This window comes from Bactrocera neohumeralis, chromosome 6 (genome assembly GCF_024586455.1).
Source record: "Bactrocera neohumeralis isolate Rockhampton chromosome 6, APGP_CSIRO_Bneo_wtdbg2-racon-allhic-juicebox.fasta_v2, whole genome shotgun sequence".
Classification (NCBI taxonomy): domain Eukaryota; kingdom Metazoa; phylum Arthropoda; class Insecta; order Diptera; family Tephritidae; genus Bactrocera; species Bactrocera neohumeralis.
Window position 1 is genome coordinate 31,505,771 of NC_065923.1, and position 144,179 is coordinate 31,649,949.

General features: G+C 36.1%; 1 protein-coding gene across 1 annotated transcript; it reads right to left on the minus strand.

Annotated features, from left to right (window-relative positions):
* Positions 1-1,273: 1,273 nt before the first annotated feature.
* LOC126761102 (probable WRKY transcription factor protein 1) lies at positions 1,274-100,445 on the minus strand. The gene is made up of 4 exons (XM_050477047.1): positions 98,171-100,445; positions 15,825-16,109; positions 2,510-2,937; positions 1,274-2,423 (listed from the first exon to the last, which is right to left on the minus strand). The coding sequence occupies exons 1-4, from the start codon at positions 99,065-99,067 to the stop codon at positions 1,439-1,441; spliced, it is 2,595 nt and encodes an 864-aa protein (XP_050333004.1). The 5' UTR covers positions 99,068-100,445; the 3' UTR covers positions 1,274-1,438.
* Between the last annotated feature and the right edge of the window lie 43,734 nt (positions 100,446-144,179).

Below are 144,179 nucleotides of genomic sequence, written 5' to 3' on the forward strand. Positions count from 1 at the left end.
TAGCGCACCAGTCGTTTTTCCTTTTCGCTGTATGGCGCCAATTGGAGATGCCATGTATAGCCAGGTTCTTCTCCACCCGGTCTTTCCAACGGAGTGGAGATCTTTCTCTTCCTCTGCTTCCGACGGCGGGTACTGCGTCGAATACTTTTAGAGCTAGAGTATTTTCATCCATTCGGACGACATGACCTAGCCAGCGTAGCCTCTGTCTCTTAATTCGCTGAACAATGTCAATGTCGCCGTATATCTCGTACAGCACATTGTTCCATCGAAAGCGATATTCGCCGTAGCCAACGCGCCAAGGACCATACATCTTTCGCAAAACCTTCTTTCGACTACTCGCAACGTCGACTCATCAGATGTTGTCATCGTCCAAGCCTCTGCTCGATATAGAGTGACGGGATGATGAGTGACTTATAGCATTTGGTCTTTGTTTGTCGAGAGAGAACTATACTTCTCAATTGCCTAATGCTGGTTCAAGGATAAACGAAATTATCCACGACTTCGAAGTTATGACTGTTAACAGTGACGTGGGAGCCAAGTAGCGAGTGCGACGACTGTTTGTTTGATGACAGTAGAATTTCGTCTTGTCATAGTAGGGAGTCGCCTTGTTTGAAACCTCTTACCTCGGAGAGGTACTCCCCGACTTCTGGTACTGCTTACCGTCAGTTTACACTGCTGTATTAATTTTGCGGGGATACAAAGTTCAGACATAGTAGCATAAAGGCAGCTCCTTTTCGTGCTGTGAAAAGCAGCTTTGAAATCGACGAAGAGGTGGAGTGTCGATTCTCTTTTCACGGTCACTAAAGTAGGCTATTAGCTAAATACCGTGTACATAACGGCAACCTCTTTAAAATCCTATATCCACTATCCAAAACTATTTATTTAATGTTTCATGATGGTATGGACTCTTTCGGAAGGATGTTTCACAAACCAATCCAAAAAAGGATCCCAAAAGTATTTCATAAGAAAGACAGTTTTTTTTTCAGTGTAATCTAATTAGACCAATTGGCGTTTTATTTAATTTTCAATAATATCTTAGCGTTTAGTAAACGTTTTTAAAACTATGTATCGTATATATGTATGTTTATGTATGTATGTATATGGAGATAAATGCAACTGCGAATTCGTGCGACAGAAACTGGAAGAATTTAAGAATGAATATCATAAAATTTATACTTCTCTAAAAATAACATTTAACATATTAAAAGGCACGGACTCGTACCATCTTATAACAGTACTAAATATAACGTGAAGTACGCACTAAAATATCTGATTAAAATTTCCTTTAAAATTCGCCGAAATGAAACCAAGTTAAATATACTTATAAATATCTACTATATATGTATGTGTATGTATGTGCTTCTTTCGATTTCTTTACTAAAAGAAACATTTAATAAATTAAATGCACTAAGTAGAATTGAGGCCGATTTGCGCGTTCCTACACCCAAAGTACAGCGGACGCCTCCTCATTGGAGAGCGTGGAGAAACGCTGATACTTGTTGGCGTTGCGATAACTAGTTTTCGATGTTGTGTCCCAACGGTGTTGCATGTCGTGTGTAGCTTGCAGTGGTACGCCCAGCACATTGCCGGGATGATTGGCTTTCAAGGTCGAATTACGGCTATCGCACGCGTATTCGCGCGGCTCGACATCACACAGCCCAGCAACGGTCGCAGCGTTGCCATTGCCCAAGCTGGTTGAGTCCAATTTGACGCTGGCCAACGATAAGCGATTCGGTGTGGATGTGCCGTTCGAAATCATTGTGGAGCACAGCGGTAAACCGATATCCTGAAATGAGCTAATCGAACTGAAGCCACTCTCGTCTTCGGTGGCTGAGCTGAGCGGATGTTGGTGCTGTTTGAATGACGACAGCGCAATCGGATGGAAGGGATGATGTAGTGTGACATCTTCGTCCGTTTCCACCTTGCCCGATGAAGTCGAAGCTGCCGAAGAGGATGAGGTGGACACCGCAGACGAATTGGAGGTGGTGGAATGTACAGAGCTATCAGTGGAACTACGCAACGATAGGCGCGAGTCGCGTATGTTGTTGGCGCGCAGGAAGAGCATATCCGCAGTGGCGTTGGCAAGCGAGTTGGTGGCGGCGGCTGGGACGTTGCGACTGTTGTGCTTGTCCGCAGCAGCTGTGGCATTCATTTTGTTGCTCGCATTGTTTTGAGCAGGTGTAATGAGTGTTGTCGGTATGTTGGTCGGTATTGTTGTGGGTTTCGCCACTTTCGTATGCAGTGCATTGTTGCACGCGGACGCGGCGTTACGGTGTTGCGTTAAATCCGGTTGACGTGTAGATGTGTTGAGTAGATTGTGTATGGTGCGCGACAGACGAAAAGCTTCCTGGTTGAGTTTTTCCTCAAGATCATCAGCGGCGGCCTGAGCTTTGGACTCGGCATACTTTTTGGGTGAACGGCGCCTGTGTTAGCGGGCGGGAGGGAGGTAAGTAAATGCAATAATTAATAATAATTACTCGTTTATATAATATCTTTAGTGTGAGCATACCAGGTAAAGTCCTTGAATGTTGTGTATGTATTGTTGTTGGTTGTGTTAATGGCATCATAACTCCGCTTATCTGCTGCTGCTGTGGCCAGACTGCTATGCTTCATGTTGGCGCCACCTGATTTTGTGGCGTTGCCATTGTGTATGGCCGATTGCTTGAGGTCTACGATCAGGTTGCTGGTGCTGCGCGTGCGCAAACACGCAGAAGATGTGCTTATTGATTTATCTCCAAAGACAGCAACACCGCTGGCGCTTTGTTCATGACCTTCGCCGGCGCTGTTGCCATCGTAGACTTGGTAGAGACTCTTGGAACGGGATATCTGTTGCTGTTGTTGTAATTGGCGTTGTTGTTGTTTTTGCGTTTGATAACGATCAAGGAAACGTGCGATCTCTTCGATGACAGCACGATACATCTCATTACTTGTTTCCACCTGCGGAAGAGACACAGAGGAAATGTAATTCGTTAGCAAAAAGACAAAATTGTCTCTAAAATTTTTTGTTTTTGTTGTTACTATAGTCACTTTGCAATATTTAAATAGCTTGTGAAACTTATGTAAATAATAATAAATGACATGCCATTTGGCCTCTGACAAAGATTTCTCAGTTCAAACTACACATTATATCGTCCTATTCAAAAAATGCCAGAAGTTTGGACGATAGCTGCTATTTCCAGGACTGGCTCAAGACAATTTTACCGCCCCTTTTAAGCCTATGTATATATATTTCGTTAACAAACTGTTTAGGGTATCAATATGTAAAGAAAATTAGCCGCGCCTACATTCTTGCGCTTTAGATAATAACATAACTTGCCCGTATGGAAGGGCACCCCGACTATTTCTAATCAGTTCAGAAAGTTGAACCCAGCAGATGATCATGTGGTGTGACGGTATTAAAAGCTTATGACCTAGAGTCTTTTCTTTCAATAACGACTATTAATGCTAGGTCAGGTTATGTTAGATTAGTCTGGTACGCCAATAAGCCACGCATAGACAAGTTTTGGTCCTTTGCGATACCAGATGGAGTTCAGTTGCTAGGTCCGAGAGAAGTAGTCATCCTTTAGCAATTTTAATAGACTCTGCGGCTACAATATCGATATCACCTCCAGTGTATCATACCGTGAGGACCCCAGATGCTTATAGCGTAGTCTTGTCAATGGTGACTAGTGCACAATAGATGCTCCATTATTTCCCTGGTGCCCTGCTCTAGAAATTTCCTATAGTATTCTCCATCTTATCACAGTTATCAGTTATTATTCCCATCATGTTCCTGCAGTCTCTTCTATCGAGTGCCTATAGAAATTCTATGTACTTCCGATCTATCGTTTTGCACATGACTTTTGCAGTTTTGCACACAGGTAGATCGTTCCATCGGGTTTTGATTTTCTTTACCATGCTTCTGCCGAGTTCGTTCCCAATGTCGATGACGTTTTCAGAAATTAGCCGTACACCATTCTTGGCAGTTTCGTCCACTATTTGATTACCCTCGATGCCTTTATGACCTGGCACCCAGTAGAAGTGAAGTTGCTTACTTCTGGCAATTACACTGCTGCCCTGCTTGCCAAGACACTTCTGGCATTCTGGCGACATGCGTTACGAGGTTACTACTTTGATTGTTGATTGGCTGTCTAAGTAGGTGTTGACTCTGGAATTGCCTGTAAGTGCATAAGAGACCAGCTCCGCGGCTTTCGCATTAGCAAAGACCTTAGTGGCCCGGCAATTTAAAAGGTTGGCTTATGCCTAACTCTGGACAGTATATTCTCGCACCAACTAGATGTTTAGAGTGTTGCGCGTAGCTAACATACCTTTACGCCAGGCATATTTTTCTATGTTTACTTTGAACAGTTGAAGAGTGGGGTTGATGTAGTCGGTGGTTGTCCAACTGCCAATACCTACCGAGCTATGCCCGAAGCTAAATGTAATTTCTCCTGCAGCCAGTAGTGTAGTCTTTTTGTCGATTTTTCTGTTAATGCTAAGGTACGAAGAAGCTTTCAGCGAAATTTCAAATATCAAAACTGCCGATGCAAAACAAAAGGATCGCAACAAACTAGTCTACTAAGTGGGACCAATTTTTTGACAGGAAAGGCATTTTGACAGCTAAATTGATAGCTCATAGAAGATATTTCGAGAATCTCTTGTTTATCCTTGAAGCTTGAATCTTGAAATGAATATTGGAAACCCATTTTGCTCTTGTCAAATACTTTCCTGAATCCGAATTATATCTCCTGACATCATTGGAGTTCAGGAACTCGATTAATTCTTACATATACTTAATTATCTGAAGAAAAAATTTTTGTAATGGTTCGGAAAATGACCAAAGTCCTTCTCAGCCTAACCTTACTTCATCTTTCCACAAACAACACAATGGAAAACTTATATTTCCACCTATATAAATCTTCGCATGACATATTGATTTAAGCAATCTATAAATTTCCATTTTTTCCGAAAAGTTATTAGCTTCTAATATTATCTCGCAATTTTTTAAGGCAGCAGCTGCAACTGCTTATGAAAATGACTTAATTTACTGGCAAAAATGTCCATTAATTACGGATATTGCTTACATAACGTTCCAAAGATTTGTCTAATTGCCAACAGTGATACGTGAACAAAACAAAAATAATGTGAAGTGACAAAAATACTCAGCTCCGTTGCATGGCTATGCTGTTTAATTTTGAAAAGAGGTTTCGGAGCTTCGCTCTGTGGTAGCTGGAGTTTAAACCAAAGTGACACTAGGGTGAGGCAGTCATAGAAAAGATCAACACTAAGCATTCCTCTCTTATTCTCCGGACAGGTCAAAAATTGTCACATTTTTCAAAACACTCAAGGGTTCCTAGGGTTCGCCTTCTTCTTTTTATCAAGATTCAAGAGAACTAAAGTATTATGGTTGGAAATTAACTCTTTCTAGCAAATCGGATTCAATATCCATATGAATAGCTCTATATTGATATTGTTCTGGTAAAGTTTGATGATTTGAAGTGCTCCGAGCGCGTGAGCGAGACTCATAAGAGTACTATTTGAAGGCTAAATAAAAAAGAATGCGAAAGAGAGAGTAGTCTCGAGTACGAGGACGAGTATTATTTGGGTCACCTTATTTCAAAACGCATTTCGTGAAGTCAAATTCATTTTATTATATTTTGCATGGATTAAGGGATCGTCTCAGTTTTTCGAGAAATCGATTTTTTTGTTGCTTTATCGGAAAGTATATTCAAATTATTACTGTCGCTACAGCGTTTCTTGTAGAAAGGGAACATAGCGACTCCAATCTTAAAACGCGTTTTTCTCAGAATGGTGTTTTTCGAAACGGTTTCCACTCTCAAAGAAAGAGTTTTGAAGATATCTAGTTCCAATTTGGAGAGAATATTTTTAATATCATTCGCTATCGCGCTATGTTAGCTTTTTGAGTGGTTTTTGTTAATCTTCCTGTTGTTTTCTACGAAAAACTATCGAAATAAAAAACAATAAACGATACTTTTAGTTCAAACCACCGCTCTCACACTGAGACGATCCCTTAAAGCATAATATGACAATATTGCCAATTGGTGGAAAGTAATTTCAAAGAAAGTAGCCATTTAAAAATATTCTATGAGTTCGTGAGATGAATCTTGCTTTAAGATGGATGAAACGAGAGTAAGCAACAATAGGCCTTCAAAAAGAGAAGTACAAAACGCTTTACAGTGATTACTTAGTCCGATGTCTTTGGGAGAAATTTATAAGAAGGGAAATCAGCCACAAAAGACCAAAAACCTTTCACTATGACAAGGCAATTCTGCCTCTTTCTCGCGCTCTATACAGGGCACTGCAGGCTTGCAGGAAGCACTTGTCCAAAATGGGCACAATCTCTTGCGCAAACTGCCGGTTTTGCGACATGGAACAGGAAACACCTGATTTCAGATTGGCCAGCAATTTGTGGAAGCAGGCTCAAGGTCCTAGGTTCCATCTACGTGAACAGGCATCACCTCAGTCGAGCCCAGCAGGCTCCTGGAATTGTTCAGAATGTAGGACTATATATGATATAGAAGAGAACACAATAGACCATAGGTCGCAGTGCAAAGCCTCAATTTCTTATCTATCTATCTATCTATCTATGTATCTCTCTATGATCAGGCAAGTTCAAGCTCTTTCGCTTAAAGCAAAGTTTTTTTGATTATTCATCATATAGACATCGAATAGATGGTTAATACAATAAATACTCGACTTTTCAAATTGTTTGGATAGAATTATATGTTTAGTAGATATATCAAAACTGTCTTGAGGTTTTTGAAAATTATATTTAACCTCATAAGGAAAATGCTGCTTAAGAGCAGAACTTCTGGAACTATATAATTGAACTAAGAGACGATTTTATATTATAGTATGAATACTATTAAAACACCAGCATACAAATCTTTCGGTCATTTATGAGTAACCCTAATGCTCATTACCAAACTCATATTACCGTGAATACTTGCCAAAATAACTAAACTAATGAACTGCTAGTCAATACAAGGCGCAACAAAAAAACGACAACAACAATACAAAACACAAAAATTAAACAAAATTGCAGAGGTTGAGGAGGAAACACTTGGTGACCACCCGTTGACTCAATGACTCGGTGGTTATGCACTTTGTGGGTTGCTGGGTGTCAGTTATTGGCTGCCAGCTGTTGGCAGTTAGACTAAACATTATTGTTGTTATTATTGGTTGTTTGCTGCTTGGCAAAACGAAAAACGCAATTTTCGGAATAATTGCATTTGGTAGTTACATATATATACATATATATATGAGTACATTCATAACTAAATATAAAAGTTCGGTTGCACTGCGTATGAGGTGTGGTTCAGCCATTACAGCAGCCGGAATTTGGCAAATGAACGCAAAAATGGGCCAGGCCGACTGTTTTCGGCCAAGAGAACCTTAAGCAAAAGAAATTTTAGATAAGTTAAACAAGCAAATAAATATTTGCGAAATTGTTGGAAAACTGCAAGCTGGCGATAACATAAAATCGAAAATCTTAAATTTTAAATCTTAAATAGGAAAAAAATTGCTATAATTCAAGTCAACAATATGTTTGCGGCCACAAAACTATGAAAAGACTGTAAACATGTTTTCAGAACAGTTCGTATTCCAGCTTATAAGATTGCTGGGATATAGTGAGCTCCGCCAATATTAATATAGTCAGCGAGGGAAGTCCCGATTTGTACGACCTTTAAGTTTAGAAGATAGAAAAGCTGAGCTGAGCTGAGCTGATCTCATGGACTATTTTTCAATCTGTTATTCTGGGACTTCTTAACAGGTGATGGATGGACGATACTCTGGAAAATATCAATTTTTTCTAGGTTAGGTTAGGAGGCCGATCTTACCAGGGATCTCATTTGAACCACAAGATCCTCTAACAAGATCTCAGTAATCAGAGGTACGAGCTGCCAGTGGATTCGGTTTGAGCTCATATCAATATCAGAAGTTAATTTTAATAGAGATCATTAATAGTAGCTGTGGCGGAAAAATTTTGATCACGTGAAAAGCTCCGGCGAATACCGCAGTTGACGAAACGATGAATTGCATGAGGTATACAGCGACATTGACATAGCCCAGCGAATTAAGATACAGCGGCTACGTTGGCTAGGTCATGTCATCCGAATGGATGAAAATACTCCAGCACCGAAAGAATTCGACGCATTACTCGCCTGGGGAAGCAGAGGAAGAGAGGAAGACCTCCAAATGGCGTCAAACAGCGAAAAGGAAGAACGACTGACGCGCTGTCAAAAACTTGTAGATCCGTCTATTTCTCAACATCAAAGGGTGTTCAGTACAAAAATGCATGAGGTGTAATATGTGTTCTGAAAGAGAATCGTGAATCGTGAGGAAAAAATTATATACTTTTTGGTTATAAAGTCTGTAAGCTCTTATATTTGCCGGCGTCCTATAGGAGGCAGGTAGTTGTAAAACAAAGCGAAGCTTGAAAATTTCTTTATTTCAAAATAATTTCAAGAACAAAGTTAAAAAAAGTTGAGTTTAATTCGGAATTTCCAGCAGGTGATCTTTTTCTTGCATTGTATGTTAAAGCAACGAAACTGCACCAGCTTGTTTGGCATTTTATTAAAGTCCTAGTCCTCCACAGAGTTGGTGTGTGAGTGAGCATTTGGCTTAACCTAAGTAGCTACATATATACACCCACACGTCAGAGTTACTTTTAAATTTTCACTTTTTGTGCAAGTCAGATATTTGGGTTAATTTCGTTGGCTTGTAATTTGGCTTACTGTAGCAATTTACACATAATGGCTGTGGGAGAAGTTAGACGGTACGTTTTAGTACGAGAGTGTGATTAGGAGTTTGGCTACGACATTAAATTGGCTGACTCATTGGCACCTGTTTGTTGGTTGGCAAATATTTTCAAGTGAAATCAACAATGTTTTGCTTGTCTGCAAGTGCAAGTTAATTGTGGGTACCTGCAAATCAAGCGGGTTTTAGTAGAATGTATGATTTCTAAGAAATGGTTAAAAATTAATTTTATTTTAAGTATACCTAGTCACAACGTTTTCCTATCTTTTTGGCAAAGTTCGTATACCATTACAGTAAAACTGTTCATCTTGTGATGCTGTTCGAGAACCAAGTCAATTTTCGACATTGTCATGTGAGTGAAACTGCTTTGGAGTCAGACCATGTGCCATCACACGGAACAAATAATATTTGGACAGTGCAATATTTGGGGGATATAGCGGGTGAGCGGGTTATAGCCGAGTTTACAACAGACATTCCTTCTTTTCGCTATCTGACGCCAATTGGAGATTCCAAGTATAGTCAGATCCTTCACCACCTGGTCCTTCCAACGGAGTGGAGGTCTTCCTCTTCCTCTGCTTCCCCCGGTGGGTACTGCGTCGAATACTATCAGAGCTGGGGTGTTTTCTTCCATTCGGACGACATGACCTAACCAGCGTAGCTCGCTTTAGCTTAACTACATATATCAATGCCGTCTTATATCTAGATGCCAATGCGCAAAAGACCATAAATCTTCTGTAGAACCTTTCTCTCGTAAACTCGTAACGTCGACTCATCAGATGTTCTCATCGTCCATGCCTCTACACTATATAGCATTACGGAGATAATGAGTGATTTGTAGAGTTTGGTTTTTGTTCGTCGAGAGAGGACTTTACTTCTCAATTGCCTACTCAGTCCGAAGTACCACTTGTTGGCAAGTGTTATTCTGCGTTGAATTTCAAGAAATTATCTACGATTTCGAAGTTATGACTGTCAACAGTGACATGGGAACCAAGTCGCGAGTGGGACGACTGTTTGTTTGATGACTGGAGATATTTCGGCCTGCACTCCTTCAAAGAGTACTCCAAAGACCGACTTGCCTAATTTAACCTTTATTTGTCTGGCGCTATTATTTTATATATATATAATATATATATATATATATATATATATATATTTATATGTAATAAGAACTCCATATAAACATTTATAATATTTCTGGCTTATGTAAGCAATAGGAAGCGTTTTGATCGCCACCACATAAGTAATCCAAACAATAAACATCATTAAAATGATTTGTGGTGGTTTGATTTCATTTCTTCATTTCTGGATCAGTATAAAGACGCCTAACAAACTCGACCACAAAAAGTTCAATGGAAATCTTGAAAAACTGTGTTTTTAGTTGCCAGACAGGTGCTTGTACCCATAATATTTTAGAGGCGAACAAAAAGCGAGTGGTAAAATGTGGCAGACGAAAGCGAAGAGCGACGAACGAGTGAATGTGGCACATAATAGTTTGATTAATATACATACGAGTTTTTAGATACAGGTATATGTATGTATATAAGTATAAATTTCCCAACACTTGCCGCTCTATTAAAAAATATGAAATTGAAAAAAGAGGCAAAATGAAACCAAATGGCTATCAAAAGAAAAAGTGTAACATGGAACCAAAGCATCACGTTCGCTGATAAAAGTGAGCAAAAGTAGATGACAGATAAAATGAATTAATGGCACAGCCTACAAGCGACCGCTTGACCGACTGACTGGCTGACTATTAGTCGACCAAACACATTTGTTCGTCGATTTTCATTAGCATTTTATGATCCGCGGTCATTAAAGTCTGCCGCGTGTGTGTGGAAAATATGACAGAAAGTGATTTTTGAGTTCAATTTTTAACTTCGTCTGCATGTGTGTGAATGTGTGTGGCAGACGAGAAGAAATAACTGCGATTGGAGATAAGAGAGAAATTTAGAATGCCGACGCATAGGCATATCTGTGTGGGTATGTAGAGCTATTTTTAACTCATAAGCAATCAAATTTTTTTCAAGCTTTCATTGAAAAGGCAGTAAATTGAAGGATTAAAACGCAGAGCACGTGCTGGCAGTAATGATTTAGCTAACAGAAATGTGTGTGATGAGATTGCGGGCATATTTAGTTTATAATGTTCGTCCGGTTTGCTGTCAATTTTTTTTGACAAAAATCTTGGATTGAGAGATATTTAGTATTTACTGAGTACCAATTTCCTTAAATCCGAAGAGTATACTTTCTCACTAACTCAAATATAAGGGTTGCACAATGTATTCAATGAAGGTCGTGAAGTAATTGACTCCCCTTATGGGAGTCGTCCATCACCCTCTGGTAATGACGATATCATCAAAAAAGTTAAAGAACAGTGTTTGAAAGCTGTCGGATTGGCATCACAGAGATAGCAGAGGATATAAAGAGGTCTTATGGAACGATTCAATACGCTTTGGTAAATGTTTTCGGTAAGATGCATGTCAATACTCGACTCACGTTAAAGGACCTGAATATTTTGCAAAATCCACCTAGAATCAAGTTCTTAAAAGAGCCTTAACAACGTTGCTGACATTCATCAGCTGTTAACGAGACTGTAGACTCAGCTGTAAATGAGCCGAAACCGGAAAAACCCAAAATTCTCTGAAGGCCATACTAAGGCTTAAACAAGACTAAGAAATTATGATAAATCGCTGTTATGCCAGTATTGACTCAAAGGGAACATTTTGAAAATGATAATAAAGACTTGTATTAAACTACCTTAAAATGTTTTTTTTTCTGTCCGGGTCAAAATTGATCAGACAGTGATTTTAGTACTATAATTGACTAAAAATAAGCCTTTTGAGGATGATAATAAAGATTTATATAAAACTACGTTAAAATTTTTTTTGTCAGTCCGGGTCAAATTTGATCAAATGGTAATTTCAGTACCATCATTGAAGTAAGTGCTGTAAATTATAATATTTATGAGCCGAATGTTTAAGATATTTATTGACGCCTTTATATACCGCAAGAGCATATTTTTTGAATTTGGGAAAGATAAAATAGTCGTTGGGGTCATATCTAGTAAATACCGTGGGTGAGACACTAGCTCATAGCGTATTTTCATCAACCTGTCAGTTATTACAAGCTATTCCGGTGTAAAGGCTAGTTTTTCTACAAAAATGAACACGGCTGGCTCTTATATTGTATTTCGGGTTCAATTAACAACAGCTGAGCCATTTTGGTGCACTGGTGTAGATCTTTTTATTATTGCTACCACGTTTCACCTTCTCGTTCAAACCATTTTGTGGTTTTAATAAAGCTACTAATGTCCGATATACCTTTTGTAGGCATCCATTCAAGGTTTGGTGCTTGATTTATTCCAAGTGTTCTGTGTCGGATCTGCGATAGGGCTGGGAATTCACAGAGAAAGTGGAAAATTGTTTCTTTATTCCCTACTAGTTCGCAGCCTCGAAAGATGTTGTTGAAGAGCATACCCATTTTGGACGCATGTTCTCCAACAGAACAACAATCCATAGTTCTTACTATTGATTCTGATACAAATTCTAGTGGTATCAGTGCCGACCATCAAAATAATTTCCACTACGATAATGACAGTGATTAAATAGCATTCAACGGTTTTTTCAAAAAATCTACCTATTTTCTATTTTTTCTCTTTTATATATGGTTTTTGTTTTGTATTTTTTATTTTGTTTTGAATGAATAAATCATAAGTCTGATTTTTGAAACTTATTGTAATGTTTTTGAATATTTTTTTGCGCATTTATTTTGTTATACGCGATATTTTTTATATTCGGAACCAATTCGTCAGTTAATATTGGAAAACAAACCATTTATACGCGATTTTTTTTTACGTGATTAGTGGCAGAACCAATAATCGCGTAAAAAAAGGACTGAGTGTATATTGATATTTTTCAATGCGTATAACAAGCTAACTTCTCTTTTGCAGAGACAGGTGACAATTATCTCATAGGTTCCGCTATCTCCAAAGCGCTAATTGCAGCTGCTGCTGAGTATAGTATTAACGGACATTTATTTCCAAAGCCAACAACTCACTTATGTTTATATTTGTTCCACACATTTCTCTTCCTGCTAGGGAATTATGTATAAATAGACAACACAATGCCTTAAGCTTAAATAAGGTCACAGTAGTACTAATATTTCCTTAAAGAACATGTTCGAAATAAATTTCAAGGCTGTTAGCCAGTGCTTCTCTTCTTTTGAAAACTTAAATGTAGACTACCAGCTTGATGGAGTGATGTTAGTGAAAAACAAAAGCAAATTACCAAACTTCAAAGTCCACGAAAGGCTCAAACAAAGCGTCCTCTAAGTGAGTTGTGCTGCTTAAGTGCCTTCTGATGCCCAGCAAAACAACGCAACAAATAATTAGAAGGCGTCATTTCCTTACTTCTACGGGAAGCGCGGCATATTACATAACTTCGTACACGCATTTCATTGTTATTTACTTTCATAGAACAAATGATTGCCACCGCTTTGTGCTGCCGTGTGGTGAACCTTTTGTCCAAGCGGTTGATTGATGTTATTCAAACGCATTTATAGATTTACCATGGCGCGATGTTTGTACTCAACATATATCCACTTATATAAGTATATTTATGTGTGAACGCCACAATTATCATTAAAAAGCATGAGAACGGAAATAATAATTTGAACAGAACTTTTTACACGCGGCAATTGGTTGTCTTATATAACTTAAGAATTGAGTTGTACGCGCACACTGTGGCGGTTTCAATTATACAATATTGGTATTAGTGATACTCTCGTAACTGTGTATATTTATAAGCGATATCTGGGAAGTTATTATAATTGCGCAAATTACTCCTGGGGCTTGTGTGAAATCAATCAATTAATGTAATTTGTTGGAATACGTGCTTAGGGAATGTGAATGATCGAGTTGCTCGCTTAAGTCTTTTGATTTTTAGCGACTTAAGCACTTTACGATGAAAACTTTAAGACTTTACGATGAAAAATACTGACCCTTAAAAAGAATATTTATGTGTTGAGTGCTTATTGATACATTTTGAAAAACACAGTTGACTAATTTATAAAGTATATTACAAATATTTTTAAGTATGATAATCTGTATGTATGTACAGGTAGCAACTGAGTACAATATACTATCAGAATAACAAATTATAATTGAAACTAGAAATATATGTATATGATGCTATTAGGATTTTTCCAGAACACTTTTATTTTGTGCGCTGGCTATTGGATCCGCTACGTAAAAACCGCCAAAAAAAAGAAATCAACAGCCTCGGATGAGAGGGGGGTCTCTGATGACAACCACGGCAAACGCATTAAGGATTACGATGTAAGGGCATGTACCTGGAATGTCTGGTGTCTTAATTGGGAAGGTGCCGCTGCCCAGCTGGTTGATGTCTTCGTAAGAGTAAAGATTGTCATCACCATCGTTCTAGAAGTGCGATGGATGGAACAAGGACTGAGATGAATAGGTCCTTATGTCATTTATTACAGTGGGTCACATAAAGGAGCGGAAATTCGGTATGGGATTCATGATACGAGAGTTACTCCGTCGCGGATGAACGTCTAGCCACAATCCGCATCAAAGCAAAGTTCTTCAACATATCGCTGATTTGCGTCCACGCAAATTGACAGTGTGGCTTCAGGCTTGGAAAATCAACAACTGGCCAGATATTCACCAAATCTTAGAAAAGACCCGTGAAAAAAGGATCGACACACGCCACCTTCTCGTCGATTTAAAAGCTGATTTTGACAGTATGAAAAGGAGCTGCCTTTATGCTGGAAAACTTATACGTCTGAGTAAATTGATGTTGAGCCATACCAAAAGCTCCGTCAGGATCAGACAAGGCGACTCACTATCGTGCGACTTCTTCAATCTGCTGCTGGAGAAAATAGTTCGAGCTGCAGAGCTTAATCGAGCAGGTACAATTTTCTATAAGAGTGTACAGCTGTTGGCGTATGCCGATATCATTGGCCTCGACAACGGCGTCGTTAGTTCTGCTTTCTACAGACTGGATAAGGAAGCGAAGCAAGTACATAGTAGTAAACGAGCGCAAGACGAAATACCGCCTGTCATCAAACAAACAGTCGTCGACGTTACGATTTGGCTCCCACGTCACTATTGACAGTCGAAGTCGTAGATAATTTCGTCTATCTTGAGACCAGCATTAACACCAACAACAACATCAGCCTCGAAATCCAACGCAGAATATCTCTTACCAACAGGTGCTACTTTGGACTAAGTAGGCAATTGCGAAGTAGAGTCCTCTCTCGACGAAAAAGGATCAAATTCTACAAGTCACTCATCATCCCCGTCCTGCTACATGAGCAGAGACATGGACGATGACAACATCTGATATGTCGCCGTTACGAGTTTTCGGAAGTTAAGTGGTCCTTTGGGCATTGGTAACGGCGAATACCGCATTCGATGGAACGATGAGCTGTACGAGTTATACGATGACATTGACAGAGTTCTGTGAATTAAGAGAGACCTGGTCAGGTCATGCCGTTCGAATGAATGAATACACTCCAGCTCGGCACTTTTCGACGCAGTATCCGCCGGGGGAAGCAGAGGAAGAGGAAGAACTCACCTCCGTTGGAGAGATCAGGTGGAGAAGGACCTAGCTGCACATGGTATCTCGAATTGGCTACAATTGAGAAAAGAAAAAACGACTGAGGCGCTGTTGTTAACTCGGCGGTACCTACGTCAGTACAGAAGAAGAAGAAGAAGCAGAAGGTTAAACCGATTTTATTCATTTTGAACATAATTGTATATTATTATCAGAAAAATACTTTCTATGAATTCCTGTAATATGTCCCACAGAGTGGCTGATTTATTCGGAGAAAAGTCAGCCATTGCCACTTGGGTACACATTTTCGGTAGCTGGGGTCTAAACCTATTAGAGGTAAAGACCGTGCCAATTTTTTTTTAATTTCAAATCACTCTTCCTTGTTTTTAGCAGAAAAAAGTACACAATTATCACTGTGAGGCATCAAGTCGTCATTGCAACCAAATTTCCGAATTCAATTGAGTTACAACTATTTTATGTAAACAAGCTTACCTGCTTCAATTGCCATTGTAGTGTGTCCACTTGATTTTGCAACAACACCACCTGCACATTGGCCGTGTTGTCGCTGTGTGCCTTAAAGGCGGGCAGGCGCTGTTCGATGCAGGCGGCGGGTGTGGTGCGCGCGGCAACTGGCGGCTTTGCGCCAGCTGCATAATGAGCCGTTAGCGTTGAACGTGTGGCAGCCACAGGTGGTTTCGATATGGCGGCGGCATTACCACCATCGTCGACATTGTTAATGTCATCTTCATCCTCAACAGCGAACATGAGATTGTCATCCTGCAAAAACAAGAAGGGAAACGAAATAAAATGAAATAAGTTTTATTTGTTTTTGTTTTAGTAAAAAACGTGCAATGTGTGAAAAGCCTGCCAGTGGCATGCAAATAAATGTGCGCATGCGTAGGTTTTTCTGCGCTGCCAAGTGAGTGTTTATATGTATATATATGTTTATGTGTGTTGCAACAACAAGTTTTTTAAGCATTTCCGACACACTTCCTCTACAAATTAAAAGCGTTGTGGCAATAAGTTGTGCCACTTGAATGCAGAAAACTCGTTCGCTAATGCCAAAACACACACAAATACTCGCACATACATACACATTTAAATTTGTGAAGTTAAGCTCACGTGTAGCTGATATAAAAGTGGTTTAACTTTTAATGAAAATGTTTTTTATACCCTGAACAGGGTATACTAAGATCCTATAAAGTGCATGACGGTGTGGGTTTAGCCTTGTCCATTTGGATGTATATAGTCTATCAGTTTGTGAGATATCGATCTGAAACTTCGCATGCGTTCTTTTCTCCTCAAAAAACTGCTCATTTGTCGGAAGCGTCGATATCGGACCACTACAGCATATGGCTGCTATACCAACTGATCGATCAAAAGCAAGTCCTTGTATGGAAAACTTTTTTATTTAACAATATATCAACACAATATTCAGCATGGGTTATTATCTAAAGTAACGGCATAATCACTGAAGAAACTGTTCAGATCGGACCACAATAGCATATAGCTGCCATACAAATTGAACGATCGGAATCAAGTGCTTGTATGGAAAACTTTTTTATTTGACGATATATCATCACGAAATTTGGCATAAATTATTGCCTAAAATAAATTTATAAAAAGTGGAAAAATTGTTCAATCGGACCACTGTAGATATAGAAAAATTGAACGATTGGAATCAAGTCTTGTAGAAAAACTTTTTTATTTGGCAATGTATCATCATGACATAAATTATTGCCTAAAATAAATATATAAAAAGTGGAAAAATTGTTCAGATCGGACCACTGTAGTATATAGCTGCCATACAAATTGAACGATCGGAATTCAAGTGCTTGTATAGAAAACTTTTTTATTTGATAAGTTGTCTTCATCACGAAATTTGGCATAAATTATTGCCTAAAATAAATTTATAAAAAGTGGAAAAATTGTTCAGATCGGACCACTGTAGTATATAGCTGCCATACAAACTGAACGATCGGAATCAAGTCCTTGTATGGAAAATTTTTTTATTTGACAAGTTATCGGCATAAAATTTGACATGGATTATTGTCTTTAATAACGGTATAATCTCTGATGAAATTGTTCAGATTGGACCACTATAGCATATAGCTGCCATACAAATTGAATCATCGAAATCAATTTCCTGCACGGAATATTTAGCTTATGTGAAGGGTATTAAAACTGCGGTGCAGCTGAAGTAATTTTTTTCTTATTGTTGTTTTTTTTATCGTTTTTTGTCTTTCGAACCGAGCGTATTGTGGTGTCCAGCATTAATTATGTTATGCTACAGTTGGAATGTTAAATTAAAGTTATTGTACAAGAAATGCCTGTCTTGGTATATACACACATATATACAATATATATATATATATACATTTAAATACATACATCCACATAATTGAGCTAATAAATGCAAGTATGCGCCTGAATTATGTTGTTTGAATTATCAAATAAACCGACCAACACACACACACACCACCAGCGAGCAGTGTTAACTAGTGTGAAAACGACTTTAATGAATGGCCAAATTTAAGTGCCAAAATTAACTACATACGCACTCATACTCTTATATCAAATTTTAGTATTAGTAACACTTCAAAAAATTTTAATATCCGCATTAGCTGTCATACAATTAATGCCCTTAGTTTGATAGCTTTTGAAAGTTAATAATTGTCTGATTAATTTTTGGCTGACTTTGCAGCTAAATGTGGCATGACAATAAAGAGCATACAGTCTAATATAGCTGCTGTAAAAAATAAAAAATATAGTTGTTTTTATGTAGAAAATGTGCAAATTTGTGCGAAATTTTCAAAAGTTGTTAGCTCCTTATTTACTTTCACTTAACCGTTTATTAAGCTTTCTTTTGCAAAAAGTTGAAAAAATTTCATTTAGTTGGCAACGCCAAACTAATTTTTTGGCAAATTTGCAATGAAAGCATATAGAATAATGCTTGGATGATGGTTACTTTTTAAGCTATTCAAAAAATTAAAACTTTTCTTTGTGTCAAATGTCCACAAGGTCTGCAAAGTAGGACTTCGTGGCCTCGATAACCTCAAAATTTCCTCCTACTCAAATTTCTAAACCGCCTTTATCGTTTTAGTTTGGAGAGGTCGCATAGTGTGAGAATACGATGGATTGGAGGGTAGTTCGCATACTAATTCGTTTAGTTAGGCTATGGCGTAGGCAGAGGTGTGAGGCTAGGTGTTATAATGGTGGAAGAGGCGTTGATGGTTTCGTAAATCAAAACCGTTTTTTCAGCAACTCGGCGTCAAAACAGCTTTATTTGCAAAGTAGTGCCCTGTGACTCACTGCTTGGGTGATATTTTGAGTTTATCCAGGGAGCCGATATAAATCACAAAGGAAAGTATTCGCTTTTTTCGAAGTAGTTTCACCGCATGAAGCCACTGTTCTTATCGTTTCCTGGCTTTTGGTGTAACAAGTGGATACATGCTTCGTCGACAATGACGAAACCACGCCTTCGGATTGCACTTAAACAGCGTCAACACTACTGTGCAGTAGTCTCCTGTTGTATTTATTGCCTGAAGTAACTCAGCGCAGAACCCAATGCGCCGACAGCTTGCTTTTGAGATGCTTACGATCACGCAAACCGTCAATCGGATAACTATACAGCATTCAGTCACTCTTTGGTTTCACTGCAGTTGCCGTTTCAAAGGCAGAAATTCGTGGACTCATCCGCGTTCTCACGCGGTTATGAGAAACCTAACTATTGTATTACACGTGAAAATTTCTTCTGCGAAAGTGGCGTCATCTGAGCTTATCTCTGTTACCTGGAACGTTGCTAAGGGTTCATGTCTAATTCAAGATAAGCCGTTTAGCTTTCAGAGCATTAGTCAGACAAGAGATTGCACTTGACTCTCATATACTGGGATTAGAGAACAGAAGTAAATATTAATCTTAGAAAATCGTTTTATGGTTCTTATAAATATTCTCCATTAAAATATGTACATTTTTTTATACGTTTGAACCAATTTTTCAAGCATTTTTACCACTCTGATAGAGGAATCCCCAAAACATTCGTTTTGAACTCAGCAAGCGCCTTGCGTTTGATTTTCTCGATTTTTTGAAAGACAACTGGCAAACAAATGGTTTGTGCCACATAGAATTAACTGTTCACTGCTATTCGAGTGGTATTGTTGTAACATGTCCAGTTTTTCCAAAAAAAAAGACAGTAAACAATTTGACTGGAAGTCCTTTTGGGCGTATACCTTTTGCAGGATTCGGCTCATTTTGAAACGATCATACAGTACACTGCTTTTTACTTTCGAGGTCATAAGTCCACGATACATCAAGTTTCACGATGTCATGGGCGTTTCTCGAGGCAACACGTGTCATTTTTTGAGCGATTGATAAATTGTGGAGGATCTAGGTTATGTTGGGTTAAGTTAGGTTAGGTTCGATTAGGCTAGGTTAAATGGCTGATCTAGAGAGATCGCATGTGGACTGCTATACGAGTATGTGAAGCTATAGAAAAGAAAATCTCCTGTGCTCAAACTTATAAATTAGCAAAACGTTTAGTGGCCAATACAAATTTGCACAGGCGCTTAATATCCATTCCCGTCAGTTTGGTGGGATGTCCGAAGGGATCTAACCTGAATAATATTTTTTTACAATAAAATGTTCATTCAATTGAAAGTATGCTGGTCCCACTAAAGCTTATAGTTGTCTGAATCTTATTATAGATCACAAGACGATCTTGAAATATCAGTTTGGTCACATAATTAATAGTTTCGGGAACCGCAACTGATTTTGGACGATATTCACGAAATTCGTCTTGGTACGACTTTTATTGAATTCTCCATACAGTCGTTAAACTTTGGTCCTTGATGGAGCTTCATCGTCAAAAATTGAGTTGTGTACATCGATGTACTGTTGCTGAGTTAACCCACGACGAAAATTAAAAAAAAATATGCCCAGAAAATGTTCGCAATTTAATTCCAATTTTTGCCGAGATGATTATTCTAAGTTACTGTAAACGACACAAATAGCGCTCATATGTCAAAACATTCTGAGTATGAATCACATTAAAAATGCAAAACTTTTGATAGAGTTGTTGCCAGATTGTAGCACTATCAATTTACAAACATTATACATATACATATCTAATATTCAAGTTTTTATAGCAAAGTTATAGTTTATCACAAAAAAATTAAATTTCCAGCATTTTTATTTCAAGTGTACAATTTCTTATTCCAAAAAGCACTCAGCTACCAAAACTATCAATGAAAGTCAGAGCTCGCGGCTTACTCAAAAATCACGCTGAATCCTCTTCCGAAGGCATTACGTGAGCCATTTAAAATAAATGCGATTGCAAATTTTATTTGCACGCACTGTTTGTTCCGCGTCCCCTATCCACTGAGTGATGTGTCATCAATTGTCATTGTTATACGCTTATTTGTTGCACTTATTTGGCACACCAGATCAAAAACGAAAAAAATGCTTGGGCCAAACAATGAAAATGTTGCTTGCGCTCATAACAAAATTTCTGCATTGTTAACAATTTAAAATGGTTGCGGCTGGAAAAAATTGCTCTGGCACAAATTATGACCAACATTTCTGTTGTCGTTGTTGTTGTTGTTAGTTTTGTTGTCGACTATTTACTGCCGCAATTGCCGGTAACAACCCGGCAGTAAGCGATCCAATTGCTTTCGCATCATCAACAGAAAATTCAGACAATCGAACCGACAGACGCGCTGTGTGTGTGTGCGTATGAGTATATGTGTGTGTGTCAACAACAAATGTTGACTTGCATAAAGATTCATAAATACATATTTTTTTCGTGGCAGTCGCACAATTGAGCAAAAATTTGTTTTGTATGAAAGAATGGAACCATTGAGCTAGTTTTTTGTGATATTAAGCCGCATATTTATCAACATACATACACACATACGCATTATTTATAATCATATATAATTAATTAATGATGATGCGTGATTTTTTTTTAAAGCAAATCTGCATTGAAGAGAACAATATACTATAGCTGCTCGGTATCACTGCTTTCTGGGTCACAATTAATTAATAATTTGTTATATATGAGCTTAAAATTATTTGCAGTGATTTCAAATAAAAAGCTGTGAATAATTAAATTTGTTATTTTTTCTTCTTCAAAAATTATACAGAGCGCGTTTGATTGCGAAATTCCACTCCAATAAGGCTTAATGAACTCTTCTGTTGCTAATTAGTTGAGTTTAGATTAGGTTAGGTTAATCTGGTAGGCCAATGAGCCGCGCATAGACCAGTTTGGTCCTTTGCGATATTAGATGAGTTCAGTTGCTAGATCCATGAGGAGTAATCATCTTTAGGATGCCTGCGCTTGACGCGAGTTTTAACAGACTCAATGGCCTCACTATCGATACCTCCTCCAGTGTATCATCCCGTGGGCACCCTAGATGCTTACAGCGTTGTCTTGCCAAGGGACAAGTGCACAAGAGATGCACTATTGTTTCCCTGGTGCCCTGCTCTAGACATTTCCTGCAGTCTTCTCGATCTATCAGGTCCATCCTGTGGGCGTATGTCGCCACCAGACTGTGACCAGTTAGTATTCTCATCATGTTCCTACAGTTTCTTCTATTGAGTGCCAATTGAAATTTTATGTACTTCCGTTCGACCGTTTTCCTTATGACTTTTGCAGTTTTGCACCCAGGCAGCTCGTTCCATCGGGTTTTGATTTTCTCTGCCATGCTTCTGTCGAGTTCGAGATTGGGTTTCCCAATGTTGATAATGTTTTCAGATGTTAGCCGTACACCATTCTAGGCAATCTCGTCCACTATTTAATTGCCCTCGACGCCTCTGTGGCTTGGCACCCAGTAGAAGTTAAGTTGCTTACTTCTGGCAACACTTTCCACTGCTGCCCTGATTCCCATGACACTTATGGCCGCTATGCGATACGAGGTTACTACCTCAATTGCTCTGGATTTGCTTGCAGGTGCATTAGAGGCCAGATTCACTGCTTTTGTAATATCAAAGACCTCAACTTGAAATATACTGCAGAGGTCCGGCAACTTAAAAAATTACCTTATGCCTAACTCTGGACAGTATTGTTGCTAACTAAGTCCGTGCATAAGATATTGTTTTAGTTTATATGAAAATATACTATCGCAGTACTTCAGTACTCTTCGCAAGCAAGTTCGATATTGGTTGTCTCGGCATTGTTAAATGCTTAGCTCGAAGGTGAGATGTTGACATCGTTAGGACCGATTCAGATGCAATTCTTTTCGCTTTGCTTAGTTATGGTTCATTCTGACATACATTTTTGCTTTCCGTGTTACTTTCGAATAAAGCTGGGTGTTGGCCTACATGTTACTTCGCTTTGCTTTGCGTTGCCTCTTTGCGAACGAACTCATAAAACGATATATGGAACTTACATATACAATTACAATTTTCTGGAACTATTCGAATAAATAAAGGTTCTCTTAAGTTTTTATTTGAGATTCTGTTGCCTCCCAGCCCGTTAGAATTAAACTTAAATTTGCGCAATATTGCCATTTGCCATCTCTTTCAGAGATGAGTGGAAAAGAGGTGAGGTAGACAGGAGTAAATACCTATACCGATGGGTCCAAACTAGATAGTAGAATGGAAGGTGGTGTCTTTTCAGCAGACCGGCAATGGATTCCAGAGTATAGCGATATCCATAGCAACTGTGAAGCAGACGAACTAGTCAGAGCCCGCACCACCCGAAAAAGAAGGAACTTATACTATATGACTACTCGATGAACGTGTTATAAATATAGCTGAGTATCGGTGAAGTCAATCCCTAACTTGCTTTACAACCAGGAAAATATGGCACAAATGGAAAATTCGACTATTTAAATTCAAAAGGAATAACATTTGAACTTGAGAAAGAGTGCTTGGAGAGCACTGTCTGATTGGCAGATTAGGTACATCATACAATGATTATTGTAGAAGCTATCAGGTGTTAAAAGAAGAAAAGACTAGAACATTTGCCAAGCGAATTTGTATAGGAAAAAAATGTCAGCTGTTGGCCAAGGGCTTCTTGACGACATTTCGTAGATTATACAAATAAATCTTTTTATTCTGTTGAAAATCATCAGAAGCACAGGGTGTTTCAGAGAAGACACAATGAAGTGAGGATATTTTAGTTCCTTTGGTTTCACAATGGGTCTCCTAAAGGTTTATGTGCGTTGTCAGTAATCCACTCTACTTACCTATCTACCCAGCCTTTTACTTCTCACCAAATTCCAAAAAATATTTTAAAACCTTGACTTTCAAAAAGCATCAACTAACAATGTTTATTTTTATTCTAAACTATTATTATTTAGTTTTAAGACCGGCGTATTACTTAAATGAACTGCAGCTGTAGCAAAAATAGGCGTATACTTAAACAGCTGTTTTGAAAGTAAATATATGAAAACACAATAATAACGAAGGTTTTTACGTAAAAGTGGTTCAAATTCGAATGTTCGTGACATTTAGAATATTGACATTGTACGCGTATGAGAAACCACTTGAGTAAACAATTGTTTACGACTCTTCAGCGCTGGTTTGGTAACTTCAGTAGCTTGAAGGTTGCTATCCTAAAGACGTCAGAATTTTGTCAAATCTGTCAGTGTCAAAAGGTATAGGGAATCTATAGGTAAAAATTTATATGTACTATATATAGTATATTCATAGTAAGTATAACAACTTTTTCAGTGTTCCGATAATTTTTCCACTTTGCAGTCGTCCAGACATTAAGAAATCCTTAGTCTCTTATAAATCTTGCTTTCGATTGTAAGCAAATAATACCTGACAAAACTGACATTTGTGTCCGAAGAATGTTGAAAAATAGACCATATCCAAAAGTGGAACGTATGCGCTATCTAATTCCTAGTTTTCTCAAGTGTTGAGCACTTTCCACGCTCGAATAAAAAGGATTACTCAAAACACCCAATTTTTATCTAAAAACCCGACACAACTCTCTTTATCTTTCTAAAACCGTTTGTCAAAATATATTGAGAACATAAAAAAGATCTTGAAAAATTTCCAGCTGGGACAGTCTCAGACAATTGTAACAAAATTTCCTAGCAGTTGTGTTAAGTAAATATCTTAAGTAAAAATATGTACGTAGACAAATACATATATAAAAAAGTATAGACGCTAAATGAAAAATAAAATTTTTGTCTGAGTTTTTGAAAAACATAATAAAAATATTTCACTTTCTACCTTCATTCATGAAGCAAGTGGAAAGCTTCTATTAGTACTAACGTGTATACTAAACCGGTACTTAGAAAAATTCTTAAATCTTACAATCGCAAAATAAATAATTGAAGTGAAGATTAGACTGATATGCGTGAACCTTATATGCACACAATTAAAAAACAAAGTGATTGATTATTTGAAAACCAGACAAAACAAAGAGGGTGTGCATTTTCGAATTTGAATTTATCGAGTGCAAATATTTGGAAAGAGTTGTTTAGCTTCGCTCGTAAATCAATTTTCATATACTTGTATGTACTATATATCATAACATCTTTGAAATTCTTATAATTGCTTAATTCAATTCACAGGACTGCAGACTAAATTCGCCGAAATGACGGTAAAATTTGTGCTCTTAATTTTTCTGGCAACACTGGCGTATTTGGTAGCGCCCATAAAAGCGTATGTTTTGCCAGATCCTTGGCTGGATATCGATCCCGAGCTGCTCGGAGCGTTTTCTACGAAATACGAGGAAAGACGCCATCATATAGTGAAGAAAGAATTGAAGCCAGCTAACTACGAATATGTGGAATCATTGCACGACTGGGTGCCTGTGTAAAGGGATTTTGGATCGCACTCAGTGGCGAATGTCGTGTGTTTTAGTTATAAGTTTATGAATTAGAATATTAAAAATTAATTTAAGTAAATAGAAAATATTTAGTTATTCTTTTAAACACAAAGCTATGAAGAAATGGTGTGGCTGTAAAGCATAAAGGTTTAAGTCGAGTTATGTCTCAATTGAAATGTGAATATATAGCTTTTTATACCCTGAACAGGGTATATTAAGTTTGTCACGAAGAGTAACACCCAGAAGGAATCGTCGGAGACCTCAATAAAGTATATATATAAATGATCAGTATGTCGAGCTGAGTCGATTTAGCCATGTCCGTCTGCTGTCTGTCCGTCTGTCTGTATATATACGAACTAGTCTCTCAGTTTTTAAGATATCGTTTTGAAATTTTGCAAACGTCATCTTCTCTTCAAGAAGCTGCTCATTTGTCGGAACGGACGATATCGGGCCACTATAACATATAGCTGCCATACAAACTGAACGATCGGAATCAAATGCTTGTATGGAAAACTTTCACATTTGACAAGATATATTCACGAAATTTGACATATGTTATTTTCTAAGGCAATAATGTAATCTCCGAAGAAATTGTTTAGATCGGTTAACTATAGCATATAGCTGCCATACAAACTGAACGATCGGAATCAAGTTCTTGTATGGACAACTTTCACATTTGACAAGATATATTCACGAAATTTGGCAAGGTGTACTGTCTAATCCAATAATGTAATCTCCGAAGAAATTGCTAAGATTGGTTAACTATAGATATAGTATGCCATCAGTGGCTGAACGATCGGAATCAAGTTCTTGTTATAAGTTTAAATTAGAATTTGACAAATATATTCAAGAAATTTGGCATTTGTTATTTTTTAAACAACAATGTAATCTCCGAAGAAATTGTAAGATAAAGGTTTAAGTCATATATATGTCTCAAACTGAAATGTGAATCATAGTTTTTGTATGAACAACTTTCAACATTTGACAAAATATATTCACGAAATTTGGCATTTGTTATTTTTAAGGAAAATGTAATCTCTAAAAAATTGTTTGGAACGGATTACTGATAGATATACTTCCATACAAACTGAACACATAGTTACGAAAAAATGCACCTGTGAAAAAGTATTAGCTTCGGTGCAACCGAAGTTAACGTTTTTTCTTGTTGTACTTAAAAATGCCTAAAAAATGTTAACATTTCTTATATTTTCTCAATGCCTGGTTAGCAGCCATTTGGATCTGGTTAAAAAAAAGGTTCTTTACGGAAAGAAGGAGTCTTGGTTAAATTGACCAGAACTTAACTGACAGATGGCTGCTAAGTAGGCAATTCATTGATAAACTTAATTAAATTTTTGTCGATGAAGCTCCATCAAGGACCAGTGCTTATCGAAGGTATGGCGAAATCAATCGATGTCTTAGAAATCAGTTGTTGTTCCGGAAACTATTGATGCTGTGCGCAAACTGATAGCAAGATCGTCTTGTAATCTATCGTAAAATTGAGACAACTATAGACATTACTGAGATTAGTACACATTCAATATTGCATAAATATTTGACTGTAAAAAAAATGTTCACGTTGGATCCCACATAATCCAATTGCTCAAAAATAGCTGGAGTCGATTGGTCGAGAGAAATGTTAAAAAATATTATAGTGGCGTTTCGAGACATGTCTTTGACATCGAGTATACTATAAGCTCGAAAGTAAACCGCAGTTGACTACAAGGGATTAGCAGATCCCAACAAAAGTTGCTCGCGCACGAAGCATTTACAAGCAAATGGTTGGTTGTATTTTTTTGGTCTTGAATGCCGATATACTCTATAAAAAAAGGCAACCCACGTGATATATTTAAATTCCCGTATAATTATTCGTCGAGAGACTAATTTTGAATCCATTTTTGCTACTGGCTTGCTCTAATTCATACCAATCCTTGGGAAATACGACTGTAGCAAGTATATTAGATACTTCTTCATTTGTCAAAATTGGGAATTGAGTGAATAGCACAGAAGCATTGCATTCAGTGAAGAATCGCGAGGAAGTATTTAAGTGAAACCTTGAAACACTTTAATTTCAAATCTTTCAAGTTAATAATTTTTGAATTTTATTGCAATGGCTAATATATTAGTATCCATGGTTTCATTCATATTAGAGTACTTAAGAATCTACTTTCATTTGACAATTCGGGTTACTCGTACTAAAACACTTTAAGTAGGTACACATAAAAAGCGCATTACAATAGCTGTTTGCTTGTAAAGGCTAAAAACTTTAAGCACACAACTTTTCTAATATTTTAATGACACTTTCAGTTCAGACTCGAATTAAGAAACCACATAGGAATATGATGTATATATGCATGTAGTATGCACATTATTTATGTGCTATATAAAATAGTGAGTGCGAATCTAAAGCATAAAATTTCTAAGGTCTCAGTAAAAAGAACTCACAAAAATTTAATTGTGCCGTCTATTTCTATTTCAAACTAGTTCTTTTGCTATAAAAGTATTAAATATGTAGCTCTGTGTAATGTAAATAAGTGCTACTGATATTTAAACTCAGGTAAAACTTGATATACGTTATATTTACTCTGTATAGTACCATTTGCAGTTCTAAAAATATGATGAAGAAAGCTAGTTAGGGTCAATTCCATTATGTGTTACTTCAGTAAGTTAGTAGAGTTAAGTAGAAGTAGAGGAGAATATGGAACAAAGTAAATACTTCTGTTACACCCAAAAGTATGATACCATCTAGCTCTTCAGAAAGGATATTGACTATTTATAGTGAAAATAAAATGAAGAATAAAGGTGATAAAGATCAGTAAAAAAAAGTTGAGATGTATAGTTTATCAATGCTCTACTTCCACTTGTTAGGCTTCTTAGGTTTACGCCACCATCTATCAAAACTCTAAGGTAGAATATACCATATTAGGTTAAATTATGTACATATGGTAAAGAATCTGAATGGTGACAATAAGGCGAAGTTTACCATATTTAGGAGATACTCAGCAATAGGGGTGGTCCTTAGGCAAGCAAAAGACAGACACTTTAAGTATTATCGAAACGAATGATTATGCAATAGACAATGAGAAACGCCATAAATTGCTTCCAAAATCAGTGCTATAATAAATTGAAATTTCGATTTTCCTATGAGTAGAATAAATAATGTTAGAATACTACCTGAAAATCGGTAAAATAGATATTGATTTTTTTACCGAAAATCGGTACTGAAATAAATTGGAAATTCGGTATGTTATGATTAAAATAAAAATAATAAATAAATAAACATTTCCAAATATTAGCGAAAATTTGAAATTGAAATTTGAAATTTCTGTTTGTCTATGATTAAAAAATAATATTATAATAATATTCAAATATTACCGAAAATCGATAAAAAAGATGTTGATTTTTTACCGAAAATCGGTACTAAAATGAATTGAAATTTCATTTAAAATATGTTGATTTTTTACCGAAAATCGGTACTTTAATTCATTGAAATTTCGATTTGTCTATGAGTAAAAGAAATAAAATAAATCACGTATTACCAAAAATCGGTTATAAAGCATGTTGATTTTTTACCGTAATTGGCACTAAAACAACTTGAAATTTCTATGATAAAAAAAAGAAATAAACAAAAAATTTTCAAATATTACCGAATATCGGTAATAAAAGATGTTTATTTTTTATTAAAAGTCGGTACTATAATAAAGTAAAATTTCGTTTTGTCTGTGATTAAACGAAAAAAAGGTGTTCAAATATAACCCAATATAAATAATAATATGCAGCTAAATTTCCTAGTTATAAACACAATTTTTTCGAGAGTTTTAAAAAATGGGACCGCAGTAAATATCTATTTAATTAAATGATTAAAGATAAATCAGGTTTTTATAGCAACATTAGATAACATCTAGATTTCAGCGTTGGTTTTAGCTTGGTGTATACTCTAGGAGAAGTTTTCGACAGCTTGAAACTTATTTTGGAACTTTTGAGATATACTATATTATGTTGTAGCAGTTTTCGGTTATATACTGTTGGTGCTGGTACTGTTTCGAGAAGATATCTTGTCAGACAAAAAAGATTATCAAACATGGGCTTGATTATGATCGTACAGTTTGTACGGCAGCTGTGTGCTATAGTGGGCCGAAATCGGCTCTTCGGCTTATTGCTTATTGGAGAGAAAAACCTGAGAGATCAATTCGGTTATATATACACAGACGGTTGAAAATATATTGGGGTGTGTCTGAATAGTTAAACAACCGAAAAATGTCATAACTTCAAATTTTTTTAATACTTACAGTTGACTTTAATTTATCATTTACAATTGTATACTTTCTTTGAATGGATTTTGTTTCTTTTCATATTTTTATTTATAATTTTTGTTTAGTATTTAATGTAGGTATGTCAGTTTATACAAAAGAGACTCGTGGTTTATGACGGAAAGTCTTTTTAACAATTCAATGTTTTTATTGTTGTAACTTTAGTTATTTGAAAGTAGTGTTGCTGCTGTTGTTAAGTGTTGCGATTATGATTACGGTTGACAGTGTTGATGACAGGCAACTTATGTTGTTTATGGTTTTTAGTGACATTTCTTCGCTTGTCATCAGCTTGCATTTAATGAGCACACACTTCACAAACAAATGATCGGATGGCTTTTTTCTTCTTCTTCTTTTCAAAGTACCTGGTAGGAGCTTACAAATTTTTGCATTCATCACTGCTGAGAAATGTGTGGGAAAGTCGGAGAAAGGTTTAGGGTTAAAAAGAAACTGTTTATTTAATTAAAATGTTTAAATAAATGTCACCACTTAATTAGGCGAACTCTTGTACGAAATTTATTTACGTAAATTTTTCATTTTGCACGGTATGAAATTTTTGCGGAACTGTTAGGAAAGTGCCAGCTTATTTGACGCCGATTAGCGCATTTGGCTGTTTTAGGTTAACGGCATCATCATTGAACAATTAAAGCCGTGTGAACCACACTTAAGAAAACAAGAAAAAAAACCTTATATATGTATATGTATTTCTATGGCAATACTACTCCCCGAAGCTTCTCTTTGATAATGCCGAACTCCGAATATCGCATTTAAAACCTTTTCCATAAAAATCATTAGTTTTCATCATATCTATTAGTACCTTTTGTTTGTTGAATAACAAGATGACATACTCCACAATTAAGAGTAGAACTTCAGCACAGACTGATTATCTCATGACGATATTGATCTATCTTTAATCTCTCCTCATCTCTTCTTGACAAATTTTTTTTAAAAAAAGAATTTTTTGAAAACTTTATTCTCTATACAGTTGCACAGTCCATAATATTTTTTTATCAGGATTTTAAATATAACGGGTTATTCAAGTAGATGTACTACTTTCAATTGCCTTTTTTTGACAGATAACGCGTGAGTCGTATCAAGCTGTTATGTTATTTTTGTTCAGTATTGTTTGGCGACTTCGCGCATTTAACGTAGAGATCTTAAATTAGAAGCGTACCAAATACAGCCTGCAAGAACTGATGCCGATCGACCTCCCCAATCGACATCGCTCTGCTCTATGGACTCTTGAAAAGTTTCAAGAAGACTACCACTTCATCCCGAAAAAAACAACGGTTTAGTGTGGTCTGTGGCCGGCGGAATCATCGGTCCATATTTCTTCAAAAATGATACCGGTGAGAGCGAAATCGTCAATGGCGACCGTTATCACGCCATGATAACCTACTATTTAGAACTCTTCGGTGACCAGATAATTTCACGTTTTCGGCCGGTACAGACTTCGATGTACTACTTTATTGAAAAATCCAGCAATAACAAAGATTTGGATGCAGATATGTATTGCTTGAGAACTGAAGTTTCTTCAGATCGAAATGGTTTTCGTTAAAACATAGACATAACAAATATGTAGAAACCACAGCCAACTTAAGTAAATCTAAAGTTCTTAAATTCGAGCATTCGCTCAAAACTCTGTCTTGCCTGTTTAGATATTGAGTTCAACTAGAGGACCGATTCAATCAGTAAATTTATTATATATATATATTATTTATTATTAGTATAATATTGGGTAGTCGAAAAAGTCTTTTCGTATTTCTAATCAAACTCTAATTTATTTTTTCCGCTAGAGACATTATTCCATCAGTGTAAATCAAAATTTCGAAATTTCCAGAATGGAAGCGCGCGAACCATTGTTATGCTACACGAACTGATACAGCATCGCCTCCGTAAACTTCACAAATTTCATTGGTGGCTTGCGTTGCATTCTTCCCTTTTTTATACAAAAATTTCAAAACGTAACGAATTTTTTCATTGTTTTCACTCAATTTTGAACAGCTGTAACTTTTTTTCAACTTCTCCGAATTTAATGAAGCTTAAAATCTCACCTTTCCAACATTATGTGGCATGACACAACGTGATCGGTAGCACTGGAGATATACGACTGCAACGACGTCTATTGAAAAAATACGAAAAACTACCCATTATAATTCTAGATCGTTCTGTGATTTTTGCCACATCTTCGAAGCATGAAAGTACTCCATATTAACATAAGGCAGCCTCTCAATTTATCAGAAAAATCAGCGAGAGCATCTTGCATCTTGTAAATGGAAGCTCGACTAAGATGTTAGGAGAGATTTATTATTATCTATTATGGGTAGATGTACATATCTATATAGTTACAGTTATGAAACACGCATGTATGTATTTAATTCAGAAGCGAATAACGGCAGTGGTTTCACCCTCCGAAAATATAAACCATCCGCAGTTTTTCAAACCAAAGTCTGAATACGGTGTAATTGATTCTTCGCGAAAAATATTTCTAGCTGGAGATAACTTTCAGAGAGAGATCTTGCCCATCATAAGTTTCTTTTTGGCCAATATGTAACAATTAGTATACATTGGTTACAACTCGATAAAGTTACATAACCTCTTCAGCTTTTGATAGATTGAGCGAATGTAGTAAAGTCATTACGTATTTAGGTCTAGCTTGATAAGCACTGTTTACTTCAACTCGCTTGTTAGACACACTATTTCCTGAATGCGCTCATTCCCAGTGATTACTGTTGGCTTCCTGTAGAGAAAGACGTACAACCATGTTAAACACACTTAACTTCTACATCATTAGCCACAACTTCATTGTATCACATCTTCATTAACCATGTAATGCAATGACAACAACTACCAACAAACAACAACAAGAGTACAACTGCCTACTCATCAACGTCACACCAACAAATGGTCCAAGCGGATGAGCTGTAAACACAGCAGGGTTAGCTGCCAGCAACATCAACTTAAGCAAGACTGACAACATTGGTGAAAAAGCGCCGCAGAGCTTACAAAACCTGGAGTCAGCCAAGAGACGGTTAGGCCGACCGACCCTCTTGAGTCACTAACAATTCTTCTTTGTACTTTTATCGGTATTTAAGTGAGTACCTGTTGCTTCTTGGCTGATTGCAACAACACACATTTAAAACTTGACTAGGGAATGAGGGAATGAAAATAATTAACCAGTCACAGCGCGCCGAGCATTGACGATCAACAGGCATTGTAAAGAGTAACAGTGATATACCAACACCAATACCACCACCGACCGTCACCGGTCGTACTGTGGCACTGTTTTGTGCTATAACCCACAGGTGGAATAGCGCTGAGGGGCGCCAAGTGAGCGTTAACTCATTCATGCCAAACACACTTGGAAACTATGGTAATAGCGAGATGCAGCACCAAAGCATTCAAACTCAAATTGTTGGCGCAGCCATGGGAACCAGGGACAAACGCCACACATGCTATGGTGTGTTTGGTAATGTGTACCCTGTAGGGAATATTTAGTGAGAAGATGTTTAGGCCAATAACCTTTTTTGAATCTGTATCAAAGGGATACTCAAGCTGAAGGAATTTGGTTTACTTTGATTGGCGGGAGGAAATAATATAAAGGTATGTTTGTTGTAATTGGGACAATTATCGGGCGTGTTCTGAAAAGTTTTTCATACACAGGTTAAAGCTGTTTGTAATTAAAGGTTGTAATTTAAACAATTATATGTACAATGGCTTCCGTGTTCTGAAAAGTTATTACTTTAACATTAGTTAAAGCCATATGTAATTAAAGGTTGTAAAGATCTTAAACCAGAATAATATATGTACAATGGACGGTGGTCTGATAAGTTTCATGTCCCCAAGACGTCCCAATCGCAAGAGAAATTTACTATCGTATATTCTCTGGAGCCATATGTACTTAGAAGTTCTCTAAGCGCCATACTTTTCTTTTACATATGGCTCAAGGGTAGCCAAAGAACCATACCTTTGAAGGTGAGCTAAAGTAAGAGGTGAAACCTCCCCTCCCCAGCTCTGAAAGTATTCAACGTAATATTCGCCAGTGGAAGCAGAGGGAGAGGAAAACCTCCTTTCCGTTGAAAAGACCAGGTGCAGAAGAAGAAAATATTCTCATAGACAAATTTCAGCTGAACCGGGATTTAGTTTTTGTTTTCAGCGCTTGTGGTTGCTTGAAAGTCTGGAGATTTAAAAAAATAAAATCGAGTAATATATGGCATAGTGGTTCAAAATTTAAAGAGTTTTCTTAAGCGAGAAAGGGATCCCTGGTGCCAATTAAACAGCTACTACAGAGCATTTAGTGACATCGCTTCGCGATCTCGTATTAGCATCGACTCACGGTAGCCGAATTAGTAGGGATAGTAAATATCTCAAATGCCAGCGTGGGTCATCTAATGTTTGGAATACTGGGCATGAATAAGCTGTGCCATTAGGGCTTCGATGTTTGTTCACTCTGGACAAGAAGTGTACTTGTGAGATCCGATCACAGCAGTGCTTGACTTTGTTTAAACGAGACCTGCATGGTTTCATGCGTCAATCCGCTCGTACACACCAGAGAATAGTCGAAACAGTGGATATCGACTTTCACATTCACTGTCGTCTTAATCAAATTGTTCGAATTAGGCTATAAACTGCTACCTCAAACATCGTTTTCTCTATAGTTGGTCCCGTGTGACTTGTAGTTGATTCAAAATTGGAAAAAAAACTAAAATATGATATTGCTAAATTTAATAATCTAAAAAATATTTATAATTGTTAAATTTTGCTTTAAGGGGTTGTCATGAAGTAAAAAGAATTAAGAAATTCTGAAATTGACAAATAATAAGAAATAATTTTAAAGTGTAAAGTTTGGTTAGAAGCACTTATGTAAAATATATGTGCGTGTTCATTATTTACTGGTAAACCCTCTATATAACAGAAATAAACTCCATATACTACACATTTACTCTCTTATTCACTCGAATGCCGTGAACCGTAAGCATTTCCTACAAGGCGCACCAACCAGCGCTCGCGCGTCTATTGTATTCTATTCTCACATATACATTTTCCTACATGCCTACATATGTATGTATGCTTGTGTTTGTATGCACTTTTGTTTGGCTGCACATGTGTTGTATGTATGTAAGAATGTATTAGATTTATAGCCGCTGCTTTTCCACAGTTGGCTCTTTAGTGGCTTTTGTTTACTAACTAACTTTAGTTGGTAAATTTTATCTGTTGCTTTTCAGACTGTTTTATACAATTTCAAATTTTACCTCTTTACTCCAATTCGACTAACAAAATTACTGGAGCATAGCGTTGACAGCCTTGCCACTTAAATGAATTTAACTAATTATACGTCGGAGGCACTTAAATATATATGTACATATAACATTCGCTTGCATTCATAAGCATTGAGCTAAATGAAGGGGTATCTATTGTAAATTAATAATATATAAGTCAAGTGATTATATATTTGCTGATACAAAAACAAGTGTATTGAAATTAAAAGTCAATTTAAGTCTAAGTTAGTTAAAGCTTGATTTATCTTGATATATTTTTAATGGTGTGGACAACAATTTCGATTGTAGAATGTTTGAATTTATTAATAATGGATTGATGATAATGAATTGATTGATACAAAATTCGTGTAAATGTAATAGAAAGATGTATATATTATATCAAATGTTAGTATTGTCAGCCAATAAAACTTTTTCCGATCATAATAAGTCTAGTAAACTTCTGCAAATCGTAATTTAGACAGGTGCCACAATAGTGAATCACCCAGATCTTTTCTGATGCTTTCCAAAACACTTTTTTGCTTATACCAAAAATTAGAATTTTACTTAAAAATCTTTAAAATTAATAAATGTGTATAAATATAATTTAGTATCACGAACTTTACCTTTTTTGTATAATATTCATCTGATTTGCTTACCTGTAAAAATAAAAAAAATAAATCATTATTTTCAAAAAGCTGAGATATTACTTATTTTATGTAAAATATATTAAAAATCTAGCTAAAAAAAAATAAGGAAATAAGACATTTTCAAATAGGTTATACCAAAACTTCCATTTGGAAAACACACTTGGATAATGCTATTCTTTTGCCATAACTTTGAACACGAAAGATATCCTCAGAAATCTACAAATCCCATTTCTGACTCAATAGTGAAATTGCCACATTTGGAAGAAGAATAACCTGAAGAGATTCAAGAGCTGACATTTCCAGAAAGACAAACGATTTGATGTGGTTTCTAGGCTGGTAGAATCATCGGTCCATATTTCTTCAAAACTGATGCCGGTGAAAACGTAACCGTCAATAGCGACCATTATCGCACCATGATAATCGACTATTTGATGCCTGAAATTAAAGCTCGCAGTCTGGGCGACATTTGATTTCAACAAAACGGCGCAACTTCCCAAACATCGCATCAATCAATGGATTTGTTGAGAGAACACTTCGTTGAGCAGCTAATTTCGCGTTTTGGTCCGTGCGATTGGCCACCAAGATCGTGTATAATACACCGTAAGACTTTTTCTAGTGGGGATGTATAAAGTTAAAGTTAAGTTAAAGGATATTATTCACCAGTTACCAGCCAAAATGCTCGAACGAGTCTTCGAAAATTGGACTCAATGGATGGACCACCTTAAATGCAACCGCGGCCAACATTTGAAAAAGATAATTTTCAAAAAGTAAATGCCAAAGCATGTTCTTTCGAAAATAAACATTCCCCATTAAATTTGAAGTTTCTGTGTTTTTTCTTTAAAAAAGTAGGGAACCTCGGTTTCCCTTTATAAATGATAAGCATGACGAGCTGAGTTGATTTAGTTATATCCATCTGTCAGTTTTTGAGATATTGATCTACAATTTTGCACAATTCTTTTTCTCCCGCAGAAGCTGCTCATTTCTCGGAAATGCCGATATCGGAACGATCGGAACAACTGCTTGCATGGAAAGCTTTTCATTTCATTTCATTCGGATACATATCTTCACGAAATTCGGTATAGTGCAATCTCCGAAAAAATTGTTCAGATCGGATCAGCATAGCATATGTTTGCAGAAATTGAACGATCAAAAACCAAATATTGTAAATATTGTATTGTAAGGGATTTTTCTTGTTTATGTTTTTCTTTCATTTGAATTAGAGCTGGTTGTTCTGCAGTCCGAACCTAGTTCAAGCGAAGCCCAGCTGTCCAATGTTAGAAGCCAAAAGCTCATTCCAAGTCTGCTGATTTTGGGACAAGAGTACCCTTTCTACAGTTTTATAATTTTCAGAGATTCCGCTAAGGCGGCATCAGATAGAAGATTATATTAAAGTCTTGTTGCAAGTATTAATGAGGCTAAATACTCCTTGACCATTCATGAAAGCTCAATCCGCGTGGTCAAGGCTAGTATTACGACACTACTATTGAAGAAAATGTTCAACTCTCTGAAGGGGAGGAGTATATCTAGTACCATCTTTATTATAGCCACAACTACTTCAAAGACGCTATAACCTGGAATATATTCTTTCCTCCTTGCTGTCGCTTTCAGACTCAAATTTCAACTTTATCCTTGTTTTATGAACAACTCTGGGAGCTTGTCAGATCTGAACCGCAATACCTAGAGTCCCATTGAGATCGATGGAATCATTTCGCTTAAGAGACCTCAATATTTATATGAGGAAAAATCGCATTTTGTACTACTATCTAAAGGACCTCCTTATGTTGGACTGAAGACTACTTAGACCAGTGTTTCATAATTTTTACCCCACTCTACTCACATCCCTTCACTGTAAGACTAAAATAGTTGTATTCAATGAACAAGTATTCAATGAAGCATTTCCAAATTTAAGTGCAAGCCTAGTTTGCCAAATAAGTGAAATAAATCATTTTGAACAAACGGTCAAGATCTGCGCCATAATAGCGATAAATGTGTAACGAGTTATTACGTCACTCGTCATAAAGCACTTCAAGCTGCTTTCAGACCATCGCTCATTAGGTGCATTTGTCGGTCATTGTCAATGGAAAAGGCAACAACAACAATAAATACTTGAATGTATAAGCATATGTAAGAGTTTACAACAAATTTGCCACTTCAAAATGGCTGCAACAACAACATAAGGGGCGCTTAACTCAACGTAGAGGCTTTACGCATGCGTGCAATTTGCAACATAAAAATAAAATAAATATTTATGGCAGGTAATGCCCACTTTTGGAGTCGGAGGTCAGCGGCAAAACTGCAAAATGACAAAAAATTTGTGTTTTATTGACTTGCCACTTGTGTAGTTGGTGGAAATTTATTGGCAACTTGCTTACCTGCATATGATATTTTTCGTCATGCGTTACGTAAGCAGCGAAAACGTCCATTTTTCTATGCTTTAGCAAAATTACATGTTGCCACATTTTTAGTTTGCTTTTTTGATTTTTTTAATTTTTTTTTGTAATTTTTTTTTTAATTTATTTGCTAACTGCCGAACAATGGAAAAACGTTTAGTATGGAGAAAAAAGCGCGTAGCTAAAAAGCTGAACAAATTGAAATGAGGAAAATGAAGGTCAGCGAGCCAGTCAGTTAGTCTGTCAGTTAGCAAAAGCTATAAAAGGAAAAGTCTACAAATTACCTACTAACTGACGGACGAAGTGACTGACAATATTATTGTTGGCTTTAAACGACAGGGCGGAGTTGCAGAAGTAGAGGGGGAAGAATAAACAGCATAAATTAAAGAAGAAGCATAAAAAAGCGAAGAGGCAGCAACAAGATTGGTGGAAGACGACACCGTTTAGCAACATTTTTGCAAGCGACTTTGCAACTTGACTGGCTAATTATTGAGAAATTGACATAAACTCGGCGCAACCGACACAAGTGGTTGCCATATTTGGCATAAATTTAGTTATTTGCTGGGTAAAACAAAATCTGCAGAATTGCCTAGAGCTGTCTAAAAATGGGCACAGAGTTGCAAATAAAGGCTTTTGTTGTTGTAATTTTTCGTCATCATGTAGCAAGCAATTATTTTTAATGAAATTGTCAATGTTTATTTTTCCAGTATTTGCACTATTTTTAAACACAACAACAAAAGCAAAAAAATGAAATCACTGATGTCATGTAAAACATAAAAAGGAAAAGCTTGAAAAAAACAACAAAAATAATAAAAATTACAACAAAAAAAATTATAAAAAATGAAATAAAATTGAAAATGTTAATTGTAACCAAAAATGAGCGTATGTGTGTGTGTGTGAGTGCAGTGACAGTGAAGGCGAACAAGTCAATGCATAAAATATATAAAAAAATACTTAACTACAACTACAAATATATTGAAAAAATAAAATAAAATATATGTATGCTTATATCTATATAAAACATATATGTTTATCAGCATATACATATATACTTATATTTAGTGTATGTAGTGAACGATGGGGCGCCCAGGCATGTGCGCGAACGAATTAATTTTCGTATGCAATGGGATGAAGTGTCGCGTAACTGGCGGATATCATCGGTTCCACTTCGCAGCGCATGGATTTTAAATATGCACAACATATTTACATATGTATATACATACACACTCATATGTATGACTTTGTGGAGCATAAATGCTCACTACTAAGGTCTATATGCTGATATAGTAGGTAGCAATTATACTATATATGTATGTATGTATGCATTGCAAAAAGCCACTGCTCGCAACCTGTCCATTTGGGACTTGACACACCGACAGAACACGACTGATAAATGTTTCATGACAACAAAAAATGAAACAATTATTTTTACAGCAACTAATAATTTAGTCTAAAATAAGTAAGGGCCAAATGAAAAGACTCCGGCCTGACACATATGTACATATGTAGATGGCGCTACGTATTAAATCCAGTGCACAGGCTGTTGGCGCTAAGAGTTATCAGTGCTTTCCGAACACTATCAAGCGATGCTGCTGAAGTAATAGCCAGTATGATGCGCATTGATATCCAGGGTGACGAATAGGCGCGGGTATATAAGTTATCAGAGCTGTCTATAAGAGCTAAAAGGTAAAAGAGAGTAAAAAGCCTTATAAAATGACCGCAGGTAGGGCAAACCTCGGCCAAAAGACGGTGGAGCCACAGACTTATACCAGACATCCATTTGTGATCGATAGACAGACGACTTGGGGACCTGGATTTCCAACTAACCCAAATACTAAGATGGCATGGGTACTTTAGAAGCTACCTGTACAGATCCCAGCACGACATTAGTCTGAATTGTCCGACGTGTTCAGAGTGCTTTGAAGGCTCTGAGCTTGTACTCTTTTATTGTTACACTCGGTGGTAGTTTTTTAATGGAAAATTTGATGAAAAAGATCGACAGTCGTTTGAAAATTAGTTTGTGAATTGCTATACTACATATTAGTTTGAGTAAAGCTACTTTTGTTATTGTGAAAAAATGGATCAAAAGTAGTTTGACATGTTGATAAAATATTGCTTTTAGAAGAGATAAAAACAGTTGTAGCACATTTTTGCCTTAATGACGAGTTTTCGAACACTGCCTCCAGGAAAATCAATTATTAAGGTTTGGTATGCAGAGGACGCCTAAAAGAGGTTGCTGCGGACGAAAAGTGAAGTTGTACGAGATAGCAGACACTCTAAGGATACCAACTGAACATTTCACATCATTCACGAATATTTGGGTATAAAAATACCAACAGAACATTTCACATCATTCGCGAATATTTGGGTATAAAAAAGATCTGTGCAAAGTGGATGCCGCGTGAGCTCACTTTTGACCAAAAGCCACGACGAATTGATGGTTCGGACCAATGTTTGGCGATGTTAAAGCGTAATATGTGACAATGTATGAAACATGGCTCCCCCATTTCACTCCGAAGTCCAATCGACTGTCATACGCGTGGATTGTGCACGATGAATTCATAAAAGCGTTTAAATACACAACAGTTGGCTGTAAAAGTTAATGGGTCAGTATTTTTGGATGCGCAAGGAATAATTTTTATTGACTATCACCAACAGCGACTATTATGTAGCTTAGTTGGAGCGTTTGACGGACGAAATTACCGAAAATTGGCCGCATTTGAAGAAAAAGAAAGTGCTGTTTCACCAAGACAATGCAACGTGTTACAAGTTAATTGGGCTTTGAATTGCTTCCGCTTCCACCGTATTCTCCAGATCTGACCCCTAGCAACCATATACTGTTCTCAGCTCTCAAAAGAATGCACGCTGGGAAAAAATTTTCATGGCGATCGTCGAGACCGGGGCCTATTTTGAAGCAAAGGACAAATCGTACTACAAATATGATATTGAAAAGTTGGAGGGTCGGTATAATCAAAATAATATATTAAAACTCTTGAAGAGTTTTGCAAAAAAAAAAAAATGTGTTTTACTATGGTAGGACGGGGACTTTTCAAATGACCTGTTATGAGTACTTTTGAGTCATTGGATATAATGTTGTAAGTTGTAGGTTGTCTAATCAGCTGTCGAAATAAAACATGAGTTTACCAGTTTTGTTCAGCATATTTAAAATGAAAAAATAATACTAAACTTTATTGCAGAATAAAGATGAAAATTCAAGGAAATTAATTTTCAAAACTTGCAATCTGTACACCGTACATATACATATTTCTATATTTACAGTCCAGTCATCTTCAAAGATGAAGATTCCGGCTTAATGGTACAAAAATATTGACGTCCCAAGAATTCTAAACAGACTCTACAGGATTCATAGTTTCCAGTAATGGAAACATGTCCAAGATATATTTACTTTATATTAATTTAAATCTGAAGATAGCTGATGAGCGCGACAGGCAAATAATTCCCGACTATTTGCACCTCAGTCAAGCCAATGAAGAGCTCACAAAGGAGCTCCAGAAGTCCATTGATTGTTCAAAAGCCGTAAACCGGAACTGCATTATCTCTACTTACCTCTCCTTCTTTCATGCAGCTTTGGCAATTTGCGGTGGACAAGATATGTAATTTAATATATATTGGACAGTGTTCATTCAGAACGCCTACCAAAGCGACGAAATGAGCTTTGCCAGAAACAAGTAGTTCAGAGGGCTTCTTGCGTTCTACTTTAGACCATAAAGAAAGGAAAGATCTCCCAACCGCACAAGTTTTGGTTGTTGACCAGCACTGTCAATTTCGTAGATAGATTCGATGCTAGTGTACAGGAGGACAGCGGAGTATTCACACGTTGCACATGTAATTAGATCTAATTAAATTGTGATAAGGGTTCCTTTTCTAGCAAAGTCATTGGCTTTCGGCTTTGGACTTTCCTGCGATTTTGCTTGAAGTTGGTATTTGGAGGCTTAAAAAATTACACTTGCCGTGTTTGTTTGTTCATTAAAAAGTCATAGTCCGGTTTCGGCCACTTTTAATAAAGTTGTTCAGCATCTTGAGATCGATCTTAATTCTGATAATTCCGGTAATTTAGAAAAGTAATGTGAACACAGTTCTGAAGACTAGATGTAACCGACATACATATGTAACTAGGCAATTTTTCAACCTGTCATAATGCTGATCAGTTTCAAAGATAATGTAAGATTTGTGTTGCGGAATCCAAAGATAAAATACTTACATTGTAACAAAAAAGCAGCCGGAGTCGCTCACGAGCCCGAATGATTTTGATGGATAGTTTGGGTATGAAACGCGTTCTTGCACGACTCCTCCCGATAACGCTGAATTAAAAAAATAATAATACTGATCCGATCCCACATTCATTGAGAGCATGATGAGACATGGGTTTACGAGTTTGACATGCAAACAAGTCAACAATTATCGGAATGGAGGAGAAAAAATACAAGCCGAAACCAAAAAACATGCCATTTTTTTTAATTTTCATGAAACATTTTTATGAAGTGTAGCCAAATCAAAGCATTTAACGATTTCATGTTGCAGCCACCGTTCATAAAAAAAGCCCACCGAAAGCTGCAGAGCGCTGAAAATGCAATTGCCACACGCTCACCGACTTGACAAACATTTATGAGTGGGCAGGGTCTGTGAACCGAGCTACTGGTTTTGCGACGAGCTGCACCGAGGTGTCACAAGTGTAATAAAAGCCGATAATATCAATAAAATGTTGATTGGCATCTAACAACCGCAACATGGACGCAGGCATGTACGAGCGCTCTAACGGAAACGGCATTTTCTGCATGCGTAGCTGCACACAATAAATGCCGTAAGTATTCAACAGTTGTATGCATTTATTTTACAATCGATTTTATGTGTAAAACTATTTATTGGAAAATTATAGTTGTCGCATTTTCAGCGTATTTATTGAGTATCGAATGGAAAAACGCAACAACAATAACACAGGGAGTGCACGTGAAATGCATACGCGCATGCGCTGGCAGCCCACACAGCAAAAGGCGGTTATATATAAATATATATATATATATAAATGTTCGTATGTGACTGTAAGTATGTATGTATGTATATTTGTGTTTATATGTACATGCTTGTATGGTGTATAAATTACATTTATTAACGGTGCTATCGAATTGTTTGCATGCATTTGTCGCACCGATGGGAGCATGCGTGCGATAAATGCTTTTGGATGGCAAATTATATACGCCAATGTAAATATAAATATATTTATGTAGCATATATGTATATGTATATATAATCACAAGTATGTATATATATGTATATATGTATGTAAGTATATGTATGTGCGCATTTTTTTTATTTGCGGCGACTTGCCGTGTAAATTAATTTTATGGCTTGTTCATGTCCACATACTATGTATATACATACATTATTACAATTTTAAATAATTCATTTGTCATATTTGTTGTTGTTGTAACATTAGAATTATTAACACGCTCGCTATCTCGCCATCTATATAACCTCATTATTGAGTGCGCATAAAATTTAAATTTAATTAAATAAATATTTTTGTAAAAACGCATTTTGAAAATAACCACTCCTCAAGGGGCGACCCAATTTTTTATTTCACCGATCAGCTGATTTATTTGTGCCGTTAGACAGTTCACGTCTAAAACCGTATTTATTGTTAACTCATTCGAATTTGCGCCCGAAGGTGCAATCGTCGTTGGTGAGGGCCACGTTAAGTGCTGCCAATCACGCACAATGCGCCTACTCTAAGTATGTGCCATTCATACTTTACATACAAATTTATATAGAATACACATGCTACTTATATGTATATACATATGTATATCAATCTTTTTATTTACATGGCACATTTACATGTTTGCTTTTGGGATTTAAGAGCCGCTGCTTGGAGCATTTAAAAAAATCTAAAATTTAAATAGAAAAGTTCATTAGAATGCCTTTAGGGCTTAGTTCGAGAAGACAACGAAAATTTCGAAATTTTGTTGAAGTGGCTCACTGTAAGTGTAGAATATATTTTCATTATTCACTTAGTAATATTTAAGTTAGCAAAATACCACGAACCACTTTTCGAAGTGTACGAAAAATACTTTGAAATACCGATCGAATCTGATTTATTATTCGGTCGATATTTCACTGTCTTTGTCGTACACCTCGAGAAGTGCTTGGCGGCGCTTTGAGAAGTGCTATGCGCACATGAAGTTTAAGTCATCAAACTATCCGCCATTTTATTTTCTTTACTTCAAAACCTGTAGTAATTCACAAGATTTTATATTCTTCTTCTTCGTTTTTATTGGCGTAGATACTGCTTACGCAGTTATGACCGAGTTTACAACAGCGCGCCAGTCGTTCTTTCCTTTCACTATTTGGCGCCATTCGGAGACTCCAAATGTAGCCTGGTCTTTCACATAGTCTTTCCAACGGAGTGCTTTGCTTCCACCGGCGGGCAGTGAATCGAAAGCTTCAAAGTTGCAGTGTTCTCTTTCATTCGGACGGCATGACCTAGCCAGCGTAGCCGGTGTCTCTTAATTCGCTGAACTATGTCAAAGTCGTCGTGTATGTCATACAGCTCATCGTTCCATCGACTGCGGTATTCGCCGCCGACTTTTAGTAAGACTTATTCTACGTTGGATTTCGATGCTGACGTTATGGTTGGTGTTAAAGCTGATTCCATGATAGACAAAATTATCTACGACTTCGAAGTTATGACTGTCAACAATGACGTGGTAGCCAAGCTGCGATTTGGTTCGCTTCATTGCTGAAGAAAGCAGAACTAACGGCGCGGTTATTATGGCCAATGATATCGATGTCTTCGGCGTACGAACTGTTGTAAAAGAAGGTACCATTTACCTCTGCGATACCTCGTTTGGTATCGAAGGGTTCGGAGAAATCCTTCCCGATTTTGACGGAGCTTTTGGTATTGCTCAACGTTAGTTTCCACAGCAGGTGATACCAAATTTTCGTACTGTCAAAGGCAGCTTTAAAATCGATAAAGAGGAAGTGTGTGTCGATTTTACCTTACCGACTAGAAATATAGTGAAAGAACCATAAATATTTGCAGAAAACGCTCCAAAAAATCAATTGGACCTGAACCTTCTATTGGAAGGCAATCGCAGTTATATTATATATGTGGGTTAAAGACCTGTCACTACAGATTAGTCCACACAAAAACGTTCTTGATTTTTTTACATTCATTGTAAGAGGAGGGAGGGGGCGTCGGTATAGTTTGGCGATTGGTAATATTACATAGACCTGCTAGGAGAAAATACTTGAGCGCTTGTACATTATTAAGAGCTTTTGTGAAGCTTTAAGATTTAGTCTGAAGGTCACATCCAAAAAATGGACGTGAAGGCATGCTAAGAGAAACGGGCTTAAAAAGTTTGAACTCTCAACATAAGATCAGTAAAAGCTTTTAAGAAGATTTTATGTATTTTTCATGGCAATACACCCAAACAAGTCGAGAAAAAACGAATTTCATTCTTTTTATATACATATTTATTAGCTCAGTAAGAGCTTTTGCGGAGCTGTCGGGTATAGTCTGTTGATCACATTCGGAAAAAAGACGAAAAAGATGCCCTTGGTACATAATATTGCAGTTTGAACAAGTCTAATCGGGAAAACACTGGCTTAATGATATTATTTCTGATGTAAACTTGACTAGCATTAAATATTTTGACGTATAATTTTCTAAACAAAATCTAAAGATCTCTTTCTCTTATTATTAAGTATGAAGATCACACCCAGGTGGAGGAAGAAACTCTGAACATTAGATCAGTAAAAGCTTTTGCGAAGCTTTTATGCACTTTTTCATGGCAATACTATTAAACAAGAGTCAAAAGGTCACACCTAGGCGAAGGAAAATACTCAGAACATTAGATCAGTAAAAGCTTTTACGAAGCTTTAATGAATTTTTTTACATGGATATCATTCTTTTTCTATATAAGCTCAGTAAAAGATTTCGCAAAGCTTTCAGATATAGTTTGAAGGTCCCAATCGGAAACAAACTTGACTAGTATTATTTATTTTGATTTTTAGTTTCCTAAGAATTTTTATCTATCGAATGTTCCAGATTTCTTTTCTTTTCAGAAAACCTCGAAATTTTCTTCACCAGAATTTCTAATAAGGAAGCTCCTTTAATTACTGTGAAAACATATCAACTGGAGGGTCAAAGACAAAAAGATTTTGGAGCCTCTGGGTTCCTAAACTACACTTCACACTACATGGAAGTTTTGCAATTAAAAATTGAAATGAACTTAAGAGACTTTCAATTAAACACTTTGAAAAACAACATTTTTAATCCACGGAGACCTTCACACATTTGTGCCGCAATGAATAGTCGGAATTTCTCGCTTCGAAAAATGTTGATCCATTTGTAACGTCTTGTACAAATCAATTTTTGATGCGCTGCCATTAAACTTGACCAACATACGGACGGAAAAACACACACAAAAACAATGCCCGCAGTGATATAAAATAAAGCAAGAAATCAATAACACAAATATACAAAGGCATAAGCCGAGATTACACAGCATGTTACACTTGTAATAATGTTGTTGCTGCATTAAAACAGCAACACAGCATGAACGTAAAAACAATAAATATGTACACACAATCACACATATATACATACATTGAAAGCATTTAGTACAAGCTGTGATGTATTGAGAGGCCATTAAAAACAAGTTGATCTTCCTCGTTGCCTCGCTGGTTTGGCACTTGCAACATGACTGCAACAGCGGCTGGGCGCTGTGAATTATCGACAATTGTCGAATTTGACCTTCGTTGGGTGTGATGCGAGCAAAGGAGCTCCGACAAAATTGCCCGCTGCACCTTCCGCAGACAATGAGCATTGCTCAATGGTGTGGGCAATGGCCGCTGGCGTTTACCGGCATGGACAACATAAAAAGGGAAGTACATGCATACCGACATACATTTGTTTATTATGCTTATATGTATGTATTTAAAAATATATTGCATATAACCTCAAATACATACAGCTGTTGCGACAGCAAGTGCCGTTGTAGCAACAATAGTGAAAACAAGGCAATGACAACATAAAAGAAACATTGGTAATCAACAATGAAATGAAATTCATATATTCAAGTATATGTGTATTTATGTTTATTAGTGTATAGTATATAGATATGTAGTGTGTGCGGTAAATTATATTGCGATTATATTGGTTATTGTAATATCTTAGATTTTATAATTTGTCTCAAGGCTTTCGGCAGGTTTCTTCAGAGCAAATTGTTGTTTTTGAGGTTATGTGAAAATAATCTATATACCAAAATTATAGACCCTTTTATTATCTCCAACATTGCCATATTACTGTTTTCTATTGGACTTGTAGTTTTGTTCGGAAAACGATTGAAGCCATTCTTAACCCTTAAAAATTCTACCACCCCTATCCTCTTCCTTTTTTCGACCTCACATCTCCCACTAAATATTTTTCCTTTAGATTTCATCTTCCTACTTTAAATGTTTTGTTTTCAAAAATTATCTACCCTGGTCTAATACTTATACGAATTACGTTGAAAGTAAACATTTTAGATCTGTGACTTAAATGGAAAACTTTCAACATATTTTAATATTTCTGGTTGCATTCAGTCCAAACAAATGGTTTGTTCCTTTGTGTAGTTAAAGAATGATAGATATTAGAGTACATAACGTCATAAATGAAACCAAATGTCAAATTTCGTTTCATTTCGTAAATGGAATGAGGTTAAGTTCGATTAAGAGGTCGATCGTTACAGGGATCTTGGATCTGGACAATAACGAACGCCAGTACGTTGTGATAATTAAAACTCCTCTATAAGAGATCATAAGACCCTTACAAATCTGCAAAGCGTTTGTTGAGACGCCTAATGTCAGTTTTGGCTATGCCTTTTGGTTCGCCGAAGTTAAGACTACTGAGACGTTTCAGCCTGAGTCTTGCTAAGGCTGGACAATGGAGGAGAAGGTACCTGGATGTTTCCGTCTCACCTTCACACTATCGAAGTAGCGTACGACAAGATCTTTAGCCTTACTACATGGATGCCGATTTCACAGTGTCTTTTAAAAACTAGTACGATTGCGACAAGATGTACTTTGCTAAAGGCACGCAGTTATAGGATAAGGCAACTCGGGTCGTCGAATAGCGCCTGCTGAGTGTATGCGATATGCATTGGTCTGGTCCTAGAACGCAAGACGTCATCCTCCTCAGTCCCATTCCGATGTCAGGAAGGCAAAGGTGCCACCTCAGTCTACCTCATCGGCTTTGCAGTGCCATCGATCGATTCCGCTTTGAACCGCCACCCAAGCGAGTCGGATGATGAATTAGCTTGATATTGTTTCTAGTAGCGATATATACTCCTTGACTAGCTTTGACCACACAGTTAGTGAGCTCAGCTCTTGTCTTGCCGTTTAATGATATTTTGAACCAATGAATTTTTCTGTAAAACGTACTCAAAGATATATAACAGGAAGAAATTTTCGTAATCTCTATTTCTAGCAAGTAAATTCAACTATATCATCCGATTGTATATGCCTTTGCTAATGTTACATATGTGGTGACCAGTTTAAATACAAACAAGTATACGACGCTCTAGTATGAGACCTAGAAATGCTTAAATACGACATTGGCCAAATCAACGTGGATCCAAGAGATGTTGATTAGAACTAAATGAAGTAAAATTTATTCGAAATCACTAACAATGGTTCGCTGCCAAGAAAAAATGGAAGAAACCAAGCTCCATTGTTCTGGTGGTCCGAAAAAATTGCTCAATCAAGAACGTAAGGCCTCAACATAGGCAACAACTGGTTAGAGGAAAATGTCATTTTGAGGAACTTCTTGCCTTTTTTCGGAGAAAAAATGGAAAGAACTGCATAAGGTCTTGAAAGACCTTGAATATATCTGTTAAATGAAAAAGTTTTGTTATTGTATGGTAGAAATATATTATAGTGTGTCCGATATCGGCGGTTCCAACAGTTTCTTGGGGAGAAAAAGAGGTGAGCAAAGTTTCAGTTCGATATCTCAAAAGATGAGGTATTAGTTCGCGTGTATAAGAGAGACGAACGTACGAACAGACAGACGGACATCGCTAAACCGACTCAGCTCGTCAAGCTGATTATTTATATACACACAGTTGTACTTCCATAACTGAAACTTTTATAACTCGAAGTTCGCCATAAATCGAACTCTTGAATTGGCAATCTTAGTCAAATTTCATAGAGATTTCCTTCCATAACTCGAAGTTTTTTTGTGGATTATGGTGATCCGAGTTAGGGGAGTTCAACTTCGTGTTAAAAATCACTCGCTCGAATCCGGTTTTAGATCCATAGTTTCTTAGGCAAAGTTCCTCAGAATGATTAATACAAGATTTCCCGCATACACGATTTTTCCGTTTTTAGTATTCCTAAAATTAATCCGCTCTAGTGTATATGGAAATCCTGGTCAGTTTTGCTGGAACTGAAGTTTTGCCTTTGAGTTATGCTTAAAGCAGAATATGCCTTGTTAAAAATAATTATAAAACATCTCAAAAAATTGTGTGTACGCATATAAATATGAAACTGGCAGGTGTTACATACGTTTAAGGGGTCAATATTACCTATATATACCGCATATATTAACACTATATACATATGTAAAGATTCCTATATAATTTTTTTATATTTAATGCTTTTTTACTTCAACTAAAAGGGTATAAAAGTGTGTGAAAAAACACATATAGTAAATATGGTATATACGAGTATGTATACACATTTGCTTGCTTTTAGCGGAAGTGCGCACACACACACATATGTACATGCACAGTAATTGTACCCACGCATTTGGCCACGAGTCGCTGGCAACATAAAAACTTGTAAACGGATGCACCGTTGTTTTAGTGAAGTTCCCGTCGCCAATAGCAACAACAACAGCAACAACAATAAACAACTAATAAACGGCTATAAAAAAAGCAATAACAACAACAACCGCCAAGCTGTCGTAACAAATTGCAGTGGACTCTGATGACCGACAATTTTGCTGCGCGCATTTTAAACAAGTTAATAACATTCTATGAATCGCCGGCTCCCCACCGGCGGTTCTCTGTGGTGGCTTCTGCTGCCAGTTGAGCGCACAAAAAACCAATCGATTGATCGATTGTTGGCTCGCTTGCTGGTTACTCGGCTGCTTCTACGTGCCATCATAAATGATTGGCTATTCTGTTTGGCCGACAAACGTTTGGACTTAATTTCGTTGCTATTACCTGTAAATGCATTAAGCCTTTTAGTATGTGGTTGTTGTTTTTTTTTTTTGGCTCCGTGTTTTTTGGACACAAGTTCATTGAAAGCGAAGCAAATTGCCGTCCGTTGGACATTCACTAAGAAGTTGCTCAACGAGTGTGGCGAACGTGCCATACTCGGCCGAAACGATCGTTGAACTACAGCGTTTGACGTCTGACGTTTGACGCTTGGAAAGATCGTACGATCGATTGATTGCTTCACTGACGCATAAATCGGTGGATCATAAAAATTAATAGATTTCATTTAAATTGGTGCATTTACCGTTAGTGGAATGAGGGAATTGAGAACGCGTGCTCTCAGCTTGAGGTGGCACTAGAGTGCCTGCATTGAAAGCTAAATTGCGGTGAGTACGTGGTGAATGCAACAAAGTCGTGGTAAATGTTTTATAAGTTAAAGAAATAATAATAAATAAAAAATACAAAAGACGAAAGGCAAGCACAAAGAACGTTTTAATTAATTTGCTGATGCACATCAAAACTGCCATATTTCATGAAAATAACATCAAAGCTTGACGTCGCAATTGGGGTCAACGGTGTTTCGATCTTGCCAGCTGATCGATTGAGTTTTAGAGTTATTTTCGAGAAGTTTCTAACAAAAGTTTGGGCACCTAAGCTGGAAGTGTAATAACATATCTGATATTCATGGAAATTTCATGAGTTCTAAAGCTCATTAATGAACAATTTAAACGTGTAACTTTAGTACATGGCATATAAAAGTATAGGATCGACACGTTTTGGTTTTAATACCGTAACATTCGTTACATGGAAATAGTACAAAGCGACGTGCTCTGGCGCTAACACGAAATAAAATGAAAATTAATGAAGAAATCACAGTTGAAAAAAAAAATTGAAAATTAGGCGCGTGTAAGTTTGTATGCATATAAATACCATATACTTACACACACATACAAATAAATACTACATTTCTACACATACTTCAATACTTCAAGTTCCACGTGTAAAAAATTACACGCTTAATCCCGAAAGCGCATTTTGTAACTAATGTGTTGCTGTTGTCATAAAATTGAGGTCAAAACTCGATCTGGATTAGTTCAATTAATTCTGCTTTTGTTTTTGTTATTGTGTAGTGTTACTAAAATTTAGAAAAACATTTTAAATTTATGAAAAATGTCTTAATATCTGTTAGAGGAGAAAGAAAGTTAAGACAAACTACATTAATTAATGATCTAATGATTATGTTAAATTTTAAATTAGGAAGCGAGATGCAGAATGAACTATTTTTTTATGAGAAAATGAAGACAAATATTCACCTTACCCTTTCATTATATAGGAACGACGACAAATGGTAGCGAAACAGTTTATTTGACGCGTCGATCGTCCCAAAAAAGTGTTTTCAAAAGGTTTACACCAAAAGTCTCCAAAGAATATCGTCTGAATTTTCTATTAAAGTAAAGCTTTTTTCAGTTTGGAAGGTTAATGTCAAAAGGTTGTATTTACTGTTATGTAGTTTATGATGCAAAATTACGCTACAAGTTTTGAAACCTTTACATTTTTTTATTTTACACGGCGATTGCTAAAACTTTGAAATTCTTAAGCAATGCAACAAAAAAGCTCTATAGCATTTTCGACGAGCTTTTGCTTTAAAGCTTTAAATCATTAAATTTTTGATGGTATATTATTTTGAAATTCTGTAATTTAGTTACGATAGTTACGAGTGGAAATGTAAATTTATGGGAATTTTGTTTGTTTTTATGAGCTTTTGGTTAGAAAAATACTCTAAAAGTTTTCAAACGTTGATAAAAGGGACATATTTTCAGATAAAAAGGGATTGATTAAAAATGACTTCCGCAAAGCTTTTAAAATGTTCATTTGTGATGGTCAATACAAATGAATATTTTGAAAGCTTTCAAAAGCTCATAAAGCCATACCACAATTATATTATTTATGATTATTTACACGTATTAAAATGAGTAGTTTAAGTTCAAAAAGTAGATAAAGGGGTTGGAGTAGTTTTAATAAAATTTCATTGAAAAAAGCGTTTGAAAGAAATACTCTTATACAGCTAGTGATGAATATTTTATAATTATATTTTATTTCCAAACTGATTTCTGACTATTACAACTCTAAAATATTCCTCATGACATAATAGCCGAAAAGCTTTCGAAAATTCTGTAAAGTTAAAGGATCAGTGAGTTTTGACAAAGCTTTTGCATAGTATGTTGGAATCTTTTAAGCTGCAATTTGAGGTAAGAGAATATAAATAAGAAAAAAAAATCAGTAAGAGGTGTATAGGGCATAACATAGGAGATAACAGAAGTATGTATATGATGTTGCTCTGAGTCTGACATGCAAAAATGGCCGCCTAATGTAAAAAAACTACAAATCGAAATTAACAGTCATATGTTAGACCAATTAACGCAGTTCATAGGGTTTACGCGTGATAAGTGCTTTCCGAACCATATCAAATGACGCTGCTGAGGTATAAGCCTGTTTGGCTTATCAGAGACGTCTACCGCAGCAAAAAGAGAGGAGAGAATCAAAATCATCGCAATGTGGCAGCAACGGTGGCAAACTTCATACAAAGGGCTGTGGACCCACAGACTGATACATACGTGAATAGATGACAACAGGACTTAAATGTTTTCTTTTCTTCCAAGAAGTAATACTTTGTCCAGTGGTCCCGTGGATATTATATATATTTTTTCCCAATAGATAATTCTGTTTCTTTTACATACATACTTCATCGTTTGGGTTATAAATCCCAACAGATTTCAGTTAGAACATATTGGAAAGAAATATCAAACTGTGTAATGCCTTGAACCTACTGCCAATCCTTCTTTCGTCTACTACTATTTCTAACCTCACTTTCCTACTGTGCGTTTGAAAACCCAAGCGCTGAAAGGGTCTTGGAATTCGAAACTTGGCAGCCAACCGCTAAATGGTAACAGCAACATTATCGGCGGCGCTAATGCCAACAACGGAGTCACAGTTGGTGGCACTGTCCCGCTACTGTTACTGAACTCTCATAGCCGTTGCGTAGTTCTATGGCTGCGCATCTGGAATAATAAGTTGGTGCGGCGTGTGAAGAACATAGCGCTTCGTGCGATTATGTCGGTATGTGTTCACAACATTTTCTTGGCATTCACCACATGTTCTTCGCTTTTTTATGCTTCTTTTTCTTATTTTTTTTGACACGCATGTCGCAATTTCATTTGCTTAACGTGGTAAAATTATTACGGTTTCTGGCATTGCTACTTGTCGGAGCACTTTAATTCAGTGCACGACGGCAGTTGGTGTGCTGGCGCTGTTAGGGGGGTATACATCTCTATGAGTGTACCTATACTTCTCTGTGTATATTTGTAAGTACAAGCTGTTATGTAAATGTACCCACATAAGTATTTCTGTAAATTGCAAATTTGCTTTAATTATGCCGATGATTATCTGTCAATTGGGCGCTGAAGAGTTTAGTTCGTTGAACTGTTGTTGTTGTGCTAATGAGTGAAAAATTATATTATATAAGATCAGCATGTGTGAAGAATTTTTATGCATATTTAGCGCACAAAGTTCATGGTTACGGAATGGGAATATGCATAAATACTGGCGAATATGTGGAATTAGCTATATATGTATATTTATATAAGCACTAATGTAGATATACATATCTATATTCGGAAAACAGTTCAGACAGTTCTAAAGACGGCTATGTAATCACATCGTTGAGTGTAATTTGGCTTTCCGAATCTCTAACAAGTCGTTAGTGTTAGTCTGAGCATTCCGGAAGCTAATTAGTTTCATATAAAGTAGGTCTGTCTACATGGTTTTCTGTTTTCTCACCATTCATTATGTGCTACTGAGGAAGAATTTTATAATGAGTGATATGTATGATGCTTATTAGGGCCATATAATATCATATAACGGTGGAAAAATTGCAACATATACATGTTTTAGAATTTTTCTAGCTTTTCATTTGAGGTCATAAGAAGAGGCATAAAACACTTAGCATACTGAACAATTTTCTTACTAGTATAATTGTAATAACTGAAATTATATCCCATTATTTTCTTGTTTGTAACACCATTAAATAATCGCGCTAGATATAGGGTTATTCACATTAAATAATCTAAAAACCATGTAAGTTCATTTCGTGATGTCAGTTTGACCATCCATAACTACTGTATGAACAATGGCTAAGGTAAATAACAATTCAGATATCTGTCTTTAAACTCAGTAAACCCGGATGGGTTCGAAGCAAACTCGGTTAATATTAGATTTGGTCAGCCGGTATCACTGAACCTGGTTTTATGCTGGAAAAATGAGAAACATTTTTAGAACAAGTAATCCTGCTCTAGGCTGTTGTGTCCTTTTTATTGAGGGTGTTTTTTTACGTTTTGGGTCTCAAACCCAGCGCACAACCCTGAGTCGGGATGATTTGCCTTCTCAGTTGATCTAAGACCGGTAGTGGTGAGCTGCTTGAGCCATGTGTAAAATAATCGACATAGAACTTTCCTCACTTGCGTGAACTTCTACACATAGCTCAAACCTCGTGATAATTCGGATTGAGTAGGCAATTGGGAAGTAAAGTTCTCCCTCGACGAACAAAAGCCAAATTCTACAAGTCACTCATCATCTCCGCCCTGTTATATGGTGCAGAGGCATGAACGATGGCAACGTCTGATGAGTCGACGTTAAGAGTTTTCGAGAGAAAGGTTCGTCGGAAGATTTATGGTCCTTTGCGCATTGGCAACGGCGAATACCGCCGTTGGAACGATGAGCTGTACGGGATATATGTTAACATTGACATTCGGTGAATCAAGAGACAGTGGCTGCGCTGGTAAGATCATGTTGTCCCGACTCAAGCTGTGGGAGTATTCGACGCAGTACCCGCCTCCGTTCCGTTGAAAAGACCAGGTGGGAAGGGTCTGGCTACACTTGGAATATCCATTTGCCGCCAAACAGCGAAAAGGACGAGCTTGTATCTAGTAACTGAACTCAATCTGGTATCACAAAGGAACAAAGCTGGTCTATGCGTGGCTTATTGGCCTACTAGATTATCCTAACCTAACCTAAAGTACTAACTCACTCTAACCAAGCCTTCCATTGTTTGTTTTCCGTTATACTATTATGTTATATCCTTCGATCGGTTCCTTCATTTCCTTCAACTTAGGCCTTTCGTGCTAAGCAATTATCGATATGATAAGAAATGTTCGAAAAAATTGCTTATGCTCTTTGTTTGCCTCAAAACGTAGATATGTATAAATAATATAAATCTTTAGATTCACCTCGAGATCACGAGTAGTTACATGAGGGCCTCAATTGGTTCATTGAATGTGAACATAGGCAATATCTGAAATTTTATACATGAAAAAACTTTCCCCTTGAAAAACCTCCCCCCTTTAAAGAGCTTTTCACATAATATAGTTAGTTATTTGAAAGCGTCTTAAAATTTGTAGGGCCTTCCATTTTTGGCATAACATGCAGACGTGCCACATAAATGGGAGTGAAATTATACAGATATAATTACTGTTATACTTTACAACAATAGCATTCCAGCTCTTTGTGTATCTCAAATAGAGAATTGAAACTTATATGCTCTTTTATGCAAAGTTATCCACTGGGGTAAACATACTTTGTATTTCTACAACAATGTAACTGATTTACAGTTGTTGCAAGATTGCGGTTCTCGAGCCGATTAAAATGCTTGTTTTCATACAAAATCTCCCTAAGACGGTATGCACTTTCGAAATTGTTTTTCTTTAAGGCAATAGAAATGGTATGCAGAGCGAAATTACAGCTTTAAGTTTTCAATTACATCAAAGGTATTTCAATTGTCTTTTATCTTCGGTGAACTGCATTTCTTGCAAACTATCCAATTGCGTACATGTTATACCATATACATATACACCTAGTTATATATGTATAGTACATATGTGTGTCTATATGTTATGTATGTGCATGGCTTGAGGGGAATAATTTGTTCTTGGTTGCATTGTTTTGCTTGGATTTTTTTTCTAGTAACTCTCTCTAGCCCATGGATATCTTTGGTAGGTATTTTTATACACTGAGCAGGGCATATTATGTTTGTCACGAAGTTAGTGCCACCGATAAGGAAAAGTCGGAGGGGGGTATATACATACATAGTTGTATATAGAAATGATCAGCGTAACGAGCTGATTGATTTAGCGTTGTCCCGCTGTCGGTATATATCTGAACTAGTCCTTCAATTTTTGAGATATCGATCTGAAATTTTGCACACGTTGTATTTTTCCCAAGAAATTGTTTAGATGTCGAAATCACCGATTTCGGATCACTATAGAATATATAGAATATAGCTGACATACAAACTGACCGATGAAAATCAAGTTCTTGTATGAAGAACTTTTTGATTTGATGAGATATCTTTACGAAATTTGGCACGTATTATTTTCCAAGGCAACGCTGCAATCTCCGAAGAAATTGTTCAGAACGAACCACTATAGCATATAGCTGCCATACAAACTGAACGAGCAAAATCAACATAAAGTATTTTTTATACCTTTTACGTTGCAAAAAATGCACATGTAAAGGGTATTTTACCTGTTGTGCGGCTGAAGTTAACATTTATGTTTTAAGTACATATATATATACATATATATGTAATATATACCGTTACCATTGCAGCTATCTCAATCAAAGCGAAGGGAGCTTTTTATGTGTAATTGCTAGGCGAGAACGCAAGTGGAAAATACACCTCGAAGGTGCCACATTTCTTGACTATATACAGATATACATACATAGGCATATACATACATATATGCACATATATGGCAATATTAAACGTGCTAGGCCAAATCGACAGGTCTCAGGAAACAAGTGCATTACAGAGTGGCAGCATACCGGACGGATGCGATAAACACCTCTTATGCCTAACAATACATACAGACATATATGAATATATGTATATGTTCATATATATACATCTGAAAGTCAGCATAAGCCATGTTGCGCTTTGCCACGCTGGGCGTGTTGATATCAGCAAAAAAGGCCATTGTTTTGTGCGCTGCTAAACGAGCCACACGCTGCAACAACGCGCTGAAAGATATAAAAGCAAGCAATGGCTTTGCTTGGACCCAGCGCCTCCTCGAAGACAATGGGTGATATCTTAATGCAATGGTGTTGATATGTTGTTGCAAATGTTGCATTATTTTATTGCAACTATTGTTTACCAAATGTGTTGAATTAAATGCAACAAAAGCAACACGATTTTTGTGGCTTTACGTGAGCTGCACTCTAGCAAAGTGTTCGACTTTAATGCATATACTTTTCATAATTATTCTTTGTTTTATTATAATATATTTGTATGTATATACATATTATAGGTATATGTTGAAGTATGTATTTTACTACATCATAACCTCTTTGGTTAATGCACATGACCTAATGTACATATATCATAACACATTTGTAGATTAAGAATCTGGACAGCAGTTGAGACAGACGGCAATACGTGACGATTAGGATATATTGCCTACAAGATATTTGCATAGTATGGCTGGACCAGATTGGAATATGTAGAGATTTAACCTTCTAAAGCATCCAGTTTGAAAAATCTTATAAGAGCAGGAGATCAACCGAATGGTTCCCCACAATTTTTATTTGATTTTACAATCAAATGGATCTAGACATCCCACACTCTAGAGATATCAAAAGATGTTTCAGACGTATCGTTCTTAAAAAGTATGCGATAGCTCTAAGCAGTGTAAGGGTGCCTTGCAAGCAGACACGTGATCGAATTAACGTTTCGCAAATCAATGAAAATTTTGGTAGAATGTTCTAAATAACTCTTTAATTTGTTCCCCCAATCTCCGTATTCTCTGAATGTGGCCTGCGCGATCTACCACAAGAAAAATGAAAAAATTGCGGAAACTGAGGTCTATTCTGATGTTCACAACGTACGACACAAATTTTATAGAAAATCTGAAATTATTATATTTTAGTTGTTTCGTTCTCTAAACAAAAATTGTTTTTTCCGAAGAATATTGCGTTTTTTAAAGTATGCGTACTGATAGGCAATATAATAAGTACAGCTTGTGCAAGAACTGAAGCCGCTCGATCTTCCCAAGTGCCATCGCTTCGTTCTATGTGCTCTTGAAAAGTTTCAAGAAGATCCTTTGTTTTCGAGCTAAATTTTGTTCAGCGATGTGGTAAATAAAGTAAACAAGCAAAATTGCCACATTTGGAAGGAAGAGCAAGCTGAAGAATTCAAGAGCAGCCATTTCATCCAGAAAAAAAAGCGATTTGGTGTGGTTTGTGCGCCGATGGAATCAACCGTCCATATTTCTTCAAAATCGATGCCGGTGAGAACGTAACCGTTAATGGCGACTGTTATCGCGCTATGATAACCGATTATTTGATGGTTGAATTGAAGCTCGGAATTTAGGCGACATTTTCAACGAAACGGTGCCACTTCTCACACATCGCTTCAATCAATGGATTTATTGAGAGAACACTTTCATGAGCAGATAATTTCACGTTTTGGACCGGTCGATTGGCCCTCAAGATCGGTGATATCACACCTTTCGTATTTTTACTGTGAGGATATGTTAAGTCTAAGGTCTATGCGGACAATCCCGCTCCGATTCAGGCCTTGTAGCAAAATATCACGCGTGTCATTCGCCAGTTATCAGTCAAAATGATTGAAAGAGTTATCGAAAATTGGTCTTAACAGATGGACCAATTGCGACGTAGCCGCGAGAAACATTTGAAAGAGATAATATATGCCAAAGAATGTTCTTTCGAACGATAATAAACATTCCTCACCATATTTGAGGTTTCTGTGTTTTTTATTTAAAAAGGTGGGGAACCTCAAATTGGATCACTCTTTAGATCTGAGTTAGGTCTATATCTTTATTATCGATAGAGCAAACGGATTATTACTTTCAAGCCGACAATAGGAGATCAAACCAATTGTAATGCAATTACAGGTGTGATGCAACGATCTAAAGACCTCAACTGCTGCTGTTATGAATTCATAACTGAACGAAATGTTGTTGTCGTGTGGCCATTTATAAATCATAGTTATTTATGGTTACTAACCTATCGTGCTGTTGGAAATTCGGCTTGTTGCTTAAGTGCTTCAGTTTAGTTTACATATTATTTTATGACAGTTTGCTGCTTTTAATTGCCCTTTGGTTACAATATCATACTGCAGAAAACTATGTGTATATTGTAAATAGATATTAAATATGAGCCTCAAATTATAAATGTAGGTATTTCGGAGGTTTGTTGCAAGTTAAAATTTTGTCTTAAGTAAAGCTCTTATAGCTCCGTTGCTAGATTAAGTAAATTATAACAAACACTAATGCTACTTTTTTCAATTTGGTCCAACTTAGCAATGCTCTGAAACCTTACAACCTGAAAGACGTTGAGTTATGCGTTGTCTTGTCGCATTAATCATTTTATGGTGTGTGGAACGGATGATGGCTTCAGCTAGCAACAACCATGTGAGGGAATATCATGTTTCAGTTTTTCTGCAATAGACTTTTTCTATTAACTCCACGTTATGTGCCAACATTATGTATATACTTATGTTACTCATTACTATCATGATGGAAAATTTGTGCTGTGTGGAGAGTAGAAAAATAGCAGTGATTGAATGTTGTTGCAACGCCCTTCATAAAATGACATGCGTTGCGTGTATAATATACGCAAATCTATTCTAAGCTTTTTTAGCGTTGCTTTTTCTCACATTTGGAGAGTACTTTTTGATGTTATCCGATATAGAGGATTTTTATATTCATTCTCACTTATCTGGAAAGCTCTGGAGGAGTACACAGAAAATCTTCTATGACAGTAACACACTTAGAAATTACCTACAGTCTGACTGGATGATCACTATTAAAGAAATGTTTTATCTTTTATCGATATATATGCTAGATACTAGTTTTGTACTGCTTGTGATCTGCGTTAACCATTACATGACAGCAGTGGAATCAGATATCGTGGGAAAATTTAAATACTCCCCTAAGGCCTTTCAACCAGAGGTGGTCAAAAAAAATTCTCACTGAGTTTGTCAAAACACCTGCATAGCTTCCAAAAAGTGCACCACTACAGCACTTAGCTTCAATAACGCCCAATTAGATCATGGTTTCAACCAAAAACCACCCTGCACAAAAAAACTCCTACTTATCCAGAATCGACCCCGACATATCAAATATATGGCTAGCATGCAAAGAGTCCTCTCATGACTCTAACCACCTCTTTGCATGCCCAGCTAACCCTACACATCTGACAGCCCTTTCTCTATGGTCCGACCCCGTTGAAACAGCATGATTCCTGGGCCTACCGTTGGATGATTTCGATTTTCAACTACAAAACAGCATAGAAACTCTCAAAAATTATGTATTGTGAGCGAGTATATTCCTCAATCAAATTTTGCGATTCAGGTAGAGCGTTTTTCAATACAATTTCGTGATAGATCTTTGACAGGACGATTATATGGCGATCTTCTGTTTAGTTCTCTATGTTTCTTAAGAAATTCTGGTTCTTCTAATCTATGGATGTTATCATTTATGTTAGTACAGACGGCTCTGGTAAACCTTCAATTCAATTGATGCTCAGAACTTTGATTGTAAGGCTCTGGCACTGGAGAACACTGATTAGTTTTTTTGGAAAATATGTGAGCACTAAAGTTTTTTTTTTCAAGGGAGAATGGAGTCATGTGTAGAAGTTAACGCAAGTGAGGAAAGTTCTCTGAGCGCCATTCTCTTGAGAGTGGCTGAAACGATTCTTTTACAAATGGCTCAAGCAGCTCAAGACTTCCGGTCTTAGACTAAGTATCCTCTGGGCAGCCAAAGAACATCCGTTTATGGACAAGCTAAAGTGAAGAGGCGAACCATCCCTCCCAAGGGTTGGGCGCTGGGTTTGGGACCCGCGACATATAAAACGCACCCAATGAAAAGGAAACAACAGCCTCGGACGATCGACCCCCCTTTTGATGACGATCATGGATGTAAACTTGGCTATAACCGCGTAAGCAGTGTCTACGGCAATAAAGAAGAAGAAGAATAAAGTATACAATGCATTTTTTCTACTCCCTACTGTACCATGCAGTTATAGCAGTCTTATAATAAACGATTTTAAGGGCTCAGAAATCTATGTATATGAAATGGTCTATGCAATAATATTAAAAAGGCAGATGTGTAAGCGGCTTCCAAGTCAAGCAATGCGTTGTAACGGTGCTCTCTTGGAGCTGGTTGTTGCCACTGGGCCGCCGCATAGCGGTGAATCGTAGTAAATTGCCGCAAGTTTCGAATTTGCATAAACGGCGGACTCCACTAAGGTATCACTTACTGAATCTGTGCATGTGTATGTGTATGTATGCGTGTGCGATCTTCGCGTAACAATAGACGTAAGCGAGCGCTTGTAAAAATGCCAACGTACAAAAGAGCAGAAAAAAATTGTGAGTTTTTTGTTTTGAGGAGCCAAATTGCATTGTTTAGATTTGTTTCACTTAATTCATTTAAAATGCAATGCAAAGTTGTAAATAACTCGCATGCAGGTAATTAATAGGCGAAACGCCTTTTGCATTTTTCGTGGCTTTTTCACATTGTTGTTGTGAACACATAAGGTTGTGTTGTTGTAGTTTACAGAAAAAAAATTACAAAATTGTTTTTACACACATGATTAGGCATCTACATTGTCATTAAAAGTAATGCAGCATGCATAATTAGCACGGCCTTTGTTTATATACATATGTACATAAGTAACACACACAACCATATATATGATACATACATATGCATTAGCCAATTACTTGTAATAAGCATGTACAAAGTGCTCCAAGTTATTTATTTATGTGTTAAAGAAGGTCGCTGGCGTTGAAAAAACAATATTTTTGGAAAATCTAAAACTAAACAATAAGAAAAAACCCCAACAATAAGAAAAAAACCAATTAAGAGTGGAAATTTAATTAGCTGCTTTCAGGTATCTCATGGTTATCTTCAGCTATTTCATTGTTTTCAAAATGTTTTCAATCTCACTTACATGCCGGCATGTATGAACCAGTATTTCCTTTGCATTTTTCTTAAATGTTGGAATGCAAAATATTATTATGCGCGGATGTTGCATGCCACATGCATCATTATTTCATTGAGATATAAAATAAATTAGGTGCATAGTTGCATTTCCCCCACATACATATACATATGTATGTATAATTTTATGTAGGAGAGCAATTGAAAATCACGTGTGTGGCAACCCAGTGGGAATAAATTTGCCTCAATCATCAATGACAAAAATATATAAGTTTGTATAGTTAAATTAATGCTTTGTAAAATAAATTTATTTTTTGAATTTTTTAATAATAACAAGAAAAAACCTTTCATAGGTGCATTTCTTTTAGTAACTATGTGTCCAGTTTGTATGAAAGCTATATGCTATAGTAATGCGATCTGAACAATTTTATCGGAGATTATGTTATTACCTTAAGCAGTAATCCATGTCAAATTTCGTGAAGATACCACGTCAAATGCGAAAGTTTTCCATACAAGTTCTTGATTCCGATCGTTCGGTTTGTATGGCAGCTATATGCTATAGTTAACCGATCTGAACAATTTCTTCGCATATTACATTATTATCTTAGAAAATAACCTGTGCCAACTTTTGTGAATATATCTTGTCAAATGTGAAAGTTTTCCATACAAGAACTTGATTCCGATTGTTCAGTTTGTATGGCAGCTATATGTTATTAGTGAACAATTTCTTCGAGATTCGATATATATTAAATTTCGGCAGTTCCGACAAATATGGCAGCTATATGTTATAGTGGTTCGATATCGGCAGTTCCGACAAATATGCAGCTTCTTGAAGAGAAAATGACGTTAGCAAAATTTCAGAACGATATCTTAAAAACTGAGGGACTAGTTCGTATATATACAGACAGAACGACAGACAGACAGACGGACATGGCTAAATCGACTCAGCTCTACATACTGATCATTTATATATATACTTTATAGGGTCTCCGATGCTTCCGTCTGGGTGTTACAAACTTCGTGACAAACTTAATATACCCTCTTCAGGGCATAAAAATAGTAATGTAATGAAAACAAAAAACCAGAAAATCAGAAAAAATGGGTTTAAGTAATTTCTAATATTTTTTAACTTTAATCAGCTGGCAGCGCTATGACTATTTTAGCCATTGGTAATACACGTTTTTTTTATTGCACAGATTTTTGAAACTGGTTTTTTACTTTAACATTAATTCCTTAAAAGAAATTTAATAGGGATGAGAACCAGATCTAAATCGCAACTGTCAAGTCTATAAAAATAAATAAAATTTACAAAAGTAAAATGAAACATATCGTGTTTGGGAATTTATTTTTTGAAAATTAAAAAAAAAGACTTAAAAAAATTTAAATTTATAAAAATTAAAATTGGACAAAAATTGAGGTAATTATTAATTTAAATTAAAATAAAAAAATTTGAATTAAAAAGTAAATATATTTTTTGTTAAAAAAATAATATATTAAAATTAATATATTTAATATTTGTATTTAATTCTTTTTAATTCAAAAATAAGTTTTGGCAATTTTTAAATTTATAAAAATTAAAATTGAAAAAAAAATTTAAAATATTTAGATATTTACAAAAATTACTGAAGTTAAGATATAAATTAAAACATTAAATATTTTTTTTTTATTTAAAAAATAGTATATTAAAATTCAATCTATTTAATATTTTGATTTATTTTTTTTTTATTAAAAAAAAAAATATTTGGATGGTGTGAACAAAAAGTTTTGAAAAACTTAAATTTATAAAAATTAAAATTTGATATTTTAAAATAAAAAAATTAAAATTCAGTACCAATATTTTTAGTATTTTCAATTAAAATTATAATTTTGATGTTGAGTTTTAATATTTTTAATTAAATTTTTTTAAAGAAAAAATTTTTTAATTAAGAAAAAATGTTTTTGTTGGCGGGAAAAAAGTGTATAAAAATTAAATATGGATATTTGAAATAAAAAACAAAAATTACAAATATTTGGGTAATTATTAATTAAAAAAAAATATAAAAGATTAAAATTCAGTTTATCATGCCTTCAAAATCATTTTTCTTTTTTAATTTTTAAGTATTTATTAATTTTGTATAACTATAATCAAATGGCAACACTATGCCATTATATGATACATTTGTTTTATATTTTTATACCATATAAAAAGGTTTTTGGAACATTTTTAAATTTTACATAAATTTCTTATAAAAATTTTAATTAGGGTGCCAACTCGGGTTATATTTGTCTTTAAGCACGAAAACTTTCAAAATTTTATCTTAACTGTATTGCATATTTTGCAACAATATTTATTTATCAAAACACTTTTATTTTATGCCAGGTGGCAACTCTTTAACTTTTTGTTTTGGTAAATGCTAATGCTAACACATTATATTATTGTGTGCACTTTATTTTTTTAATTTTAAACACCGTCTGCAATAATTGTGGATAACTTTTAAATTTAACTAAGTGGCAATGCCTTTTTAAAATGAGTAAATGGTTCGAAACTTTCATTGACTCACAGTTGGAATTATATATTAATCTCATTTGGAGAGGATATAAGTTATAAGTACTTATTGTGAGCATTCAATAGTTCAGACTTTCTGTCTAATGCCTTTACTAAACTCTTATCGATTTCTTCTGCTGTTATAATATTTGGAGACATAATGACGAATGTTCTAAATATATTTAGATATTTAATCTGGTGCTAATGCCCTTCACAAATCAATAAAATCTACGATCTTAAAGTGGATTCTGGAATAAATTACTATCCGTAGAATAGTTGGAAATTCGATTTTTCTACATTTAAATTCGTGTAAATAATTCCAGTTTCGTCTTGGTTTACGTCGTCCGTTCAGATCCTCTAGATTGTAGTCGAATTATTAGACAAACCGTATTATTTCGGGAGTGGACATACATTAAGTTGCGAAAAATGAATTATAGTTTGACTAATGCGCTACAATTAAATTCAAAAAATTCCTTCAACATTTCCTCAACTTTTTCCTTCAGGTATGCAGTGCGAAAACATCACACTTTAGCGTGAGCTCAAACACGAGTAAGTATGTCTGCATGGAAATGTAAAAATAGATGTCTAAAAAAGAATTTGCGGCATGCAAAATTTATGTGGGAAGCTGCTGCGAAAAATAGCATCATCGACTTAAATGAGGAAAGCGCCTTGCTTGGAAAAGCGCCATGAGCACGCACATTGCAACGAATCATGTAAATAACAGCAGCCAACTTCGCGAACAACAACTTCGCAGTATAGCAATCGGCCTATGGTGCATCTTTCTAAATTTCCCAATGCTGCGATCGCGTTGGAAATCAGAGAAATTATTGCTTCGCTTTATATTTGACGCCTGCGGCTAAAGGCGTGTAGCGGTGGTCGTGCCGCGTACAGACGTAGCAGTCGGAAATTGCAAAATCGCACATAAATCTATGGCGGCGTACAAAGTAACAAGAAAAAAACGAAAAAATTTGAAAATGATAAACTCGTTCACGCCTTCGGGCAACAAGTCGGTCCAGAGCGCACGGTGGTCTGCTGTTAGTGAGTAGGTGCTCAAAATTTTTAAGCGGTTCTGTTCTATTTACTATAGAGCGTACTACTCCATAAAGCTTCGCTATTAGGTCTATGAATCAGTTGAGATCTTTTGAGCAGGAGTTAGTTGGAAAGTTGTCGCAGACTCATAAAAAAATTCTGTGAAAATAATTGGGACTCATGATTGTTAGGGAGCGTGGTCCTCGATTTTACTTTCCGAATACGTTCAAAAGTAAAGATCATCCTAAATTACAATTGAGGAACTGCTTGGTTTCACATGATTATTATTACTTAGCTTTGACTTTTTCGATTTGAGTGGGTCAATTGTCTAATTAGCTTGTTGTCTTTAGGTTATATCACGTATTTTTATGTGAGAGTAATTTGTTAAATATCCCAATAATTAGGGAAGCATATTTTTTATAAAAACAAGATCGGTAAAGGAAACCATGGGTACCTTTCATTTCAAACATAGAATGCATTTGACAGTTTTGGGTAAAATAACGGATAATATTTTTTTTTACAACACTTAACCCACCAGACTCTCAACTGATGGGAATTTTTATTGGTTCTTTACCAAATTTGCTGAAAGTCGGCAGTATTATAATTCAATTGCATAAAAAAATGTTTCAATATTCAATTTGAATTCCAAAAATTGCTCTACATTGGAAATGTAGTTATGGGTTAATTTCTAACTAACTAATACGTATTTGGAGCTTAGATTTTCGGTAAAACCATATTTTTGGAGGTAGTGGGAATGGGCTCTTGACAAACAGATCGACACCCATCACCTTTTGGTCTATTTCAAAGCCGTTTTCGAGAGCAGTGAAAGGAGCTGCCTAATCGACACCATGTCTAAATTTGGTATCCTCGTGAAAGTCACATGGTTATGTAGAATATCGTTGAGCACAATCATTACCATAGCTCCATCAAAATCAGGAGGGACCTCTCCAAGCCGTTTAATAACAGATAAGGTTTTAGTTTTATTCAAAATAAGGCCCGTTTAAATAAAATTATTGTAGACCTTCTCTACTTAAACATAAGCTACACCTTGATCTGATAAGCATTCCTGATTCCTTTTCGTTGGTGGTCCATTCCGCTAATCTGAACCACAGTGGCACTGTCTACTCTAAAAGAATAATGTTACTGGGGTACGAAGATGATATCTTATCTTTATCATCTTAGGTTTTAGCAACAGTTGCCAGCTCAGCCTTTTCCAAGAAAAAGATGCAACAGATGTTGATCTTGTGGTGAACGAGGGCAAGAAAAGTTTCTGGCCGCCACATAAATATTACTACGTCGCTGTTGCTAGCTATAAAATTGAAAAATTTAAGGACTTTGTTTATCTCGGAAGAAGAAAAATATTCCATCAAAAATCTTAGCTTGGAGATCAAGCATAGAATAACTCTTGCCAACAGGTGCTATTTTGGGATCGGTAGGCAATTGAGAAGCAGCTACATCTCTCGAAAATTATGCTGTATAAATCTCTCATCATTTCCGTTCTATTATACATTGAAAATACTTTAAGCATATTTTGAATTAATAATTTACGAAATGTCTGACTCATTTGAGCGAAATTTTTTCGATAACGTTAAAAAATAATAAAAATATATTTATTTACTGAAAATTATTATAAATTAAATTTCAGTAAAATAAATACGTTTTCAATATTGTCTTTTTTTTAATGTTAATTTTGCTATCACTAACCACTGTGCGCATGCCACTCGCTAGCACTTCAATTGTTGTTGTGCGTGCCTTTTTTATTTTTAGCAACAAAGTGGTAATACTTTTGCGACACTTTGTTAAGAATTTATATTTTTGCGAGTCAACAATTTATTTTTGTGAAAGATACACATATGCGTACATACATACAAATCTAGACAACAAGACTCAATGCGTATAGGAAGTGTTTGGTATTTGGATGAAGATAGAAATAAAGTCATTTAAGAGTCAACACGAGGATAGCAAATGCAGTTGTTGTTTATAAATGGCTGCGAGTAGAAAATTAGCTTAGGTATAAGTATATGTAAGTATGTACATATGTAGGTCACATGGTGACAGAAGTGTAGCGTAAAAAAATCAAAACGAAATAAACAAAAAATAAATAAATAAAAAAATTAAAAAAAAAATAAAAAATAAAATAAAAAAAAATTAAATAAAAAAAAATAAAAATTAAATAAAATAAAATTAAAAAAGAAAAAATATAAATTAAAATAAAAATTAAATTAAAATAAATTAATTAATTTTAATTAAATTAAAGTAAATTAAATTAAGTTGAATTAAATTGAAATAAATTAGATTAAAATTAAATTAAATTAAAATAAATTAAATTAAATTAAATTAAATTAAAATAAAATAAATTAAATAAAATAAAATAAAATAAAATAAATATAAATAAAATAAAATAAAATAAAATAAAATAAAATAAAATAAAATAAAATAAAATAAAATAAAATAAAATAAAATAAAATAAAATAAAATAAAATAAAAAATAGAACTAAATTAAAATAAAATTAATCTGAATAATAATACAAAGGAATGAAAAATGAAATTAAAAATGTCTGCCTTTATGTCTACATATACATATACTTACATACATACATATCTATTTTTCCGCTTATATTTTATACCTCAAATTTAATTGTAAAATCAATGAACTTTTACCATTCCTTGCTGTTCATCTTCTGTGCTGGAATTGTACCGAGTCTATCGCCTATAGATTGCCGACCTAGTAATAAATCAGCGCGTGAACTCATATGAACAGTTTGCAATTTTCTCACTTTCAGCCGTATAACAAGCTGTTCGCCATATAAATGCTCAAAGAAAAAATAAATAAATATTGAAGCTGGAAAATAGAATTTTCCGTGTGCTAGAATTTTGTGGATAAACAAAGCGAATTTCATTGCTCGGATTCATTTGATTTGTTTTGCTCAAGTTGAAGAGCACTTACGCAGCCATAAATATGTACATACAAACATATATACACAAAAAAAAAAATTAAACAAAATAAAAAATATAAAAAATTTTCTTGGATTTACGTATTGCTTCCACAGCCGAACATGTCTTTCGCACAAGCACTCGGCTGGAGGTAAAAAGCGCTGAAAAAACATCTGCGATTATAAACAAATCTGCGAAATTGCTTATTTAATCGCTTCCTTGAACTGCTTCGCATTTTACATTCGGTACATTTTTAGTTATTTGAAAAGAGGCTTTACGCGTGTTTATTAATACTTTTGCTATAGAATGTCTGTACTCTACAAATGTTTATAGTATATTTGTAAGATTTGACTTTGACCAAAATGGACGAGAAGCTTTTGCCACAATTTACTAGTACTACGATTCAGTTACAGAATTTTAAGGTAAACAAAGGGATTTTGGTTGAAGGTCAAACAAATTAGAAGGTTAAGGGAATATGTGGAGGGAATATTGCTTCTAAGTTTATACATATCTCTGAACAGAAGTATATTTTAACATAATGAAGTCATCTTCAATTACTGCTAGATTTCAACAAATTGGAGCATATAACATTGGAAATTAATTTCGATATTTTTTTTCTATCATGGAAGAAACACTATCACATATTACTCGATTTTTTTTCCTGTTTGGGTCAACATCAAGTCATACATTTTTATACGCTGAACAGGTTATATAAATTTTCTTCAACATACAGCTGGAAACGTTTGAAAGAATATGGCAACCCTACTAATAAACATCTCCAATATCAATCTGTTTTTATTACGTTTGATTTGGCCATATTTCAGTAATTTTATAATTTCATTTTTAACTGGTGGCAATCCTATTCCAAGGAAAGTAGTGCAGATCGCTTCCAAGTTGGTGCATCATTGGTAACGCTAAATGGCTTGCGGTCTTCACGGGCTTTTAACTTCTTGAACTTGGGCCTTGAAATTGGATTATGAGTACTATATAAATTTTGGTAGAATCCTGGACTGGTGGTTGCGGTATTGTGACACCTGAGTATAATGGCGCGACACTTATCATAAATGGCTGATGAGCCAATGTCGCAACCGCTTTCGTCCCGTTAAAACCCTGGCAGGCCTCAGTTACGTCAGGTATCTATGCAACATGCTAATACACTCGATTGGGCAAAGATCGTGCTGAACGAGAGTGAACACGATAGGGCAGGACCAGACGCAACTGAAGCTAAACCAGCGGTTAAGCGACAGAGGTCGCATGAGGGAGCCCTGCCTTCGGGAAGCTTAGCTAGCGCTGGGCCAACATCACTACTGCGCCGTCGTAAAACACGTTTGTTCCACGATCGATCGCAAGAGATCTGATGATCTATTTGTCCTCAGTAAGGCTAGTCTCTTCCTAGTTGTGAGGCTTTTAAAAAGCCATTATTATTGGCGTCCAGGCTGTACGGTTCCGAATATTACCAGACGGCATCTGCAGAAGCCGTATGGAAGAAAATTAGTTGGAAAGAACTCAACACTTCCTTCTTGACTGTCCTGCGTTTGGAAGGTTAAAACTTAAAAACTTGAAAGTGTATACCTTCAGACATCCCACCAAACTGGCGGAAATCGAAATAAAACGTCTGACATTCGTTTTTAAAAGTTATACGACTCCTGATTTTAGCCATGCTACCATATTCGACCTTGTTAATGAACTCAGGCTAAACAGGCAATGCGATAGCAAGCAGACCCACATAGTTTTCATTCCTCGGTAGAGAAGTTTAGTGCAATGTTTCTGTGATTGACGGTTCTAATGGTGAAATCTTTGTATTCACCGACGGATCAAAGGGTGACACACGAACAGGAACGGAATTTTTCTCTAATAATACAAACACAGAAGGCAGCTTCAAACAAAACAGAGGGTGACAAGTGGGCTTTTGCTCTAAGCTGATGGTGAACAGACCAAAAAAAGCTTCTTAAATTTTTTTTCGAAATTTTTCGTTAGTTCGGGATTTTCTTCAATTTTTTTTCTGTTTTTAGTAAGCATAAGTAAACTAAATTATATCTAATTATAATTATAGTTTTTAATTTATTACGTTTAATGAGTAAATCACAAATTAGCTATTCTGTGCTTATACAAAAGCGGACGATTTTATTGTTTTCAAAGTGATACACTGACTAAACTTCGTATTTAAATTAAAGAAAATATAGTGTAAATGAAATTAAATTAAAAAAATAAAAAATATCATTTTCTCATCGCATGTCAGTCTCTTACATTTCGAGCTCATTTTTTAAAGCTCACTAACTTTCAAATGATTTTGTATAGAGTTGAATGTGTTTTGCTTTTAATGTTTAATATTTTTGATAAATAAAATGTCAATAACTTATTTCTTAATAAAAAAAAGTACCGCTATAAATAAAGTGTAGTCAAATATACACAATATTTGAAAATTTTGAGTGGTAAGGTTTGTGTGGCCACAAGCACCTAGCGATTCCACTTCAAAAAATTTTTTTATATTATTAAAATTAAAGAAAAATGGATTCAGTGGAATACAGAGCATGGGTGGAAGATGATGAGATACTGGAACATTATCTATGCTAATACCCAGCCTTCAGCCAGATTAGACGAGATATATTCCACAGCTCCCAAAGCTGCCACTTAAGAGATATTGGCTAACTGGGGTGGAAAAGAATCAGGTTTTATAACAAATTCATTGAGTTGTTGGGCATGCCATAATTTGGTTATTCGTCGGGAGCACAATGGGCTAAATGTTGGCCTAAGTGTGGCCTTCCTGCTGAGATCTTATCCTAAATGTTTTATTTCATTATTTCAACTAAAAATATCCTTTACTTCGATATCAGTGACGTCAGGACTTGCGGATTCACCAAAAGTCAATTATTTATATATTTTTTAACACCTTTAAGCATTTTCCACATATTTGATACCAATATTATTGCCACCATTTCATTCTTTCAAAAATAAATCGCAAAAAAGTAATATCTTTCAGCCTCTTTGGGTGCTTCCCTCATTAACAATTGTTACCAAATAAAATTAAAGATATCGGAAGGAACTTAATTACCTGGTTTTGATAAAAACAATATTTGACCACTTTCTTAATCCCTAAATACTGGTGGTTGAAATGATATCTCCAGTTCTATTGAACCGATTCCTTTGAAATTTGGTATATATCTTCTTTATACAATGCTCTATCGTGTCTGCCTTGGATTTCCAAAAATTTTGATGTGAAGTATTTTTAAAAAATTTGAAAAGGTCGAAAAAATCGGGTCAAAAAAATTTTTCTTTTCAAGTCGACGCCATTTTGTTATTATTTTTTTTTTTTTTTGAAAATGGTCAACCCGATAACGACATCCTTACTAATGAAGAATCTTCTTGTTTTTTGTGTTTTAGATCTCTACAAGGGTTGAAATCACATCAACCACGACGCACCGTTTTTTTTTTTTGAAGCCCCCACTCCACCGGCCCGTATCTCGACGAATTTTGGTTTTTTTTCTTGCAATTTTTTTTATATTATTAAAATGTCAATAAAAAACATATAAAAAAATGGATAGTAAAAATGTTTTTAATTTTTTTTTATCTTAGTTTAAAAAATGCCTAAAATTCATGCGTCTAGAGCAGAATACCCCCTTAAATATATCCATGGTACTGGTTAATATATTATAAGAAACACATACTATTAAAAAAGGGAGAAATAACAATCTCTGAAAAATATTTTACCTTTCAAAAATATGAAATAATTTAATATTTTATGCGAGTTTTGTTGAATATAACTTCGTTCCCATGACAAAATCTGGAAAGGAGTTTTAGTTTTCCACAAAATTACTCTTTTATTATAAAGCGATGAAAAGATAAGTAATAACATTACTTAATGTATGCACATACATACATATGTACATAGTATAAGCATATTTTACTGTATTATTCATAAGTATGTACCATTTCCATACACACATACAATTTAGGAGTTTGTATAAAATTTTCAACAAATCCATTTGTTGAAAGTCTGACTCACACTAAGTAAGGCAATCAAAAAACGAACAAATACACGAATGATAGCATGAAAATTCATTAGACCATTTAATTTCGTATAAGGAATTGCCATGAAGATACAAAAATATTGTAAAGAAGATTGAAGAAAATAAAGAAATAAATTGTGTGATAAAAACAAAGCAAAATATATGAGGAGAAGAAGAAGAGTCAACTAAATGAACACTAAAACTGAAATAGCAACACGAGGATGGTGGTTTAAAAATGGAAATAAATGGAATTGTAATTCATGAGAAATAAACGAAAAAAGTCTCGAAAAAATTATGCGCAATGTTCCTCTTCAGCGAACACCCTCGCCGGTTACGGCTCAGAGTTGCGCATGCGTACGAAGAGCAACAACAAAACGTGGCTACAGTGGCCATAAAGCTGCATACTAGCGGATTTTATGGTGTGTACCTTGTATATATTTGGTAGTCACAACAACAACTTGTTGCTTCCAACAACATTAAACACACAGCATGTGGTGCTGCCGTGAATGCTGGCGGTTGTTAAAATTGTAGCGCAACGCGTTGCTGTTGTTGTTGGTCGTTTGGTTGCTCGTTTGGTGGTTGCTGTTCTGTCAAGTGTGAAGTCAGGAACAGGCGTAACTAAAAGTCCATGATACACTTGCATTTGATAAGCATTTCATTACAGAGCAGGTAGCACGAGAAGAAGAGTCGCAAGTGCGCGATTGACTCAGTGGCTATTCTTGAAAGTGAGTGGGGTTTCTAGACTTATAGTAACTTGGCTTTTTGGTCTCAATTTACGCGATTGTTTGCTGGCTGTGTTCTTGTGTCACTTGTCCGATTTTTGTCTACTACTTATTTGCTTTAGTTCAGTAAAGTTGTTGTAGCATTGTCGTGTTTAGTTGGCGGAAATAATAAATTCTTCGAAATTTTGGGTTCATTGACAGCGAATTTGACATTTCCCTTTGAGTCACCCTGCTAAATTGGCGCAGTGTTGATTTTATTATGACGCTGAGTAATATTCTTTAATTATGTATGCAGTGAGGAGAGGGTTACATGTGAGGAAAACTAATTTGGCTTGGACTTAAGTTATAAATTATTTTGGGGAAATTACTAATTGTATTTTTTGATAATATATTTTTAAGTATACAAAATAGTTTGGGCGAAAACCAAAATACTTAGTTTGAACTTTAACAAGTGTTCACTCACGTTTTCCTTAATTTTCTTTTTTACTTTATGACTTTTGTTCTACTTTTGGAAATGAAAATATTTTTTTTTAATCTCAATCTTATTAAAATTGAATTTTCACACGTCTAATATAATATTATAATATTCTAATATAACTACACATAATATGATACAAGTATATTCTGAAACAACATTAATTTTCCGTTAGTTCTCACAGATTTTTTGACAGATATGTAAATATACATATGTATATGTATGAAAAATGAGAACGAGTTATTAGTTAGTGAGTATTTCCCTTTGTTTCTTTCTAATAGTTAAGTTAGATGGCTGATCCCTCAGCACTGCGTGGTGATCACATCAAATATGACTTTTGTTAAATATTTATGTTTTTAGAATGTTTGAAATTGTAATCAATCATACACAGAGGGAAACAAAATTATTCAGAATATTTTTATTTTCCCTCATTATACAGTATAACTCTGCGCTGGATAATGAACCAAAGCAAGTTTTTTCAAGAGACTAAGTCATAATCATCAAAAATTAGATCTTTAACTTCAATGTTTAAACATTCAGTTTCGAATTTCGAAATTGGGCGTATTGAAAATATCATTATGTTGAACAATTTTTTGAGAGATTGGGTTGTAATTATACATGCTACATATATCGTTCGAAATTCGAAATACTTAATTTCGAAATTCGAAATATTTAACTTCGAAATTCGAAATTACATTAAAGAAATTTTTAAGAAATTAGGTCATAATTAAACATATTGTATCGCTTCGAAACTCGAAATATTGAACTTCGAAATTCGAAACTACATTAAAGATATTTTTGAGAGATTGGTTCGTATTTAAACATATTATATCGCTTCGACATTCGACATATTTAATTTCGAAATTCGAACTATTTGACTTCGAATTTCGAAATTGAGCGTATTCAAATCATCATTATTAATTACATTGTGTAAGTTACTAAAACACTATGGCATCAACTACAGTTTTCCCTTATTTCAATGGTTTACAATATATTTCGGTCAAGCTTATATAACTGATGCTATAAGAGATCAAAGTCCGCTCTGATCATAAAAGAATTTGTATTTTTCAAAAAATGCTGGCCCGATTTTGAAAATGTTTCTATTTTTCAAGAAAGTGTTTATATATTCATGGATATCTATTTTTTCAACTTCAAAGTAATGAACCCCAGATATATGGCACTTCCTTCATCGTTTTTTCCAATAATAAAAGTGATATATTTGTGATCTTCCATGCAGCTTTTATCTCCTAAACCGTAGCGTAGCGCCGTTCTTTTATGGGTCTCTTCAGTTTAAAGAACAACAAAGTCACAGCCAGGTCTGAGGAATACGGTGGCTGGCACCCTTTTATCTTACAGAAAAGCTATTAGTGAATATTGAGAGTATTTGTCGCAGCATCCGCGGGGAAACAGAGGAAGACGTCCACTCTGTTGGAAAAAACAGGTGGAGAAGGACCTCCAATTGGCGCCAAACAGCGAAAAGGAAGAGCGAATGGCGCGCTGTTGTAAACTCGGCTATAACCGTGTATGTGGTGTCTACGCCAATAGAGAAGAAAAAGACTTTAAGAAAATATACCAAACAATACCAAAATTACACTGAGATTTTAAAAAGTAAAAACACGCGCACTAACGGTACTTTGTTTTCAATCAATGTCAGTTAATTTTATGACATAGCCCTAAAATACAACCATAAAATATTGGATGCTGACAATAAAATCACATGCTGCGCTATAAAAAAACAAAAAAAAACTAAAATATGCTAACACGAAATTATTAGATCCACAGTGGCCCTACTTTCAATGGATAAAGCTCTTTTCCAACTGCTATACCCCCAAAATGTATCGATGCATTAAGCTTACATGTCTGATATTTTCCAATGATTTGCATAATCTGCTTATTTCCCGTCTCATTTGAAGCGTGTTTTATTGCCAACCTATCGCTTTCCCATGATCTTCAATATATTGCCTTTATTGGCTTCGTATTCTCCCAACGAAGGCAGCAACACCTTAAAGCCACAAAGCCGTAACAAAAAAAGCATGTAAAATGTAACGGAACACATATACGTTATTGTTGTTGTAGCGTGCGTATTACATATTGGATGTTGCCATGTAATACTTAGTGCTATTGACACTATTGGGTTGCAATCGCGGTGGCATGCAACACAATCACCGGCAATTTCCGCTCGATCGTTTGCAGTCGCCAGCTGAGGTGGAGATATAAAAAGCGAGAAGAAGAAGAATTTCATGTCACAACACATTTGAGATTGATACAGAAGCACTTGGCCATGATGGTTATATTCCCAAGACATTTATTATATATCTACATTTATATGTCTGTGTTTATGTAATTATGTTTGTATGTACATGTGCTTGAACGAATGTGTGTATGCCTAATCAATGCATTTTCATTCAGCCACCTTCACCGCCAACTTCACTTCGTCTTTTTTCTGCTTCTACTCTCCCTCAAGCAAAGTCATTAACATCTCTTCGATGGCTTCTTGAGACACCTTGTGCGTGTGAGTGAGTGAGTATGTTTGTGGTCGCGTCATATTGTCATCTAATGATTGCGCTATTCATTTTCAAGTCATAATATTGATGTCTGTGTAAGCGTCTAACGCCTGCGATCGCTTTCTAAATTGAAACAATACTCGAGCCAAGCGCCTTGGCACCCAAGCAAGTGCCACTGCCACCCGCTCAAAGCTATTATCAGAGTTGTTGTTAAAATTATCATTGTTGTTGTAAATTGTATATCTGTTGTAGTTAACATTACCAATGTTGTTGTTGTATATAATTCATGTTTTTGTTGCTGTTGTTGTTGTTGTTATATATAATTAATGTTTTTGGTTTTGTTGTTGCAGCGAAGCAAAATATTTCGTTTTTGTTGTTGTTGTTTTCCGTTGTTGTTGTTGTTAATATGACGATTGCTATAGTTGTTGTGTATTATCATTATTGTTATTAATATGACTGTGGCTATTGTTGTTGTATATATGTATGGTCATTGTTGTTGTTGTTTTTGTTGTTGTTGTATACTTAACATTATAAATGTAATTGTTAATACAATCACTGTTGCTGTAGTATATAGTTGTTGTTATTATATATTATATTTGTTGTTGTTGTTGCATGCCTAGGTTTTGATTGCAGCTTGCGGTTGAAATCGAATGCGTGTCATTACGAATGCCTGACTGCTGCCGAGAGAGTTCAACTTTCGCAAAAGGTGGAACAAAAACAAAAGCCAGTAACAACAACAAACCATTGGCGTTACATCGCAACCAACCGCTCGCAACTTTTCAGCACCCTTTAATTATTCAGTTGTTGCTATCACTTCGCTTCAAGTGCATTACATAGATGCTACGAAAACACAACAACAACAATAGGCATAAAAATTCAATTACATTGACCTTTGTAATGCCAGCAACCAAGGTTTCGTTTTCTTGGCCTTCTTCGAGTTATGCGCATGAATTCTTCTTCTTTTTTCGTTTATTTATCAATTTTCGTTAAAATGCAATTTGCAAAAATTCGCAAGCCGTTAATGAGCGCGCATGAAATTATGCAAAATTACACACACAAACACAGGCGTGCTTGTGGGATCGAAGATGAGTGTATCTGTGCTGGTGTGGGAGTTGCTTTGTGTGCATTTCCGCTAATCACTACCTTAAATGAAGAAAATAAGAGAATTGGTGGGTATAATGTGTATTATAAGTGGGCTGATATTAAGTCCTCAATTGAGGCTGCAATTGCTGTGTTTTAGTGTCCATATTTGTTGTTCTCAAATTTTATATTTCTATGTCGAAAGTGAATAATTTTCCAAACTATCTTCTCGTATAAATAGCTTGTGGTTCGTATAAAAATTTGCTGTTTCAAAAATATCAGGCAGAATACGCCTGAAAGCTCTACCATAAGCAAGGTTAAAGTTTAAGTTTGAAAAGGGACTCTATATAGTGTGTCAGGGATATGAATATTATGGAACCATATAAAAACTTTTTCGATATGGGTAATGAGAGGAGGTCGTCTTACGGCAATTTTATCCGATTGCAAGCGAGTTGTCCTCTTGCGATCAGGCGCAGGTGCTATGAACCTCCAGTGAGCGCTGATCAACAACCAGAACTTGTGCGACTGCGAAATCCTTGAACCGTAAGAGGTCCTCCGAACATTTTTTTTCAAGATATTGAGTCGTAATTAATAAAAATAAGAACTCCGTTTTTCGAAGTTAACTTCGAATATGTAAATATTTGAGTTCGAATTTCGAGATATTGAGTCATAATTAATAAAAATAAGAACTGCGTTTTTCGAAGTTAGCTTCATAAATGTAAATATTTGACTTCGAATTTCGAAATTAGACGTTTTGAAAGCATCTCTACATTAAAAAATGCTTTTGAGAGATTAGGTCGTAATTAAACATACTATATCGCTTCGAAATTCGAAATATTAAACTTCGAAATTCGAAAAATTTGACTTCAAATTTCGTAACTGTGCGTATTGAAAGCATAGTATGTAATTACATTAAAAATGTTTTTGAGATCGCTTCCGACTTGCTTTTGCGTTCAAACGCTGGTGCTATGAACCAGCAGGCGTTGGCCAACAAGCAGAACTTGTGCGACTGCGAGATTCCCCTGATTTAAAGTGAACCGTAAGAGCTTCTCCGAACTACCTGCAGTTAGGAAAGTCTTCTGACCCGTGCAATAGGTAAACACAGTGCGCAGGTTCTTTGCCAAAGCTGTATGGAGCAAGGTGAGGTGGAATGTTCTTGTCGCCTTCTCTATTGCCCGGCTTTTGCCAGAGTAAGTTTGAAATACATATCTCAGTAAACACATCTTTGGAGACCCTAGCAATGTGGCTGGGATTAGTATTAACCGACATTATAAATTTGAGGAAACCTCAAAACGCTTCATCGATCTTTGAGGTGGGTAACACAGAGAACAAATATTTGTACAAGTGAGATCCACCGATATTGGTTCAACCCAACGACCAAATTTGTCTTAGAAAAGTTTTATTAAAATACTCTGGGCAAAAAATAGTAAGACTTTTAATTTAAAAATTCCAAAAAAACCATTCCTCGAAATATTTTTTTCATTTTGATATGACTGTCAACATTTGTGCCAACGATGCCAAAACGTTCAGAATCTTCGGTGATAATTGTTCGTCCGAGCAAGTGTTTTTGATTGCACAAATTATTCAGAGAAGGTCGAGAACGCGTTGACGACGAACCACGTCTAGAACGGCCATTAACATCAATTGATCATCAATAAAATAAATGACTTGGTTCTTGAAAATCGACGATAAACAGTCAGAGTTCTTGCAGGCATGGTTGGAATATCGAAAGAGTTAATTCTCCCAAAAGTCTTCAGTTTTAAGACAAGTTCTTCTAGGTAGGTCACACAAGATCCTTAGTGAGTTTTTGGCATGGAAGATCTTCGCATAATTTGTCAGAAATTTCAAGCTGTGGAAAAATTTTTAGACGAAACTCGACTAAATATCTGGCAATGATATAATCACAGGAATTGGAATGATATGCGCTTAAATGTCCTTATTATCACTACTATGGATACAATGAGATCGTACTACATTTAGAATCTCAGTGGATGTCACTGAAGTTGTGTCAGAGTTTAAAATTTTTTGTCACCACTCCTGCTCCACCGATATACTGTGCAACAGCTCGGTCGCAAATACAGCGCGAGATTCAGTTTTGCCGCCGTTTTAATACATTTCAATTTACATATAAACTAATATGTAGGTAGTTATGTAGCGGAAAATTATGCCTTAAACGGTTTCCCCATCAATTTTCATCTGCTAGTAGACTTGTCTGTGCTGAAAATTGGGCTCCTGAAGTCTAAGCTGGCAAAGGCATAATACGCAATAGAAACTACACATATGTACATATATGTATATACTTGTATGTACATACATCTATTAATTGTAAAATTACCTCGTAGAAAGGTAAATTGCTCATGTACGAGAAAAGCCGAGTTAATTTAATTTCATTCGTTCCACAGTTGCGATGCATACAAACTCAACTACATATTATACTACCTTTGTGGAACCTTCCGGGCGGTGCAGTGCATGAGCACCCTGAACACCTACACATCTACTGAGCTGATACCCACAGAGCGTTGAGACAAGCTTTATCAGCTGTTTCGTTGCTCTTATAACTGTGCACTATGAGCTATTTGCTGCTTTGATCGCTTGCTCTCAATTGCTTTATTATGGAAATTAAAGGTAAGAATTCGGATTTTCTACTTTTGTTTGCGCGATTGAAATGTTGTTGTTTGCTTGTCAGGCCATTGGCGGAGACAAATGCTGGAACTGTGTCAAATGGCGTGGGTTGAGCACGCTCACTCTTAAGCTAGAGCTGGCTGTAGATATTTGTATTTATGTAACTGAGACGCTTAGATCTGAAAGCAGTGAAAAGCTGAAAGTTGAGCACTCGAAAGTGATTGAGACCATAATTTAATGAAAAGTATAGAAGATTATATCTTTACTCTTAAAGAAGAATGTTATTTGTAAGCAGCTTTTACATGCCAGAAATTGTCTCTGAATTGCCTAGTGCCGACGGGTAGCATAATTAGTTTTACACGGAGTATTGGAACCTAAAATTTTCTTTTTCCCTCGGCTTCAAAAATACTCTTAAAAACAAACCCGTTAGTAGAGTTATTGTTTATCGCTAGGGATTTAAAAGACTTAAATATATCAATGAGTTCAATCCCATATCAAAAGTCCTTAAAGAATTTCCGATTGCTAGACATTTTAGAAGCATGTTTGGATAGAAAGACAATGACTTTAAAAAAAGTAGTTTTAGTACAAGCAAAGCCACTTTCAAAATACTCACATTGTACCCTGAATCCTATAATTAAGCTTTAATAAGGTTGACACGATTTGTAACGTCGGAGACTATGGTTTAATGTTTTTTATGAGCTTGCCGATTTTCCTTCTCATATTTCGTAGCTTGATGATGAATTCTTGGCAAAAGAACAATACTTTATTGATGTTTTATCAGTTGTACGTTCTGAGTGCGTAAAGATCCCTATGAACTTGGTCCGTGCATTGGATGCGTAGGCGCCTTGATTCCGTTGCCCACACATGAGTCTCTAATGGAAAGAGATTTTCGCTGGAGCATCATCTGCTATGCGAACAACATGTCCAAACTATCGCATTCGTTGGATTTTCATACGCTTAACTATATCCATGTCGCCGTAAGTCTTAAACAGATGGTGGTTCCATCTTCTTTGTTATTCATCGCTCAGGTGGACGGCTCCATAGATCTTTCGAAGAACAGTTCTCTCAAATGCTCCAAGTGCTTTCTCATCTCTGGTGGTCAATATTAATTTAGATAGTTTTTGTATAAAGTATGGCAAATATGATATACAGAATATTCGGTAAGGCACAGCAAAGATTAAAATACTTCACGGTCACTTGGAAATGATCTCCTTAAATATATGTTTATGCAGTGGTGGATTCAGAGGGGAAATGGGAAATTGGGGATTTTTGCCAATGTGATATTATATCACTCATTCACTCAGCGTGATTTTTCAAAAATAATCAATCGATCTGGCCATCAAATATGATAGATGTGATGCTTGTAACGTTCCGAAATCGAAGACAAAAAACTGAGGAACATTTTCGATCCATTTATTCAGGCACGAAAAAATGAAAGTTGACGAAGGAAAACAGAAGAATTCCTGTGTGAGTACTTGCGAAGAATACTACAGGGTCTCCGTGTACATTCCACTGTTGTATACAATCGACGAAGGTTTGAATACGCGCTTTTCTAGAAAAGTATTGTATGGATTTCAACTGAGTTTGCTGCTTCCAAAAAAAGTATGTACTTTGAAAACCAAAGAAATGGAAAATCTTATTGACTGCTTGATAGATAGATTCAAAGGCCTTTTGGATAATGACAACGTCATTCGTGCAATGTTGAAGCTCAAAGTTGAACTTGATCACTGGCAGTGCCATTGGGGCCAGAAGCAAAAGTCAAAAAACAACAAGTTACGACTACTGCTTTGGAAACGTTGAAGAACTGCGATGTAGACCTATACCCCATAATTCATAGTTATCTTCGAATATTCTGCACACTTTCTGTGACGAATACGAGCTGTGACTGCTCTTTTTCGACACTTCGCCGCATGAAAAAATATTTACAAAATTCAAAAGGTTTGGCTTAGTTTTATGTATAAAATGAAATAGGGTTGCCAGACATATTAAATTTTAAAATTTATTATTATTTTAATATAAAATATTGGACTAAAAAAAGAAAATTAATGCTATTTGTAAAATCATTATGACCAAGCTGTACGATTATGTGGTTGCCACATGGTTTGAATTAAAAATAACAATTAAAAATAATTTGCAGCTAAACTTGGTTTAAATGGCAACTTTTTGTATTAGAAAATAAGTTTCTCGATAATGAGTAAATTTTTTTTCGAGGAATTCGATTTTCTTAAATTTTGTTGCGTGTTTAGAAAGAGAGAGAGCTATTTATTATTTTGAAATATTTTAAGTGTAAAAATCATTTATACTTTATTCTTCCAGTTATTATTTTAAATATTTATAAATGTTGTACAATTTAATAGCCACAAGCCTTTAAGTTACCGAAACCAATTTAATTCGTTATTTTAGCTTTAGCATAGAGAATTCGCGCAACTAAAAGGATTGCGTAACTAACTTCCAGTTATTTAATCTATTATGCCCGCACCACCTAAAAAAAATTCAAACAAGTATTTCAAATTTTCAGCAACTATTTAAAGCGATCCGTCAAGTGCGATATGCTGCAGTGCATACCAGCCAGCAGCCACCACCAACCCACCAACAGCCGCAACACCAAGTTATCCGCACCGCCCAACCCAAAAATAAGGCAGCCCAACCCAGCAATGCTGTGAACAGCCGATTAAGTGTAGCGGTTCATACATAGCTGTATATGTGTATATAAGAGCACATAGCAAAGCCGTAAGACCAAAGAGTTGGCTACCAAAAGGCGCGTAATTACGGAATTTTACCGGAAACCGATGCGCTTTGTACATTAGTTTGAACGCGCTTTGGCCTCTGCAACTGTAACGGGCCGCCAGTAGTTGGTATGGGCTGGCGAGCGACCAGCTGGCAATGCCCGGTAGCGCCAAGCAATCAACAGCAACATCACCAGCTCAGCGCTGAATTGGCTCAGCGCGGCTGACAACTTAACAAATTGGCATAATCACAGTGACAAATTGTCAACGGGCGCGTAAAAATTACATACACACGCACACACCTACTTAAAAAAAAAATGCCTAAAGTACCACACTTATTCGCGAACAGCAAGGAATTCGGATGCCAAGCCGCCGTGACCGGTAGCCGCAATGCTTATCATTGAGCTGGCGTTGCTCCTGTCGACTCTTTTACGCCTGTTATCGATGCTTGTTGTTTTTGTAGCTTGAAATATAGCATAAACGCATGCGTGTACTCGTCTGTGTATCCGGTTCGCCGTTTTATGCGCGCTTTGAACACCCCCCGCGGCAACAAGCGAGAAATTTGCGTAATTAGAAAATCGGCAGTGTCCAGCCGAAACGGCGCGGTCGAGGCGGCTCGGCGCCGCTAACTAGACAGTTTATTAATGTAAAATTATCAATTATTGCTTGGCGAAAAACCCAAGTGGCGGCAAATGGAATTTTCATTACGGCTAATAACTCAAAGTGGTAAATTGATGAAGTGCTGCCGCATTGTCAGCAGGCGGTTAAATAAATACGCGCACACATCGATAAATTACAACTGTAATTGCTGGCAAACCGGCCAATGAGTTAATCCTGCGGTTTTACTTTAAAGTAATTTCATGCATGCTTAAAAATATGCTGCAGTATATACATATGTATGTGTGTTATACGGCGGGCAAAATATAGTAAGACTTTTAATTTAAATTTCGAGCGAAAATTTATTCGATGAAATATTTATTTCTAGGTCCCACCATGTCCAGGACGGCCATCAGCATCAACTGATGATCAACACTTCAGTAAAATAAAGTAATTGGTGCTTGAGGATCGAGGATTAACAGTCAGAGATCTGATGAACAAAGTCTTACTATTTTTTGCCTGTTTATATTGCAAGGCGACTTTACTAAACAGAGACGTAAAAGCTTTGTGAAAGGAAGAAGAGCTGAAACCTAATTGGACGCAAATTCAATATTAATACTTACTATTGTGCTTTTTAGCATAAACCGACTTCCCTATGGCTTAGGTATGACATTTTGGTTTTATCCGTGCACTGCCTGAAAGCATAAAGCACGGCTTTCGGACTAAAAGTGTATATTTCTCAAGGCTTCTGAGCAATCCGATCAAATAGTTGATGGCTTAAACTTCATTAATAGAAATTAGTTGAAAATATACATATGTACATATATAAATAACAGATCCATTCCAGAACTAACCTACATAGTATGTGTATGCACTAAAGTCGTGGAACAGCTGTTCTGAAAATATAATCCAACTATTTAGAGAACTTTTTGAGTGTAACTTTTTCCATCGGGAAATCATTCATTTGTCAGTAATACTCTTCAAGCTAGTAGTAGCTATACGAGGTGGGTTAAAAAATAACTGGAATTTTTGTTTTTTGAAAAGGTTATTTCTTCATTCGTGTCCATTAATTCTGTCGTCTTTAAGGGGTTACATGGGTTTCCTTAGTAAAAAACAGTTTTTTTTTTTTTTAACACATAAAAAGTGAAATATTTTATTAAAATTTTTTGTTACAAACGAATACTATTAACAAAGAAATTCTGAAATTTTTGAAAAAAAAATATGTTAAACTCGGCCGTTGCGACGCTATTTCCGCTGCCCCCCGCGTTGGAGGATAACACCATACAGGATCATCTAAAGTGAAAAAAATTTCAGTCAAAATCTTTCGAAATTTTTTTTTTCAAATAGTTGTAATCGAAAAAAAATCATTCGTCCAAGTCTTTAAGAATTTATCTCAAAATATGTGTAAAATATCATGAAGATCGACTTCAAAAACACAGTTTCGAGAAAAACGCGTTTAAAGATGGTGCACAAGTTCTCAAGGCTGTATCTCCCAAATCATTACTCGGAAACTTGAAAATTTAGGACAATATTCTAGAGGTGTTGTAGAATTTAATAAGACAATAAAAAAATCGATTTTTTGAAACCCGTAAACCCATGTAACCCCTTAAGTTAGTAAACAGCGCCTCCTCCAATCGTCGAAAAACTTCTCAAACTCGTTTTTTAGAATTGTCATTTATATTGTAAAACGACGGCTCTTTACGGTTCTTTCTATATTTTGAAATATTGAAAAATCACATAGAGCCATATGTGGCGAATATATGGCAGCTGTGAAGTTTTGTGTTCTCGGCCCAGACCGACACACGGTTGTAGTACCAAAAAAGAAGAAGAAGAAGTAAAAAAACCAAGAGTATATCTATACACCATCTCTCATCTATCATATTTCATCTTCTTCTTAATTGGTGTAGACACCGATTACGCGATTACAGCCGAGTTAACAACAGCGCGCCACTCGTTTCTTCTTTTCGCTAGATGGCGCCAATTGGATATTCCAAGCGAAGCCAGGTCCTTCTCCACTTGGTCCTTCCAACGGAGCGGAGGTCTTCCTCTTCCTCTGCTTCCCCCGGCGGGTACTGCGCCGAATACTTTCAGAGCTAGAGTGTTTTCGTCCATTCGGACGACATGACCTATCCAGGGTAGCCGCAGTCTTTTAATTCGCTGAACTATGTCAATGTCTGGTCCCAAACCCAGCGCACAACCCCATGTAGGGGATGTTTCGCCTTCTCACTTTAGCTCGCCTTCAAACGGATGTTCCTAGGCTACCCAGAGGATACTTGGTCAAAGACCGAAAGTCGTGAGCTGCTTGAGCCATATATTTGTAGTGGACAGTCCAACGCTGGATATTAATGCAAGTAAGTTTCGATTATCCTATGACCTGTGGACTGAGTTGTGTGATAATATTGCTTTTTAAATGATAATGATTTGCGAGATACAGGGGGCATAAATCGAAATTAATTGAAATCTTTGACCAGCTCTGGGTTGTCTTCAGTTTCACCAAATCGCAAGCAAGTATGGTTTGAATTCTCAATGTTTTTGTAACTTATATTTTCGTATAAGTATGCATATTGATTTGTGAGAACTGAATATCTATCATATTTACTATAAGATATTCGAATCTATTTACATACCAAAATTATATATTTCCTCTTCGATTCGAAATCACTATTTACTTTGTATAGTAGTTTCTAAGTACATACATACTTATGAAGAATATACAGCCGAAAGAAATGCCGATCAGTGTTTGTTAGTTCGATAGTTGACTCCAGTGGTACACTGATAAGAGTTATGGAGTAAATCAAGATCAAGGTTTCGGTGCTAGTTTCCAAACAAAATCCAAGAATAAAAGTTTTGGCTTGAAATGGCTTAACATTTTCCTTCTAATAGGGTATTTAGAAATGCTTGATAAGCTTTCAAGATCTTCGAGATTTTTTTTGGTTTTTTTTGGTTATAAAGCTCAGAAAGGTATAGGTTTTGCCTTCAAACTAAAAAATCAACATTTAGTAATAGAATTCGCTCTCACTTTTTGGTTCAGGATTGGATTAAAAAGCTTGTCGCTTTCTATTAAAATAACATACATATGTATCTTTCGATTCGGTGTAGAGACTCAAAATTATTTTTCGTATAAACTTTTTAAATGCTTTATTCTATTTTTATTTACAAAAAAAAATTATATTCTGCACAGATAAAATTAAAAAAAGTCAGCAAGTAAAAAGAAAATCAGTCAAACTTCCCATTTTTAATTACACAATATGTTCACATGTGTCTCTATATATATACATACAAATACTTAAATATTGTATACTTATGTGAGCTTACTGTGGCGCCTCCACTGATCAATTAGCGGTTGCATGCGGCGAAAATCATTAAGGCCGCCAATGCAAACCAACTTTTTACGGTTTTTGAAATGTTTATTGCCAATTTACGCATTCGAAAAACATACATGGCTTGTTGTTGTACTGCAGTTTGTTGTTGTAATAGATTTTGTTGTTGTAATAAAGTTTGTTGTTGTAATACATTTTGTTTTTGTAATACAGTTTGTTGTTGTAATACAGTGAGTTGTTGTAATACAGTTTGTTGTTGTAATGCAGTTTTTTGTTGTAATACAGTTTGTTGTTGTAATACAGTGTGTTGTTGTAATACAGTTTGTTGTTGTAATACAGTTTGTTGTTGTAATACAGTTTGTTGTTGTAATACAGTTTGTTGTTGTATTCGTGTTGTTTACGATTATTGCTGGCAGTTATGCGAGCTGTGCGTTTTATTGCAAATTTATGAGTGTTGCCGGAAAGTATTTGAAATAAAAAGAAATATGCAAAAGTCGAAGAAAGCATGAAGACTTGCACCAATTTGCCATCAAATGCACTCAACACAAATTTTACCAACACATATGTATACATATGTACATACATACGTGTAAGAGCGTCAAAAAGAGTTTGAAAATGTCCTAGTGGCGGCCTGTTGCACGGTAGCGACTGCGCATGCGCGGAGAAAGCAAACACTTGAACTTGCAATGCGCGGCGCAAACGTGACCGTTACTTTCAATGACTATTTACACGCTTGTTAACATAAACAAATATTAATAATACGCGCAGTAATGGTAATAATAAACGTTTTTTTCTGTTCGAAATTGTTGCCACATGCCGCATGCCACGTTAACAGGCGTGTGTGTATGTGTGTATATCGCCAAATTGCTGAACGAATTAAACGTTTTCTTGCGAATGTCCAAAAAGCGCAAATTGCACAAATTCAAGCCGACAAATACGCAGTGTTGAGCAGACGGCTGCTTAACGGCGCATAGTTGGGAACAAGGTCCGACAGACAGTAGTGCGCTGGCTCTGGCTAAATGAATAGCTGCTTGTCAGTATGGAAAAAATGCATAAACCGAAAACTAAAACAGGCAACAACAAGTGATTTGTTGAAAAGTCTGCAAAAGCAAAAAGAAATTACTGACAGCAAGCATATGCCTACATACATACATACATACATATGTATATAAATATGTATGTATATAGAGCCATACACATTTTTTCGATTTCAAATTAAAATCGTGGCAACATTGCTTGTTGTGACTTTGTCTATATTTGCTTTTGTTGTAGTACACATTTGTACATTTTTCGCACTGCGAGCCAGTTTTGTGGCGGCTTAAGTTGATAAGTGCAACGCTTGCGGCGACATTAGCCACATTTTTGCTAATTCAGTGGCGCGTTGCACAGTGGCGCAAATTTTATAAAATCAAAAAAAAAAATTTAAGTTCGGTTATACCATTCACAATCTATCTTTTATATACCATACAAGAACTTGTCCGTGATCGGTTATGTAGTATGGTAGCGATGTATTACATTATTCTGATCTGAACAATTTTCTGGGAGTTTACCTTAGGCAATAATTCGTGCCAAATTTCGTTAAGATACCTCGTCGAATAAAAAAGTTTTCCATACAACGACATGATTGTGATTGTTCAGTTTGTATGACAACTATATGCTAAGCTAGGCCGATATCGGTGGTTCTAACAAATAAACAGCTTCTTGTGGAGAAAAGAACTTGTTCAAAATTTCAGATCGCTATCTCATAAACTGAAGGGCTTGTTACAAAATATTGTTTGCATTGATAGGAGCAACTTGCCTTACATTTCCGAAACCAGTATTTCGAATGAATAAGACAGGCTGAAACTTTTATTTCTGCCCTGAACAGTCTATTGAACAGAAATAAAATTCGTTGATTCTTTACCGACGATCGTAAAGTTACTCTCCGAAATGGTTCACGAAATAAACCGAATTCATGAATGGTATTACCTAGTATTGGGTAATATCTGTGAATAACTCTTTATATCGAACAATGTAAAATTTATCCTTCTAGCGCAACATTTTCTCTCAACAGTCAAATCAGTTCCATGATGGTCTGACGTTGGCCCATCCGGCTTATTTTCTCTATTATCATTATTTTGCTTTTCTAAAAGAGACTTCTAAAATTTTATATTTTTCCACCGTTCCAACCATTGGACACTATGCAATAGGCATATAAGCGGCAAGGCTAAGAGTTTCGGTGAAAGAGTTAAGGCTGAAACATTCGTCAAAACAGAAGACATCGCCGAAACTGGCATTAGCCGTCTCAACAAATTTGTGATAGGATCAAAGCGCTTTGTTGATTTGTAAGAGTCTTATGACCTAATATAGATAATATATATTTAGTTACCACAACGGACCGGCGTTCTAAGCTGTCCAAGTGAGATCCCTGTTAGGATCGACTTCTTAACCTAATTTCTTCTAACTAAAGCTTTGAGCACTTCTACTACAGACTAAACATATTTTGGAGTTGGACATAACCTATAAATTTGACAGCTTTTGGACGATTAGTTCGTAAAATATAACATTTTAAGGGGCCCACGTTTTGGTATTTCAATAGCAAATTGTATTAAAAGGAACTGGATTTTAAATATTCCAGCTTTAATATTGAGTTTGCCCCCCTTAATAACATCATATTAAAATATAGTGAATGTTTTACTTCGTGGTTAGTTGGTGGACTGTTTAATCAAAGCGCTATTCTCCCTTAAATTTTGTGACAAAATTGGACAAAGAAGTTCGTTACTGAAAATTTATCAGATAGTTTGCGATATAGGCTGTATAAGGGGAGGAGATTTGTGCTACGTTTGCTAGCGGTTGTGAATGAATTGAGCTGTCATTGATTTAGTAATTGTTTCATGCCTATATATGTACATATGTTATAAATCTGTATACTGACTTATGTAAAATTATGTTTTCTTTAAAGTACGAGGATGCAACCCTGATTGGAATGTAGCTTGAGAGACTTTGAAGCTCCCTGAATTTTATTAAAAATTTATTTCGGCAAAAAGTGTTTTAATATTTGAATAATGTCACAGCGGATGAAAGATGAAAGGCTCTTCTTCTACAACTCTTTTTTTTAAGAGATCAATAGGGTAATCTGGCCTTGTTTTTTGACATTTTTTTCATAGAAATATTCTACAATAGAAATTTTTTACATATCATGAGGTATATCGTGGAGTCTATAAACGAATTTTTCGGAATTTTTGGATGACATCTGTCGGAGAAATGGCTGGGTGAATGAGACGCGTTTTTTCACTGGCGGACACGAATTCTTATGTTTGGATCATCTGAAACACAAAAACCCAATTTATTCTTAGAAAGTACGTGAATGGTTATCGTCCCTACTAGAATCATGAAAAAATTTTGATAAATAAAAAAAGTAATTAACTTTTTTTTTTTTATTTTTCACCATGTTTTTTTACATAAATTTTGTCATAACATTTTCAATAAATTATAAAAAATTATGAATGTAGACAGCCAGGCGTTTTGTGAACATTAACAAAAAAAATGAGCAAATCAGTTGAGTAGTTCTGCCGGAATCATGATCGCCAGTATAAAAAAGTGTGTTTTGAGAAAAACGCGTTTAAAGTTTGAGGTTCTGAAAAAGCATACAAAGATGTGCACTTCGTGCGCTGCTAACGTCGAGCGGTATTATATTTTTTGGGTCTTTTGCGAAAGCTTCCAATGGTAAAGTGGGTTTCAACGTTAATTTTAGGGGTATAAGAGAACAGAAAATGCAAAAAAAAAATTTTTTTTTTCGAAAAAAGATTACCCTACTGATCCCTTAAGAAAATACCTGCAACATGTCAATAAAATAAAGGAATCGGCGATTGAGAATCGACGACTAACAGTCAGAGTTACTGGCATCGTTGGAATATCAAAAGGATCAGTGAGAACCATTTTGTAAGATCATTTGGGCCTAAGAAAATTGAAAGCACGATTGGTTCTAAAATCACTATTTTTTTTCCGAAAAACAACGTGACGTGATGTCGGTGAAACAATGCTTTCCGACTACCAAGATGTCATGAAACGTATTACCACTGGCGATGCGTCTTGGATCTATGCTTACGACCTATAAACAGACAATCGATCGTGTCAAAGATGAGCCGAAGCTGAATAAAACACTTCAAAGCAGATCAAAAATCAATGTTATGTTGACAGTTTTCTTCGATTATCGAAGTGTGGTGCAGTCCGAACTCCTTCCGACCGGCTAAACTGTCAACAAGGAATACTATTTGACTGTTATGAGTCGTTTGCGCGAGATTATTCGTAAAAAGAGGCCAGAATAATGGGCCGGCAACTCTTCGTTTTTGCACCATGATAATGCACCGTCGAATACCGCATTGAGTCTTCGTGAGTTTTTCGCTAAATTTTCAAACAATATCGTGCTCTAACCAACGTATTCGCCTGATTTCGCTCCGTGTGGCTTCTGGCTATACAGCAAACTCAAAACGACTCCGAGAAAACCGTTTTGAATCATTGAAGTCATTAAACATGAAGGCTACGGCCATTGAAGGCTATTCTGGAAATTTACTTAAACAGCTGTCTCGAGGAGTGGAAAAAACGTTGGCACAAGTGTTTTGGGGCCAAAGAAGATCACTTTGAGGGGGACGACAAATATATAGAAAAAAAAATTTTAGAATTATGAACAAAGTATTGTTTGCTCATAGTAGTAAATATATAATAATTACTAATATTTGTGTGTGTTATTTTCGTATCTCTAACAATTTTATATTTTTCCTATTATTAATGTTTGAGATTTCCTTCAGTGCTAACACACTGTATACACCAGCCAAGCGCAAAAAAATGAAAAAAAAAACATCATATATGTATGCGAAATAAAATAAAAAAGGTTCGAATTTTTTTTAATAGACAAAAAGCTGCTAATGGCCTTTGAAATCAGCGTCTTTTAATTGCACAATTTGTTTTATTATTTGATTCGAAATTTATTGGAAAATAAAATTTTTTATATACATACATACATATACATATGTACATATATCTACGTCCATAAGTAATCACGAGCAGCGCATACGAATGTAAACAGACTTGGGCAATATTGAAAAAGAAATTAAAAACCGCATATTTTTAAAACGCAGCATTTCCACTTATTTGAAGATTTTCAATTTTCTTTTTTGCATTTTTTAAATTTTGCTTTTAGTGCATTTCATATCGTTCAATCAAACAATTTGTTGGCGCGCTTTATAGACATTTTGACTGGCGGGCATGTAGTTATTGTTGCTATGGTTTTTTTGCTTTTTGAATAAAATGCGGAATTTTGCATGCCTCGCCATTTTCCACTTGGCGCATTACGTTTATCAGTTGGCATTTGCTGCGCACGCGAGTGACGTTGATGTCGGCCGATGTCGTCATAATTCCGAAACGTTTAATCACTCGGCGATAAAGTTGAAGTTTATGTTGTTGCCTGGCGACGACGGCGAGTGCGATAGGGTTGAATGTGCGAAACACGCACTGGAATGCATAAATTTTCTAACGTATTGTAATTGCCACAAAAGCTGATTTCACTCGTTTTATAGAGTAAGTGAGTTATTATTTAATAAAAAAGAAATTTTGCAAGAGTTTTCGTTTTTCGTTGAGTGGTTTCAGTCGTTTTCTTTGATAATGAAACGCTAATAAAGTGTTGGATTTTACTTCGGTTATCTAATCGGTTGAGATCTGTTGTCCGAAACAAATTGTAACAAGCAATTTTTTGCGGGAAGTGGCCGCCGGAACGTAGCCATCTGAAGTTTTGAAATTGAGCGGTGGCTTTTCAGATATGGAGTACGTGAATTTATGTTGTATATGAAGTAAAAAAAATATTATTTCTTGGCTCTAAAAGGCATTAAGTACCCTTATAGTATTTTCAAAAATAAAGGGAACTTTTTCAATTTTTTTTTTGTTTCAAAATTGATGTGAACTCTTTCATATCTGTTTACCGGTTTTTCCAATAGGGATAATATGATTTCTAAGTACCGTTAGGGTAATTTTTAATAATGCGACTGTCTCAAACCACAACCTAGCGGATTTTGAGAAAGGATTTGGCTTGCATCCGTATAGAATTATTCTCATTCAAAAACTGAAGACATTGGACTACCGTAAAAGTCGTGAATTTGCTGATTCTGTCTTGGAACAACTTGAAAACGATTTTTTTAAGGGAATCATCTTCTCCGATGATGACTCCCATCAGAGTGATGCGGTAAATAAATAAAACTGTTGATTCTGATGCAAAGAAAGTTCACGAATAATTCACGAACAACCATTACATTCACCTAAATTGACAGTTTGATGTGGCTTTAGGTCTGGTGGAATCATCGGTCCGTACTTCATTTGAAATGAAGCTGGTGACACGGTTACTGGCGATCGAGAACGGTATAGATCGATGATAACCAATTTTTTATGGCCGCAACTAGAAGAAGTTGATCTTATCAATATCTGGTCCAACAAGACGGGGCTACGTGCCACACAGCACGTGCAACAAACCAATTATTGCGAGAAAAGTTTGAGGTATCGATTATTTCAAGAAATTGTGACATTAAATGGCCTCCAAGAAGTTGTGATTAAATACAATTAGGCCATTTCTCGTGAGGTTATTTGATAAATAATATCACTCTTATTGAAAAACCCTTGTACTGGAGCTGTTTCCAACTCTTGAATCAGTTTTATATAAAGTCTTTTTGTTTCTGGAAAATGTTATTTAATATGAACAGTGAAGTTCTGCAATTTTCCTGAGGAAATGCCATCTTCAATGGTCCGAAATTTATTTTTGGTTTTCTTGAAGGGTAGAATTACTCAATGTCAGTTTCTTAAATGTGAAACGTATTACTTTCTACCATAATATCCAAAATCTAGTACAAGTTTGTAGAGCATGTCTTCTACATCGGATTGTGTATATTTTAGTCACTTAAAAACCATGAATAACAATTGTCGTCCCGTTTATAAAGCGAGGATCTCTTCCGGGTTTGAGGCCCTTAATACTTGGTGGCAGGGAGTTGTCTAAAAAGGTCAAATTACTAGACATCAGGAGCACTTGAAGTCATACTGGAGCTCAAATCGCTCCATCTAGTGATTAAACAGGCACATACCATGCTGCACATGGCAGCAGAGGGTTTTGGCAAAGAGAAGATAATGTCGTCTTAACAAATGATGGCTTTAGGGGAAGACACACCACTAGCCGATCTTCCAAGGGACGGCGTTACAAAGACTGTAAACTTTACAGAGAAGTTTAGTTTTATTCTCGGCAGTAAGGCGGATTGGAGTGATTCCACGCTCAACTGACTACTTAGGGGCAGCACTATCCAGTGATACAGTGACGGCTCGAAAACACCGGAAGGCATTGGAGCAACCATCGCGGGACCGGATACCAAACTATTCATACCAATGAGACGTTTCCGAGCATCTTTCAAGCAGAAGTCTTTGCTATGAGTCAAGTCATCACAACTATCGCAGCCAACGCATCGCTATATGTAGCAATAGTCAAGCGGCAATAAAAGCGATCTTAGCGTATGAGGTCAAATCGCTATTAGTGGAGGAGTGAATAGGAAAGCTGAACTGCCTTTCAGTTCGCAACCATGTACATCTGATCTAGGTGCCGTGGTATAAAGGGGTAGCTGGCAATGTGCTAACCGATGAAGTAGCCGCTCTGCGGCAGCTTTTAGAACGGCACTGGCAGCAGGTATGCGCCATGCCAAGTTACTACTGTGAGATTACAACCTGGAAATATGATCAACCTCTTCGTAGACAAATTTCGCTTCCTAGTCGCGCTCTAAACAGGGCACTGTAGGCTCAGAAAGCACTTGTCCAACATGAGCATATTCTCCTGTGCAAAATGGCGGTTTTGCGACATCGTACAGGAAACTCCAGAACACTTGATTCTAGATTGCCCAACAGTTGGTGGAAGCAGTCTCAAGGCCCTAGGAACCATCTACATGGACTGGGATAACATTACCTCAGTCGCGCCCAGCAAGCTCCTGGAATTGTTCAGAACGCTTGACCTTTGTGGCCATGATAGAGCACAATCAAATCATAGGTCGCAGTGCAAAACCTCTTCTATCTATCTATCTAACTATGGATTTGCCATTTTCACTGCGAAAAATTACGTCATTTATTTTAAAACATCGTTGTCGATTTACTTAAAGTATGTTTATCGGATTCAGTGACATGAAACCTCAAACTCCATGAAACAGGGAATAGACTGCAGCGTATCTGTAAAGTGTTAAGGGAGTTCCTACGGGTCCCACGGTACATTCATATCGATGTATAATCTGCGCTTGCTATACCATACACATCATATTAAAGATTATTCACAATGATTTTTCTGGGTTGCGTACATCTAGCTCTTATGTTTTCCAACTTAAGAGGCGCGCTATTGACTTGCCTTCGGATTTCTAAGACCTGATCGGATCGATCGATGTTTTCGTTTCGAGAAGACACTTTTTTAAGTTGGCTGCCTTTGAATTTTATTTTGGTTAAAAAAATTAGAACCATTTTTTATACCCAATAGTTTGTTCTCTTCCTTTAATAGATTGATATTAATATTTTCTCATTACATTTCAATTTCCATTATATTTTTTCCATGCACTTCACACTTTGTATTCAAATGGTTACTCTTGAAAGCTATGGATTTTTTTTTATTTTTTTGGAACATCACCCAATAACTTTTTCTTGTCACTCCACTAATCCATTGATTAATCGCTAGCCAACTTGACATTATGTGGCATACCAAAACGGCATTAAATGCACTTTTTCCAATAAATCAAATGCTAGTAAATACCGCTAGTAGTTAGTACTAGTCTTCAGTAACAAATTAGGCTAGAGGCTAATTTCGAAACGTCAAAGCCGGTGAAAAGTGATAAATCAATTCAGGCTGCTTTACAGCTGTGTTGTTGTTGTTGTTTACACGGTTAAACATCCATTTTGTGATAAATATGAGTAGCTTGTCACTTAGGCCATAATAAGGGGTGCCGCAATTTATATGTCAGTGGTGGAAAAGTGCGGCCGGATGCTGGCATGCCATAAGACACCGCGGCGCCATTGATTGGAGTCCACATTTTTGGTGTTGCAACTAATTAGATATGATTGATTTGCTTTGACATTTTAAGTGGAAATAAAAGTGAAGTAGCAAATAGGTGCGCTCGCAAGTGTATTTGGGTGTTGGACATGTGTAAGGTGCTGCTGGCGAGATGCGACAAATCAAATTAGCAAAAGCTGTTGAGAAATGGACTCAACTATTTGGTTGCATGCGCTATTTATTCACATTTTTTAGTTTTCTCTTTATTTTGTTTACACTTGTGAAGAGTTTCCTTGCGACAAGTTGTAGATATTTAAAAATTAAAAACGAGATACTATAACTACTTAATTTAAAAATTAAGCAGAAATTTAATTTAAGAAAAATTTAAAAATTGAAGACATTAAATAAAGTCTACATGCAGGTCTTCTTCAACACGTGCCGGATGAGAAGAAAAGAGATAAGCCGAAATGCGTAAGTACAAACTGCGTGAGGCCGACAGGAGCAATGCTCGAAAATTCTACGAAAAGATGCGGCGAGTAACAGAAGGTTTCAAGACCAGCGCTTACTCTTGTGAAATCACCAGAGGTGATCTAGTGACTGATGCCCAGAGCATAATGAAATTATGGAGGGACCACTTCTCCAGCCTGCTAAATGGCAATGAAAGCATAACACCAAAAGATGGCGAACCCGGTTCCCGTCATCGATGGACCGGGCCTTCCATTACAAAACACGGGAGACCCCACAATCTGCACCAACTACCGTGGAATAAGCTTACTCATAATCGTATATAAGGTTCTATCGAGCGTATTGTGTGAAATATTAAACCCCACCGTCAACAATCTTATTGGACCTAATCAGTGTGGAATCAGCAACTGACCAGATATGCACCATTCGCCAAAACATGGAATAGAGAATCGACACACACCACCATTCCGTCGATTTCAAAGCTGCTTTTGTTAGCACAAAAATGAGCTGCGTTTATGCCGCGATGTCTGGATTTGTTATCCCCGCAAAACCAATGCGTGTGTTTAAACTGACATTGAGTAATACCAAAATCTTCGTCAGGATCGGGAAGCACCTCTCAGAGCCGTTCGATACCAAACTTGGTTTCAGACAAGGCGACTTTCTATCTTCAATCTACTGCTGGAGAAAATAATTCGAGCTGCAGAGCTGAATAGAGAAGATACAATCTTCTGCAAGAGTGTACAACTGCTGGCCCACCCCGATGACATCGATATCATTGGCCTCAACAACCACGCCGATAGTTCTGCTTTCTTCAGAATGGATAAGGAAGCGAAGCAAATGGGTCTGGTAGTGAACGAGGGCAAGACGAAATGTCTCCTGTCATCAAAAAAACAGTCGTCGCACTCACGACTAGGTTCCCGCGTCACTGTTGAACGTCAACACCAACACCAACAACAATGTCAGCCTCGAAGCCCAATGCCGAATAACTCTTGCCAACAGGTGCTACTTCGGACTGAGTAGTACGTCCTGAGAAGTAAAGTCCTTCCTCGACGAACAAAGACCAAACTCTACAAATCACTCATTATACCCGCGCTGCTATATGGTACAGAGGCATGGACGATGACAACATCTGATGGGTCGGGTTATCGAGAGAAGAGTTCTGCTGAATATTTAAGGTCCTTTGCGCATTGGCAACGACGAATACCAAAGTTGATGGAATGATGAGCTGTACGAGATTTGCGACGGCATTGTCATTGTTCAGCGAATTAAAAAACAGTGGTCAAATCGTCCGAATGGATAAAAACACTCCAGCTCTGAAAGTATTCGACGCAGTATCCACCAAAGGAAGCAGAGGAAGAGGAAGACCTCCACTCCGTTGGAAAGATCAGGTGGAGAAGAACCTGGCTACACTTGAAATCTCCACTTGACGCCAAACGGCCATAAGGAAGAGCGACAGGCGCGCTGTTGTAAACTCGTCTTTAACCGCGTAAGCGGTGTCTACGCCAATAAAGAAGAAGAAGAATGACCCAATTCAATAACACAAATCTCAAATACTTATATATCTACAAAAGACAAATATGAGGGTCTACCAATTTTGGCACTGGTTGACCGACAACACACACATATAAGATCCACATGCTCATGTAATCAAACTTATTATTGAGTAATCATTACATTAATTGAATGAAAATGAGCAGTGAAGTCATTGAATTATGGAAAATCAGGTCGCAAAACCAACAACATAGACCCTTCCTTATAAGACCAAACCGTTTCATAGACTAAGCATTACCGTGAGCGCTAGCGACTAAATGGAGCGCTTAGCTGTTCTCGTACGCGCCGCAAGAAGTGCGCCGCATAGCTTCCACCATATAAACCCACTTTTCGCATTTCACGGCGCGACATGGAAACGTGAAATAGAAATGATTTCACCAGAAAAGGAAATTTATTGCACATTCTTTTTCGTACAACAAAAAGAAAAACACAAGTAGTACGCAGAAAAATCAGAAAAATGGGGAAAAAAACCAAATGAATTAAAAACGCAGAGGAAAATCTCGCACAAAGGCGAGGAAAACGGCGCAAAGCCACAGTCGGAGACTACGGAGGCGCGCTAGAATAAATTGTAGATATCTATGACTGTGTGTGTATGTGTGCCTAGAGGCACGTAAAATGCAAGAAAGCTGAACAACAAACCTGTTGCTGCTGCTGCTGCTGTTGTTGTAATGGATAGTGCTGTTGTTGCTGCTGCGAGTCAACGCGGTCTGTAGGCCAAACATTCCTTCTGTTGCAGCGGCTTCTGCCAGCTCTCGAGCCGCCTAGCGCATCTTCATGGTTGTTGTTGTTGGTGTTGCTAGCGCTAATTGCCTTTCCATTCAATTGTTGCTGCGGTTGTTGCTGCTGCTGCTGTTGTTGTTGTTGTTGCTGTGGCGGCAATGTGTTGTGATTAATTGGCCTGTTAAAATTCCCATGAATGGCGGCTGTGGCTGCGTTGCCAACCGCATTCCCGCTTGCGTTCGCATTCTCGGCAATCGCCGCATGCCTGAATTGTGCCAACATTTGTTGCTGCTGTTGTTGTTGTTGCTGCTGCACATTCAACGCGCCGGCTGACTTTGATTTGGCGACAACAATGGGACAGCGCGCCGGTATTGCTGGCGGCTTGGCATCCTCCTCGGCCGGCTCATCGCTGCTGGCGTCGCTTTCTAAGTAAACATTGTTGCTGCAGCTGCCGTTGTTGTTGTTGCTGTTGTTGGCCTCATTCTTGCCAGCCGCTGTGGTTGCCACTTGTCGGCGCTGCGGCAAAGGTGGACACTCCAGGCTGTTGCACTCTATATTGACATTGTTGTTGCTTATGCTGTTAGTGTTGTTGTTGTTGTTGCCATTAAAAGCGCTAATTTTGCGATACTGCCCGATATCGAAATCCAACGACTTGCACTGCATATCATTAGCGCCGCCCGGGCCGCCGCCACCGCCACCGCCAGCACCGTTATACATGGAGAGCGAGCGCGCGAAGGAGCTTTTGAAGTAGCGACACGGCAGATTGAAATCGAAATCTGGCGGCGAGGCGCCCGGCGACGCTGGTGATGCTTGCATGTTGAGTGTTTCTATACGTGTGTGGGTGTGTATGTGTGTTTGTATGTATTATTTATTGGCTTGCGTGTGGCAGCTATGCAAATTGCGGTTGTCCGCTAGTTATAGTTCTTGTTGTTGTTGTATTTTGGTCTAATGTTTCACGGTAGCGCTCACTAATCACATTCGTGTCACGTTCGCGTCACTTACGTTGGCACATTCGCACGTGTGCTTATACATACATATGTATACAATCGATGCATATATGTACGGGTATGTATGTATGTGTGTGTGCTGTCCAAATATTTGCCCGACAGCTGGCTAATGTTGCGGATGACGCGTGCGTTGGCTAGCCACTCTTTCAAGCACTTACCGCTTATGGTTGTTGTTGTTATTGGTATTTTGATTTTTTTGTTGCTGTTGTTGTTTTTTGTAAAGAGGAAGCGTTTAGCTACTAAACACACTTTTTCACGTTTTTTTATTTGCCTGTTACCTTTTGTTGGTCTTCCAGGCAAGAACCGTTATTGGCGCACACACAAGCGAGGGGCGTGCGGAAACGTTGTGTTGTTTTAACTGCACATTTCCTAGCAATAAACACGATTATCGCTCAAATTTTGACATTTACACAGTTGACAATTGATTCCAGTATTTTTTCTTTATTGCATGTAACGGTACTTTTTATAAATATTTTCATAAATTAAAAGTTAACAAAATTTTTTTTGTAAAAATTACACTAAAATAAATTTTTTTGGAAAAACAGAATTTAACATTTTTTTTTGGTTTTTCATAAAAGTAAATTTTTTTGTTGTACAACAAAAACACTTACAATTTTTGTTTTATAATTTTATGGAAAAATTTCTTTTAAAATATTTTATAATAAATATTTTTTTTTAATCCGTTTCACAATTTTCCTGAAATTACAACAACTTTGCGCAAATTCGTTAACACACAATTCGCTTTAAACACTTTTGTTGTTTCATTTTTCCAATTTCTTTGCATTTACCACGATTTTCCGTGTTGTTGTTGTTGTATCAATAAACTTAGAAAGTCTTTTTTCTATGTATTTTCAAATAATCCCGTACACTTTTTTTCGTAATTTCTTTTGTGCAACTTTTCACTCCATAATTGATAACAACAAAAACAAAAATTTTATAACAAATCACAAATGCGAACCGAAAAGTGCCCACTTGTCCGCCACTTGGACATTGCGTGTCCGTATTGTTAAATATTTTATTTATTTATTGCTATGTGGTTGTTGTAAGTATGTATTTATTTTATTATGATTGGGCGCACTCGCGTCCACACACACGTCCGCCGCAAACAAGCTTTAGTTGGATATTAAAAATCTAAATTCATCAGCAAAAAGCACTTGAACCAAGTAAGCGCACATGTGAGCGCCGGAGACGACGATTGGCGGCTGGTGGTTTCGGCTGTTGGCTGGCGGCCTGCTTGTTGCCCAGCCGGAGCGCATGGAAGCAACAGCTGTGAAGTCGCTTGAATGACAATGCGCGCCGGAAAAAATTCGCTCAGCACTTGCTTGTCTTCCGAGAGAGCCTGCGCTCAGGTGAGAGCAAGCGGAGAGATACAGCGCGTAAATGCGCGATCGGCTGACCGCTGCTATTCGCTTTATTTGCCGGTAAAAGACAATAGTAAACAATGGCACAAAGGTGTATGTATTGCTTACCTGTCTTCTTTTTGGAGCGTGCGATCGCTTGGTTTGTTCTGCTGGGCAGGAGGCTAACAGAGTTGCCATGTGGGATCCGTAATTTAATTATTTAATTTATTAATAATATAATATATAATTTTTCGCTGAGTTTCAAATACAACGATAATCATTTCTTTCACTCCAAATAAAACTGAAGGTCTCTTCCAAAGTAAATGGAGTTCGATAGCAGGCCGAATATAATACTTGTTGGCTTTACTTTTTTATGGTTGTTGCTGGTTTTCGTATGACCGAATATTAACTGGTACGGAGGTGACGCCCCTTGAAACGCGGTTCGTTCAGCTGAAGTAGACGCGAACTTTGCGGAAACGAAATGGCTCAGTTTTAGATGGTGATGAATGTGTATCAATGGAATGAACTAATAAACCAGATTTTAAGGCAAACATTATTAGTTCTTGAGTTCAGCTTCTAGAAAAAGGAATAAAAAGAAAACCCAGAAAAAACATTAACTTCGACAGCACCGTAACTATATTAGAATACCAATCCTGGATCAAAAGGTATAGAAAAACCATTATCTTGATTCTGATTGGTCAATTTGTAAGGCGGTTATATGCTATAATACTCCGATCTCCGATATTCGTTAGATCACGGATAATCCCGCTTGAACTTCTAGCGACTCTTGTCCGTTGTGATACCCAGAACTCCTAAGTCACAAAGCTTGGAGCCAGCCACAAATGTATTGAGCAGGCTTATTCGTCGCGTTTGTGGAAAGTATGGCAACCAATATGCCTCATGAAAGCTGGACATTGAAGTAGAAAGTGTTTAGATATTTGACAAGTTGCGTCCTCCAAAAACTTTAGCTTCACCGTGTGATCTATGGGACAGTGTGTATAGGACACCTATCATTCCGGAAATGTGAGCCGTGCTAAGAGCTAGTAATTCAATAGACCTTTAACTTTTCATTCTAGGCCATAAGGCTTATGCCGAACTGGCGCGAGGCTAGTATATCCAACGCCCGAGTGCACAAAGATAAGGTAGCACCGTCCATTTCCATTCTAACGGATAGATCTAGATATTTGTAAAGTTGTGTCTTCCAAAATCATTAGTCGCATCTCGTGAGTGTCAATGAGATAGTGCCCAGTTAGGACACCTAAGAGCTAGTAGTTTAATGGACCTTTTACGTCCCACGCTGAGTCTAAAGGCTTGTGCTGAGCTTGCGCAAGGTCCATAGATCCAGCGCTTGAGTGCAAGAAGACAGGTGAATATCATCCATTCCAATCCTACCGAGATTTGGCTGCCCTTTATATCAAGCTTATTGGATTTATAATTTCCTACGATCCTGCTATTGTCACGCACCCAGTCAAGTTTAAAATGTAGATATCTTGATGGTGGTGAATTTAGCGCTCTCTGAATAGCTTTGAGTTCACTGCCAGCTTTTGATTCCGATGTTTCCTTCTAGGGGCGACAAACTATTCCAGATATAAATCTGAAGTACTAAATATAGACTCATTAAACAAAGTTCAGATGAGGGGGAAATGTAGTCCATTCAGGTTTGTCTGAAATTTGGCTGCTATTCCCACATAGTCTTGATAGCATTCTTTGAAAATCAAGCATCCAAATTCCCGTTTTTCAGAAGGTTTAGATCAGTTAGTATACTATTTGCCGTTCGTTATTGGCCTAAGTTATGAATTTATGTTTCATTCGGAATGGCAAAATAGTATAAAAGGCGGACCGTATCTTCAGTTGGATATTGCAAAACAACGCAAGGGTAGATACAAAAGTCACTCAGTTTTTTTAGACTTCGTTCGAAATTTTGCACACGTCCCGTTCTTCCCAAGAATCTATTTATTTGTCGGAACCGTTGATATCAGACCACTTTAGCATGTAGGTGCTATACAAACTGAACGATTCGTATCAAGTTCTTGTGTGGAAAACTTTTATATTTGACGATATATCTTAATGAAATTTGGCACAGATTATTATCCAAGACAATGCTATAATCTCCGAAGAAATTATTCAGACAGCGTCTCTATAGCATATAGCTGCCATACAAACTGAACAATCGGAATCTAGTTGTTTAAAGAAGGCTAAGCTAACTCTTCTTGCTGTTTTTTTTTTTCATTTTTATAATTAGTTGGCATTCTTCTTTTAAACTCAGCCTGTTGCTCTCTAAATGTCAATGAAGTCGATGCGCTCCGACTTTTCTTTGATTTATTTGCTGCACACAACTGATTTCTGCCCTTTTTCGCACAATGTTATTAATATACATATGAGGTAAATACATACATATTTACATGAGTGTGTGTATTTGTTAGGTAATAGGTGCAAGGACACATGTCAAATGGTAGCAAGCCTGTTCGTTGCTATAAATATGTGTAGAAAATTCGTACATCTGCTTATATGTAAGTATATATGTATGTGTGTACGTATTTATGAAGGCAAGTATGCATTCACGAACAAATCACCATAAACCGCCAGCCGTAAATGTGTCTTACCTGTAGATGCAAGCAAGTTTTCAAGGACGGGTGATTTCTTACCAAAACACACATGCAAAGGATAATAGCTGAAGAGTTCCGATTGTGCAGAAAATGTTAATAGATTCGAAATTTATATATGTATATGTATGTATGTTCATAGCATATACATATATATATGTATATATATATATATATATTATATATAAATAAATGTATTTAGTGACAAATATTTAATTTATACAAAATTAATTTTCTTTATAAGTGCTTTAGTAGAAGTATATGTGATATTTTTCGTAATTAAGGAGATTATTTTTGTGTAGAAATCGGAAAAAGTAAAATATTTTGTATATTACAGAAGCTTATCTTTTCAATAATATGTGCTTAGAAGACTTTGACAAAATTTTAATTATAACGCGGAGGTATGTATATACATACATATACATATTCTAGAGTGATGTATTCCAAAGCGACTGAGCCAAAACCCAAAAATTTGAAAACGCTGCCCTAGAAACTAACATTCTCAAAAAGTTTTTCCCTATTAGACAAGTTCAACTTAACCCTTTTACTATTTTGAAAAAGTTCGGAAATGTCAAAAAAATCTATTTTTCTTCGGGCATGCGCAAATTAGCGTTCATTAATTTTCCAAATTTTGTTTTGAGTGTTTTACTTAGTTACTTTGAGTAGTTACTTAGATAAATAATATTTTTTTTGATATCATTGTTTTAACCCTTCACTTAAATAGCTTAACAATTTTGAGTTTTAAAATTTTTCTTCTTATTAGACATTGTTAAAGTAGGCATAAATATCTTGTTTAAAAGCAAATTTTGCCTTTTACTAAAGCCCTCCAACTTCATGCATCTTGACTAGAAAACCGTCTTATATGTGTACGTACATATTTTATTCTTGTATCTCGCCATTCACACCAACTCAAAACACATATGCAGATATGCAGATGTAATACCTCATACTTCTACAACGACATGCATTTATATGTTGCATACTCTTAGGCGTTCGCATATACATATTTTAGGCAATCACCGGAAACCTCAATGCTATCAGCTGTCAGCATTTTATCAACCGGAATTCAGTTCACGCGGCACTTAGCATACCAACAGGCGCACTGGGAAATACTGCCCGTCTTCTATATCCGCCGGAAGAGATGTCAATGTTAGAATTTATAATTTTCAACGAAAACGGTATAGAACTGAATTTTTATATAAGAAATAGGAAAAGCAAGTATAAAGAAAATGTAAAATTATTTAAAAAAATTATATTTTTCTTTTGAAAATATTTTTTTCACTGAAATAATACTACTAAAAACTAGTCATTAAAATATGTAGTGATATACTATATGTATGTATCTAATATTCGAAAAAAATTTGCTAGTGCTATATTTACCAAAATTTTATAATGGCTTTAAAAAATCTGTACTTAAACAGCAAAGCGTCAAGTTTTGGTTTTTTGTAAGGGAATTTCGAAAACATTTTATATTTGCTCATACTTTAAACGGAAACTAATGCAAGGATAAAATATTTATTCATTATAAGAAGTCCAGTCTTTGTAGCCTAGATTTAAGTTTCAACATTACCTCGCTTGAAATCTAAAGACGCCATAATTTAAAAAAAATAACCCTTTCAAGGCTTCAGCCGTGGAAATATAAGTTATATTAGGGTTAGACTTTTATTGATCACGTGATCATAATGTACTTGCATTAATAACAGATGTGATTGGCTGACTCTGCGAACTTCCTAAGGTTTTGCGTTGCTTATGCGTTTACTTTGGACCAGAAGGATGTCGCAGACGCATAACTTTTGGTTGTTGACCAGCGCTTGCTGAGCGCACTGGAGGTCCAAAGTCTGACATTAGAACGCAAGAAGACAGCGGAAAACCGACCTGCTTCCAATTGGATGAAATGGGGAAAAGAGTGTCCGTACTGGTCCGTTTAATAGTTATGGAAGAAGCTTAAAGCTATTGATAATGAGGTCATATGCCCCTTGAGTAGTTTTGAGCGTACAGTCAGCGAGCTGAAAGCCAGTATTGCCACACAGTTATCGGAATGAATGCACACCTCTCTTAAGGAAGCTGCATTTCGGAGCAGTACATGAACCCTTGCCTTGATGGCAGCCATCTCCGCTTGAAAGACGCTACATTGGTCTGATAGGCTAGAGTTAAGGGAGAGTTTTCGACAGATTAATCTACTTCCTACTCTTCCTCTTAACTTTGATCCATACTTGAAAAAGCTCTTTGCACCCATTTTCCGACGGCTTCGCGCTGCATACTAATCTCTAGCAGAGGAGGAGCTGCCCTGACAGATTACTCTACCTCCTACTCTCCCTCTTAACATTGATCCATACTTGAAAAAGCTCTCTGCACTCATTTTCCAACGGCTTCTCCTTGCATACTAATCCCTCGCAGAGGAAGAACTGCCCTGAGAAGGTAATGCGATGCTCTGGCATAGATTGTAAGGAATGCAATCGAAGCAGTGTTCAGTTTGTCCCTCCACGGGTCCCTTATATATCCAGTTTCCCTAAGTCTGCCATTATCTTTTAAAAATAAAATCGAACAAGTGACCCCCGCGGCTGTCTCAACTAAATTCCAGCCGAGAGGCTCAAATTTCGACTATTTTTGCAGCCATTGGAGCCGTATGTCAGCAATAGCACGACGAATATTCTTTTCCAAGGCGGCAATCGTCTCGGGCTTACCTGCGTTCACAAGCGAGTTCACAAAATCCGCAAAAAATAATTCGCAACACGAAAATTATGCGCCCACCAAAAGTTTCCTTCATTCAATTGATTGTTTCGTTGCTTATTTGATATGTAGCCACATCTTGTTGAAACCAAAGGCCGTCCACATCAACATCTTCCAATTCAGGCATGAAAAATCATGGGTCTATGACGTTCTTCATTGATTGTAACATTAAGATCTCAGCCAATAGAGCACACCAAATAGTGAGTTTTTAAGGATGTAACGTCGTCTCAACAATGGCTTGTGCATTATCATCACTCCAAATGCGACAATTTTGTGGGTTAAAGGGTTACATGGGCTTACGGGTTTCAAAAAATCCAATCTTTTCTATTACCTTATTAAATCCTACAACATCTTTAGAATATTGTTCTAAATTTTCAGTTCAGTTTTAGTAATGGCGTCGCAGTGGCCGAGTTTAAAATATTTTTTTCCAAAAATTTCAGAATTTCTTTCCTAATAGTGTATGCTGGTAACAAGAGAACATTCCAATAAAATATTTAATTTTTTATATGAGAGAGCTTCACGGAAACCGGTGTGAAAATTGGAAGATGGGTGTGTCACCGCTCACTATTTGGTGAAATCCCATATCTCGGAACCCGATCAACCGATTTCGACAAAATTAAGGGGTTACATGGGTTACATATAAAAAATGAAATATTTTAATGAAATTTTTTTTTATTTAAAAGCCTCATATTTAATAAACATTTTGTAAAATTTTCAAAAAAAAAATATCAAAATGGCAGTCATTACGACGCCATTTCCGGCAGTCCCTCGGAAAAAATGTGCATCCGCGTTGTCAGCAGAACTTCTTTCAGGATCATCTGAAATAAAAATAAAAAATACGTGTTTTAGTAAAGACAATAAACTAGGTATTGGACGAAGGAAAAAAATGAAAATTGGATTTTTGGCAGACGCTTTTATAAAAAAATGCAAATTTCGATGAAAATTTCTCGACATTTTTTTTTTTAAATAGTTGTAATTAAAAAAAAATCCTTCGTTCACGACCTGGTAAATGATATCTCGAAGACCTGTGTAAAACTTCATCAAGAATCTTGACAACCGACTTTGAAAACAAAGTTTTGAGAAAAACGCGTTTAAAGGCGGCGCACTTAGCCTAGCTAGCCTCGAGCGCACAAGTTCTCAAGGCTGTGTAGAGATGTTATAGAATTTAATAAGACAAAAAAAAAATGTTCGATTTTTTGAAACTGTGAAACCCATGTAACCCCTTAAGTAAGTGGTATTCTTCTTACATTCCTATGTCGCATTGTAAAAATGGACGAAAACAGACAACAGGCATGCCTACATACCATATAGAACAATTTTAAATTCCACTTGAATCGTTCAGTTTCTGATACACAAATCAAGAAGAAATTAATATAATTGTTTAAGTCCAATAAAAACTGTTCAAGCTCCTAGGTATCGAATATTTAGACACCGGTTCCCATAGTTGACTTTTGATCGAAAATGTCGTTCATTGTGTCATATATAGAACTGAAATTATGGGATAAATCTTCTCTTATAATGGTATGTCTGTATATCAAAATGAGTTGAATCGGGCCGATACTCCTCTTAGACCCCATGTACCTAATATAAAAGAATTTCGAACTTCCGGGTGATTTTGTACCCCATATATCGGGCAATATGTGAGTTATTCCAATGAAAATAAGAGAGCGTGTTTTACTCATAACAGTGTATCTTTGTGCCATAAATAGATTCATTTGTGCGAAAACTTGACTTGCCCCCCATATAACTAATATCAGGATTTTCGAACATTCGGCTGACTTTACTCTATATGATTGGTTTTACACCTTAAAGTATTTCTCTGGCTTTGATTCTTGCAAGTTGCAAGAGTATAAAATGTTCGGTTGCACCCGAACTTAGCCCCTTCTTACTTGTTTACATATACAATTCGAGGAAAAATTAAATTAAAATAAGTTCACATTATTCAAATTCGGATCAATTCAAATTCCTATCGGTCAATGATGCTTATAAATCATTCATAATTTTAACCATTCTCTACTTTATACATGAATTGTGAAATTCAAATATAATTTTAAAATCAAATAAATTGCTTTTTTATTTATTTATTCAAACTAATAGCCAAACAAAATAATTATCTATAAGAAATCTTGACTTCTAGTCATTAGCTCCGCCACAAGCATACAAAAATATTCTACACATTTGAACCTACATATAAATACATATACGCTGGGGTCTAAATATGCTCTCTGCAAGGCTTATCAATTCATTTTTATACCAAGTGACAACTTAAGCTATGTAAATACTCAGCGAAATCATGTGCTGGAGGTAAATAGTTGAAGGCCTTGTCTTCACTAAACTGAAAAGTTAAGCTCAAAGATATGTCGGCATATAATGCTAATAAGACCAAAAGTCGCCAAGCAATTGAATTATGATTTTTACTTAAAATTAAACCCGAAAATATATTTGTACTTATCATAATTTCTATTTCATTAAAAATAAATAAGTTAATAATGACAAAGCACTAATGATGAAGAAATGAGTACGTAACATGCTTATAGATATTTTTATATATTTCAATATAAAGGGTGATCCATTTATTGATGAGAAAGAAATGCCGCCGTCTTCTTGAAACAAAATGTTGCCAAGATCGCAAGCTTCAATTTCAGGCATCAAATAGTTGGTTATCATAGCGCGCTAACAGTCGCCATTGACGGTTACGTTCTCACCGGCATCATTTTTGAAGAAATATGAACTGATAATTCCACCGACTCACAAACCACCATAAACCGTTTTTTTATACTCTCGCAACAAAGTTAGAAAATATGATCAGGGTGAAGTCTTTGTCTGTCTGTCAAGATGAAAAATTGAGATATCATGATGAAACTTGGTACACGTTCCAAACGAATGGGCAAAATCGGCTGAACGCCCAAAAATGGCGAATAAAGAAGTGTCATATCCATAAATAAAGATATTAAAGTGAAATTTGGCACAAGGGATCGCATCAGGGAGGGGCATATTTTTTGTACATATCTCGGAAACTACTGTAGCTATGTCAACCAAACTCTACAGAGTCGTTTCCTTCAGGCATTTCCATATACAGTTCAAAAATGGCAGAAATCGGATAATTTACAAAGAAAATCACTAAACCGACAAACAAAAAACGTAAATTTTACGGAAGAAATTATAGGCTTTTTTTAAATTCTTATAATGACTGATGACGTGTACGAAATATGGGTGAAATCGGTTTACAACCACGCCTTCTTCCAATATAACGCTATTTTGAATTCCATCTGATGCCTTCTTTGTATAATACGAGTATAAACATTAGGAACCAATGATGATAGCGGAATAAAACTTTACACAAATACGGTATTTGAAAAATATGTAAATGACGGATATTGAAATCTCGATTATCACTTTATCATGCGAGAGAATAAAATGTTCGGTGACACCCGAACTTAGCCCTTCCTTACTTGTTTCTGGATGAAATGGCAACTCTTGAATCTCTTTAGGCTGCTCTTCATCCCAATTGCGGCAATTTCGCTTGTTTACATGCATAGTGAGCCAGAAATGGGCCTAATCGCTGAACAATATTTTGCTCGAAAACATCGGATCTACTTGGAACTTTTACAGAGAACATAGAGCAAAGCGATGCCGCTTGAGATGGTCGAGCGGCTTTAGTTCTGCTTCGAGTCGTTCAAGCAGCTACGGTTGCTATATTTTCTTCACTGCGTGGTGGACGTGGTCTATTCGCTCGAATATTGTTCAATAATGAATGCTGGGCCTCAAGATGGCTGATAGAGTTGCGAATAGTACGCTTAGTAGGCCGATTGTGTTCACCATAAGTTGAGCGAAGTGCGCGAAACACATTCTTTACCGAACGTAAATTTAAGTCTTTCCATGATGAAATGTCATACAATACTGAACAAGAATAACGACTCAATCTTGATATGTCAAAAAAGACAATTGAAAAAAGTACCTCTACTTGGATCACCTGTTATATGTAAATAATCAGTTTTACAAGATATAAACAGTAATGGAATTATATTTGTACTTATTGCGAACAGTTGTGTTCATTCCATGGATGACTCTTTAATGATTGGAACCATTCATTTACGAATTTTAATTACAGCGATAAAATTATATAGCCAAGATAAAATATTTTATGTTAACAACAGCTATCTTTGTGTATCGAATCGAACTTTCTATACCAGCTGCAAAAGAGCATAATAGCATTTACTGTGAAATCTTGCGTTAACATGTTCTCTGACTCTTGTCCTCTTGGTTTCTCTCTTTGGTTGAGAAGTTCTTCGATCCGCATCAAAAAACATTTTAGGAGTCCTCTGGTCGATGCATGTCTTGAGTTAAAATAAATATATAGTTAATAAGAAATTTTGTATTCTCATTTTTGACTTATATTTGATGCTTCAATGTGATGTGCTGAGTCGATTCAGTCATGCCCAATGGTGTACTTGCCTGTGAACTAGTCCCTCAGTTTCTGTGACAACGATCTGAAAATTTGCACACTTGTTGGTACCGCTGATATTGGATCACAATATCACATAGCTTTCAATCGAACTGACTGATAAAAAAATATATGTAAATACTTTTTTGTACTCTTTCATGCTCTACCTCTTACCTCTGAATCTAAATCTAATTTACTCCTCCTCCTAATCTCTGTTGTGTCGAATGCAGGAATCCCACATTGTGATGCTAAAAACCCTTAGATATGGATAGAGAGATGACGAAGTGGTTAATTATTTCTAGCACGGTTGACCGAAGGTTTGACATTCAAGGTGTTTCAACCTCAGTTTATCAAGAGCAGGTTAGTCGGAAGTACGGTAGCCGGTTAAAATATCTATAAATACGACAAGATAAGCCTTGGTGAGAGTTTAATGAACCTCTGGGCCAGAAGGAACTTGCAGCCGCATAAATGCTCACTTTTCTTAAGGAGCCTGTGCACCGCTTCTACCAACTCTGCTTGAAGAACGCTGGATGTATTAAAAGAGATTCCTACCGAAATAAAAATTCTGGTTGAACCAACTGATTTAAATAAAAAAATAAAAAAAATGTATACGATTCTTTGTAAATAATTTCATCTCCTCGACATACATTTTTGTTTTTTTCTCTTGTGTAATGTGATTTCGGTGCCGTAATGATCACCAGTTCACAGAACATTTTCTTCAGGTCCGATATATACATATATATATAATGTTTACATTATTAAGTGTATTCAGACTTTTGATTAATCACAAAATTTGTAGTTCTATACTTTTTCTGAGCTGATCAAAATCGAATTTTGGTAGGCCAAAACGACAAACGTTTTGGATAAATTAAATTTTTTCCGCAATTTTTTGTCGGTCTGACTCTCTTATTCTTGCGATTACGGAGCATGTGCTCTGGTGCCGCTGCTCTTCAGTCAGTTTAGTTTAGTTAAGCGACACAAATCCGTGGAATAGTACCCTAATCGGTGCAGATGACAACGCAGCCTGCAGTGACCTGTAAAAAATACCACAAACTGTCTTAATTTTTTCTGAGAAGAGCGATTAGTTTCTTAAATCTTTTGTAGCGAAATCTTCCAGAAACAACCTCACTCTTCAAACCCAGGAATATGTTGCTAGTTGCGTTTTATACTAGTCATTTCCTCTCGTAAAGTTTACTGGCCCACAGCGAAGAAAGGTTGCGGTCGATCGGTCTGGATGCCTCTATGCCCATGCATTCATGCTAACAGAATATTGTTTTCAGTGGCAATACTCTTAAGGACTTTGAATTGATTTTAACTGACGAGATTGTCTAAAGTACCGCTTGACTATCACTGAAAATGACAATACGTATCCCGTGATAGTTTTTCTCTAGAATGCACATCTGTTAATGACATAGACCTCAGCTTGAACTATGCTTGAAAACCTGCCTATGGGCACTGACTGTTTGGTACGTGGTCCCACAATTCCAGCACCTATTTAATTTGTCGTTTTCGAGCCATCTTGGTAAAGAGATTACTTTTTACTCCGACTAAGGTGTTCCTCAAGAGTATAGTCCATCCCTTTTCAAAGTAATTTCTACTGGTAATGTCGTCTATAGGAAGGAGTCTTTCACCAATGACACTCTATTTCTGAGCGCTTATTACCCTACCATAAACTGATGACAGCAGGGCTAAAACACTTTTTTTCGAGTGAGATTTTCGATTATAGTATTCAATTTTGGCCACTTGGATTCCACTGAACGATAGGTTTCAGTACTACAGTAGTTTTTACACGCTGTACAGGGTATATTTAGTTTGCTACGATGTTTGTAACTCTCAAAAGGAAACGTCGGAGACCCTACAAGATATACTTGTATATGTAATTGATAGGCGTAGCGGACTGAGTATATTCATCCATGTCCGTCTGTCTGCCCATCCGTCTGTATTTGTATATACGAACTAGTCCTTCAGTTTTTGAGATATCGACCAGAAATATTGCACCCGCCCTTTTCTCGCCAAGACGTTGCTCATTTGTGGGAATCGCTGATGTTTGACCACTATAGCATATATGTACATAGCTGCCATATAAACTGAACGATCGGAATTGAGTGCTTGTATGGAATGCTTTGTCATTTGACGAAATATCTTCAAGAAATTTTGCATAGATTGTTGTCTAAAGCAATAATTTGATATCCGAAGAAATTAATCAGATCGAACGAATATACATATGGCCGTCATACAAACTGACTGATAAAAATGAAGATAAACACCCTTTAATTCTTCTTTATGTAAACTAAACAAAAAGCGTAAAACCAACACGTCTGCATCACTACTAGTACCCACTAATCGGTAAAACAAACCCACTGTGCATAAGCAATGAAGTCATTGCATAATCATTATATAAGCATTGAGTACTAAGTAATCAGCCGAAGGCATATCGTTCAACACTTCACGAGTCAGAGGTTGAACAGCAATCTCGCACATCGCGGACATTTAACAGCAAGACTCACGCGCTGCCGCAGAGCGCGATATAACAGCAACAACTACAATGTAGCGCATGCACTCCGTTATTCGAATCGCAATACGATGCACTGATAGTGCCTACCCACGTGTTCGTCGTTTTGGTGGCTCCAATTGAGTACACACATACATATATATATATATATATATGTATGTATGTAAATCTATATGTATGTATATGTATATATGTATGTGTGTGAGCTCAAGTAAATATTTGTACATTAAGGCAGTAAGTCGCCGGCGCGACCGCCAACTTCTCCGCTCTCGTTTTATGCTCACCCGACTGCAGTAGCGCGCCGAGGAACGCCAACAAATTGGGTGCCTGTGGGCAATAGTATGCGCTCCATCCAATACGCGTAACAACAACAACACTAAAGCGCCTTCCAATGCGTACACGCACACTTACTTACATATGTAGAAATCTGATTACAAGTACAACAAAAAATATTATCGTATGCATTTTTCAGTTGTGTTCCAATTCTCGTTAAGATCACTTTCGCTGTTGTTGGCTTTCGTAATGAGTGAGCACAAAAATAAACTATGACAACAGTGACAATAACAACAACAGCAATAAAAGCAAATCGCTACACAGCGAGTTAAAATTCAAATATTCTTCTCATTATATAATATACAGTCGTATGTATGCGCTTGCAAGCACTATAATTATATAACGGCATTATAAGTATTTTGTGTTCGGCGACGGTGTAAAACCATTCTCGGCGATTCCGTGTGGCCATTACGTTGCCGAAGCACGTTTCGTATGCATCACGTTTGTGTCACTGCGAGCGAGCGAACGATCGACCGAGCGACCCAACGCTTAGATTTTTTCATTTACAGCGCAATAACAACAACAAAACAACCAAAAACACAAAAACAACACAAACTAAAAGCCGGCGCGGGTGCATTTTCCATGCCAACGCATTCAGATACGCGTATAATAAATTATTCTTAAAGAACCAAATTCAAGTGTCAATCACGAGTGTAAAAGTGTTCGCGTTTGAAGTGCGCGTGTGGTTTGTTGGTGTCGTTGTAGTCGGTGTAGACGCTGGTGTAGTGCGTAGTGAAGTGTGTTGAGGTGGTGCGGGTCACTTGCAGTTGATTTTGTTGTTGTTGCATTCACTTTTACTTTTTTATTGACAAGCACACATGTCGAGCGAACAGGGGCGCAGTCGCCTGGCCGGCGTACGACCACGTGTCAGAAAGACGCTAAAGCGCTTGCAAAGGCAACAATACCAAATCATGGATTTGTCAATGAGAGGTGAGTACAATAGAGAGCACTTAGAGGTGTATATAGTACATACATATACATATGTATATATGGTATATAAATGGTATATGGTATATAAATATTTTATAAAATTATTTACTACTTTCTTTCGAGTAATTTGTTGGTGGGTTAATTAAACATATAAATCTACATTTCGTCACCTAAAATGCAAAATAACGTAACATCACTTTTCATAAGTTAACAGGCGATGGAAAAACGATATAAATGAAACCACTCAAATTGAAACGAAATATAAGTTTTGGTTATAAAATGGTTATATATTGGTTACGAAATGGTTATATATTGGTTATCAAACACTTATATTGAAAAAAATTGAGTTTTCGTTAACAAATTGTTATATATTGGTTATTATATCTGATAGCGATTTTAGATTTGTTTTGATGATACGCTGTTTTGCATTTTAGGTCACGATTACTTACATATATTATTACATTTATTATAAGTTTCTTCATAAATCTTCAAGAACTGACTCTTATTTCGATCCTCACAGGTATTTTGCATTAATATCGATGAACAGTGGCGAGCATTACTAATTGAATGTTGGTCAAAATACAGCGTAAGATGCTACAAGAAAGTCTATAACTATTCGATTTGCTTGAAATTTCAAGGGAACTGCGACTTTTTTGTAGCATCCCACGTTGAATTTTGACAAACATCCTACAAGTATTACTCGATACTGTATATGTGCTTATATCTTAAGCTGAGGAAATGTTGCTAGCAAGCTTTCATATATCTTCAATTTATCATATATGTATGTATTTATATTTTTTGTTATGAAAATATGTACATGGATTTACATACATACACGATCAAATTTGACCCGGACTGACAAAAAAAAATACATTTTCACGTATTTTAATACAAATGTTATTGTTGTTATAGCGGCAGAGTTCTGCCGATTTTACAGTCCAAGGCCGGATAAAAAATCCGGGCTCGTTCCGGTTACGTAGACCCGACTGTCGTGGAAACGGAATTAATACAAATCTTTGTTATTGCCTTCGAAATAGACTTTTAGGCCAACACAAGCATACCCACAGCTTATCCAATCACAGACTAGTTTTAAGCCTCGGTTGGGATGTTTTTCGGTTTTGTCTTATTTTTTTTTTTTCGAGGTCATAGTTGTAAACCCTCAGCTCATCACTAATATTGTTGTATTTTTGTGGACTTAGGGTCTTCAGCTCCGTTGATAAGCATTTTTTTTTCGATCTCAACTCGATTTGTCATACCCAAAATAATAACGAAAATATTAACCAAAATCTTAACAAAAACGTTTTGAATCGGCCCATAAAGATGTTAACCACACAAATACTTGTGTTATAAGGTAGACACGCCAAAGGACTTCTGCAACTTGTTCATTGATTCGGAATAAAGATTTCTTTGGAAACACAATATTTCAAGCAAACTCGTAGTTCAATTTTTGGTCAGAAACGCCAATCAAATTACACACACTAATTTTCGCTTAGGTAGGTAGGTAGCTAGAGTGACTGCCTGGCAAAAGACCTAGGCCTTTAGAAGCCCATTGTGATACCCACAGAACTAAAATCTCCTTCCTCTTTTACCTCCACTTTGCAACCTCCGCAATATCGTTAAAAAAGTTCCGATTATTTTCGTATACAAAGCTTTATATTCGCAAATAAGATGTTTTAGAGACTCATCTTCTTCTATCTCCTGACAGCTTCTACATAATATGGTGTTCGCAGTTTGCTGGCATGAGTGCCAACTGGACAGGGCACTCCTATTAGAGCTCTTATATATTCTTCTAACAACACAAACACTTAACGTGAAATATAATGATGGATTCAATAAGGGATCAAGGCATTATTTCAATATCTTTCACGAAACCATATGAGACTTTAGTGACTTCACAACCGCATTTCTATAAATACATTCTTTGCTGTGAGTACACTGTTTTTCAGAACAAGAAGGCTTTCTTTGAAAGTATATAAGTAGATAAAAAGAAATGGACGATTTGCGTTAATTGCTGTGATCTCCGCTTGGAAGACATTGCAGTGGTCTGGTAGACGGAAGGCAATTTTGACACCTAATTTTACTGACACCATATATAATTAAGAATCTCTAAAGAAACTAAGGAAATCAACTCTGCTTTCGTACAAACTGATTAGTCCTTTCCAATCTCCAAAGTTCTTCCTGTTTCAGGCGAGATCCTTCAACTTTTGCTAAGTGGAATTTCTCCATGTTTTGTTGGTTTTTTCGGGAGAGTTTAATCTCTTCGTTTGCCGGTTAAATTTCATAATCTTCTTGGAAATAATCAGAAATTCCTGTTTACAAATTTCAACTTTAAAGTATCCAAAGGAAGAGAGTAAAAAACACTAGACTCATATTAAAGGTTCTCTTACTGAGCTTCTATTGTATCTCAGATTAAATATTATTCTCTTTGGTATTCGGTGTAATAAAGGGATAATAGCTAGCAAAGTATTTATCCCATTTCTTGAATGTTAACTTGGCTAGTACTGAGGTTAGTGCACAGAGTTTGGCATCATTGAGTTATACTAAAAACGTTTAAACGTTTTTCGCACTGACTTATTTTATTTTTGTTTGTGAATGTTCACACTTTTTATCTACCCTTTTTTTCAATTAATCTCTTTTTTTAAGAAATACCTTTCGATTTTCTGATATCCACGTATAAAAAGTTTCTAATTTATAACACTCTTTTATAAGCATATGTATATAAAGGAACATATTACATACCTTTTTCTGGCTTCGTAAAAACAGTGGTTCTCATTATGAGCTAAGGTTTTAGAAATGGTTCTACTACCCTTATCTAACTCTCGTATATAGGCAGATGGTCTTCATCAGCTCTTTTGAACTTACACCGTAAATATATTGAGCAAGAAATGAGATATAATGAAAGTAATTATTCAGAATTTTTTCTGGATGTGGTTTGGCGTCAGAGGTTGACGAAAATTGAACATAAGTTCCTCTAGACCCTATATACCATATACATATGTGTAATGATTCCCTAACTTTAATTTATTACAATTTCAAGGGCGCAATCGTGTATTAGGACTCTCTCTTACTTGTTTTATTTCATAATCGTGCATTTACATCAGTTATTCAATTTCATTATTAGCAGTTAGCTATTGCGTAATTACTTATCTACACATTTTCATATATACAACTTTAAGTATACTTGGCTCAATGCTAAGTAAATGAATTCTTAGTAAATATTACATCATATTATAACAGCATTTCCATTATGCAAAAGTTCGCCGAGTGCAATTTAATAATCGTTTTCAAATGCGCCCGGCGCGATTGCATTCACAAACAAAAACAATTGCATATAGTATATGTGATTGTGCAATGAAATGATAATTGCATTGCTATACAAGGGGTGTTTCAAAGTAAACAGGACTTTAAAAAAAAACAGAACAAATTGTTTTTTTGGCAAAATCAAATAATTTTATTCAAAATAGTCTCCTTCTGCTTCAATACAGCTTTTTGCACAGTCCAAAAGCATGTCGAACGAGTGGTTTAGCTCGTTGACCGGTATGGCCGCCAGTATGCCGGTGCAAGCTTTTTGAATGGCCTCTACGTCTGCATAACGCTTTCCTTTCATGGGAAAATGCATTTTTTCGAAAAGGAAGTAGTCGCATGGTGCCATATCAGGTGAATACGGGGAGTGGCTAATGGTTAAAATGTGATTTTTGGTCAAATAATTGTCCTTCGAATGTTGGATTTTGAGATTTGGTCGTCAGTCAATTTGTGCGGAACAAACCGTGCACACACCTTTCGTAAGCTCAAATGTTCGGTCAAAATGCGATAAATCGATGTTTTGGAGATGTTTAATTCCATTTCCAAGAATTTCAATGATGATTTTGGCTGATTTTTGATGAATTCAAGCACAGTTTCGATGGAATTTCCGGTGATCACGGATTTTAATTGGCCCGCATGGTGATCGTCATTTATGTCCTCACGACCACTTTGAAACCGATGAAACCACTCGTGCACTCTGCTACGGGATACGCAATCATCACCATAAACTTGTTTCATCAATTCAAACATTTTGGTAAAAGATTTACCAATTTTAAAACAAAACTTAATGTTGGCGCTTTGTTCGAAGCTCATTTTTGCACCGATACCACAAACGTACTGACACTTAAAACGCAATAACTTCACTTCCATTCGATGAAATGTAATGAAATCCTGTTTACTTTGGAACACACCTTGTATAGTTATAAACCACATTTCTATAAAATAAAGACTGAGTACAATTGTATTCAATTAGTAATTGCCAGTTATGCATTTTGTATACTCATATATAACTTTATTATATATTCGAGTAATTCTTTATTTGCAATTCATTACGGTTGTGTTTATGTGGAATTTATTATGAATGAGTCGATCTCAATTTAGTTAATTTAGTCAATTAGTAAATTGTCGCTAAATTAAGCGGTTATTTGAATGACTTATTCGAAAATTGTTGCTGGAACAGTCTTTGATAAAGTCCAGGACACTTTATAATGTCATTCAAAACATGTTAATGATGAGTTCAGATAAACTCTTAATTGAGTTAATTAGCAAGTTTTTTTTATCCATTTCAAGGTTCTCTATTTCTTAAAGAAAAAAAAACACTGAAACTTCAAATTTAGTGGGCAGTATTTATTATAATTTATAAGAACGTTCTTTCGCATTTATTTTTGGAGATCATCTCTTTCAAATGTTGGCCGCGGCAACGTCTTGGATGGTCCATCCGTTGTGTTCAATCTTCGATAACTTGTACGAGCATGTCGACTGGTAACTGGCAAATGAGACGCGTGATGTTTTGCTCCAAGACCTGAATAGAAACGGGATTGTTCGCATTGACTTTAGGCTTTATACAAGTATATTCCACAGGAAAAAGTCTAACTTTAAAATATTATACGATCTTGGTGGCTCAGCGAAGTATTCTCCCAATAAATCCGATTATGTTGACCATAAGTTGAGCGAAGCGCGCGAAATACATTATTTACAGAACGTGAATTTTCGTAACAAAATTACAAAGTATAAGACTTCCATGATAAAATGCCAAAGAATGCTGAACAAAAATAAATGACAGCTTGACACGATTCACCGTTATATACCGACCGTTATATATATTGGCTGCCAATTAGAAAATTGTGGTTTAATTAAGCGGCTATTTGTAAGGTCTATCGGAAAAATTTTGATGGAATAGTTTTAGATAAAGTCCAGACCCCCTCCGGATAAAGTCCAGACCACTTTAAAACGCCATTCAAAATATTTCAATAGACCGTTAAGATGCATATACTCTTAATTGAGTCAATTAGCAAAACTGATTTACTAAACTAATGTCTGAAACTCATATAAGATCGCCGAATTCTAAACAGATATAATCATATCGTAAAAAATTTGGTAAAGTAACAACACCTCTAGTATTAATGAAAACAGCTCTAATATACATAAATACAAAGGTTTCTTAAAGAATTTGGTTTGACGGGTCAGTATGGCAGCTATATGTAATAATAATCCGAACTTTATTATTCACAGATTGCATCATTGCCCTAGAACATAGTCAATGCCAAATTTTTTGAAGATGTCTCGTCATATACAAAAGTTTCCCATAAAAAGACTTCATTTCAATCCGTTTACTTTGTATGACAGCAATATGCTATAGTGATTCGATATCGGCGGTTCCGACAAATCAGCAGCTTTTTGGGGGAAAATTCAGATCGACATCTCAAAAGCTGAGGGGCTATATACACTATTTTTTGAATTGCTTGGAGCATATTTAGTAAAAAATACCCTCGAAATTGCAAGATTTAACACTCAATATTTTGTTATAACAATAACTCTTTAGAAATTTATATTTTTTCTTTACTTTGAGGTTATAAAGACCTATAAATAGAACGCTATAAAAGTTTATCTTGTTTTGTGATTAGATTATTATTATAAAATAACAATATCTCTTGTTAGTTTAGTTACTTAGTACTTAAACTTTACATCAAAGCTCCGCTAAAAACCTCGAGACTGAAAGTAGCAGCTGTTTCCATGACATCACGGGAGAGAGAGAGAGAGCTAGAAGTTTGACCATTAAGCGTCGTTACTCTCAAGACTCTTCATAAAAAATATTATCATTCTTACTCATTCTTTCATGTAAGAATTGCTGGTAACTTAATTTATGCATTATTATTATATAACATTTGTATATGAGATATAATTTTGAAGGCTTGGCGACTATGAGAAAAGTAAACTGGTAAAATTACTATATGTCTACTCAAGTTGTTAATGAAAAGCTGAGCAATATTTTACTAAATATACTCAACACTCTCTCCTACAGATGCGCTCAATTATTTATTATTCATTACAACCTCTTTATTATCTTTATGGTTAATATTTACGTTTGACAATTTGCAAGACTATTAATTCTCTATATAAATTGAAGCTCTTTCTATAACATCTAACGAGCGTCACGTCTGTCTACGAATGTCGTTTTGCTCAAACTGGCAAGTCGCTTGACTGGCGAATGCGAACTTCGAATTTTATTGCAGTGACTTCGTTATGCGAATGAATTACTTAAAAAAAGAACGAGAAAATAAACAAAGTCTAATTGAAAGTGTAAAACCATGTGATCGCGCGAGCCCCTAGCATGCCAGAGCCGCTTCGATATTGTTGGCGTGAATGGCGCTTGGGGCGGCGTTGGAGTTGAAGAGCGCGTACATACATACGTACATGTGTTTGTGTGGGTGGGTGTCTGTGTTGAGTGGCGCACGCCGCTTGAGCTAAAGTTGTGAGCGATTACAGTTGTACCTGTATGCATACCAGTTCATCTACATGTATCTATACTTAGGGTGGGTAAAAAAAAATAATACATTCGAAAATTTTAAATAATATATTGACCTGGTCTACGAAAAGGGGCTTAGGTGTCAAAAAAAAAAGGAGAATAATTAATGAGATAACATAAATGACGATTATTTTTAACTTATATATACGTTAACAAAAAATTGCAAGAAGGGAGTTAAAAAAAAAAACAAAAACTTGACACCATTCAATCAAAAGATATATCAGTAATTCTTTGGGCTACTAAAGCTTTCCGGCTTTTTAAATATTGAGCCGAAACATAGGATTGAAAATGAAGAAAATAATAGAAAAAAGCTTTTTAACAAATCTAGATTATTCACAACTATTTAACAATTTTATTTTATTTTAGTCCAGCTTTTTTATTTGACTTTCAATTGAAAAAATTACATTTATTTTTTTAAATGTTATGGGCTACAAGTAAAAATTTTTTTCTTAAAAATTATGGTATTCTTAATGCAAAAAAATTTGCTGGAGAACTTTGAATGCTTTCTCAACACCTTTAAAAGGTTACAAGGGCTTACGGGTTTCAAAAAATAAATAATTAAATAATTTTTTATTGTCTAGAGTATTTTTCTAAATTTTCAAGTTGATCCAAGTAATAGTTTCAGAGATACAGCTTTGAGAACTTGTGCGCTCGAAGCTAGCTAGACTAAGTGCGCCGTCTTTTAGCGCGTTTTTCTCGAAACTGTGGTTTTGAAGTCGGTTGACAAAATTTCTCGAGAACTACTTAACCGGTCTTCATGAAATTTTACACAGCGCTTTGAGCTACATTTCTTAAAGACTTGGACGAAGGATTTTTTTTCGATTACAACTATTTGAAAAAAAAATGTCGTGAAATTTTAATTTTTTTGTAAAAATGTCTGCCAAAAATCCAATTATTAGTTTGTTTTTTCCTTCACCCAAGTTCTAAGTTAAGGTTTTAACTAAAACACGTATTTTCTCACTTTCTTCCGAGGGGTTACGTTGAAAAAAGACTGCTTTATTAACCGAGGAAACCATGTTACCCCTTAAATATTTTGCCTTGCGGAAGATGTACAAATGTAGATTTATTTTGACCAGTAACCTCGGTATTATTATTTTTTTTTTGCTCACCCTAATGTGCAATTTGTATTAGGGTGCATGTTTTTTTTCTATTGGTACTCTGAAAAAAAGCTTCTTAGACTTCTCTATAGAAATATGTTTAAGTATGAGATCTTTATTGCATCGGGAAGTTCCTCCGCCTGACACTTATCTATTTTGTTTTTTTATTATCGGCAAGAGAAACTCATATCTCGCTTTCGAGTTCGTGTAAAAAATATCGTTTATTTTTGTAGAAAATTTTATGATCTACACAAAAGGTCTCCCAATACTTTTTCGTACATTTAACCTTTTAAAAGAAATTAGCTCTTGAAGTTTGATTATTTTAAGAGAAACTTTTTTTCTTATGAAATTTGAAGCTAAATAAAGAAAATCGTTAAAAATCGGTTAATCATAGCTTTTTAGGATATTTGCTGCTATTTTTCAGAGTAATAAGCGTAAAAAAATGTTCGTTTTTTACTCACCCTAATACATATGCTTGGTATTTAAATTGTACAAATAAAAGCCAGACAGCGCAAATGTTTTGAGTTAAAAGTAAAACAAAATTATAAATAAAAGCGCAAAATAAAAATTTACGCGAAAAATGCTGGGTAAATGTAATGCCGTGCCGCTCACTTAATTAAATATATTCATACACATCCACACAAACATTTTTATTATATACTAAATATGGTGGCAATGGAATTTTTATAGAAAATTTGATTGATCATTTTAATTATAATTTCTAAATTTTGTAAACGCCCGCCACTGATAAGGGAACTTTAATCCGTATATATATGTGTATTTACATACTTCCTATAGTAGATTTGTATACAGTTCATTGTTACTGCTGTATAACCGTAGGAGGAAGAGGTTCTTATCTGACATTGTGTAAAATCCGTTGTAAATTAAAAAAATATATATATTTTTAATTAAAAACAATGTGAAGGAAACGGCGTTGGGTTGACGCGACGAGATTCTACCCAGTCTTTTTTGTAAAAATTTAAAACCGAGGCGTCAAATATGTTGGTTTTTTAACTCTTTACTTAATTTAAAGATGAGTTGAGGCCGTAATTGACATTTTGTGACAGTTACATACACACATATATGACATTGTTTCTTGTGGCGCCAGACTAACATGTTGTTTATTAATTATTTCAATCACTGTCCGAAAGATAAAGCTGTAGAATTAATGTAGGTTCTATTCTCCTTATGCTTATCGATCCAACAACGATTCAAAAGTGGTCTCAACTTGAAGAGCGCTACGTACGTCGTCATAATTGTCCTGTCAGATCAAGAATTGAGCGTCTAGTGAACAAATTTGAATCCATAGGCACAGTGCAAAATGCATCAATTGAGGAAGACCCAAATCAGTCTCTCACACGTCGTTCTCAAGCGTTGGGCATCTCTGTGACGTCGTTGTGGCGAATTTTGAGAAAAGATCTTGGCTTACGTTCTTACAAGATCAAATTGACGCATGAACTGCATCCGCTTGACCACTAGAATCGTCGCATGTTCGGGAATTGGGCTGAGCAACAATTTGAAAATGATCCGGATTTGCAACGAAAAATCATCGTCGCATATCGACAAAACGCCTAGAATCTGCCACAATTAATATTAATAACAATTCCAACTAATTCGCCAGGTTCACAAAAAGTTTGACAACCGAGAGCTTGGCAAAAGCTGGGCAGTGGAGGAGAAAAACCGCAAATGTTTCCTCCTCATCTTTCTTATTATAACTTTGACAAGTAACATCCTTCAAAATCTTTAGCGACACCGCGTGAGTGTCAATGGAACAGTTTCCAGTTAGCTCACCTATAATTGGAGGGCTTTGCCAACAGCTGGTAGTTAAAGGCACCTCTTCCGTTCAACTCTGAGGCAGATCCCACATTTCACATATCCAGCGTCCGAATGCACCAAGGCAGGGTTACCTCTCTCCTTCCAATTGTGATAGAATTTGGGTAACGCTGTAACCAGGTAGTCAGACTATTTCAATATAGAAGTGGCTTGATGTTACTGAGGTCATGCCCTCCCCGACTAGTCAGCTATAGCAGCTCTGCTATCGGAGTGGATGCATAACTATCCCTAAGAGAAGCCGCATTTCGGAGAAGTATATATTTTGGCTGCTACAAATCAAACTAACAATTGGTATATTGATATTGTACCCACTTCTTAAACAGGCACTTTATTTTGGATGTCAGGGCTGAATTTGTTATAACTGTTGCGTTGAAAATAAAACTGCGCCTATGACATAATTGACTACATATTAGATAACTAGTACTTGGGGTTCACTCGTTTCTTCGTATAACTTCAAGAGACTGGAACTAACGGCGGCACTGTTTGCTTCGATCATGTTGATGCCAGTAATGATTGGTTCATCGACTTTTCGAAGCTCTGAAAAATGGTGCGTACCTGATATTAAGTTTTAAAGCTTAATTGATAACATTCAATCAGTTTGTAGATGGTTGGTCTATGAATTTCTTCTTAAAATGTCACGAGGCTTTTTTATTTATTTATTTCACGAAAATTTAAAAAAAATTAATTTCCATTTACTTTAGATTTTAAAATTTACATTTTTGTAGCATGAATATGGTGTAAAATGAAATATTTTTTGATTTTAATTACCATATTTAGTTTTATTAGACAGTTTTGATAATAACGGTTTACTGTTCGTTGCCTATTTGATTTTAAGCTCATTTGTATTCTGTCTGCTCTTTGATTGTATGATTGAATAGCAGATACCTAAGTGTCATTGCCCACGACGTACATTATTTACCAACATATTTGCCACTGTTCCTCTATTCTACTTATCCGCAAACTTAATATAATTGTGTTTGGTGGCTACTATTATGACGCACCGTGTGGAGAAACTATAGTTTCTTCTTCTTTATTGGCATAGACACCATTTAAAGGCAAGTTTACAACAGCGCGTCAGTTCTTTCTTCTCACTCAGTGGCGTAGCTACAACTTCGGGCGCCCGGGGCCAAGGATGTTCTGCCACCCACTTTATCTACCTACCTATAAGTTTCATGACGTGGTTCGAACTAAAGTGAATTTTTACAAAATATCTTCGATATTAAGTATATAAAAAGTTTGATTATACATTTCTTCAATGGGACTGGAAGCCTACAAGACGTGAGCGAGAGCTTTAAGAATACTACTCACTATACTTGTATCAGATGCATCTTGTGAAAGATCTTTTAGCAAACTGAAATTGATCAAATCTTACTTGAGATCGACCATGAGTCAGAGTAGACTGTCCAATCTTGGGATTCTCTCAATAGAATGTGAAACTGCTTCCACTTTAAATTGCAGTGATATGATATGTGATTTTACAACGATCAAAGCTAGAAAAGTGCATATTTAAGTTCTAACACTATTTAAGCCAAAAGATATACATAAGACAAATTCAAAGACTGAAGAGTACATATTTGAGTAAAAATGAATATTTTTCATTGTTATTCAGATTATTACATTTGAGTGTACAACTCTTTATGTTTTATAATAAATTTTGCAAAGAAATTTGTTGAAGTATTTTTCTGAATATTAAAAAACAGCGAAGATCGTTTTGCCGCCCCCAAAACTTTGCGCTCAAGGTCCCCACCCCCCTAGCTCCGCCACTGTTTTCACTGTTTGGCGCCAATCCAGGTCCTTCTTCACCTGGCCTTTCCAACGGAATGGAGGTCCACCTCTTCCTCTGCTTCCCCCGACGAGTACTGCGTTAAATACTTTCAGAGTTGGAGGGTTTTCATCCATTCGGACGACATTACCTAGAAAGCGTTGTGGCTGTCTCTTAATTCGCTGAACTATGCGGTGTTCGCCGTTGGCAATGCGCAAAGGTCCATAAATCTTTTGCAGAACCTTTCTCTCGAAAACTCGTAACGTCGACTAATCAGATGTCCTCTGCACTACATAGCAGAACGGGTATAATCAGTGAGTTATAAAGTTTAGTCTTTGTTCGTCGAGAAAGGACTTTGCTTCTCAATTGCCTGCTCACTCCGAAGGAGCACCTGTTGGTTCGAGTTATTATGCGTTGTAGTTCGAGGCTGTTGTTGCACCGGTTCTAAGATATACGATAGTTGTGCGCTGGGTTCGGAACCCGTCACGTAACTAACATTACTAGTAAAATGAAACTGTAGTTTAAAATGGAGAAATTTGGAAAGATCTTTAGTCAAGCTTAAGTCAAATATTAGCAAAGCGTAGTATTTTAATGTGTGCTGCCGTGTTGGCCCATAGCAGAGAGAGAAATGCTTAATTTTACCACATTTTGAATCCAAGTTCCTATAATTTTTATAAATACAAAATATAGCCTTGATGTGCATTACCCATTAGCGTCCAATTACAGAATATATCTATCCAGTACATACCAGGTTACAGGACAAAAAGGCGCTCCGGCAGAGGATATAGCTAATGAGTTTACCTTTAATTATCGAACCAGTTTAGGAACTACGTAAACGTTGGAAACGATACACATCTTAATTTCCGAAAAAGCTGACAGACGAACACGGTCTAGAAAAGACTGCAGGACGGTTGTTGGTCTGGTAAACCGTCACAACTTACTGACAGCACATGCGATGCCGATGCCTTGAGGGCATTATTGACGTTGATTGATGTAGAAAGCGCAGGGAAGAAGGTTTGAGAGAGACCCTGAAACACCTCCTCTGTTTATGTCCGGATTAGATATCTAAAAGCTTCACAGTTCAAGGGACTGGAGAAAGTATTGGAATATTAAATATCTAGTCTCTGTTAAACTTTGCAAAAAGCATTGATGTCCTGCACGACGTAAACTTCCACTCGTATTGATAATAAAACTCCTTCGTGCGTAATAAAGGACCGGTAAGTGTATGTGTGGTATGAGCCACCCACTGTAATCTAACCCAACCTATCCAGTTGCTTCACATTTAAGTGCCGTTTGACGGTCAGTTAGACATTATTTATTTTCTGACATAGATTTCATATGAGCTCTGACAATAATTTATTAACTTTGAAGTTCAAATATTGTGATCTTTCCTAATCGTCAATCGAAGTCAGTTCTGCAGGTTTGTTATTGAATTTTTCGGTGATTCAGCTCGTCACAACAATAAATACCATCTAACAAGGTAAAGTCTTATCGTCAAATACATATACTATAGTATATGTATGTACCTATAAACTTGTAATAAAAAATGTGATGTGTCAGTCGGAAATTTCCTCCAGCTTGAGTAGGCGTTATCTGGGTCAGACTTAATGTCTAAGTAAACTATGAGTTGACGGAAATTTTCATAAACAAATTAAACTTGCACTTTGACAACTAAGAAAGAGATCAGATTATACCAGCTGCCTCTGGTAGTCATTTAGGAAAAATCCCATCCAAAACTCACATTTATCAGCGCCAATTATTGTACAATGTGTCTTGCGACAGAAGCGTTTGCATTCAAATCACGTGAACATTTTATAGTAAATAAATTGTATATACATTTATGTATGTACATGTTTTGTTTGTATATCGGTTAAAATAATATATTTCTTCGAATTTATAACCAGTGGAAGTGTTTCAAGTCGTTGAAAAGTGGTCTGAAGTTCATTACTGGCAAGGTCTCGGAAAGTTACCATTGAGACCTGATTAGTTGTAGAACTTAATACTATATATGATTATGGAGTGAATTTTTTACACTATCAGCATATTGGTGTTATCGTTAGTCTCTCCTTAGAGGGATCTAAATTGAGTCGTCAAAACTGCGCGACTTGGTTAGAACTAATCCAATATACTATATTGGGTATAATAAAAAATCTTCTATGAAACGAAAGACGTTTTCTTCACACCAAAGATAGTATATCTTATATGGTTGGTATACAATATATGTATTTCTGAAGGCAAAACTCGAAGTTGACAAGGAACTCCAAGTTGTTTCCTGAACTAAACCGCAAATAAAGATTTGAACAAGAATCGTCTCGACATCTCTTACGACATAAGTGAAATCGTACGACAACCCTTTCTTTGTAAAAACTAAAAATAATCTGAAATTTATAACATGATGATACAAGAGCCGTTTTCGAAATTGGACAACGGGCCAGGCACCTCCAATCTTTACGTGAAATCCGGACCTACTTTACTAATTTGAATCAAGTTTGATATACAATATATTATTTCCATTGTATATTTTATGTAGACAAACAAAAATATACATCTTCTAGTATATAAATGATGCCCATCGAAATAGGCACAAATGAGCCGTTAGACAAAGTTCAAAAATTGTCAAGTCGTCCATAACTGCCCTGAAGATGTGGACTTCTTCAAAATTCGGTCAATGTATAGAGAAAATCTTTCCTTCTTTTAATTATATACTCAATACAACCGCATAATAAAAATATAAAAACAGTAATTTGGTATAACGAATTTGGGAGTAATCCAGCATCGAATAATTTCTTTTTGTGATGGTTTTGGGAATATCATGCAATGTCATTCCGTTTGAAGATTAACTCTTTATGTTGGAAATCATATATATTCTAGCACTGGAACTGGCGAATGGAACGCGTTGTTTTGCTAATTTGAATCGAAGCGGGATTGCCCGCATAGACTTTAGATTTTACATATCCCCAGAAGAAAAAGTCTAACGGTGTGATATCACATGATCTTAATGGCCAATCGATCAACCCAAAACGTGAAATTATTTGCCGACCGAAGTGTTTTCTCAATAAATCCATTGAGTGATGCGATGTGTGGGAAGTGGCGCCGTCTTGCTGAAACCAAATGTCACCGAGATCACGAGCTGAAATTTCATCAACTTGATGGCGCGATAACATTGTCGGTTACGTTCTCATCGGCATCTTTTTTGAAGAAATATGGGCCGATGATTCTCAACAAACCACAACAAACCGTTGTTTTTCTGGACAAAATGTATATGTCAGTAACGGAATTTGGCAAAACGTCGGATCTTAAAATTTTCAAGAGCCTAAGGTCGAGCTTCAGTTCGTACACAAACTGTATTTTGTACGTTTTCGAAGATGTAAAATGCGCCACCCGTTCAATAAGTCCGATTGCTGTGTCTTCGTGTACACTCTCAGCTACGGCTGCTATATCGTTTCACTGCGTGTTGGACGTCGGTCGAATATTTTCCAATAATGAATGCTGAGTCTCAAGAGGGTTATGTTGACGAAAAGTTGAGATTTTTTAATCTAATAACGTTGGGAATTTAATTAGTTGCTCTTGGATGCATCCAGGTTGTTTTGAAGAAATTATGATATTCAAGGAAGACCCTTTGCACTTTCTATACTAGTCAAGTCGTCGGCAATAATACCAGACTTTCTTTTTAGTACTAATCATCACACAGTACAAGTTCAGTATGATCTTTGAATGTCTGCGGTAATGTCAAGAATTGTCAACACTCGTCATTGCTCGTGTCTGCTTAATATGTTGGGTTCTATCGTCGTTGCTACTGGCTTTATTGTTGACTTTCGAAAGTGGTCTCATTGCATTCGTATTTCGTTCGCATTGAAATGTGAGACAACAAATTATGTCATATAACAAATACAATAACAATAACAACAACAATAACAAATGCGGGCTGTCATTTGACGTTTGACGTTGGTGTGCGATTTCATAACAAAGCAATTTGCAAACAATCGCGAATGTTTAGAAAAAGACGACAACAAAAAATGAATACATACAAGTTAATACCACCAGTTCACATTGAACATATTCTTTATCTGTCATAAATATGTAACATGAGCCCATATGGTCTATGAGTATCCACATTATGTGTACTTTGCTAATACTGTCCGCCTTAAAAAATGTAACTCATAGATTGTAAGATGAATCTTTTGGAACATATGCCTACATATGTCCTATCTCAAGTGATTGTAGCTTCCTAGAATGTAAATTAATATCTCACCAGCGAGAAGTTGACCACAGGGAGTTGACCACGGGCAGTTGCCCGTAGTTGCCCGCAAAAACTAAACAGAGTTTTTAATTGCGATCCTGCCAGGAGAATTAAAACTCCTGTTGGACCAAAACCAAAAAAAAAAAAAAAAAAAAAAAACAAACAAAACGCAATTAAAGCAAACTCGAAAAGAAATACAAAAGTACTAGTGTGTTACTCAAAGCGTACGGTAGCAACTAGAAACGCGCTAAGCAATTAACGGCAAAATAAAAATCGCTAAGAGACATAAGAAAAAATCTCAGCGCCACAATTGAAAAAAAAATCGAGTGTTTGCCAACTGCCTATCGAACGCGCCACGTCTATACGAATTACGAGCGAAACAACAAGCAAACGTACGCGTTACAAAAAAAACATAAACATTTTAAAACAAAAAACTACAACAGTAAATATAAAGTGATGTCAAAGTTTGAATTGAAAAAAAACTGAAACTGAACATTTGCGATAAAATTCACATAAAAAACGCTGAAAGCCCCTCATAAAAACAAAAGAATCAAAAAATTTCTGTTAAAAAACCAAAAAACTGATTTCATTTAAACTACACGGCTGAACGACGACCATTGCACAACCAACCGCCAAAACTTAAAAAGCAACAGCAGCAGCAAAGTCAAGCCGCAACAGTAGTAACAGCAGCAACAGCAGCAATAGCAACAGTAACAACAGCAGCAGTAGAAGCAGCAACATAAAATTAGTTGTAAGTAAGGCTTATACATATGTATTTATTAATTAAATTAAATATAAAAATTGTTTATTGTGAGTAATAATTTGATTCATGAAACTCACAAATATATATATATAAAAAAAACAAACAAAACCGAAAAATAAATTTAAAGGAAAAAAATGGGAGCAGAAACTCCTGAAGTGCCTGCCGAAGATTTTTCCGGCAATATTTTATTAAAAAAAAAAAAATATTTTGGGACAAAAAGATCCTAAAACGCCAGCCGAAGTTCATACCGGCAAAATAAAACAAAAAAATAATGGAAAAATATGTAAAATAAATATAAATATATATATGTAAATCAAAATATAAAAATTCAAAATTTATATTACTTTGAACAAAAAAGTCTTAAGGCACCAGCCGAAGAAAGTACCGGCAACACTAAAAATAAAAAAATACTTTAAAATTGTGGAACAAAAAGTTCAACAACGCCAGCCGAAGATTTTACCGGTATAATAAAACAAAAAAGAATGGCGAAAAGCCAAATAGAATATAAAAATACTAAATTTAAAATACTTGGGACTAGAAAATCCTAAGACGCCAGTCGAAGATAATACCGACAATAAAATAAAAAGAATATGCTCAAAAAAGGTTATTTTATATAAATAATTTCAATAATTGGGGTACTCACAAGCCATCGTAAAGCATCGTAAAATCGTAAAATTATAAATTTTTACACTTGCTAAAAAAAAAAAATGTTGTTAGATTTCATACAAAAATGAGTTTACACATTTACAATTCTCAATGTTATGTTTTCGAATCGTTATAACTTATAACTTTATGCGACTTGAGAAAACCCTAAATGTAAAAGAAAAAAATTGCTGAAATGTATTCAGGCAATAATACAATAAAAGATGTTATATATAAAAACACTTCCATCAAAAAATAATTAGAAGTCAAAAATAATATAAAATGTATCGAAAGTATATTTAAGAGTCAAATTTAAATAAATTAAGATTTCAAAATAGTGCTGTTCAAATTGATAAAATAGTCTATAGCCTCATGTACTACTATATATCCATTTGAATCGGGAGACAACAAGAGGTGGGGGAGTTAATGTTCACATTACATGAACATATTCTTTATCTGTCATAAATATGTAACATGACACTAACGACCCATATGGTCGCGCCGTAAGTAACATTATGTGTACTTTTCTAATACTGTCCGCCTTAGGTGGTCCAAAAATGTAACTCATAGATTGTAAGACTTGTAACATATGTCCTACATATGTCCTATCTCAAGTGGATTGTAGATATACTTCCTAGAATGTAAGATTAATATTTGTATCTAGGCTTAAGCAAAATATTGTATTTAAGAAAATGTAATAAAGAAAACGAGGCAGTTGCCCGCAGTTGACCACAAGGAGTTGCCCACGGCAGTTGACCACGGGCATTTGCCCGTAGCTGCCCAAAAACTAAACAGAGTTTTTAATTTACACCCATACATATGTATTCTTCTTACATAATGTGTTTATATGTATGTGTGTATGGGTGCATGAGAAAAGTGACAAAAGGCAATAACGACAATTTGCATACAAATCGCTCGGCGCGCTTCTGTGTGGCGCGCGAATGTTTATATGACGACCGGAGGCACAACGTAACATAATGCCGGCCGCAACCCTAATCGATTAATAAGCGGCGCGGAGGGATTTTCAATTAAGCGTTATTACTGTTATTTTATGTGCCTTCGCCTTCGTTCTTTGAAGCGAGTGCGCTCGTTCAATGTTATTTGTTGTTACTCGCTATAGAATTAAATAATGTAATATGAGCTGGGGAAAACTATAAACGTTTTGGGATTGCGACAACAATAGCAAATTAAGGGAACTATCAAGAAGCGCGAAATTCTGCTTTAAAACGTCATCGAAAAAGTTATAAAATTATATAAACAATACTTTTTGACAGTTTTTGAATCTAAAGATTACATTTGACCCGGCATACTGAAGTTATGGTGGAAACACTTCTTCAGCCTATTGATTGGCAGTGGAAATATAGTAGAGTGGAGATGGAGAACCCGACTCCCCAATCGATGACTATGGAATAGATGTTCCATTTCCAGCTTATGATGAGGTTCGAATAGCAATTACCCGCCTGAAGAACAACAAAAAAGGCATGGATCGTCAGATTACCATGCGCCAAATCTAGAAAGGACGAGTGAAAGGATGATCGACATACACCAGATCTTCTTTGATCTTAAAGCCGCCTTCGACAGGTCGAAAAGAAACTGTCTATGCTGCTATATCTGAACTTGCTATCCCTGCAAAGCTAATGCGGCTGTGTAGGCCGACGTTCAGCAACACCAAAAGTTCTGTCAGGATCGGAAAGGACCTCTCCGAGCCGTTCGATGCCGAGCGAGGTTTCAGACAAGAAACATAGTTCGGCGAATCAAAAGTCAGCGACTGCGCTGGCTAGCTCATGGTGTTCGGATGGAATAGAACACTCCACTTTAAAGGTTTTCGATTCGGTACTCGTCGGTGGAGGCAGAGGAAGAGGAAGATCTCCACTCCGTTGGAGAGATGAGATGGATAAGGACCTGGCTGCACTGGGTATCTCAAATTGGCGTTAAACAGCGAAAAGAAGAAACGACTGACGCGCTGTTGTTAACGCGGCTGTAATCGTAAGCGGTGTTTACGTCAGTAAAGAAGAAGAAAAATATGTGTTGAAAAAAAATCGTTTTTTTAACTTATAGATTTTTTTAATTCCATAAGAGCCGAAGGGTGTGTATAATACATGTTCCAATTAATTTTTTTCGAAGTATATATCTTTGATCATTTTGGCGTTTGTCCAACGATCTTGTCAGAGTTCAAGTGTTTGCTTCCTCCCCTGTAGTCTTCTGGGCATGCGCATTTCTATTTTGTCTTTCCTTCATAGCCACAGTTTTTTTCTCTTTTAGGTGAATAGGTCCTCTTATTACTAGCATTACGGATTCAGGCTCAGCACGGTACGCCGATGCGATTTTCAGGGCTGCTGTACTCTGCACATTAGCAAGCACTTTCCGTCTAGGTTTCACGTTTACTGTATAGGCCCATATTTCAAAATCATAAAACTACACTGACTGTGTTGTGTCCATGAACAGTTTTTTCTACTTGCAAGCGTGCTTTGCCATAAGTCTTGATAGCGACAGCCAATATATACTTCTTAGCAGAATGCTGAACTTGAGACCAGTGTGTAAGTTTTATTTTGGTTCTTGCACCTAGATATTTAAGGCTTTTCGTTTTTTTTTTTTGCGTGAACTTGCATTTTCACGTTCGATATCGCAGACCTTAAGTTAAGGAATGTGAATAGCTTCTTATTTACGCTTGAAAATTTCTATAGCTGTCCACATTAATTGAATTATGTTTCTTCCCTCGCTGAAGATTGTTTAGTGTAGCAGAAGATCAGTGAATCGTCATTAATCATTCATTAACATAAAAAACAAAAAACGTGATGCTGAGCACTGGAGTTGTTTTATAACCTCTGTCTGTTTTTGCGTCTCTTTTCGATAGAAATATTTTTTCGTTCAAATAGTCATTTCAGGGATATACAATTAAATTCTATTTTCAGCGTTCTAATGACTTGTATTTCTTATTATTTTGCTTTGATGAAACTATTTTTTTTAGTTTAAAAGATTTTGGTGCAACTTTAATGAGTTGAAAGTTTATCCCCTAATCTCCTTAAGATGATAACTAATATAAATCAAAAAAAGATTTTAATGTGTTGTTTTCGAAAGACTAAGTTATTTTGGCATTTTTTATTTTCTTACATTCATATGTATTCTATATATGTATGTATGTACGTTTACTTATATACTTAGACATATGGTATATACATATTAACTTCTCTAGAAAAAAATCTAAATAATTGTTTTTTTTTTAATAAGTCCCTGTCTCTCTTGGGTCGTTCATTGAGTAAATTCGATTGATGACAGCAGCTGATTTTTTTGAATTTTATTCGCATCCAAGCTCACACTTTACCGCTATACATACCGCTATACCATCACAGCTGATATAGTAAGGCTTGTTTGTAAAAAATAATTCTCAAAAAAAGGTTATGTTGCCTGCCTAGTGGGATTTCAAAGCGATCCTTTATTTTGAGCTTCTGTCCGACAATACCACAATTAACTCAGAAGTGTATTGTGAATAGCTTGACTCATTCAGTGATGCACTCAAACAAAAGAGACCAGTATTAATGAATAGAAAAGGTGTAGTATTCCACCAGAATAATGCGAGACCTCATACAAAGACCAAAAGCTTTTGCAGCATGAATGTGATATGCTACCACTGCCATCTTATTCTCCAGACTTGACACCTTCGGACTATTACTTTTTTCTTTCTTTGGAAAATTTTTTTTAATGGGAAACTTTCAGCACAAATTAGGGCGTCAAAAGCCATTTTGGATGAGATTTTAGTATGCGAAGATCAAATAACTTTATAAGCGTGGATTCAAACTCTGACCTGAAAGATAGCCAAAGGTATTTTAACAAATTGGAGAATATATAATTTCATGAAATATTTTAAACAATAAAACATCGTGTAGTACGAAATTACTAAGTTGACGAGCCAATTTATAAAAATATTATTTTTTATTTACCAGTCCATAGGCTTACTTGAGTAAATTTTTTTTTAATTTTTTCTGTCTTTTCTGCGTCGCTATTTTTCTGTTCTCTAAACAACTAAAAGCATTTGTCATTCTGCAGGAATAAAACAAAGTCGGATAAAGGTAACGCATGAATATGTATGTATGTATCTAATATTTTATGTTTTCAAATGTGTACTTAAATATGTACATACATATGCGTGATATATAGACTTATTTACATCTGTATAGTTGATATATTATTAGAACTGCTTAAATTCAATACTTTCGCTAGAAAGCCGTTTTTGTTGTTTTTTTTCAATGAACTCAGCATGCATGGTTTTTAGAAAAGTACACACATACATACAAATTTTGACGACAAAGCGATTTTTACTGAAATTTGACATTTCTAAAATTGACGCCGTAAAGCAGACTTACTAAGTAAAAAGTACAAAAAATCTCTAGCAATCGTTTGGAAACACAAATGCTTGTACCCACAAACAGCGAAACACAAGCATACATACACACATGCAAACACACGCATCGCACAAGTGAATGCGGAAAATTAATACTCAAACGCTAAGAGCGATTTGTCGCATAGTTTAATGTGAAATACCGTTGAAACGTATGGTAATTGACAGGCGAATGTGTTCGCGTTGATTGGAAAATAGCCCAGCATAGTTTATTGTAAAAATAGAAAACACACACACACGCACACGCACACCTACAAACACACGCGGTCAGGCAATAACAACGCGCAGTAGCGCAGAGTGTGTCGACAGAGTCCACGTGTTGTGCGTGAGCGGCTGCGCGGGGGCAGACAAAAATCCACTTTCGAGTTCGACGTGCAGGCGATTATGTGGCCTTTAAGTTATGAATTTCAAAGTAACAAATACATAATTGTCAATTCAAACGGTTATTCTTGGCACATTGTCTCCTAAATCAACGCGTTAAGCCATAAATTATGACATCTTTGCGAAGTGAAGCGCTGCGACGACTGTCCTCCTCCCATGTTATTTATCACTTGTCTTTTGAAAATATTTATTGTAGCGCATAAATTCGCACAGAAACGCTTAGAAGGTCAGGGATTAAAGTATTCACTAATTTCATGCAATTTAAATTATTTTCAAAGGAAGAAAATAATTTTTATAACGAGCTAAAGAGTTGCAACAGTTGTTGAAGATGCTAGAAAGGCTTATGGATGTACGGTTTATATATTGTCTTCTCTGAAGAAGGTGAGGAAAGTCTCGGTTGTTTCATATTGCTCTCATGAAGCTATTGAGACTCTCACTAAGAGTTGTGCTTTGACTTAAGGATGCCTTAATTAAGCCGATATTGTTCTGTGGCGCATTTGTCTAGTGGAGGATGCTCGGTTAAGCCACACTAGCTTAACGGCTAGAACGTGCTAAAGGAGGCAACTCTCATTGGCATCAGCGGTGCACTACGCACAATACCAACGATGAAACTTAATGTCATTTACACATTGCACCCGTCGCCAAATGCATTGTTGCAAAGGTTGCTATCTGATTCCGGGAAGTCGGACACATTAAGGGTCCCAGAGTGGAATATTATAAAATACTCTCGCACTTCAATTACTTTCCTGATAACTTTGACGCCTGCGCCTATACTTCCATACTTACATCATAATTAACCTGGACTGACCCCATTTTCAAGTATTTTAATACAATCACCCCCTTCAAAGTACAACTGTCAAATGTGTTTTACGTGGGATCCTGCTTATGAAAAGCTTAACTCCACGGTGCTCAAAAGCACAACGGACCAATACAATGCGTCGATCAGCGCCCTGAAAATTGGGTAAGGATTTTCAGTACCAATTGGCAGTGCGGTAAGGACACACTAACCACCTTGGTAGGGCTCGAGGCCCATCTAAAACCTCTGCCGTACTTTGGGTCCGGCACCCGGTTGCAATGCAACTCCACATTCGACTGACAAAGTCAGTTCTTCCCCAATGAGCAGACTGGAGCGAACTCCAGGGGCAACTGCTCCCCGTAGTACCAGGTTAAAGTCTTTGGTATTGACCTTGTAGCCGAAACTACGACCAGTTGAGCCTCCATACAGCCCTGGACTGGTGGCCAGGATCTTAGTCGCCTCTTACGACAGGCATGCCTTACCGCGGGTATATTCGGTTTCCCCTCGAACCCGGAGGGGTCCCCCCGTACCCGCAGGGGGAAGTACAACTGTCAATTGTGTTTTACGTGGGATCCTGCTTATGTAAAGCTTAACTCCACGGTGCTCAAAAGCACAACGGATCAATACAATGCGTCGATCAGCGCCCTGAAAATTGGGTAAGGATTTTCAGTACCAATTGGCAGTGCGGTAAGGACACACTAACCACCTTGGTAGGGCTCGAGGCCCATCTAAAACCTCTGCCGTACTTTGGGTCCGGCACCCGGTTGCAATGCAACTCCACATTCGACTGACAAGTCAGTTCTTCCCGCGATTTGGGTTTTAACCACAGCCACCACGAAGCTCCACAAAGGGCCAAACCCAATGAGCAGACTGGAGCGAGCTCCAGGGGCTACTGCTCCCCGTGGTACCAGGTTAAAGTCTTTGGTATTGACCTTGTAGCCGAAACTACGACCAGTTGAGCCTCCATACAGCCCTGGACTGGTGGCCAGGATTTTAGTCGCCTCTTACGACAGGCATGCCTTACCGCGGGTATATTCGGTTTCCCCTCGAACCCGGAGGGGTCCCCGCAGGGAGCCCCTTCAAAGTACAATACAAGCAAGCCAATGAATCACCCAATTTTCCATACATTAATTATAAGCCATGACGAAGATAGCCTTCAGCGAATTTCGAAGCGCCATACGCTAGATTGTTGGTGATCCATTTCGAAGTTCCAATTTTTTAATGAAAAAACATACAAAATTCAAATTTAATGAGGAAAATTTATTATTTTGAGAAATAATATTCCTTGGCATTTATTTTTTGAACATCATGTCTTTCAAATGTCTTCTCAGATGGTCCATCCGTAGAGCAAATTTTCGATGACTCGTTCGAGCATTTTTGCTCCAAGATCTGAATCTAAGTAGGATTGTTCGAATAGACTTTAGTCCTTATACATATATCCCTAAAGGAAAAAGTCTAACAGTGGATATCACACGATCTTGATGGCCAATCAACCAAAACGTGAAATTACTTGCTCGCCGAAGTGTTCTCTCGATAAATTCATTGATAGATGCGATGTGTGGGAAGTGGCGCCGTCTTATTGAAACCAAATGTCGCTGAGATCACGAGCTTCAATTTCAGGCATAGCAGCTCTTGAATCTCTTCAGGTTTGTTCCGAATGCTACAGTTTTGCTTGTTTACATACCCAATGAGACAGAAATGGGCCTCATCCCTGAAAAAAAAATTGGATCGAAACCGTTGAATATTTTTGGACAGCCCATAGAGGGAAACTATGTCACGCTTTCAAATTAAGATCTCGACATAAAATGCGCCAAGTCGTTCCATATGTCGGTCCGAGTTGTTGCGAACGGCGCCGAATCGTTTTTCCACGGTCTTCGTGTACACTCTCAGCTACGGCTACCATATTTTCTTCAGTACATGCTGGATGTGGTCTATTCGGTAGAATATTATCCATCATATAACGATGATGTTGCCAAAAGTATGCTCATGTTAACATAACAGATCGACACGACTTACGCTGGACCTGTAAAAAAATGCTATTGAAGAAAGTACCTCTACTTTGATCACTTGTTAGTAATGATGCATTCAAAGAATGCAGAGTCCTCAGCGAACGCCTTTTTGCCAAAAATTTAGGTTTTTTGGTACAAGTGACGCGCTGCATACCCAAAACAGTATTGAGTCGATCGATAAGTGATGTTGAGATCATCTAAAATCTCTCTGATGCCAACACTACTATTTTCAAACACTGCTTGTGAAGTTTTTTTGTACTTGAACGAAGTTGGGTGCGATTGTTAGAATATGAAATGTATAACATAATAATTTTTCCAAAAAAATCATATTTAGAGCAACTTTTCGTGTAAAATGTGTTTTTATTTTGTTAAGGATGTGTTGTTTTGCCACTGGTTGCGGGTAAGAAAATTTGTTAAGCAATTACTCAAAAAATAGTTGATTCGCGATTTTGATTGATTTACTTATTTTTAAGAAGTTTTCTATTAATAAAGAAGGTTGATCTTAAGCACTCCTTGTGCTCTGATATTTGGTAAATATCTTAATGCGTTCATGACTGTTGTCGTGGTAAAAATTGTTTCTAAATCTGACCTGCTCAGAGACGTTTCATGTTGACTACACAAACATAAGGATATAAGAATCTAAAACATTCTTATTTTTTCAGCGGCATATATACAAACATACATACATACATGAATTTAAAAAAAAATAGTTTCTAGAACTATTTGTAGGTCACACGCCACGCTTTCCGCAATTTTTTTTAAAGATTCTATCCCAATTGACAACAGAATCAACATTATTTTTATATAAAGTGGGCGTGACTGTGTTTTTATAAAATTCAAATTTTAAAATTCTTGCCGACATACTGACCTTTAATGATAAGTAAAATCCCGATTATTAAAAAATATGCTTATGAATTTCGAATTTTTATTACACTTGCGTTCAAAAAACTTGCAGTCCGCTTTTTATCGCGTTTCCGCTATTTCACGCGCATAAATTTGATGGCACCGCTTGATTGTTTAAAGTTGAAACGCCTGATAGCAATGTGTCTGACCATCCAATGCCTGCCACATACATTCACCGTTATCAGCTAACGACCAGACTCAGTGTTGGCTACTGATAAGCCTCTATACATGAATGTATGAACTTATATACAGTTGAAGGCTAACGGTAATGCTCAACTACCAACAAATTTTCAACTACTATTTTTGAAACAAAAAAAAAAAAACAACAACAAGAAATTAACTAAACACATACTATATATATATATAAACTGTTGTATTTGTTTTTGCTTGTGTGTGTGTGTGTTTATAAATATTGTAGGTACAAGCTGCCGATCCAAAGCGGCTAACTAAAGAACTCTTGATTCTGTATAGCGTGTTCTTTGCTTTGAGTCCACTTGAATTTTGCTAATATTTTGAAATTTTTGTTTTATTTTTTTGTTTTGGTTGTTCTTGTTTCACTCTCCATTTCAATTGTTTATTGCCTCTGCGTGTGTTTTCCTGTTTACGGCCACCGCGACACTTAATGCGACAATCCGCACACAAATATTTTCCTTTTCGAAAAACACACACACACAACCACACACATCTACTCATACATTTATATATATATGTATATACTAGTGTAGTAAAATTTAACAATGCTGCAGCTAGTAAAGCTTTTAGTCACTAAACATTGAGCTAAGTGAGAAGGTGGCATGGGGCTGGTATGTAGCTAAGCATGTACATATGTGTGTTAGTGTGTGCTTAGAAATGTTTGCACACATAACCACATACCAAAGTAAATAAAGCATTTTTCATTTTGACATGACAGTTTTTCATAAATAAGTATTTTCAGCGCTTTGTGCTTTTGAATGCTCCGCTCGGCTGCCGCAGCACGCCCACCCACCCCCATCTTTAAGCAGTGGCTGTGGAATTATGAAAATTTGTTTAGCAAAGCAAACACTAAATAACTAAGTACAGTTGTACATACCAAGTTCTCTGCATACAACCAACATCGTAGAAACATCTTACTGTAATCAAAAAGTAAGGTGATTTTGTTTATTAAATTCCTTATTTATTCTTCTAAATAATTGTAGTTCCCTTCAAAATAGATTCCTTCCGTTGAAAAGCACTTTCGTAAACGCTTTTTTCAATCCTCGAAACAGTCGCAAAAGCCTTTTTCGTTATAGCCAGAAGGGCCTTCTTCGATTCTGTTTTTATCTCATCAATCTGGTCAAAACGGCGTCCTCGCATAGTCCTCTTAAGGTTTTTGAGTAGCCAGAAGTCGCACGGAGTAAAATCAGGCATATAAGGTGGTTGTGGATCCATATGAGTCAAGTTTTTTCTTTCAGTTGTGTACAAAAACAACTTTACCCGTCTTTCTGATGTCTGAGGTTTTAAAAGACAATTTCACCTTACTATGCATTTTATATCTCACAAACTCATTATTTTGGGTATATGAGGGTTAGAACGAAGTGTGAACCAATTTCGTCAATATCTAAAATCAATACATATTCGACAACAGAATTGAAAATAGAGGTGAAAGGCTTAAAATTAGATATATGGAAGCTGTACTAAGATCTGACTCGACTACCTACATTTTTGGCGCTGAACCTCACGGCAGACCACGGCAAATACTACACATATTTACTGAATAAAGTCAACTGGAAAGTCGGCTGATTGTATTAATTTTTGGCAGTAAACTGATATATAAAAGGGAAGATGTTTCCAAGTAATTCTATCAAGATATCTCACACACTGACCGATATACCGTTAGATCCTCATAAGGTCACTGTTTGTTATGCTCTATTGGCAGAGCGAATCATTGGTTCATATCTCTTCAAAAATGAAGCCGGCCTCAATGCTACATTCAAATAAGAACGCCATTGAGCCATGATTTTTCATGCCTGATTTGGAAGATGTTAATGTGGATGACCTCTGATTCGAACAAGACGGCGTTATATGCCACACAGCCAACGATACAATCAACTTATTTAAGGAAACTTTTGATGAGCGGATTAACTTACTGCGTAAGCCTGTGATGTGACCTCCTAGATCGTGCAATGTAACACCGCTGGACTATTTTTTGTGAGAATATTCGGCGCGTGTTTGCTGACAAATGGTCCCAATTGCTACAAAAAGTGGTCGAGAATTAGGCCTCTCGGCTTCAATTTAGTTGAGCCAGGCGTTGCAGTCATTTGCACGAAATAATTTCTAAAGCATAATCACAAGCCCTTAACTTTATAATGGAACTAAATTCTTGGTCATAACATTAAAATATATTCATTTTATTTCTTTTGGAAAACCACATCAGAAACATCCTTTACATTACATATGGGAGCAAGTCCGTGGAACGATCTAACACATTTTCGACATCATGCTATAAAATATTGAGGATTACACGTTCACTTTATTGAATATGTTGCATATTGACCGATATACCCAACGTAAAATCAAACTATGTTATATATGGTCTATTCGGAGTATTGCCCCGATTTTACGCATTTTAATTTGAGATCAATTTGCTATTAAGAAAAAAATATTAAAATATTTCACAAAGCGATCGATATTTTCGGTGCAAAGTCCACCAGGTATCGAAGTTCTCATATTTGGTTTGAAAAAAGATCGTCTTATTTCGACTATTTTTAGATGTTCATGTGTCACACCATTCGAATAAACTGTCAGGCTCAAGAACAGAAATTGGGTGACTCTTACAAATAGCTGAGTAATCACTATACATATATTCCAGATAATTTTGAACGAGTGATTTTTGTTTGAAAACCTAAAGAAATTATTTCCGGTGCAGAAATTTCACAGAAAAAACCTATTCTTAAAATGGGTTAAGAAAATTGAATGAACGCTGGGTAAAATGTGTCGAGATTAAGCGAGACTATATGGAGAAATAAGTTGTGACTCTTCGTTCTTATTTTGTACGTTTAGTAATTATGGGATCGCTCTCGCAAGTAGAGGTTTCGTTGACAAGAGACTCTGAAAAGTTGGTCTAAAATAATATAAGCTTTGTTATTCGTGACATTCCCGAATAGTTTTGCTTGAATTTTATGATGAGTTGCGAATGTTATGAGAATAATATTTTAATTATTTTATGAAAAATCGTTAAACTGAGCTAATGAGAAAAATATGTATACATATGAACACTATATATATGAAATATCATAAAAATGTTAGAATGCACAAATTCTCGGAAATTACTTTCTTACGGTGTATTTACGAGTAATTTAGAATTTATTGCGCTTGAAACATTTATGACTTGTGGTTAAAATAGCTGCGGATAATAAATGGTTAATATGTGTATATATAAATATATATATGTCCATATACATAGTATGTTGTATATACCGGAAGGTACTTACATAGATATTTGTGAGCTTATAGCTCGGATTCAATGTCTCCGTGTAAATTTTTGTATAAAAATTTGCTATTCACATGAGAGATTAATATTTTTATTTTAGGGTGAAAAATAATGGGAGTCAATAAAATTTGGAAATAAAATGCTCATCTCCGATTTCAAATATGGCTTCTGGTTGCACTTTTAATGTGTTCTACGCATCATCAGCTTTCGTTTCATTAGGTCGATAGCTTTAAAAATAGTATTCTAAAGTTGTGCAGCTACCTCTTGTATAGCGAAAACATATTGCGCAACACAGAAACAAAAAAGTATGCAAATCTAAACCATTTTAAAAAATATTTTTCTCTTAAATAATTTCATTTTTTTTTCTTAAAGTTCGTGGATAAATAACATCAGGCTCAGGTATTATAATATTTTACTCAATATTCTGTTTTTCGAAGCACGGAAACTCAATTCACTTCGAAAATATTTTATTTTAAATATTCTATTACATATATTATTATCGAGAACTTGACTCCTGCGATCGTTCGATAACATCGAAAAAGTTAAAGAAACATTCATTGAAAACCGAATCCAATAAATCGAATTAACGTCATAGAGATAGCAGAGGATCTCAATATTTCTTATGGATCGACTCAAATTATTTTTATTAATCTTTTGAATTAGAAGCGATTCAATGCTAGACTCGTACAAAAAACACCTGCATCTGTTGCAAAAGCGACTCCTGCAGCGAATGTTGGTTTTATCTCTTCGATCGACTGAAAACGGATTCCGATGATTGTTGACTTGTTTGCATATAAAACTCGTGAGACATCGCCAGTCATAATGCTCTCCATGAATGTGGGATCGGAATTCGCACGATCAAGCATGTCCACAAGAGTTCTGTTTACATTACTCTTTTTGAAAAAAAAAATCACCTTTATCGGGACGGGT

Coding starts and splice junctions, on each gene's coding strand:
- LOC126761102 (XM_050477047.1), bottom strand. CDS start 99,067: ATGCAAGCATCACCAGCGTCGCCGGGCGCCTCGCCGCCAGATTTCGAT. Junction 16,110..98,170: donor AGCAGCAGCAGCAGCAACAG/GTTTGTTGTTCA, acceptor TTGTTTTTGCAG/GATGACAATCTCATGTTCGC. Junction 2,424..2,509: donor ACATTCAAGGACTTTACCTG/GTATGCTCACAC, acceptor CCGCTAACACAG/GCGCCGTTCACCCAAAAAGT.